Here is a 144,179-nt window from a genome sequence, read left to right on the forward strand (position 1 = left end):
AAGGAGACCATGAACTATAAATTGATTAATACAAGCTTTTTGAATTAAGCTGGACAATTAAGGACATTCTGTGGTCAGGAACCAAAACTGACATCATGCATAACAACAATGGAGTTGTTATACGAGGCCCTAAACTTGATTAACCAAAGTGGGGAAAAACAAACCTACTGAGACACCAAGTCTATAAAAAGACTGGACAACAAAGGAATCACACCAGGTGCACATTTTTTGGAGACGAGGTGTTCAGATGAGAAATCAACTTGGGCCTTGCAGTCTCAGTCTGCAAATGGGAAAACAGACAAATCCATTATTGCAGTGAATCAACCAAGGGGACCACAAATCAATGTATCGATGCAAACACTATCAGAAACGGCAGTGGTGGGAGATCAGTCAAAACCTGGATATAAATATGCGAGCTAGAAGCAGCTCAGCAGAAGGCAGGAGGACAGGAAAGACAGAAGCAGCAGCACACACAAGTAGAAGGACACGTGTACAGATGGACATGGGTCGAAAGAACAAACAGACGAATGGATGAAAAGACAAGTAGTATGGAACGTACACGAAAGGAACAGCACTGCAGAGAATGGCAAGAACCAACCGGTCACAGAACCAATGACCACGAACCTACAATAGCTACAGCCAGGAAGGGTGACTGTATGTTTCAGTCGATTTCTCTCAGAAGTCTAGTCCTGTAGTTTGTCGGTTTTTGTGTGTAATAAAATTGACACTGGGTTAAGCCTAAATTTTGTGCCACGTGTTGTTCTTTCCCACTACAAGTTCCGAGGTCTAAGAATCAGAGTAGAGTGAAAAACAAACTCCCTACAGTATACCTGGGCAGTTTTCCACATTGTTGGGTAGCTGCCAGTGCTTTAGCTGCACTGGAACAGCTTGGCTATAGGCGTGGCTAGTTCTGAAGCACAAGTCTTCAGCACGACAGCTGGGATATTGTCGGGGCCTATAGCCTTTGCTGTATCCAGTATGCTTGGCCATTTCTTGATATCACGTGGAGTGAATCGAATTGGCTGAAGACTGGCGTCAGTGATGATGGGGGTCTCAGACGGAGGCAGAGATGGATCATCCACTTGGCACTTCTGGCTGAAAATGGTTGCAAACGCTTCAGCCTTACCTTTTGCACTCGTGTGCTGGTATCCGCCATCATTTGAGAATGGGGATATTCATGGAGACTCCTCCTCCCATCAGTTGCTCGATGGCCCACCACCATCCACGACTGGATGTGGCAGGATTGCAGAGCTTTGATCTGAACGGTTGGTTGTGGGATCGCTTAGCTCTGTCTAGAGCATGCTGCTTCCGTTGTTTAGCATGCAGTCCTGTGTTGCAGATTCCCCAGATTGTCATCTCATTTTTAAGTATGCCTGGTGCTGCTCTTGGCATGCTCTTCTACACTCTTCATTGAACCAGGGTTGGTCGCCTGGCTTCATGTTGATGGTAAGAGTGAGGAATTATGCCGGGCAATGAGGTTACAGATTGCAGTGGAATACAATTCCGCTGTTGCTGATGGCCCACAGCACCTCATTGGATGCCCAGTTTTGAGCTGCTAGATGTGTTTTGAATCTACCTCATTGAGCATGATGCTAATGTCACACAACACGATGGAGGGTGTCCTCAGGGTATAGATGGGACTTCGTCGCCACAAGGACTGTGCGGTGGTCACTGCCACCAGTACTGTAATGGACAGATGCATCTGCAACAGGTAGATTGATGAGGAAGATGACGCCAAATATTTTAAGGTGCGAGCAATTGCTTGTCCAAGCCTCAGTTGTGAGGTACAAGACAGGAGGGTATACAATGACACTTGAAGCAAGGAATATAACAGCATTCCTATGGCTAATCTTAGTGAACAGGCAAACAGCCAAAGGATTACATAGTATTGCGTGCACACTATCACTAGTATGACCATACCTAGTGTGGAATGACCAGTACTGAGAGGGCACTACTCAGTTATGTTGAGGAATAAAAGCAGTAGGGGTCTCTACAATAATTCCATTCTAGGTTCTGCTGGGGAATGATTCAAATGGAACCATAAAAACAAATGCTGTGTTTTGTCCATGGAATGTTTGTTTATTCTATCATGTTATGGCACCGTCAGGGTTAAATCCAGGTGCATTTAAAATTGGTTTGATACACAAAAGCCCAGGAACAGACCACTTGTAGTTATCAGGAAGATATTGATGGCCCAGTTTTGCAGTCAGCAGTGCACGAACAGTGCCAGCCGCTCATTACACTTGTACACAGACTTCCTATGGGGTTTTCAACTGGAATTTGTGGAGATTAGAAATCCACTTCTGTGCGACACTTGGGACCTATGAACAGGACAAGCAACTATATCTCCTTAACCAATCAGATTGAAGAATTCTTAAAGTATGCAGTCTGTGTTAGAATATTTAATTCAATACCAATTCATGTACAGAAAGCGAAAGAGAGAGGGAAAGATGGGATTGAGATATAAAAGACAACGAAAATAAATGAAATCTCCAATAATTAAAATCTGAAGGAATGAGACTACATTAAATGAAAGTTGGGTTGTTACTTTACCCGCTTCAGTCACGTTACAAGCCCACTAAAATAAGTCAATGAAACAAATCAAAGAGCTTTGTTTTCCAAAGTTGGTATTTTAACAGAATCTTACAAACAGCAGGTGTGCATTGCAAAGAAAATCCATGGAGAGATTCTTGTGTTAAGGAGCTTTATGGAAGACGATGAATCGAAGTAGATTCCCAAAGGGAATGAGCTGCATGAATACTGTGCAGCTAAATCTATAAAATGAAGGGTAAATATTTATTCTATTGACTTACTTATTATAGACTGATCTACATAAACTCCAAGATCAGAAATGTTTAACTGAAGGATTTTAAACTGTTTAAATAAATGCAAACCCAGACCATCTATAATAGTTAGCAAAGATTTATTGACCTGTCTTTAAAGAAGCCTATTTAGGATGAACAGAAAGAAATCATGGAACAGAAGATTATTAAAATTAAATCTCTCGAATGTTTCAATGGATAATTTTAAGGACCATTACTTATATTGCATTATTGCACATCTGGTCCGACATTGGTTTCACATTTTTAAATATTTAACTTTAATTGGATACATCTGCAAGGAAGCAGTCATCGCTTTATTAAAGGACTTGATCACAAATACAATATACAGCAGTCAACAAGTCACGGGATTTGTATTTTGAAATTTCAGATTAATATTTAATCAGAATCACATCCTAATTAGTACACTTAACTCGAGAGTTTTCTACACACTGCACATGAATTACCAAATTGCACATAGAAATACTTTACTTCTAGGTCCATACTCAAGAAGCTACCATTTATTTTCAAAATTCCCATTTTATGCTTCAACATGACAAAGAAGCAAAACTGCTTTTGTGAACATGGGCCCAGCCAGCAATTCTTTTCTGAATGTAAACAGTTTATGGTGAATGCTGGAGTAATACTAAAGTAGCACATGCAGAAGTGAATGCTCCAGAACAACTGTGACAGAATAATTACATCATACACTTCGCTTCAACATAAAAAACAATTTTCAGCTACTGAATGTTTTTTGGAGCATTTTCTGAAAATAAAACATTGGACTTACAAGAGAAACGACTACCAGCGATCACAGGAAATTATTATATAAAGAGAATCAAATATTTGATGAAAAGGTAATGCTGACCTTCCGATCCATCTGCTCACCTTGATTTTGCACTGCAACTAAGACATGCAAAGGTTACTCCAATAAAGATCTTAAAGCACTCCAAGAGAAGTTGTAATATTGCCAAAAGTATATAAAGTCATAGTCATAAAGCTAATTTTCAGCACTCAATTTTTTGGAAAATATTAGTTTTAAAAATACATTACAATTAAACAAAGGTAAAGCAATGTTCATGAATATAGCAAATCAACTTGCAAATGCTGCTCAGACTATTAGAAATTGGGCAACTCGGATCTGGAGTTAGTTTCATCGTCTTAGTGTTATTCCAAGGAGAAGCAGATTACAAGTTAAAATGTCAGCAATGCCTTTTTAAAAAATCTGGAAGATTTGGAATACATCCAGGAAATTCAATGTACACTTTACAAATGAAACATTCTTAACTAGAAACAATACAAGGAGATGAATGCAATTAGTACTTCATGTATTGGTGGCAAAGCTGGAATTCAGAAGATAGGAATATAGTTATCAATCTTGGCCCTGTGCCTCTGTGCAATACACTCTGCAATCCATACAATGTTCCTGCATTCCTGTTCTTTAAGTTTCACATATGCATAGAAGACCCCAAAGTGGAATTGGTTCAGGAAAGCCAACTTGTTCAGTTTAACCTGCAAAACAACCCAAAGTTAAAGTTGCTTGCACAGGGATTAGAATTCTTAAATTTTGTAGATCCCAAAAACATTTTTAAAAAATACATAAAAGCAAACACAAGAGCAATGGAGGGTCCGAATCCCTTTTGTAAACTTCATCCGAAGCCAGACATGAACTGCAGATAAGACAACTGCTGACCGACCTTTTCCAATATCCCTGTGTAATAAGCTTATATGCAAAGAGCAGCTTGAGTTTGAGTCTAACACTTATTGGGATGAAAATTGTGGCTTCGCAAAAGCCGGTTCTCGGCACGCGATGTGCATGTGCTGAGAACTGGCTTTTCCGATATCTTTTGACAGGTCCTACGCATCCCCGCAAGAAGGACATTCACTATTTGCACAAGTCTTGCCCAGCGAATGTCCTTCAAACTGTTACACCTAGTAAAGGCAGGCGTAAAGGCTACTTTTACCAGTGCAAGTGTTTTAAAACATAGAAAGATTAAACTTAATCAATAATTTTTATATTAAAAACCCTGTCCCTTAAAGCAAGTTTATTTTTAAACCCTATTAGAACACAAAAAATATTAATTTTAAATAGGAGTTGTTTTTTTTTATTTATTGTGTTTTGTTTCTTGTTTTAGGGGGTTATTCTCATTGATTGCAATGGGAGCTCGTAAAAACAGAGTTGCCATTATTACCAACGAGAATACTAGATAGTGATTGGTGGTCCAGGCCCACGTGATTCCACGAGACGTTTACGTATCTTGAGGACATGTTCCCATACACTGCACAGCGAATGAAAGCCTCCGACCAAAATCTTACGTTCCTCCGGGATCACCAGGTATTTTCGTAGATTTGTGGGGGTCAGAGGCGTTTATCTGAAGGAAGCTTCTGACCGCGACTTCACCCCAAATTAAATCTAGTGCACAAATCACACCATCCTGCAGCTGTTCAGCAACATGCAACCCTACAGGTGACGCTTAGATCTACAAGTAATTGCTTGGAGCTCAGTGCAGGAGCTGCTTTTAAGTTGACAGTTGCCGTTTGCTTTGCTGGTTTCTGATGCACATCTTGTGTACATGGGGACAGCCCCAATGTATAGATACTGGAGTTGTTAAAACCCATTAAAATAGAAGTAATTTCAGTGGCTGTTCTTCACAAATCCAGCAAGTTTACATCGCAGTTGCCAACAACAACTTGCATTTATATAGTGCCTTTAATGTAGCAAAACATTCTAAGTGTGCAAGACCTGTATGGCAGGAACTGGCAGCGTCAACATCCCTTCAAGGCCAATGTAGAAGGTAGTTAACTAGTGTTTTTACATTGGTTTAGGATTACTAAATAGCCACATGGAAATATCTGCATCATTTTCTAAATTCCAGATACTGAACAGCTGATACATAAAGAATGGAAAGTTCTTTTCCTATCTCCATCCAGTGCTGACTAACTTTGGCTGCAAATGCCCCAAACATTGCTCCTTGAATGCACAAAGACTCTACAGGAGTCATTCACACATGTACTTAGTGTCACCTCCAGGTTTAGTCATTAAATATCTGCTGGCTGGTGCAATTAGCACAATATTTGGATTGTATCAAAATGCAACTAACCAGTTCATATTTTAGAATATAAAACTGCTCCAATAAAAAAGTTCCCCAACATCAACGCAAATTATTAAAACTAAATATTTTCAACCAATGTATAAAGACAGTGACCAATAGTTCATCAGAACATAAGAAATAGGAACAGGAGTAAGCCATATGGCCCCTCGAGCCTGCTCCGCCATTCAATAAGATCATGGTTGATCTGGTCATGAACCTAGCTCCACTTCCCCGCCCGCTCCCCATAACCCCTTATTGTCTAAGAAACTGAATACATTTAAGACAGAAATAGACAATGTCCCAGCTTCCATAACTCTCTGAGGCAGCGAATTCCACAGATTTACAACTCTCAGAAGAAATTTCTCATGTCTGTTTTAAATGGGCGGCCCCTTATTCTAAGATCATGCCCTCCAGTTCTAGTCTCTCCCATCAGTGGAAACATCCTCTCTGCATCCACCTTGTCAAGCCCCTTCATAATCTTATACGTTTCGATAAGATCACACCTCATTCTTCTGAATTCCAATGAATAGAGGCCCAACCTACTCAACCTTTCCTCATAAGTCAACCCCCTCATCCCCGGAATCAACCTAGTGAACCTTCTCTGAATTGCCTCCAAAGCAAGTATATCCTTTCGTAAATATGGAAACCAAAACTACACGCAGTATTCCAGGTGTGGCCTTGCCAATACCCTGTACAACTGTAGCAAGACTTCCCTGCTTTTATACTCCATCCCCTTTGCAATAAAGGCCAAGATTCCATTGGCCTTCCTGATCACTTGCTGTACCTGCATACTATCCTTTTGTGTTTCATGCACAAGTACCCCAGGTCCTGCTGTACTGCAGCACTTTGCAATCTTTCTCCATTTAAATAATAACTTGCTCTTTGATTTTTTTTTCCTGCCAAAGTGCATGACCTCACACTTTCCAACATTATACTCCATCTGCCAAATTTTTGCCCACTCACTTAGCCTGTCTATGTCCTTTTGCAGACTTTTTGTGTCCTCCTCACACATTGCTTTTCCTCCCATCTTTGTATCGTCAACAAACTTGGCTACATTACACTCAGTCCCTTCTTCCAAGTCGTTAATATAGATTGTAAATAGTTGGGGTCCCAGCACTGATCTCTGCGGCACCCCACTAGTTACTGGTTGCCAACCAGAGAATGAACCATTTTATCCTGACTCTCTGTTTTCTGTTAGTTAGCCAATCCTCTATCCATGCTAATATATTACCCCCAACCTCTTGTGCAGTAACCTTTTATTTGGCACCTTGTCAAATGCCTTCTGGAAGACCAAATACACCACATCCACTGGTTCCCCTTTATCCACCCTGTTCGTTTCATCCTCAAAGAACTTTTATGGAAGAGAATCGGATGAGCACTAAGCGGGTCATGATCCCCAAGTTAAATCCCAGTTTGATCAAGATCAGGGAAGTCAATTTTCAGTATGAGCAGAATTATTGACGACAAGCTCCACCACAGTTACGATCTACCATTAATTCACTTTAGGAGTACCTGGCTCAGTTTCGTCAATGGCTACTGATGCCTCGAGTCTTCAAGTTCCTCAACATTTCAAATAGACTGGAACAGGAAGAAGCCTATAATCTCCAGGAAGCCTCACATCTTTACTGGTTCCTTTACAGTGCCACCTTCCAATGAGTCCAGAGTAACTCTTGTAATGAGATCGCCACAGGTTAACTGGAAAGATCTATTACTTTATCAAGTGGTTGTTCGTAAAGGTATAAACCTACAGTTTATCTAAAAATGCATTGCTGAGTGATGCTTCACTATGTTTTTTTACAAAAAGAAACTACAGGTGTGACGTCTGAAATCTGGAAACCTGGATTTCAGAATGTCTATGCCTGGGCCGAGGAAGTGGGGTGGGGGGGGGGGGGTCAGTCGGGCCGCCGGAGATCGGGAGGGGAGGGTTTGGGAGGGCTGAGGTAGGGGGGGTCGGTCAGGCTGCCGGAGGGGGGGGGGGGGGGGGGGAGGTCGGGCAGCCGGACCGAGGCATTGGGAGGTCAGGTGGCCTGAGGTCGGGTGGTTGAAGGTCGGGGGAGTCCGGATTTCGGAACATTTTCTGGTTTCCGGATGACCCTGTCACGGATCAGCCCGGTGTCGCACCTGTAAGCCAATCAATGCAACCTTTAAATGTTTAATACTGTGCCAAAGCTCTAAAAATAAATGTACAGGAAAATACATTAGGTGTCCAAGGAATCTTGTGGCACTTCCCACGCACCATCTATTACTGGTCAAAGTATATAAAGCAACATTCACGCAATACTCAACCTCTGAACCTAGCAGTATCACTAAAATAATGTACCTCATGTTCAAAAAATCTATCCTCCAGGGTTTTGTCTCCAGGATTGCTGCCAGCTCCTTCAAACAGTAGTTTGTATTCCTGAGGGGGGAAAAAAACAGCAGTGCAGTCAGAATCCGACACCTAACTCAATTATCACGTGATGTGTTACTGCAGTTGGAGTTATAAAATGGGTGTCTAAAGTGCATTAAATAAAGAATACAGAAGAATTTGTTGAATATTCATTTTATTCAACATCTAAAGCCAGTCCCCTCAACCTAGGATCATTTAGTTTGTAGAAAGCCAAAGAAACATTTAGACACTAGCTACATGTAAACATTAAATTACTTGTGTGTTTTGAAACAAAAAAGCAAACATGGTGATATCTTAATATAATATCAAAGCATGAAAATGATTGGTATTGCAGAATCTAGTAACAAAAGCAAGCTATTTAATGGAACAGACACCAAATATGTTTCACAATTTCCAGTTAGTCCAATGGAAGAAGCTATTTACATTTAGTCAGTAATTTTGTTTGCGTGAATTACTCTAGAATTCTTCACAGCATAAAATTCAACCCAAAAATGAGCACTACTTACTGGATAATAGTCCGCCACGGTCTTCACCTGTTCATAGTCATCTGCTCTAGCTAACTGAGCAAGTCCTTCTGGGTAGAGTTTTCCACAATGAGGGAAAAGTTTAGCTCGGTCTTCTTTAGACAGTTCTGTCCCAAAAGAGTTTATGGTGATGATGAAAGCTCGCCTGTCTGCTTCAAACTAAACATTACGGAACATAAATTACTCTACTATTCATTCTCGTACTAGGTTACAGTTTCTTCTACGTACAATTCTGCACAATATCTGCAGTGCATATGAACCCACATTAATACACCTCAGTTATATTTAGGGTTTCAGCACTGTGGAAATTGATTCAGCTTCGCCAATTATAAAGCTAAACATGTGATTTCTCAGTCTTTTAAAATATGCCTATGATGAAAATAACACAAAATGCTTTAAAAATGATATTGAAATATTTAATGGAAGTTTGAGATATTTTAATCCAATATTTTAATCCAAAGACAAATTTTTTTCTATATGTCTACACCTCAAATCAAGACTAACCAGTAGTACTATGGGTGAACACGGCAAGGGAAGGTGGTTACTTTGGGAGAGAAATTGGGCTAATTTGCGCCTCCCGATTGCGCCCCTGGGGCACAAAGGAGAGAGAACAGCACCTCCCGCTAAATTCAGCAAGTGTTTTGCAACGGCAGTAAGCCGACATCACCATGCGCAGCGCCCCGGAACAAAAATTAGCCCTGACCCTCTGGTTTAGCGCCTGCCAGTGACAACAAAAGATCAGCAATCGGGTTTCAGTCGGATGTCTGCTGGAGGAGCGCTATTTAACGGCACTAACATCCAGTGACGTTTTAGTTGGCCAATAAGTTTCAACTAGGCAGATAGGCGCTTCGACAGATTTGAGCAATTTGCAGTTGAAGGAGTGTTGTGACTTGAGATTCGTGACTTTCATTGAGGGCAGATTTGAAACTCCAGCATTTACATAATTTCATGGGGGCTGTGCTGGCACTGAACCTCGCACTGCAGCTTCACTGTCGGAGGCAACTGAAGCAGAGAGAAAGACAGCAAAATATGGCCAGAGGGAGGAGGCCCAACAGGGCTCTCAACAGGAGGCCTTACCCTCCTAGGGTATTCCGACACCAGTTCTCCTACATCAATTTCACTGAGGAACAGTGTATTCGAACACTGCGCTTCAGCAAAGATGCGGTCCATAGGGCTCTGCCACCTCCTGCAACCAGACCTCAAGATTCAGACCAAGATGAGGACGGCTCTCTCAGTGGCAGTCAAGGTCACCATCACGCTCAATTTCTACATGAGTGGATCCTTCCAGTGTGCAACAGGAGTCATCTCCAGCATCTCCCAGTTTGCGGTCCATTGCTGCATCTGCGATGTCACAGATGCTCTCTACAGAAAGGGGAGGGACTACATTTCCTTCCCCATCACCAGATAGAAGCAGCATGATCGTGCATGTGGCTTTGCCAGGATAGTGGGCTTTCCCATGGTGCAGGGCACCATTGACTGCACCCATCTCGCTTTGTGGGCACCGCTGTTGCCATTAGAATGAGGCATTTCAGCCATTTGGACACCAATTTATAACCTCTGATGTCAATCCTAAGTCTTACTTTGATCTGAACAGAAATTCAAGAATAAAGTTCCATTAATCTAAAATCTCCCAAATTTAAACCATACAAATGAGAAATTATAACTACATTTTGATCAGACCTTTGGAAACATGAGTCAATATAGAGGGTTTGTATTGACTAACAAAAAATATTTAATCAAGGCTGGCCTTTAATCTTCAAACTTAATATACTTAGTCCAAACCAAAATTAATAAAATGTTTCAGAATGTTGAGCACTGCAGTTTAAAATTCTCACCTCCAAAATAGGACACATTGCATCAGCAGTTGTACCTCCCAATGTCTTGCAGAACTTGTAAAATGACTCAAGATATGCCTTGGGGTTTGGTAGCGGAGGGGTAAGAAAAGAAGCAATCAAGTCAATTACACAGCAACAAGCTTCCAAAGTCAAGTAGAAACAACCTAGCAACTCTTGCCCTCAGCAATCTACTGTGGTTAAATTGAAATAGATTTTGTGACATTCAGCTAAAAATTTGGTCCAACTTGTAACTTGACCCACAACAATTTTCACCTCCTCTCTCAAAGGTGCTGATTCATACTGAAGCACCACCTTTCCATGCTCACCAACAGCCTTTTGTCACCTTACTCATGTATCCATAATTAATGTGAGTCTACTGTGAGCTTTGGCAGGTTAGAATGTTAACTGATTCTATTACAGAACAGGTCACATTAAGACTTACCTCTAACTGATAAAATGATGCACCTGACGAATCTGAAACAAAGCTTTTATAAATTCCAGGTTGGCAATATATACCAATGTACCCAGATTAGAAATGGAGAATAGTGCATTCACATGCTTCTCACTCAGGTAGTGGAAATAGGGTACTGCCTATGAAGCCTAAAATACAGTGACCAGTCGCTGCACCAAAATGAAAGTCTCAAATTGAATTGAATGAGCAGTTGCAACCTTTCATGACTACACACTAAACTGCCCAAAATATCTGATAGGCACCGTAAGATTTGGTGGTTATGGGAAATGCAAAATCATATTGTATACCATTAGTGGTATTCCGAGGTTATGGATATTGTACATTATTGAGGGCATTTTACTGCAAATCTGGCTTTGTTACACCCACCTATGAGTATTGGATGCTAATACTGGCTGTCCAAGATGAGAATGTGTTCCATTTCTTAGCACTGACATCTTTTACTTTGTTGAGCATAGAAGTTCATTTAAAGTTTCAGTAGTACAAGTTACTTTGCAGTTACCTTGTACAGTGTATTACGAATAATTTCAATGTTCATTTCATCAAGGTCCTGTTCAGATATACAATCCTGGAAAAATGCAGCTGAAATGAAGACAAAAATCTCATTGCACTCATCACTTTGAATTCTAAAAAAGCTGAAAATTCTCAAACAAACTGCATTCACTAAAAAACAATCCAGTAGGAATGATATACAGCTGTCTTTCAGTTATTGTATTGTAAAATGCACAGAACCATTTTACTCTGCACCCAGGTCCCTAGAATTCTGCAGCAAGAAAATGTATTTTAAAACACATTGGGCCTGATCCCGGGTGGGATCCTTGGGTACCTGTTTGCAGCGGTGCTTCCAAGTACCGCTGGGGAGAGGTGCGCCGACGTGCAACTCGACTTGCGTTTGCATCAGAGTTTCAGCACTCTCCCGACCCGTACGCCGCGCTCAGAAATAGCGACAGGTCAAACCTGTCTGTGCAGCCCTGCCAGCAGCATTAAGTATGACAACTTGCAAAAAAGGTAACTTAAAGTTTTTATTTTTTTATAGCGATTAGATAGTTAAGGGTATTGTAAATGTTTTTGGAATGTTTTTTCTCCCCCCTCCCCCCAGGCCTCTCTCGCAGCACTCCCGACCCAGGACTAAAGTTGCTGAAACTCACGTTTTGCGCCACGAATTCTTGTGCAACGCCTCCCTTACAGACATAAAGGCCGAAAGTTTGGCCTAAAAATGGTAGCGCAGCAAAAATGCTAAGTTTCACGTATCGCTACAGTTTTCGCGGAAAAACACCAAAAGCCAAAAATCCGGCCCATTGCCTAGAGCCCATTTACATTCCTGATTCTTGCCTGGCTGGAACACTAACTGCCCCATTTAGAAGAGAGTTCTGTAGATGCCTGGATACATGCAACTGCCGAGCTGTCTCCCAAAAGCTATTAAATGGGAGAATCACAGGTCTCAAGTGTCCAGGGGACACAAAGGTTTGCAAACCAGATGTATTCTCCGTGCACTCCAAATGGTAGCGGTGTGACACGACCAATGTCCGCGTTAAGCGGTGCATGCACAGAAATTTGAATGAGCCGCGCAACCCGTTAAAGGGGCAGCGCACCCAAAAAAAAAGAGGGGCAACATTGGACATGACCCCTCCAGGTAGTTGCTTTGGATTTACACTGGCAGTTTAGCATTAGCAGAGTGGAAATCATCTCACATAACTGCTAAACTTGCAGTTATGTGCACCCTTAGCAGCAATAACCAGTAAATTCTAACAGCTTTCTACGAAGAAAAACAAGTTATATAAACACAAAAGGGTTATTATTCTAAGACTCTGGTCCTGGGGCAATGTCTCACGCTACATAGGAGTATAAATTGGAGAATCAAAAGTGCGTCTAAAAGCTTAGCTGTCTTCTGGACTATTAGCAGATCACTACACATCTTGCAATGAATGAGAAATTGAGGATCAAGGTGAACAAAATCCTTATCCAAGATCTTGAACAGTACAGTACTTTAATACATTCTATTTTGTACAAGTAGGATTCTTAAATGCCCTAATTTTATCTTAGTAGTTCATGCTCAATGCTCTCTCTATAGTTAATAGGTTGATTCTATTTGTTGCAACAATTATGCTATTATTTGTAAAAAGAATATCTAACCTTTGTACACCTAAATGATATCAGTGTTATTGTTGAGGGCCAAAGAGTAACTACATACTAGTTTTAGAAACACTGCAATTTACATAGCTGCTTTGTACAGCACTCTAGATCCTCAATTTCCTCCTTTGTGGAGCCAATGTACTGGCATATCGTAAGCCAAAAGTAAATAGTTTCAATTCCAACCCAGGGCTTGGCTGCAACTCCATCTCAACTCCAATCTGCACTCCCACCTGTACACCCGCCCTTTTATAAGTTACTTTTTATAGCTTAATTGTTCTTCCTGGTCAGTATCATAACCCATTAACACCCCAGACATGCAGAACAACAGTCACTTTTCTATTTTATAAAAAGCTGAAGTATATCCTAGCTGTCGAATGATTGTGTGCAGTCCCACTGAAGACTGCTATTCAACTCACTTACAGAATCAACAGTATAAATTTCAGCAGTGCTTACTAAACAATTAGGTAACCCATCACAAAGAAAACAGACTCACCTTTTCCATTCAATGAAATTACATAAAATAATAGAAGACTGATAGGCTGACATCTTAACCACAATTAACCATCATTCCTTTAGCGCTCAAGTTGTCTCAGCTGGGTTGGCTTTCACATGCACAGTAATTCCTTATGAATTCCTCTGTAACCATCAGCTCTCTCCAACCCCAATCTTTTACAATTTAGACCAGTCACTTTTACGTACAGAACAAATGCTGTTATGAAACCTAATACTAGGTTCCAACTCACAAGGAAGAACTTGAAACATTGGCCCATAATTTGTGGTCAGCGGCGAAGCAAAGCTTTCTACAAAGATCTCACAATCTCTGTGCCAAAATATTCCGCTTTTCCGACGTGCAGTTGACATCAACGTACTATAGTGGGAATCCCATAGTACAAGCTGCTGTGACATTAACCAGCTGTCTAAGCAACAAATCACAATGCAGGATCCTCACAGACCAAGAACCAGGAAGCTTCTTTGTTTCTAACTTTTTAAAAAGGGAGAGCAAAACAAAGATTGAGAATCTCACATCAGGAAATGGTAAACCTGAAATAATGAACAAACTTAAAAAAAAAAAATTATATTTAAGTTTTAAAACATTTTATTTTTATTTTGAGAGATAAATTTAACACTCCGCAAAATTAAAATTAGTTTTTCAGGCCCGAACCTTTGTTTAGCAGTAGGTATTACTCAGATTGCTGTTAAAATCCAAATTACACCTCATCTGAATGGGTTTAACTTTTCTAACAGCGATATTTGTTCGGAAAAGGGGAAGATTTCGTCAGATCAGTGAATTTACTGATTGCTGGCTCTATTTGGGGGGGGGGCCGCGGATCCCTTGGAGGAGCAGTGAATGACAGATGCAACTTCAGGATTTCCACATGTGCATACACTAAATCATAAAGATGGGGTCAGTTTCAAAGCCGAAATGATGGCGAGCGCTGCCAGTTTGCTGTCATACAAGACCACAAGTTCCGGGCCATCGCAATAGTTAGGGGAAAAATAGATTGGATCATGAGCAGAACTTTAATGGGAGAAGGTGCATGCACCTATGTTCTTGGATCAATTATAATGTTATGTAGGCACTTATTCAAATGCTGAACTTCTCTCAGTAGAACTTTTAAATTCTTTAATGCCTGCAGACTCATACCTTACCTAAAGGTGTGTCAACCAAGATGGCATTGTAAAGTTCTGCTGGTGTCTGGGCAATATTCACTGCTTCCATCTGCTCAAAGCTGCCTAATGGATGACACTTTGGAACTAGTTCAGAAATGGATCGCTGGTGTAACGTTCCAGTAATCAGGAGAATTACGTTGTCTATCATGTAGCTGTACCTGTACAAAATAAAATTGTACATTTATAGCTTATACAGGGAGTTGGTGCTCATTTTTAAGCCCCAATTATATATTTTAAAGCATTTCATCATACTACTGTAAAATCAGAATGCAATAACTTGCACTTTAACATAGCAAAATATCCCAAGGCACGTCACTAAGCAGGGGAGAGGGTTTGGCATAGTAGGACACCAAACACAAGTGAGTTGGGGGAGGGGGAAGAACAGAGTCAAGATGGTGACTATTGTCAAAGAGGTAGATTGAGGTTTTTGAAAATCGAGAAGAGGTGTAATCAGATGGATCATTTGTGAAGGAAATCCGAGAATACAAGAGTACGATGGTTGAAGGCTATGCCACTAACAGTGGAACAGATGAAGGGTATGGCAATGACCAAATTGGAAGAACAGAAAGCACCAACTGGGACATAAAGTTGGAGGAAGTTTTAGAGGTGAAGACAGGTGAAAGTGAGCGCGACTTAGTGAGCACAAGATGAAGACAGTACAGTTCTCAGTGAGTTGGAGTTTCTCAAAGGTGGAGCTATGAAGGCCAACAAAGAGGGCATTGAAGGTAATCAGTATAGAAGGTGCTTCGTTGCACTTGAGTACTTAAAAAGCTAAGTCTGTTTTACTTTATTATTCCCCTCAATCTAATACTTAAAAATGGCACAATACTTCAGGCAGCTTCTAATCTTTTAGATGTTGCTAAAAATGTCCGATGGAGAAAATCCCCTTTCAGCAATACTGGACAGTATTTACAAACAGTTGTGTGCAGTGGTTAAGACTTTTTTTTTAAAAAGTAGTTTTCTCCGTTTCAGTTAGTCAGGTTTGGCGCACTCTGTTTCAAGGTGCTTCTTGCACAAAACTTTTTTTTTTTTTTTTAAGCACACATCCTGAAAAGAGTACAATGTTGTAATAGAAATGTCACTAGCCTTCAAGCAAAGTGGAAATTAAGATGACAAGTTAGCATTCAAGGTTATAGCCTCAATAAGTAGTACAGGTGCAACATCCCGAATCTGGAACTCCGAAAACCGCAATTGTCTGAAAACCGGAATTTTGCGCATAGCTGATGGAATCGTCCGGAATTATTGTCCGAAAACCGGACAGAGGCAAAACCCAAAATCTGGCATGGATTCGGTCGAGGATTCCAGATTTCAGACAAGAAAATCCAGTCTGAAATCCGGAATCCTTGACCCAATCCGTGCCGGATTTCGGACCTCGCCGCTCAAAACCTGGCATGGATTCAGTCAAGGATTCCGGATTTCAGACTATTGATTTTCTTGTCTGAACTCCGGAAAAAACACCAAACCAGCACGGATTCAGTCCGAATATTTTCAGGGCAGTATCATGAAAAATATTGCGACAGGGCCTTCTGGAGCATAAAACGCCATAAAAGATCTTGCATTACAGAGCACCTCATCACACCCTCAGGATTTTCCAAAGCACGTCACATCCAATTAATTACTTTTGAAATGTTCACTCATCATCATCATCATAGGCAGTCCCTCGGAATCGAGGAAGACTTGCTTCCACTCTTAGCACGAGTTCTTAGGTGGCTGTACAGTCCAATATGAGAACCATAGTCTCTGTCACAGGTCGGACAGATAGTCATTGAGGGAAAGGGTGGGCAGGGAGCCTGGTTTGCCGCACGCTCCTTCCGCTGTCTGCGCTTGATTTCTGCATGCTCTCGGCAATGATACTCAAGGAGCTCAGCGCCCTCCCGAATGCACTTCCTCCACTTAGGGCGGTCTATGGGCAAGGACTCCCAGGTGTCAGTGGGGATGTCGCACTTTATCAGGGAGGCTTTGAGGGTATCCTTGTAACGTTTTCTCTGCCCGCCTTTGGCTCATTTGCCGTGGACGAGTTTCGAGTAGAGCGCTTACTTTGGGAGTCTTGTGTCTGGCATGCGGACTATGAGGCCTGCCCAGCAGAGCTGATCAAGTGTGGTCAGTGCTTCAATGCTGGGGATGTTGGCCTGGATGAGGATGCTAATGTTTGTGCGTCTGTCCTCCCAGGGGATTTGCAGGATCTTGCGGAGACATCGTAGGTGATATTTCTCCAGCGACTTGGTGTCGACTGTACATGGTCCACATCTCTGAGCCATACAGGAGGGCGGCTATTACTACGGCCTTGTAGACCATGAGCTTGGTGACAGTTTTGAGGGACTGATCTTCAAACACTCTTTTCCTCAGGCGGCCGAAGGCTGCACTGGCGCACTGGAGACGGTGTTGGACCTCATCATCAATGCCTGCTCTTGTTGAAAGGAGGCTCCCAAGATAGGGGAAGTGATCCACGTTGTCCAGGGCCACGCTATGGATCTTGATGTTTGGGGGGCAGTGCTGTGCGGCAAGGACAGGCTGGTGGAGGATCTTTGTCTTACTAATGTTTAGCGTAAGGCCCGTGCTTTCATACGCCTTGGTAATTACGTCGACTATGTCCTGGAGTTCAGCCTGTGTGTGCACAGACACCGGCGTCGTCAACGTACTGTAGCTCGACGACAGAGGTTGGAGTGGTCTTGGACCTGGCCTGGAGACAGCAAAGGTTGAACAGCTTCCCACTGGTTCTGTAGTTTATCTCCACTCCAGCTGATCTGGGATTGCTTGCTGACACTGGGTACCAGAAATGGGATAGTGTCCAGTGTTAACATGCCTCCATTTGCCACAAAGAGAGAAAATGCTATTTTATTTGAGCTGATCTGTGCCAATCAATTCAGCCACTACTGCTATGTTGGTAAACAAGACCCAACTGTGCAAGATCCCATAAACAGCAAGAGTTGAATATGCAGTTAATGTGTTTTTCGTGATGTTGGTTGAAGGAGGAATGCTGGCCAAGACAACTAGACTAAATATGGTTCAAGAACTATCCTGAAAAAGCAAGGTATACTCAGGTTAGATTTGCTCTCCAATTTTTTTTATCCCACCAATACAACTTGGTGACTCACGTGATGAAATCGAGAAAGCTGGCCAGTGGTTCATATGCGTGGTTCCTCATATGCCTGAACTCAACCACCATCTTCTCCTTCAATTTGTCATCAATCACTGACACAGTGAGTGGGGAGGCCTCATTTGCCAGAAAATTGCCGTAGTCTGTGCTCTGGAGATGGAGCTTCAGATCTGTAATATACAAATTAAGATGTAAGCATAATGAACTGCCAAGTTTACATGACACACAAGCTTCTCAACCCCATATAAAACAAAGAACCAGCAAGCAAAGATAAGGAACTGAAAATAAATTTATGGTCAAAAAGCTGAGGCACACTTCTGTATATATTTTTCCCTGCATTCGCTCTCCTGTGTTGGATACAGTTTTATGGCACAGATCAGTTCAAATAAAATAGCATTTTCTCTTTTTTTGTGGCAAACAGAGGCATGTTAATACTGGACACTCTCCCATTTCTGGTACCCAGTGTCAGCAAGCATTCCCAGATCAGCATTAGAACTACCTTCACTCTGTCCTACCAGATGTCTTAAATCTAACTTTAGAACATATGTGCAAAATCCAACTTGTAGCCTCCAAAGGTTGCCAATATGCATCGAATTAATTTAAATTTTCAATTTTCTTCTGTTGGTTCACACCTACAGACTTCAGGTTGAGATTGCTCAATCCCATATTTTAATCATTCATTCATGGGATGTGGGCGTTTATTGTCCATCCCTAGTTGCCCTTGAAAAGGTGATGGTGGTGAGCCGCCTTCTTGAACAGCTATAGTCCGTATGATGAAAGTACTCTCTGGTTCAATGAGCAGTGTAGAAGAGCATGCCAGGAGCATTACCAGGCCTATCTAAAAGTGAGGTGTCAATCTGGTGAAGCTACAACACAGGACTACATGCATGCTAAACAGCAGAAGCAACATATTATAGACAGAGCTAAGCAATCCCACAACCAACAGATCAGATCAAAGCTCTGCAGTCCTGCCACACTCAGTCGTAAATGGTGGCGGACCATTAAACAACTGGAGGAGGAAGCTCCATGAACAACATCCCCATCCTCAATGGTGGCAGAGCCCAGCACGCGAGTGCAAGGCTGAAGCGTTTGCAACAATTTTCAGGCAGAAGTGCCAAATGGATGATCCATCTCGGCCTCCTTTGGAGGTTCCCACCATCTTCAGTCAATTCGATTTACTTCCCATGATATCAAGAAACAGCCGAGTGCACTGGTTACAGCAAAGGCAATGGGCCCTGAAAATATCCCGGCTGTCGTGCTGAAGAATTGAGATTCAGAATTGGCCGCGTCTCTAGCCAAGCTGTTACAGTATAGCTACACCAGACAAAATAGAACATTTCCCAGGTAGGTTATGTCCACAAAAAGTAAGACAAATTCAATCCGGCCAATTACCACCGCATCTGCCTATGCTCAATCAGCAGCACTGTGATGGAAGCAAAGGAGTATTCAACAGGGAAACCGCTCACCGATGCTCAGTTTAGGTTCTACCAGAACCACTTGGCTCCCGACCTCATTACAGCCTCGGTCCAAACATGGTCAAAAAAGCGGAATACCAGAGATGAGACGAGTGTAACTGCCCTTGACCTCAAGGCAGCATTTGACTCAGTGTGGCATCAAGGAGCTCTAGTAAAATTGAAGTCAATGGGAAGCAGGGGGAAAACACTCAACTGTCTAGAGTTATACCTAGCAAAAAGGAAGATGGTTGTTTGTTGGAGACCAATCAACTCAACCCCAGGAGTTCCTCAGATCAGTGTGCTAGGCCTAACATTACCAGCTGCTTCATCAATGACCTTCCCTCCCATTAGGTCAGAAGTGGGGATGTTCACTAACGATTGCAGTGTTCAGTTCCATTTACAATTCCTCAAATAATGAAGCAGTCCCTGCCCACATGCAGCAAGGCCTGGACAATATTCAGGCTGTAAGTGGTAACATCTGCGCCACAAAAGTGCCAGGCAATGACCATCTCCAACAAGAGAGCATCTAACCACCTCGCCTTCACATTCAATGGCATTACCATCACCAAATCCCCCACCATTAAAATTCTGGGGATCAGCATCGACAAGAAACTTAACTGGACCAGCCACAAATACTATGGCTACAAGAGCAGGTCAGAGGCTGGGTATTCTGCAGCAAGTGCCTCCCCTCCTGACCAATATACCCTTTAATTTTTATTTGGGCAATGCGGCTCCTTTAACGGGCACGTGGTCCATTCAAAATTCCATGCATGCGAGTATTTTCAATTTAAAAGCTGGCACACCGGCTGTGCGGGACCTGCGGAGCGCTGCACGACCACTAAAAGAAAATGTTGCTCCTGACTTCCCAAAGTCTTTCCACCATCTACAAGGCACAAGTCAGGAGTGGGATGGAATACTCTCCACTTGCCTGGATGAATGCAGCTCCAACACTCAAGAAGTTAGATACCATCCAGGGAATAGCAGCCCGCTTGGCTGGCACCCCATCCACCACCATAAACATTCACTCCCTCCACCACCGGCATATCATGGTTGCAAGTGTGTACTGCAGCAACTCGCCATGGCTTAACATAAGCCTAGAAGGACAAAGACAGCAGAGGCGCATGGGAACACAATCAGCTCCAAGTTCCCCTCCAAGTCACACACCATCCTGACTTGGAAATATATCGCAGTTCCTTCATCGTCACGGAGTCAAAATCCTGGAACTCCCTCTCTAACCACACTGTAGGAGTACCTTCACCACACGGACTGCAGCGGTTCAAGAAGGCAGCTCAGCATCACCTTCGAGGGCAATCAGGGATGGGCAATAAATGCTCACCTTGACAGCTATTCCCAAATCCCATGAATGAATTAGAAAAAGTGCTGCTAGTTAGTAAGTTCCAGGATTTTGTTCCAGCGAGCAGGGGAGAGAACAGGAAGGAGGGAGCGAGAACAGGAGGAAGAAAAGAGAAAAGCAATTTGCAAGTATATAGCACCTTATCAAATCCTCAGAACATTCAAAATGCTTTACAGCCAGTGGATTACTCACTCGCGCATGCAAGCAGGCACGAAGTGAATTTGCATACTGTAAGGTCACCTAAAGAATTCATGACCAGATAATCTGTTTTTGGTGATGTTTATAGAGGGATAAATGTTGACCAAGTGACAGAATTCCACGCTCATCTTCCAATGGTGCACAGGATTCTTTCTGTCCACCTGAGCTGGCAGATGGAGTCTGCATTTAACATCTTATTGAAAGACGAAACCTCCAACGATGCTGTTCTCCCTAGCTATGGTACTGAACTGATGGCCTAGATTATGTGCTCAAGTCCACAGCGGGGCTGGAACTCAAGGTAAGAGCACTACCAATTGAGTTAAGCTCGTAAAGTCTAAAAAAATACAGGCCAAAAAGTTTTACATTTCCATAAATTCTCTTAGGAGATTTCATCATACGGTCCTGGGTTGCGGAAGATACAAGCCCAAATAAATGCATTAAACCAAATAATTTGAATGGACACACTCCATACATACTTCTAATCAGTGGACTGAACAATGACCCACTGGGCAGCTCTGCAAGTTCAGCATAACAACAGTGGAGCTTTATGGGAAAGCCCAGCATATTGTCATTTGATATCCATTGTGTGTGTAAAGTGCAAGTGAGATTTATGAATTATCAAATGAACCTCAAGATTGCAAGATATAGCAGGCACCCATGTCACAAACTCTCCAGAACTTTTATCTAAAATCCTGGGGGTTTAGGTAGCTGAAGAATTGGTGAATGCAGACGACAAAGAAAGACGTTTAATACTGCAATAGCCAGAGGCAGGCCAACACCAATATCCTAACTGAAGCAATGCAGCATGCATCTCTATTTTAGTAGGATGTAATTTAATACTGAACTTTGTATATATTTTAAGGGACCCTCTGTAGAGTTAATGTTATACAATGGAGTGTGTTGCTTGCACTAAGTTTAAGGAAACCACAGGATCTGGAAATCAAATTTGGAAATGTAATTGGAACTCTAGTTATATAAACCGTTCTGCCAAAAAAAGCCTATTGTTGCAATTAAGTCAAATATGAATGAAAAAAAGTTACAGCTCCTCATTTGGGACTTTGCTTTTAAAGCATTTTGCTATGGTTAGGAATCCTAAAAGAAACACACAAAATGTGGATGCTTAAATTAAACAGATGTGCACTGTGTGGCTTTACGAACCTTTGACCTTTACTGCAAATCATTCTGCTAGAACATGACCTTGAATATATAAAGAAATATGTTGTTCATTATGGTAACTGGGAGCCATACAAAGTGTGGTTTTCCTATTAAGTCAGGATGCTTTGAGGGGAAAAAAAAGTACAGTTGATGGTGTAGTACGGAACTAATCATTTACCCAGTCAATTTCAACAATACAAGTCCTTTAACTTCCTCACAGGAAACAGGGTCAGTAATGCCTTCAAGTCAGTAACCCCATTGAGGTTAAAAATATGTTCTAAATAGTACCGATGGCATGCTTTCTAAGATGCAGTGCTTCAATTCCAATAAGTTTAATGACTATTTGCAATAAAGAACAAATTTGCAAAAACTAATCACGACTACTCAATTTCACCGGTAACTTGGTTCCACTGGACTTCAATAGCTCAGATACAAGCCCTGTAGTTAATTTCAGAAATGTATTTTCCAGTACATACTCTACAGCATTTGATATGCTGATCAAACATCGCCTGCAGGTCATGTTTCATTTTCATAACTGTTTTTGTTAGAGTCACAGGAAAGCATCCAAGATTTACAGAGAAGGTCCACAAAAACTTATCCATTGCATCAGAGGATTGTTATAAAGAAAGGCTTGTAAAACTCACTCTTCAGCCTTGAAAGAGGGTACCATGGATAGGTAAACAAAGTCGTGGCACCAATCAATCAATATGGCAATTCGGAAGATTTTTAAACTACAAATGCAGGACAAGGGGAGATGGGCATATTACAAGATCAGTAATTGCTGCCACAGTATGAATCAAATCAAATGAGGTTTGCAATTAAAGAGCACAGTAGAAGAATTTCACTGGGCAGTTTTATGAGTGATTCCACAATAAAAACATGGCTGCGGTTTTCCAGTGACTCTGCTCATGACTTCAGTATGCAGTGCTTCCATTGTTTCCCCTTGTATCTTCTACATTCTCCCCTCACATTTACTTTATTTCCTTATTCACTAGATTATAACTGAAGTGCAACTATTACTAGAAAAAGGCTGTACAAGTGAAATATTTTATGATTTCAACAATATCAAAATGACGGCTAGCTCCCATAGATCAAAGTTATCAGAAAACTATTTTGCTTTCACCCGATTACTGAAACTGGAACCTAAACAGCACAACCCTGAGTTCCTGCAGCCAAAGACCAGCAATCTTCAAGTACGGTGACAAATATTATGCAAGGTTCTGAGAAGTTGCACAATATCTGATGTAGTGCAGCTGGTTTCAGATTGCATTACCAATAAAAAACCTTGCCCATATCTGTATGTTTACCAGGAATCCTGTAAAAAAGAGGAACTTGCTATATTAAGACTGGAAAGTGCCAAGTGTTAATTTCATTCTTAATGGACTGAGTTTCACGCAGAGATTAATACTGCCTCGACTGTGACTGTGGATCACTGGAGGGACCTCTTTTCTTTCTCCAGCCCCTTGCTTTCCCCCCTCCATATTTAAACTATGCACACCTGCTACATACAACAATCCCACAGAACCACTCAGGTACAGCAGCAGCATAGCGACATCTATTCAGTGTTAACTACTTTTAAGTCAGATTCCAAGAATTTGTAAGCCAGCTGCCAACACCAACGCTGGCAAATCTGGCTTCCTTATCCCAGCAATAGCTCATAGGGCCCAAGTTTCGGGCCGCGGCTAAAACGGCACAGCCCCGAGCTGGATGCACATTTTTCGCGCTGGAAAGTGCGCCGAAAAAAAACTCCGATATTCTTCGGCTCCTCGCAGGTCTTCAGCAGCTTGGCGCGGCGCGCACAGAACAGCGGGGTGCGGAGCCAGACACTCGCGCCGATTCTACATGCAGTGGGGGGGGCGGGCCTAATTCAAATAAGGCAACGTTGTGCCGTCAACCCTGCGCGTGCGCGTTGGAGTGTGCGCGCACGCGCAGTGGGAAATAAACATTGGCACTCGGCCATTTTTAAAGGGACTAGAGGAAAAGTGAAGATTTGTCTCGTGGACCCCTGGAAAGGCTGGTGATTTAATTTTAGCGATATTTTTGTGTGGAGGAGTGCTTTTAGCAGCACTGTTGAATAAATCACCTGCTAAAATCAGTGAGTGCAGCTTTTCACTGCTAAACTTGCAGAACAGGTGCTGCATTGGTGCATGCAAATTAAGGACTGTGTGTTTTGAGAAATAAGAATGCCAATTCAACTTTGCAATGGATCAACGTCCACCAAGAACAAAGAATTTCTTGCATGAAGAAGTGGAGATATTAGTCAACGTAATTGAGCAGAGATGGCAGGAGTTAAGATACCAGCAACAGAGGTCGCATAAAAGTGCCACCAAAAGAAATGAAGAAACGCTGGAACCAAGTTGGAGAAGATTACTGCGCAGTGGTGCATACCATGAGATCTGGAAGCCAGTGTAAAAATAAATGGCACGACCTTGGTCAAGTAGTTAGTGCAAGTAATATTTTCCATTTTTAATGTAATCGTAATTGTAACTTGGCTATCTGTATGTCCCACCTTGCAGACTGACACACTGTAAAAAGTTAGATTTTACTCTTTGCAGAAGAAATTGGCCCAAAGCAAAAGGGAGGCAACTCGGGCAGGAGGAGGCACGCCCAATCTCCATCCACTGACACCCTTGGAACAGAGGGTAGCTGCTATGATGAGTCGTACATGCACAAGCATGCGAGGAAGAGGGTAAGTCCTGAAAATGCATCGTGGCCCTTTAAATCAACCTGCTGCCTGGCCTGCTATGTGTGAGAGTACTCATGCCACCCATCCGGCCCCCACCCTTGCTGTTCAACATTTGACTGTTCTGATGTATTTTGCAGAACATGATGATGATGATGATGCTGCTGCTGCTGCTGCCAACCCTGAGGATCCAGAACAAGAACCAGTACAACCAGATGCGGACAAACCAAACTGGATGATGGCAGCGATGACTGAAATGTCTGTAGGGGAGAGCTTCCAAATTAATGTTTATGAGCCCCTATCAAGGGGCATCAGAGTTTCAACCCCTAGCATAGGTTTTGGTTCCGATGTTGCGGGTCCCAGTGGTGCTGCTGGTATAATGCAGCATTCTACAGTCAGTGCACTACCGTCCGAGCCTGCGCCTCCCACTCGCATAGGTTCTGGTTCCACCTTCTATGGTTTTGATTCCGACGTTGCGGGTCCCAGTGCTGCTGCTGATATCATGGAGCAGTTTACACCCATTCGTCCAACATCCCAGCCCACGGCTCGCACGCGAGTGCTGTTGTCTGGAACACCGAGCGTCCCACAGTCCCAGCCCGCGCCTCCCTGTGTAGTGGTGCCGCTTGCAACACCGAGCATCCCACCGTCCGTGCCCCCGCCTCCCAGTATAGTGGTGCCACGAGGCTGACCCAGGCAGAGGAGGAGATTGGAGACACGCTCTCCTGAGATGCAGCTCAGGTTGTGGCATTGGGTATGGAGACAATTGAGCTTACCCAATCAATCACTCATTGGTGGCGTCAGTGCAGTGGGTGAAGAGTTGACGGTCCTGACAGGAGAAATAGCAGTAATGACACGGGACCTTAGGGAGGGAATGTCCGAGGGAGTGCAATCGACGGCACAGGCCGCCAGGGAGGGCATGCAAGTGACGGCACAGGCCGCCAGGGAGGGCATGCAAGTGACGGCACAGGCCGCCAGGGAGGGCATGCAAGTGACGGCACAGGCCGCCAGGGAGGGCATGCAAGTGACGGCACAGGCCGCCAGGGAGGGCATGCAAGTGACGGCACAGGCCGCCAGGGAGGGCATGCAAGTGACGGCACAGGCCGCCAGGGAGGGCATGCAAGTGACGGCACAGGCCGCCAGGGAGGGCATGCAAGTGACGGCACAGGCCGCCAGGGAGGGCATGCAAGTGATGGCACAGGCCGCCAAGGAGGGCATGGAAGTGACGGCACAGGCCGCCAGGGAGGGCCTGGTTGAGGTAGTTGCTGCAATAAGGGCACACAGCCCAGCCAATCAAATGACACCCCCATGAAGTGAACATTCACTGAGATATGGATGAGACTTGGTTGCAGCCTTTCTTTGCTGCTTTTGTTCTTGTTCTTGATGTAGCTGTGGTAGCATTTTTCAAATTGAAATTGTTTTGTAAGTTTTGTAACTTTACAACTTAAGTGATCTTAGGGTTTTTAAAGTGATCTTATAGTGTAAATGCTCTAACATTTTGTATCTTATTTAATTTTGCATCTAAAAAGTGATCTTGAAGTTTAAGTGATCTTAAGAGTGTAAGATTTTTCACATTGAGATTGTTTTGTAACTTTACAAGTTTTTAAGTGATCTTCAAGAGTCATATTAAAAAGTATAGTTTGATACAACAAATATTTTATTAGAGACGTTAACTTTTCAATAAAATATTTTTTCATTAAAACTGTTTCATGTTCCATTAACACAACACAACGTAGGAACAACTGCAAAGAATAAACATGTCCATACACAACAGTGGTCGCAGAGCCCTCAGGCATCAGTAGTTGAAGCATTCACGGATGAGCTGCTGGCGCAAGGCTCGAGCAATCGTTAAAGGGGCACGATGGACGGCCCTCCTCCGACCTCGTGCTTCGGCATCAGGCACTTCCTGATCGTCGTCATCATCCACATCCTGCTGTTCCGTAATATTATCATGCACTGGACCCTCACGTAGGTCTTCTGGTTCCACTACCAGCTCCTGCTGCCTCATGATGGCTAAGTTATGAAGCATGCAGCACACAACAGTGAAGTGACCGACAATCTGAGGAGAGTATAGCAAGTGTCCTCCAGAATGGTCCAGGCATCGGAAACGCTGTTTCAATATGCCAATGGTCCTCTCAATGATGCTGCGCGTCGCAATGTGCGCCATGTTGTATTGACGGTCAGCTTCTGTCCGTGTCACATGTAGAGTTGTCATGAGCCAGGTGGTCAGGCCGCACCCTTTGTCTCCCAGTAGCCAGCTCTGCCCTTCTGGCTGCTGCTCAAACATGTCAGATATAACGCTGTCACGTAGGATGAAGCATCGTGGGTGCTGCCAGGGTATCTCGCATCGACTGACATGATGCGCTGCTTGCTCTGGTAAATGCAGCCATGTATTGCACGTTGAGAGATGGCACACACATCTCCAGTTGTAGCCTGAAACGATCCCGAGGCATAGAAAGAAAGTGCAGCTGTTACCTTCACTGCAACAGACAGGGCAGTTGGCGTTCTGCTTCTGGGCTACAAATCTGCTCTCAGCATTTCACAGATCTCAGCGACAACTTCTCTGCGGAAACGCAGCCTTTTGACACAATCAGCCTCACTCATGTCCAGGTACGAGCGCCTGGCTCGATACTGTCGACGTGGGTAAAGTCTCCTGCCCATCAACCTACGGGCTATGACGTTCCTGGTGCGGTGAGCTCGAATCAATTATCTCCTATGCAGTGAATTGATGGCGAACCATTGTATAATATGTGGTGTTGACAATGCAGCACCCATTCAGCAAATTTAAGTTTAAAAATGTCTATGTGGCTGCCTCTCCCTGTCTCTGGCCAAATGGCCTCAGTCCCCCTCACAGCTCGAAGGCTGTTTGATTGCTGTGTCTTTGCCTGCCATCCAGTCACTGACGATGCCCCTATCCCGTGGCCAAATGGCTTCAGTCCCCCTCATAGCTCGAAGGCTGCTTGATTGCTGTGTCTTTGCCTGCCGTCCAGTCACTGACGATGCCCCTATCCCGTGGCCAAATGGCCTCAGTCCCCCTCATAGCTCGAAGGCTGCTTGCTGTATCTTCGGCTGCCGGCCAGCCACTGACGCCACCCCTAACGAGTGGCCAAATGGCCTCAGTCCCCTTCGCAGCTCAAAGGCTGCTTGCTGTATCTTCGGCTGCCGGCCAGCCACTGATGGAAGGAAGGCCTGCCTGAAGCACTGCAACTCGAAGGCTGCTTGCTGCCGCTGTTGGGCTACCGTCGAGACACTGACGCCACCCCTGTCTCCAACATGGAAGGCCTGCCTGAAACACCGCAGCTCGAAGTCTGCTGCTGCTTCACACAGGTAGGATCATGGACTATTTAATCTTTGCTTTGTTTATAAATTTTTATTCAGGTTGGATCTTTATTTGTATAAGTATGAATGCTGAATGATTGTAGGATTTAATTAATTCCCTTCCCCCCCCCGCCCCCCCACCTCGTTCCCTATGCCTAATTTGTAACCTACGCCTGATTTGTAAAGTGTAGGCAAGGTTTTTTCGAGCGTACAAAAATCTTCACTTACTCCATTCTAAGTTAGTTTGGAGTAAGTTTTCACTGCCTAAACTTTGAAAATAGGCACAAGTGGCCAGACATACCCCCTTTTGAAAAAAAAATTCTGTTCCAAAGTGAAACTGTTCTAACTGACTAGAACTGGAGCAAACTAAATGCCGAGAATTGCAATTTCTAAGATACTCCATTCTAAACCAGTTGCTCCAAAAAAACAGGAGCAACTCAGGCCGAAACTTGGCCCCATAGACCTAGTAATGATTTCCTATAAAAATGTGTAGTGATGCTACTCATGAGACAAATCAATTCATGTTAAGTTAGCTTAAACAATAGTTTCTGCATGCCAAACCAAAGGTTCAGGTAAAGTTTATGGAACATTCCCCTCAATGTGAAGACAGAATACATTTACTAGTTCTTTTACTAGGATAATATACTGAATCTCAGGTTTACAAATTCAGACAAAAGTCAGTTTAACTGAATTACATTGAACTGTTGCATATATTAAAAAAAAAAGTCTGTGGAACATTTTAACAGGTCAGCTTGGGTCACTTTCAACCAATGGTAGTATAGCTGCAGGACAGTATTTAACAAGCTTAACCCAGCATCAGGTTAACAGGCATTATAAAGGCTTTAAAGAGGAAATCTCATCATCAGGACCCCTTTAAAAAAGGTAGCCAATTAAAACAAAGGGGAAAAAGACAGAATGGCTTGGAGGCAAGAGATTAGTGGTACAGGTACAACGTCCCGAAACCTTGGGACCGAGGCCATTCTGGTTTTCGGGTATTTCCGGATTTCGAAGAAGAAAATCCAACGTCCCGAATCCAGCAACCTAGTGAATGATTTTGGGGTATTTCTGGATTTCGGAGACAATCTGATGTGCCAAATCCAGAAACCCTCGGGCCAATTTTTTGTGTATTTCTGGATTTCGGAACATTAAGTCAGACGGCTCGAATCCGGTAACCTCTTTTGGATTTATGTTTGAAAAAGGTTATGTACAGCTTAAAAGTCCGGTTTTCGGGAAATATTTCCGGATTCTGGACAACGACTCTTGCAACCTGCACAATGTCCAGTTTTCGGTCAATTCTGGTTTTTAGAATTCCGGAATCGGGACGTTGCACCTGTAGCTACATTTTTTTTAAATGACGCTATCAATTCATTTCCTGGACGTTGTTACAGCAGCAACCCCAAGGATATCACCAGAACACACCAACTATTCAGAAAAGGGTGTACTTTCTCAACTTCTCCCTCTTCCCCTGAAGGTGCTAACTCAAGCTGGGTTATAGTTTTATAAGCATCAGCAATCTCCCTCGACCATCTAATTTGATATTCATGTGTAAACCTAGACATTATGCAGACATCGCAGCCAAGCATGCTCCTGTCATTTAACATCCACCCTTGCAGACTTTAGGAGCATGGTAACAATAGCAATCAGGAGAATCACAGATATTTCCATCCTTCAGCCCAGGTAAAAATCTTTAACTGCTGCTGCTCTACCACAGCCCCTGATACTGGTTAATTCAACACAGACCAGGTACTAAACATGAAGCCTTCATGGTCTGTTCAGCTATGTAACAAACCAGGGTTTGCATTTATCCATAAGTTCCCTGGACAAGAATTAAAAATTCTTGGAAGGAATCATGATGGAAAATTCTTTAAAAAAGACATGATGTACTGAAGTATTACACAAGACAAAGTCTAAAACAGGACTTCTAAGGACTGTGTATATTTTTTTTACTGAATATTGAACTGTGTCCAAGGAGAGGGAGCAGTTACACCGACAGCCTCAGCTTAAAATGTCAAATGAAACAGGAATTGAACGATTGAAACTAGTGACAAGTGACCAACAGACAGGCTTTGTTCCCAGCTCCAATAGTGGCTGACTCTGCCTCTTACAGGTTTACACTTGATAAAATGGAGTTTAGCAAGAAAATTTTTGCCCCCCCCCAGCACAGATGCGTAAAAGCTTGGCAAGAAAGAAACCCTTATTGCACAATAGGATACAAGCTGCACACAATATTCCGTCCATTCATTTTAAAAAGGACAGAAATTCATGTGCAGCTTGTTCCCAATTTTATGACAACAACAACAACAATTTGCATTTATATAGCCCCTTTAACGTAGAAGTTCCAAGGCGCTCGACAGAAGTATTACGAGATAAAACATTTGACACCGAGCCGCATAAGGAGAAATTAGGACAGGTGACCAAAAGCTTGGTCAAAGAGGTATATTTTAAGGCGTGTCTTGAAGGAGGAATGAGGGGTAGAGGCAGAGAGATTTAGGCAGGGAATTCCAGAGCTTATGGCCTAGACAACATAAGGCAAGGCCACCAATGGTTGAGCGATTATAATCATGGATGCTCAAGAGGGCAGAATTAGAGGAGAGCAGACATCTCGGAGGGTTGTGGGGCTGGAGGAGATTACAAAGACAGGGAGGGGCGAGGCCATGGAGAGATTTGAAAACAAGAATGAGAATTTTGAAATCAAGGCGTTGCTTAACTGGGAGCCAATGTAGGTCAGTGAGCACAAGGGTGATGGGCGAGTGGGACTTGGTGCGAGTTAGGGCAGTCGAGCTTTGAATGACCTCCAGTTTATGTAGGGTAGAATGTGGGAGGCCAATGAGGAGTACGCTGGAATAGTCACGTCTAGAGGTAACAAAGGCATGGATGAGGGCTTCAGTAGCGGATGAGCTGAGGCAGGGGCGAAGATGGGCGATGTTGCGGTTTCTTTAAAGTGTGCTCTGGAACTGGAACACACTTTGGATTTTTGCAACTTTTGAAACCATAAACATTGTACTTCAGCTATCTCTGTCTAGGCCACCATAGACTCTCCCTTCACCGCCAGAGTTTCTCTGAAGCTGGTAGCACTGTTCTGTGATGGAACACAATTAACAAAATGTAAAGCCTTCAAACTCAAGTAGATGTGTCTTCACACCCAAGAGCTGTGAATCATGTACAGATTTTACATGGATAAAATGTTAACTTTTCTTCAATCTTGCATTATAATTTTACAATTGATCCAAAGATTCATGATGTGCCAAAGCACAAGAAAGTTTTTTTTTAAACTTTCGGGGAATGGAACCTTCAGAACAGCTTTCAGAACATCTGGATGCCATTTCTATTAGAAATGCATACCTTTCTTCAGAGGCTTCCAGCTTGCTTTCCAGCACGTATTTTGAAAGGAGAACATTAAATATTGAGAACAGTGTGTTCTTAACACTTGTGTTAGTGCTGTATTTGTAGGATTTGATTCTGTTACTTCCCTGGAGAATCACATCAAACTATAACTAGCAAAATCCTGGTTTTATAACAAAAGCAAAATACTGCAAATGCTGGAAATCTGAAATAAAAACAGAAAATGCTGGAAATACTCAGCAGGTCAGGCAGCATCTGTGGAGAGAGACAGAGTACACAAAAGGTCATCGACCTGAAATGTTAACTCTCCTTCTCTCTCCACAGATGCTGCCTGACCTGCTGAGTATTCCCAGCATTTTTTGTTTTTATTCCTGGTTTTATAATCCTGGGATAAACACCAAAAAATAAAATCACATTTAGAGAACATCAGCTTACTATTCTTCTGGGAGGGGGTGGGGGGGGTGGGGAAGAGAGGTCGGCAGGCCCGAAGAGTTGCCGCGGCCCGAGCACGTGACCCGTTGGCTCAAACCCCCGGAGGGAGCGCTGTGGTGAGGAGCGACCGGCCCGAATACGCAGCCTGCCGACCCGACCCCCCGGAGGGAGCGCTGTGGGGAGGAGTGACTGGCCTGAGGCTGCAGGAGTTCCAGCACAGAAACAAGGAGGAGGCAGCCGATAATCCCGGCATCGAGGAGAAATATTATATTGGTGAGTACCCTGTACGAAGTTGTTTTTAAATGTATGTTCTGAGACTGGGCAAGGAAGGATTTTGACCTGCCGCATTCTGCACGTGTCACCCGGTGGCCGGGAATGGTGCCGGACAAGGGATGATGCCGGATAAGAGAGTCCCGGATAAGAGAGGTTGAACCTGTACCTCATTTCGGCTGTGAGTTGCAAAGTAAGGCATTATATTGAAATCTATTATTGCTGTGCTAGACAGTGGATGGCACACAAAAGGTATACAGAATCAGGTACTGCAACAAATACTATTACAGCATTTTTGTTGGGATTAAATACAAGAGCAAAATATGAAAAAAAGAGGAACACTTATTTTCTTGCGACTGTTTGTAACACTGACTTTCCAGTGCACACTGTTCTGGATAATGACCAGAAAAATTATTAGCCACAGTAAAGGTCCAAAAAAAGAATCCAAATAAGAAAAAGTACGTGTAAAAATATAATTGTAAACAATGTTTTAGTTGAAAGCATATTAGCATTCAGAATTCTTTCAACTTTGGGGATTGAAGGAGAAAAAAAGACAAAATGCTGAATACATTTACACTTTTATTCTGTAAGTATTCAGCCCAGAACCAATTGCTTCCAGTATTGCCACCACTGGCAGAATAGTCAACCAAGCAGCTTACAGCAATTAGCCTTAATGGTGACCCTCTCACCACGCAAAGGTAACGCTATAGAAAAGGGTATCAGGTTAAGAAAAGCAAGTTGGTCAGAGTTGATCTACATCAAGGGTTTTATTGCATTCAAGAGATATCGGAAGATATTTACATCTGAAATTCAAAGAGGGCTTACACAAATCTGTGCTAATGAAATGCAATAATGAAAAGTAAAGATAAAGCTGCCAAGGATTAAACTGTATCAACCTCAAAATACAAAGTCCTACAGAACAAAGTTCAAAACTTAAGGGCGTATTATCCTACAAAATAGAATTAATGAAAATAGCCAAGAATGCATTACAGAGCAGCTGTAATTCAATCAATTGTGTCTGACTGGAAGTGATGCATCAAGCAGCTAATGCAGTTGGTACAGATTGGATTACTGTCCTATCATTGCCATTTATAATTTGGTGTACAGTAGTTTATAGAATTGTAAAATGGGCAAGTTGTACCGCGTAGTGGCACATGTACATGAAGGGTTACAGCAGGGATACTGTATCATGACACATTTAGCAGAATACAAGCAGATGTTTTGACATGCTTTGAAGGTTACTATTGACTATTTTCTTGAGCGCGCTTTAGGGCAACCATATGACTGAAGTTATCCACTTTAAGGATCTCTTCGTAAGGCAAACCAGAAAGGAAGGAGGGAAAGCTTGCATTTATATAGCGCCTTTTACAATCTCAGGACGTCCAAAAATACTTTATAGCCAATTAAGTACTTGAAGTGTAGTCACTGTTATAATGTAGGAAACATGGCAGCCAATATACAAGGTCCCACAGACAGCAATGTGATAAAGACCAAATAATCTGCTTTAGTTTAGTGATGGTGGTTGAGGGATAAATAGTGGCCAAGTAACTCCCTTGCTCCCTTTTGAAATAATGCCACTGGATATTTTACATCCACCTGAGATGGGGCCTCAATTTAACATCTCATCTGAAAGACAGTACCTCCAACATCACAGCACTCTTGTACTGCACTGGTGTGCCAGCCTCGAGTGGGACTTGAACCCACAACCCAGAGGTGAGTGATACCACTGAGCCACTAGGAGGATCAGCATTAATGCAACAGTACATCCTTGTCATGCTGGCAGTATGCATGGTATACTAGCAGTTAGTTTTAGTGCATGAAACATACTTAAGGGATCAGCACTGGTCTGTAATTGACTTTAGTTGTACTGAGCTGCAGCACTCCTGCCCTCTGGAGGAGGGATAGTGTATTTACAATTTATGACAGGAAACTTCCTTCGAATTCCTGTGACAGTTTGAGATAAGCACAAGTGAGATGTATTACTTCGAATGAGAATACTATGCTGTCTCCCAGAGCTTAATAAATAAATGTTCTACAGCACAGCAATATCACATTTCGTATATTAGGCCATTTAAGAGTCCTATTAGAATCCTCAGCACACTAAAAGATAAATTGCTGCATTGGTATTGCAGCTCATTATATTTAACATCTGAAAGTGCTTCCCAATTAATTACTTTAGTCTACAGTCATCGGCTCTGAATTTGCAGTCAGAGGTGTACCAGAAAAATACTTCTCCGAACTGGAAAAAAAATCCGAACTTACCTGGTGTCCCTGTTGCTTTAGACACTTAGGATCCTGGGCCTGCAGGCAAGGCCCATGGATCCCAGAGACGCATGCGGTTTGCAAGCGTCCCTGGGATCACATGGGTCCGATCAACCAATCAAAAAGGGGGATTCCTATGATGCTTATGGGGGTTCCATTTACATACGGAATCCTCATAAGCATATTAGAAATCCCCAAATAAGAATTCACATCACTTAAATAAAAATAAATGTTCCCATGTTAGAAGACCCTTTAATTACACATTTAAAATAAAAGTTTAATTTAAAAAAAAAATGTAAACATTTTAAAATTTACTTAAATTAATTTTAAATGTAGGAGTGTGTTTAAATCATTGAAAAAATATTTTAACATTTATTTTAACCTTTACGCTGGTAAAAGGCTTTAAGCCTGCTTTTACCGTGTGCAAGGGTTTAGTGGGCATTCGCTGGGCAAACAGCCCAGCTCTGTGCCAGCAAAAGTGATTTTGTAGCGGATGCGAAAGATCTATCCAAGTGAAAGTTGACAGATCGCAAGTTCTGGGTTTTCACGCATACGCATACCCGGATCTTGTGGGGCCATTCTGAGCACTTACGCTGTCATCGCCCCCCTAAAATCCGGGCAATTGTCTTCATATAAACAAATGCAATGGTCATTCTGCAGACATTTAGTCCCAAACACAATCAGGAGAGCCTGAACAGTGCTGGCCGAGGGAGGAATATTCGCCAGGAAATTAGAAATACTTTCTGGTCTTTGAATCCGGTCATGTGAACTTGAACATCCACCTGGGACTTTGGATAAAATGTTAAAACAAAGGACAGCACTTCCTCAGTACTTCACTTGAGTGCCAGCCTAGCTTACAAGATCAAGCCCTGATGTGCAGATTGAACCCACAACCCTCTGACCAAGAGTGCTATCAAGTGTGCCAAGTTGACACAGATGGTGCTAACTATTCTATATAAATGTTATATAACCTAAAAACTACATGGAATACTACATACTTCAGCATTTTAATTTTAAACAGTATCTAGAGTTTCACAGAATATATATATTTATAGAAAAATTGCAGATTTAAAATTTCTCAAGCAAATGCATGTGTATTGAATGTTACAGCAGAGAAACAGGCTATTGAGCCCATCATCTATGCCTGACTGGTGACCTGGCTTCCTCTCCTCCTTCAGCATGTGGTGAGTACCATGGCTGTGACCGCCCCCTGCCCTCCCATTCTGAACCCCAGTGGGCCACTGACACTCCCAATGTCTGCCCCCAACCAAGCCTCGGACCACCTATCACCAAGGGCGCTACCCAGCGCCAAGCCTGCGGCCAACATCTCGCCGTAGGCAACTAGGCCCATATAGCAATGCCTGGTCTCCAGTCGTCTTGGACCCCCTTGCCACTGGACCAAGACCTTGCTCAGCTAAGCCTGCGTGGTAGCCCCATGTTAAAAGAACTCACGCACGGGCATCTTCCACTCCTCCAACATGAAGTTCGGGACCTGGAACGTCAGGTCCCCCATGGACAACTCCAACAGCAACAGGCGGAACACTGCACCACCATAGTTGCCGGGAACTTAAGACGCTTTGATATCGACATCGCCGCCCTAAGCGAGACCGGGCGAGCAGAGGAAGGCCAGCTCAAGGAACAAGGTGGAGGTTACACCTTCTTCAGGAAAGGGAAATCAGAGGAAGAACGTCGCCTCCACGGAGTCGGCTTCGCCATCAAAAATGAGTTGGTCGACCGCCTCAAAGACTCCCCCTGCGGGGCTAACAAATGCCTCATGACTCTTCGACTCACCCCATCCCGGAACCAGTGCGCCACAGTCATCAGTGCTTACTCCCCAACACTCGATGCAATAGATGTGGCCAAAGAGGGTTTTATTCCAACCTCGAAAAATTCCGCGGGCAACAAACTGATGCTCCTTGATGACTTCAACGCCAGGGTCGGCAAGGACACAGGCCTCTGGGGAGGTGTGATTGGTAGAGAGGGTGGGGAAAGCCAACTCCAGCGGTACCCTATTCCTGACAAAATGTCTAGAGCACGAACTTGTCATCACCAACATCTTGTTCCGCCAGAGGGACAAATACAAGCATCGTGGCAACACCCTCGCTCCTCACACTGGCACCTGCTCGACTATGTCATCGGCCGAGCCAGGGATCGCAAGGGTCTGCGCATCACCCACACCATGACAGGAGCTGACGACTGCTGGACGGACCACCGCCTAATCCGATCCATCATTGACATCAACATGGCCCCAAAGCGGAGGGGGCAGCAAAAGCAGTGCCGCAAAAAAGTCAATGCTGGGACACTTAAGGACCCAGCTAAGGGAGCCCTATGCAGTCAGCTCCTCACAGCTAACCTGGCGTGTCTTGATAACCCCGAGACGCAGAATGCCCACAGCACCTTGTCTGCCCTCCAGGCCTCCATAACCAGTGCCTGCAAAGAGACGCTCGGTCACTCAACCAGGAAACATCAGGACTGGTTTGATGGGGAATGATCAGAAGATCCAAGAGCTAATAGATCGCAAGCGCAGGGCATTTCTGAGCCTTAAACAACAACCAAACTCGGGAGCAGCAAAGCAGCATTACAGACGGCTCAAGGCTGAGGTCCAACAAAAAACCCGGGACCTAAAGAACAGGTGGTGGATGGAGAAAGCACAGGAGATACATCAGCTGGCCGACAGCCATGATGTGCGAGGATCCTTCATCACAGTCAAGGCCACCTACGGTCCAAACACCCAAGGCCCCACCCCACTGCTGGCCAAGAACAGGGAAACACTCATCAAGGACACCGAGGCAGTCAGGCCTACTGGAAGGAGCACTTCGAAGATCTCCTCAATCATGACTCTGCCTTTGACTCGCATGTTGTTGACTCCATCCCACAGCATGCTACTTGCCACCACCTCAGTAAGACCTCCAACACTGCACGAGGTACAAAAAGCCATGACAGCTCAAAAACAAGGCTACGGATGGAATCCCTGCTGAGGCACTGAAGTATGGCGGAGATACACTGTTGGGGCGAATACATTACCTCATCTCTCTCATCTGGAGAGAGGAGAGCATGCCGGGAGATCCCAGATGCAGTGATCGTGACCATCTTTAAAAAAGGAGACAAGTCCGACTGCGGCAACTACAGAGGAATCTCCCTGCTATCAGCCACTGGGAAAGTCGTTGCTAGAGTCCTCTTCAACAGTCTTCGCCCTGTGGCTGAGGAGCTCCTCCCGGAGTCACTGTGTGGATTTCGTCCCCTACAGGGTACAACGGATTTTTGCAGTGCGACAGCTGCAGGGAAAATGCAGGCAACACCGCCAGCCCTTATACATGGCCTTCTTCGACCTTACAAAGGCCTTTTACACGGTCAACCGCGAGGGTCTATGGAGCATCCTCCTCCGTTTCGGATGCCCCCAAAAGTACATCACCATCCTCCGCCTGTTCCACGACGACATGCAGGCCGTGATTCTTACCAACAGATCCATCATAGACCCAATCCACGTCCGGACCGGGGTCAAACAGGGCTGCGTCATCACCCCAACCCTCTTAATCTTTCTCGCTGCCATGCTCCACCTCACAGTCAACAAGCTCCCCGCTGGAGTGGAACTAAACTACAGAACCAGTGGGAACCTGTTCAACCTTCGCCGTCTCCAGGCCAGATCCAAGATCCCACTCCAACCTCTGTCGTCGAGCTACATACGCGGATGATGCCTGCGTCTGCGCACATACAAAAGCTGAACTCCAGGACATAGTCGACCTATTTACTGAGACGTACGAAAGCATGGGCCTTACGCTAAACATCAATAAGACAAAGGTCCTCCATCAGCTTGTCTTCACCACACAGCACTATCCCCCAGTCATCAAGATCCACGACACGGCCCTGGACAACGTGGACCATTTCCCATGTCTCGGGAGCCTCCTATCAACAAGAGCAGGCATTAACGACGAGATCAAACACCACCTCCAGTGCAGCCTTCGGCCGTCTGAGGAAAGGACTTTTTGAAGACCGGGCCCTCAAAACTGCCACCAAGCTCATGATCTACAGGGCTGTAGTAATACCCGCACTCCTGTATGGCTCAGAAACATGGAACATGTACAGTAGACACCTCAAGTCGCTGGAGAAATACCTCCAACGATATCTCCGCAAGATCCTACAAATTCCCTGGGAGGACACACGCACCAACGTTAGCGTCCTCGACCAGGCCAACATCCCCAGCGTTGAAGCACTGACCACACCTGATCAGCTCTGCTGGGCAAGCCACACAGTTCGCATGCCAGACACGAGATTCCAAAAGCAAGCGCTCTACTCGGAACTCCTTCACGGCAAACAAGCCAAAGGTGGGCAGCGTAAACATTACAAGGAAACTCTCAAAGTCTCCCTGATAAAGTGCAATATCCTCACTGACACCTGGGAGTCCCTGGCCAAAGACCACCCCAAGTGGAGGAAGTGGTTCCAGGAGGGCGCTGAGCACCTTGAGTCTCATCGCCAAGAGCATGCAGAAATCAAGCGCAGGCAGCAGAAAGAGCGTGCGGCAAACCAGTCCCACCCACCCCTTCGCTCAACGACTATCAGTCCCACCTGTGACAGAGACTGTGGTTCTCATATTGGACTGTACAGCCACCTAAGAACTCATGTTAGGAGTGGAAGCAAATCTTCCTCGATTCCGAGGGACTGCCTATGACGACTATGCTTGAGCTCTTCTCTATGAATCACCTATCTAATCTCATTCCCCATGTGCTTTAATATTGTTCTTCTGCGAGAAAATAATTACCTTTAAAAAAAATTGTGAACTCAGCTTCAGTGGTTTGTGGCAGATAATTGCAAATTCTAACCATCCTGTTTCATTGTAATTATATTAAAATTGTGCCCACATAGGGCTCAATTTTCCCCAGTTATCTGCGCCGTTTTTTTTGGCGTAAATTAAAATATCCAAGTTTCCCCAAAGTTTCTGCGCCAGCGCAACTCGGTTAGTTACGATTTTATTTAGGTTAGTATTTTTTTGCGTCATGGGGATGTAACCTGATGTCTGTCATGTTTTTCACATTTAAGCAAGTTTGGCCAACTTACATTTTTCCTCAGACGGTGTATGTGACTACTCTCAAAAATCCTTCTGGGCACAAGAGAAACCAGCGCACATTAAAAAATCGGTGCCATTGTTTTGAGGCGCAGTTTTGGAGGGAGTCAAGAAGACAAAGAATATGTATCATGAAGCTTAATTTTTTCAAAGTCAAAAGGGAGATAATGGAAGTCTAATGCAATTCTTTAATTTTTGATTTATTTTTCCAAAGTACCACTCCACCACTGAACGTTTTCTCATCAGGCTCGAGGGTCGGCCGGCAGAATCGCTCCCTCACCCGGACACAGGGGCTCGGCTTCAATAGAAGCCCAGGGGGTTTTTTGGGGGGCAGGGTGGTTGGTGATGGAAGCTGAACTGAAGGGATGAGAGCCCATTGACATACAGCAGCTGCAAAAGCCCAGGGTGGGGGGCGCGGGCGATGGATGCTGAGCCCGAGTAAGTGAGTGATTCTGCCGGCCGACCCTCGAGCCCGACGACGAGACATTCGGTCGGTGGTGTGGTGGTACTTTGGAAAAAAAAATCAAAAATTAAAGAATTGCATTAGACTTCGTTGCCCCAAAAGTCTTCATTGGATGCTAAGCTTCCCGTTCTAAGCAAGCCTATTGCGCATGCGCAGACCAGGAAGTGGTCCATACTAGGGCGTTGAGTTGACCTTGGGGGGGAGAGAGGGAGAGAGAGAGAGAGAGAGAGAGAGAGAGAGGAAAGAAACTTTAAGTCCTTTGTCCTGCTGTTTTGAGCTACTTGCAAAGCTACAATTTAATTATGGGGGCAATATTGACAATGCCATACCTTGTGCAAGCCTTCTGCATGGTGGTGCTGTGGAGGAGATGACTGATTCGACATCATCGCATGAGACACCTCAGGAGCACGTAGGATGATGGGAAGGAGGACTTACCCACATTGGGTATGTCCAGACAGGTGTTTATACCTGCACCTGAGTGATGCAGACTGTGTCAGAAGGCTGCGTTTCACAAAGAAATTGTAACTGAGGTCTGTGAGTTAGTAAAAGCAGACCTGCAACCTAGAAGCACAGGAGGACTGATTTGTCAGTTGAAGTAAAGATTACGGCTGCAATTTCATTTTATGCATCTGGATCATTCCAGGCCACAACTGAGGATTTGTGCACCATTTCTCAACATGCAACACATATCTGCATTCGGCAGGTGATTACATAAAGATCCCCATGACCGCCCAGGCAATGCGTGATGGAGCTGTGGGCTTCTCCAGGATTGCTGGCTTCCCCAAGGTACAAGGCCGCATTTGATTGTACCCACATCACCTTGCGAGCACCTTTGGAGGATTCCGAGAAGTACAGGAACAGAAAAGCTTCCTCGTGTGTGACGACATGCATCATATCATGTCAGTTGATGTGAGATACCCTGGGAGCACCCATGATGCGTTCATCCTACGCGAGAGCGCTATATCGTGTGGAAATGTATTTTTATCTAAGCTGATACCATACGGTATTTGTATGCCTTTTGATCAAAATGGAGTCCTGGCCCTTCCAGAACTTTCTGCATTTTAGCAGTCAGCTTGCATAAACAGCTAAACCTGGTTTGAGATGGCTGATGGCCATCAGACAGCTAGGAGACAAGTCATGCTGAGACAAGTAACCCCCCCCCCCCCATGGTGCTCTCCTCTTGTCTACACTACAGGAGTTCCATGTCACCCCACCCTTATCTTCTAGCCATTATCTTCTTTCCGAGACCTCATCCATTTGATGCAAACAGATAAACTGACCAGGAAATTGGAACAATCCTGACACAATACAAGACAGGTGATAGCCCATTATCTATGACTCATGGAGTAATGGCCGGCTGGCCAACTGATAACCCTGACAAAAGGAAATATCTGGATACCATGTCAGGACCAGGATACAGTAATTAACTCTTTATCTGTATTCACTGACTGTGAGACAGAGCAATACACAGGGAGAGGCCATAACTTTGGTTTTACTGTATAAATATCTTGTTAAACTGAACCATTTCGGAGGTGTTCACTTAGCCCTTGACTGAGTGTAACCTACCCCTTGCGAGCAAGTAAATTAAAGAAACTTCTACCGGAGCTGTAAGTGTCGGAGTCATTCTTTTCGGAGGTCAAGATTTCGACAATCGGCTATGTTTCAGCAGCAGCCAGAAGGACAGAGCTGGCTGCTGGGAGACAAAAGATATGGCCTCGCCACCTGGCCCACGACGCCCCTACACATAACCCAGACGGAAGCTGACCAGGAATACAACATGTCGCACATTGCGACTCGCAGCATCATAGAGGGGACCACTGGCATCTTGAAACAGCGTTTCCGATGCCTGGACCATTCCGGAAGCTACTTGCAATATTCCCGAGATTGTCGGTCAGTTCACTTTGTGTGCTGCATGCTGCATAACTTAGCCATCATGAGGCAGCAGCAACTGGTAGTAGAAGACTCACCTGGAGGTGAGAGTGGCTGATGATGAGGAGATGAGTAAGCCATGCAACTATCTGACAGTGGAGGAAGGCGGGCCGTCGTGCCCCTTTAACGATTGCTCGAGCCTTGCACCAGCAGCTCATCCATGAACGCTTTGCTGCCTGAAGGCTCAGCGGCAATTATTCCAAATGGACCATGTTTACTGGTTGGACCGGTTCTGTAATATGGTGTTGTGTTAATAATGGATCAAATAATGGAAATGATTCAGTTATAATTTTAAATAAATTTTATTCAAAAGCTTGCACTTAACTTTAATAAAAATATTCTTGTGTCAATCTTTAAAGTTTTCAGTTAAGATCACTTACAAACTTTTAAACTTATAAATTTACATAATTTACAAAAAACTTTTAATTTGAGAACAGTTACAACAGTAACAATAATAACAGCAGCAAAGAAAGGCTACACCCATCTCTCCTCCACCTTATTCTAAGACCACCCGTTGAGCTTGGTGTTGGTGACTTCACCCCTGCCCGCAGGCGGTGGCGCAGCGTTTTTCGGGTTGGTACCAAGCTTATTCTTTCGAGCATCGCGGGTAATGCGCACTTCTTGATGGGGGGGGGGGGCATGGGCGGGTGGTAATGTGGAAGGCCGGGCTTGGGCCTCTTCAGAGCTGGACTGAGAATTGGAGTGGGAGTGGGCGTTGATTCTGTCAATGGCCGCGGGGTCTGGGCGTGTTCCTTTATTGCAGCAGCTAACTCCGACATTCCTTTGCTGTGCCCTGACAGTGTCTCAACTACCTGCAACATTCCCTCCCTCATGTTCGCGACAGTGCATCAGCTGCCTGCGACATTCCCTCCCTCACATTCCCGGACAGCGTTCCCATTTCTCGAGAGTGTTGTTACTTCTCCTGACAGTCCCGATACCTCATCACCCACCCCACTGATGGTGTCCAGGAGTGATCATGTAAGGTCAATGCTCTCCGCACTCACTGCCATCATCTGAACCACATCTGTTAGATCCTGCACCTCAGGAGAGCGCTGTCGAGCTCTCCTTCCTCTCACAGCCTCGGTGTGGCTTGCTGCATCCCACTGGAATCCTCAGCCTCGGACTGTAAGAAACCATAGAATGTCCCAACATTTGTACCACTCAGGAAAGGGGCTGGCACCTCAATGGGCGGCACCTGCACCTCCTCCAGAATGAGTACAACAGTGGGGTCTTCATCCTCCCCCTGCCCCTCCCCCTCTTGGTCTGGAAGGTGGGATTGGAAGATGTTCTCTTCAGGCTCGTTCATGTCTGAATAATCTTCTGCATCAGCTTCAGTTTAGTCAGGGTTGGCCTCAAGTTCTGCAAAATATAACAGAACAGACAAATGGTTAGCAGCAGAGGAGGGGGCAGGGTGGCATGAGTAGGCTCACACAGCACAGGCAGCAGGCTCATTTGAAGGACCACGATGAATGATAGTGAGGATGTGTACAGAAGGATTATGAATGTGGCAGAGGGATGGAGATAGGGAATCATGGAAAAATAGGCAAAGAAGTGTCAAGATGCAGACAACTGCAGAATCGACAGAAAAAAAAGGGGTTACCAAGAGTTGAGGTTGAGGTTGAGGTTAAACACGGGTCATGAGAAAGACGCAAGGCGGCACAAAGAAAGAAAGCAATCCTAGATAGGAGGAGAAAAGTAATGGCTTTTACTGATAAGGAGGAAGGGAAACTAATTGGGTTCTTTACTGATAAGGGAAGACAGTGTAGCGAAGTTATAACTAACCTGACACCAGCCCTAATTGGGAGACTTTCTTGCCTGCCATTGGATGTACTCGGGGGGGGGGGGGGGGGGGGGAGGCAGAAAGGGATTGGATAGACCAAGTGCTAATCAAATGTGTTCAGTTTTGAAAATGTATAACTGTGGTTGTTTCGCGCTGAAAAGGGGCTTGTCCAGAGGAAGGTAAACAGGCTCTGATTGGGAGTGTTCCTTTGTCTTGACAAGTCCCGGCCAGAGAATCTTCAATAAAGGTCCTTTACAGAAAAGGCAAGGTGTTCGCATCAGTGTATTCGCTGAAACAGATTGAGGGAAAAAGAATCCGTATTAACAATAGCATATTGCATCAACCAAAGCGCAGCTGACGGAGACATCCCCATGAACCGATGCATGGCTAGCAGTACTTGACTTTTAGCAAAGCCAGAATATGGAATTTGCAGGACTTACCCTCTCCCTCGAGTGTGAGCCCAGCTTGTGCAGTGGTGGTTGCTTTTCTCCAGGCAGGACCCATCAAAGAAGTGACCCTGACTTCCAAGTGTTTCAGTGGCTGCAGATTTGCCGGGCCTCCTCCTGTTCGAGTTCTCTCTCTTTTGTTGTGTGCCACCTTCCTCTGCAAAGATAAAAACATAACTTTTTAGAGAGGGTGTCTTTCTGCTGGGTGGGACATACAGATGGTCACATTTACAATTGCAATTCCAGTGAATAAATGAAAATATTACTTACACTAACTACTCGACCAAGGTCCTGCCATTTTCTTTGCACTGGCCTCCAGACCTCAGGGTGATCACCATTGCACAGTAATCTTCTGCAACTTGGTTCCAGCATTTCTTCATTTCTTTTGGTGAAACTTTTGTGAGACTCCTGCTGGTGTCCAGCTCGTGCCATCAATTACAGTAACAAGTGCCTCCACTTCGTCCTGTGAGAAATGTTTGGTCCTTGAGCCGCGTTGCATATTGCAGCTCTTATTTTTGCACTAAGAATTAAAGTTCTCACACACAACTGGCTCTTTAAAAATGGCTGAATGCAGACCGGGAGGTGTACTGGACATGCACGTCCATAGCAGTCACGTAAAAAACGTCTTTTTTTTTCATGCGTGCGCAGAAGGTGGGGCATCATTTTTCCAGCACAGACATTAGACTCCATCCCCCCAAAGCTAAAGGACAGGCTGGGCGGAGCCAATTTCAAAATTAGAACGGGGAAACTTGCAAGTTAATTTTTTTTGGAGTAGTCGGGGCCAAAAAAAACGGTCCTAACTCTTGTGATATGCCAAAAAACGGCATTGGGGAAAATTGAGCCCTATGTCTCACCAATCAGCACGGAGTAGAAGCAATAATTATTTCTTGATCATAATCCTTCATAATTTTAAAGACTTTTATCCAGTCACAACTATAATCTATCATCCCAGTAACATCCAAGTGAATGTTCTCTTGGTTTTATACTCTTGCCATTCATTCAATTATCTCAGTGACTGATTGCCATTAAACCATAAAGTAGGTTCTTGTCAACAGACTTAATGATTATTAATTTATGTAGTAATTTTTGAAACTGATCAATAGATGGCAATCAAACCACCATCACATAACTATCATTTAGTAAGCTAAATGTTCAAACAAGAAAACACTTGATGGTATGCATTTACATCACATGCAAGGTCAATATATATGTTAAGCCTTGGAATGTGCAGTTATAGTTAAAGTACACAGTTTAAAATAAAGCACAAATCAACAGATGTTATTAACAAGTCGGTGGTTGAGAAAACGATGCAATATTCAATGAAAATCCTTGGTAATCTGGGCCTCTGCTGTTCAGTTGAACCAATTTGCCAACATGGTAAAATGAAGTAGCCATTTAAAAGGAACTCAAAAACATTTCAATCTTAAGTATTTGCATTATAAATGCAAAAGTTCAATTTTTCTCTACTTTAGGTGCCAGTAGTGGCTCAGTGGCAGCACTCTCGCATCCAAGTCAGAAGATCGTGGGTTGAAGTGCCACTCGAGAGACTTCAGCAAATAATCCAGTCCAACAACTCAGTGCAATACTGAGGGAGTTCTGCACTGTCAGAGGTGCTGTCTTTCCGATGAAATGTTAAACCTCCTCAGGTGGAAGTAAAAGGTCCCATTATACTATTCAACTATTCAAAGAAAAGCAGGGGAGTTATCCCTGATGTTCTGGTCAATATTTATCCTTCAATCATCACAAAACAGATTATCTGGTCATTATCATATTGCTGTTTGTGGGATCCTGCTGTGCACAAAGTATCTGCTGAGTTTCCTACATTACAACAGTGACTACACTTCAGAAGTACTTAATTGACTATAAAGTGCTTTGGTACATCCTGCGGTAGTGAAAGGCACTATATAAAAGTGCAAGTCTTTCTTTACACAGAATAAGACCCGTTAGAGAGTTGAGCTTAGGAGGCCATTTTTATGAACAGCTGCAAGCCACGGAATATATAAATTGGCACTTTAAAGCCCTGATGTTAATTAAACACCTGTCAAAGAAAGCCTTTAGTTCACAGCTTGCTCGTTTAAAACAGAAAATAATCTATTTCAACTGAAGGCTAGAAGAAATGTTAATATATGCACAAGCCTAACATGACAAAAAAAAGCCTATTTTTGTTACAATCCAATGACTCGGACTGCCACCTTTCCTGAATTTCAGACTCTGTGTTGTATCACAACTTTTCTGCTCCTAGCGTAGGTTCCTATAATTCTTTGCTGTTCAATACAGGGGAGCAGTAGGGGTTACTGTCAGTTTCCCTCGCTTGAAGAATTGCATGAAGATGGCACCCCAGCTTAAAAACAAAAAAAATTTGGTCCTGAAATATGGTCGTCACTGGCAAGACCAGCATTTATTGCTCATCCCCAATTGCCCTCGAGAAGGTGGTGGTGAGCCGCCTTGTTGAACTGCTGCAGTCCGTGTGGTGAAGGTACTCCCACAGTGCTGTTAAGAGGGGGAGTTCCAGGATTTTGACCCAGCAACGATGAAATGCCGATATATTTTAAGATGGTGTGTAACTTGGAGGTGGTGTTGTTCCCACACTCCTGCTGCCCTTGTCCTTCTAGGGTAGAGGTCAGAGGTTTGGGAGGTGCTGTCGAAGAAGCCCTGGCGAGTTGTTGCACTGCATCTTGTAGATGGTACATACTGCAACCACGGTGCGCCGATGGTGGAGGGTGTGAATGTTTAAGGTGGCGGATGGGGTGCCAATCAAGTGGGCTCATTTGTCCTGGATGGTGTTGAGCTTCGTATGTGCTGTTGGAGCTGCACTCATCCAGACAAGTGGAGAGTATTCCATCACACGCCTGACTTATGCCTTGTAGATGGTGGAAATGCTTTGGGGAGTCAGGAGGTGAGACTCTCGCCATAGAATACCCAGCCTCTGACCTGCTCTTGTAACGATAGTGTGTGTGTGGCTGGTCCAGTTAAGTTTCTGGTCAATGGTGACCTCAAGGACGTTGGTGAGGGATTCGGCGATGGTTATGCCATTGAATGTCATGGGGCGGTGGTTAGACTTTCATTTGTTGGCGGTAGTCATTGCCTGGCACTTGCATGGCATGAATGTAACTTGCCACTTATCAGTCCAAGGCTGAATGTCGTCCAGGCCTTGCTGCATGCAGGCATGGACTACTTCATTATCTGAGGATGGAATGGAACAGTGTGCAGTCATCAACTGGATTTGAAATATAAGATTACATAAAAAAATATATATTTTAAATCTTGCAACATTGATCCATTTAATTTACACTAGAGAGGGGAATATCTGAGAACTAAACTGAATATTGTATTTGTTTTACTGCCAGCAGTTATTCCAGCTGGTATACAAGGATGCCACCTCTAAATATGGGTCCTATGCTCAGTGATGTTAATCACACTTCTACCTCAAGTTTTCAGAATGCTAATGTGTGTTGGCCACAAAGATTAATACTGACAAGAGTTGTGAAGTACATGCTTTGCTGTTCCCACTTGTCTAATTCGCCTCATCATTTCCAAACTATCACCACCCTACTTAACAAATCGCATGTCAAATACACATAGGCCCAGAAATTCCAGCTTCCCAGGTTCGTACCGACCCAGGAAGGCATTGCAAAAGCCGGTTTTCAGTGCACAGTTACCCATATCTTGCCCAGCGAATGTCCTGAAAACTCATTTACTTTTGTGTGTAAGAGTTTTAAAACACACTTAAAACATAATCAAATTTAAAAAAAAAACACATTTTTAAAAACCCTGCCCACTATATTAAATTATAAAGCATAATTAAAAAAGCTAAAAAAAAATCGTGAAAATATATTTTTTTAAATAAAACAAATAACTAATTTAAATTAATGTTAAATATGTAGTGTATTTTTTCAATTTTTTTTTGTGTTGGGGGGGGGGGGGGGCGCAGGTTTCTCATTCATAATAATGGGAATTCTAACTTAGAGTTCCCATGATGATGAGAACATACTTTACCTTGATTGGCTGCCCAGAGCCATGTGACTGCAGCTCCAGCCTTGCACACGTTCTGACGTGCAAGCGCTGCGATGCGCAGTCAGTGGAGGCCTCAGGACTGGAATCTCTCGTGGGCACAGCAGCTTTAGGTGAAGTGCGCTTCTTTTTTCTAGAATCCAGTCGAACACCCGCGGGAAGGAGAAACCGGGATTTCTGGGCCATAAATAACTTGAGATCAGAGACTATAGTACAATTTTGTTTGTGCCTGCAGTCAGTCCAGAATTTCTTTGCAACATTTATGTTGTTACACAGAGTTGGGCATCACATTGCGTTGCACAGTAATGCCTGCAACTGCACTCTTCTACCACTAGATGGAGCTGCAGAAGTCTTCCAGATTCCCACACCGATACCTAAAGCATCACTAATGGAGAAATTCACTTCATCCTGATTTTCTATAAGCAGTGCGACAGGAGATTGGCTAATAATCTATAAAACATCACAGTCCTGATGTATTTCTGCAATTATTTTATAAGCAAAACTTCAAACAATTCTTATAATGTGGATCCTAACACAACTGCAAAATAATTATGCATATTGGATATTTTTTTTTTAAATGGAAAATAGTGATGATATATATTATTAAACAGAAAAAAGTTCCAGAACAAGTGTTTTTTTAATTTCCCACTTTTTCTTTCAGACTGCTGTGTTGCCATAAGGTAATTATTCATATTCTGTAATCATTACAAGATAAATTGAGGCCCAGGCTCGAGGCCTGCAGTTACCTTGGAGGGGAGACCTGTGAGGAGGAGCTTTCAGGAGTTGGAGAAAATCGAAGTGTGACATCACAGGGAGGTGGGGAGACAATTGGCTGGGGAGTATTGCAATTTTTTTGAATTAGGGGTTTGGTTTAAATTACAGTATAGAACTAAAAGTGTATAGCTAAAATTAACTATTTAAAGCGTATTAAATTATTTAAAAACTATAACTAGACAATTGAGTAACTTTAAAATTAATTAAATAGATAAAATAACTAAGTACAAAGAGCGGGAAATCGAGAGGCCACGTGAGTATTAATGCGTAAAATTACTGAGTCCATTAAATTTAATAACTTAGGTTAATTTATTAACTGGATTAATAAAACTATAAATAATCGATTGAATAACGACATTTATAAACTAAGTAAATAAAACCAGGTTGACGTGAGCACAAGGGAAAGAGGTGATTAGTGAGTAGCTGGTGAGTGTTTTTTTTAAACTCCTTCGTTTTATTTTCTGTTAAGTGAGTTAATCTAAGAGGCATGGCAGGACACTTCAGACCCATGGAATGCACGTCCTGCACCATGTGGGAACTCCAGGACGCTTCCCGTATCCTGGGCAACCACAGGTGCAGGAGGGGTCATCAGCTGGAGGAGCTCGAGCTCCGAGTTTTGGAGTTTGTGCGGCAGCTGGCATCACTGCAGACCATCCGAGAGGCTGAATGTTTTGTGGATAGCACGTTTCAGGAGCTGATTATCCCGCAGCTCAAGAGAGTGCAGGCAGAGAGGGACTGGCTGGCTGCCAGGCAGACAAAAAAAAAAGAACAGGCAGATATTTCAGGAGACCCCTGAGGAAATCTCGCTCTCTAACCAGTTTTCAATTCTGAATACTGATTTGGGAGATGGTTCCCCAGGAGTGCAGCTAGATCCAAGACCATAGCACCATGAGCGGTTCAGCTGTACAAGTGCGGGGGAGGAGAAAGGTCAAGAGAGCGATAGTTATAAGGGATTCTATAGTCAGGGGAGCAGACGGGCATTTCTGCGACCACAGTCGTATGTTACCTCCCTGGTGCCAGGGTTAAGGATATCATTGAGTGGCTGCAAAACATTCTGAAAGAGGAGGGTAAACAGCCAGAGGTCGTGGTCCATATCGGTACCAATGATATGGGTAGAAAGAGGGATGTGGTCCTGCAGTTAGGGAGGAGATTAAGAAGCAGGACCTCAAAAGGTAGTAATCTCCAGGTTACTCCCAGTGCCACGCGCCAGTGAGTACAGAAATAGGAAGATAGAGCAGATGAATGCGTGGCTGGAGAGATGGTACAATGGGAGGGCTTTAGATTCTTGGGGCATTGGGACCGGTTCTGGGGGAGGTGGGACCTGTACAAGCCAGACAGGCTGCACCTCAACAGAGCCGGAACCAATATCCTCGCGAGGGGGTTTGCTAGTGCTGTTGGGGAAGCTTTAAATTAGCTGGGCAGGGGGATGGGAAGCAGAGGATAGATTTAGAAGGGAGAAAAGCCGAGCTGGAGATGGAAAGTAGAAGAGCAGCAAAAGAGTTTGGAAGGCAGAGTAAACAAAGGTCGGAAACTAGACAAAAGAGGAGTCTGACTGTGTTTAATGGTATATACCTAAATACAAGGAGTATAGTGAATAAGACAGATGAATTGAGGGCACAGATAGACACGTGGAAGTTTGATATCTTAGCAATTACTGAAACATGACTTAGAGGGGCAGGAATGGCAGCTCAACATTTCTGGTTACAGGATTTTCAGAAGAGATAGAGAGGGGGTTAAAAAAGGAGGGGGAGGTGGCAATACAGGATAAAGAAACAATTACAGCTGAGAAGGGATGATATGTTAAAAGTGTCAAATGAGGCTATATGGGTTGAACTAAAGAACAAAAAAGGGGCAATCACACTGCTGAGTGTACTATAAGACCCCCAAACAGTCCAAGGGAGATAGAAGAGCAAATTTGTAGGCAAATTTCTGACAAGTGCAAAAATAATAGGGCAGTAATAGTGGGGGATTTTAATTACCCCAATATTAACTGGGATACAATCAGTATAAAAGGTGTAGAGGGCACATAATTTGTATTTTAGATTGCATTCAGGAGAAAATTTTTAGCCAGAATGTAGCAAGCCCAACAAGAGGGAGGGCAGTTCTGGATTTTGTTTTAGGGAATGAAGCTGCACAGGTGGAAGGAGTATCAGTGGGAGAGCATGTTCGTGATAGTGATCATAATTCAGTTAGTTTTAGCATAGTTATGGATAAGGACAACGATAAAACAGGTGTAAAGGTTCTAAATTGGGGGAAGGCTAATTTTAATAGGTTGAGAAGTGATTTAGCAAAAGTGGATTGGAAACAGCTACTTGAAGGTAAATCAGTAACAGAGCAGTGGGAGGCATCCAAGAGGGAGATACAAGGGGTTCAGGGTAAACATGTTCCCACAAAGGAAAAGGGTAGAATTAGAGGAGCACAGACATCTCGGGGCCGGGGGGTGCTGGAGGAGATTACAGTGATACGGAGGGTCGAGGCCATGGAAGGATTTGAAAATAACAATGAGAAGTTTGAAACTGAGCTTTTGGTTAATCGGAGTGATGGGTGAGCGGGACTTGGTGCGAGTTAGGACATGGGCAGCCGAGTTTTGGATCACCTCTAGTTTATGTAGGGTAGAATATGGAATAGTCATGTCTAGAGGTAACATAAAAACATGGAAACATAGGTGCAGGAGTAGGCCATTCAGCCCTTCGAGCTTGCACCACCATTCAATAAGATCATGGCTGATCATTCCCTCAGTACCCCTTTCCTACTTTCTCTCCATACCCCTTGATCCCTTTAGCCGTAAGGGCCATATCTAACTCCCTCTTGAATATATCCAATGAACTGGTATCAACAACTCTCTGCAGTAGGGAATTCCACAGGTTAACAACTCTGAGTGAAGAAGTTTCTCCACATCTCAGTCCTAAATGGCCTACCCCTTATCCTAAGACTGTGTCCCCCTGGTTCTGGACTTCCCCATCACCGGGAACATTCTTCCCACATCTAACCAGTCCAAAGGCATGGATGAAGGCTTTAGCAGCGGATGAGCTGAGGTAAGGACGGAGACGGGTGATGTTTATGGAGGTGGAAATAGGTGGTCTTAGTTATGTTGCGGATGTGTGGTCGAAAGCTCATTTCAGGATCAAATATGCTATCAAGGCTGCAAACAGTCTGGTTCAGCCTCAGACAAAAGTTGGGGAGAGGGATGGAGTCAGTGACTAGGGACCGGGGTTTGTGACGGGATCGAAAACAATGGCTTCGATCTTCCCAATATTCAATTGGAGAAAATTTCTGCTCATCCAGAATTGGATGTTGGAGAAGCAGTCTGACAATTTAGAGGCCATGGAGGCATCGACAGAAGTGATAGTGAGGTAGAGCTGGGTGTCATCAGTGTACATGTGGAAACTGACGTCGTGTTTTCGGGGCAGCATGTAGATGAGAAATAGGAGGGGGTCAAGGATAGATCCTTGGGGGACACCAGAGGTAACATAGTGAGAGAGGAAGTATTAAGGAGTTTAGCATCTTTGAAAGTAGATAAATTTCCAGGACCGGATTAAATATATCCTAGGCTATTAAAAGGGAGGAAATTGCGGAGGCTCCGACCATCATTTTCCAATCCTCTCTGGGTACAGGTTGGTGCCAGAAGATTGGAGGACTGCTAGCATCGTACCTTTGCTAAAAAGGAAGGAAGGGATAAACCGAGTAATTACAGGCCAGTTAATTTAACCTCGGTGGTGGGCAAATTATTGGAATCAATTCTGAGGGACAGTATAAACCTTCATTTAGAAAGACACAGATTAATCAAGGACAGTCAGCATGGATTTGTTAAGGGAAGGTCGTGTCTGACTAATTTGATTGAGTTCTTTGAGGAGGTAACAAGGAGAGTCGATGAAGTCAGTGCGTTTGATGTAGTCTATATGGATTTTAGCAAGGCTTTTGACAAGGTCCCACATGGCAGGATGATCAAAAATGTAAAACCCCATGGGATCCAAGGAATAGTGGCAAATTGGATCCAAAATTGGCTCAGTTGCAGGAAGCAAAGAGTAATGGTTGACGGGTGTTTTCACGACTGGAAGGCTGTTTCAGTGGGGTTCCACAGGGCTCGGTCCCTTTCTTTTTGTAGTATATATCAATGATTTAGACTTAAATGAAGGGAGCATGCTAAAGAAGTTTACAGATCATACAAAAATTGGCCATGTGGTTGACAGTGAGGAGGAAAACTTTAGATGCAGGAAGATATCGATGGACTGGTCAGTGGGCAGAAAAGTGGAAAATGGAATTCAATCCGGAGAAGAGTGAGGTCATGCATTTGGGGAGGTGCAACAAGGCAAGGGAATACACAATAAATGGGAGGATATGGAGAGCTGTGGAAGAACAGAGGGATCTTGGAGTGTATGTCCACAGATGCTTAAAGGGCAGGTCAATAAGGTAGTTAAAAAGGCATACGGAATGCTTTCCTTTATTAGCTGAGGCGTAGAATAAAAGAGCAGGAAAGTAATGCTAGAACTGTATACAACACTGGTTAGGCCACAGCTCGAGTACTGCGTACAATTCCGGTCACCACATTACAGTAAAGATGTGACTGCATTAGAGAGGGTACAGAGGAGATTTACGAAGATGTTGCCGGGACTGGAAAATTTTAGCTACGAGGAAAGATTGGATAGGCTGGGGTTGTTTTCTATGGAACAGAGGAGGCTGAGGGGAAATTTAATTGAGCTGTATAAAATTATGAGGGGCATATATAGAGTGGATAGGAAGGACCTATTTACAGATAGCAAGAGTTTCTATAGGTATATAAAAAGGAAAAAAGAGTGGCTAAAGTAAATGTTGATTCCTTAGAGGACGAGACTGGGGAATTAGTAATGGGGAACATGGAGATGGCAGAAACTCTGAACAAATATTTTGTATCAGTCTTTACGATAGAGGACATTAACAATATTCCAACAGTGGATAGTCAAGGGGCTATAGGGAGGGAGGAACTTAACACAATCACAATCACTAAGGAGGTGGTACTCAGTAAAATAATGGGACTAAAGGCAGATAACTCCCCTGGACCTGATGGCTTGCATCCTAGGGTCTGAAGAGAAGTAGTAGCAGGGATTGTGGATGCATTGGTTGTAATTTACCAAAATTCCCTGGATTCTGGGGAGGTCCCAGCAGATTGGAAAACTGCAAATGTAACACCCCTATTTTTAAAAAGGAGGCAGACAAAAAGCAGGAAACTATAGACCAGTTAGCCTAACATCTGTGGTTGGGAAAATGTTGGAGTCCATTATTCAAGAAGCAGTAGCAGGACATTTGGAAAATCAAAATTCGGTCAGGCAGAGTCAGTATGGATTTATGAAGGGGAAGTCATGTTTGACAAATTTGTTGGAATTCTTTGAGGAGGTAATGAACAGGGTGGATAAAGGGGAACCAGTGGATGTGGTGTATTTGGACTTCCAGAAGGCATTTGACAAGGTGCCACATAAAAGGTTACTGCACAAGATAAAAGTTTATGGGGGTAATATATTATCATGGATAGAGGATTGGCTAACTAACAGAAAACAGAGAGTCGGGATAAATGATTCATTCTCTGGTTGGCAACCAGTGGGGTGCCGCAGGGATCAGTGCTGGGACCCCAACTATTTACAATCTATATTAACAACTTGGAAGAAGGGAGTGTAACATAGCCAAGTTTGCAGATGAAACAAAGATGGAAGGAAAAGCAATGTTTGAGGACACACAAAATCTGCAAAAGGACATAGACAGGCTAAGTGAGTGAGCAAAAATTTGGCAGATGGAGTATAATGTTGGAAAGTGAGGGGTCATGCACTTTGGCAAAAAAAAATCAAAGAGCAAGTTATTATTTAAATGGAGAAAGATTGCAAAGTGCTGCAGTACAACGGAACCTGGGGTACTTATGCATGAAACACAAAAGGATAGTATGCAGGTATAGCAAGTGATCAGGAAGACCAATGGAATCTTGGCCTTTATTGCAAAGGGGATGGAGTATAAAAGCAGGGAAGTCTTGCTACAGCTATACAGGGTATTGATTGGTGAAGCCACACCTGGAATACTGCGTGCAGTTTTGGTTTCCATATTTACGAAAGGATATACTTGCTTTGGAGGCAGCTCAGAGAAGGTTCACTAGGTTGATTCCGGGGATGAGGGGGTTGACTTATGAGGAAAGGTTGAGTAGGTTGGGCCTCTACTCATTGGAATTCAGAAGAATGAGGTGATCTTATCGAAACGTATAAGATTATGAGGGGGCTTGACAAGGTGGATGCAGAGAGAATGTTTCCACTGATGGAGACTAGAACTAGAGGGCATGATCTTAGAATATAGGGCCGCCCATTTAAAACAGATGAGGAGAAATTTCTTCTCTGATGGTTGTAAATCTGTGGAATTCGCTGCCTCAGAGAACTGTGGAAGCTGGGACATTGAATAAATTTAAGACAGAAAGAGACAGTTTCTTAAACGATAAGGGGATAAGGGGTTATGGACAGGGAAGTGGAGCTGAGTCCATGATCAGATCAGCCATGATCTTATTGAATGGCTCGAGGGGCCGTATGGCCTACTCCTGTTCCTATTTCTTATGTTCTAAGCAGATGAGTAAATAACCAGGGGGCATAGATTTAAAGTAGTTGGTAGAAGGATTAGAGGTGGGGGGGGGGGGGGGGAAAGAGGAATAAAAATTCACCCAGAGGGTGGTGGGACTCTGGAACTCAGGAACTCACTGCCTGAAAGGGTGGTAGAGGCAGAAACTCTCATCACATTTTAAAAGTACTTGGATGTGCACTTAAAGGGGCCAAGTTTTGGCCTGAGTTGCTCCTGTTTTTTTGGAGCAACTGGTTTAGAATGGAGTATTTTAGAAATTTGAATTCTCGGCATTTAGTTTGCTCCAGTTCGAGTCAGTTAGAACAGTTTCACTTTGAAACAGAATTTTTTTTTCCCAAAAGGGGGCGTTGTCTGGCCACTTACGCCTGTTTTCAAAGTTTAGGCAGTGAAAACTTGAATGGAGCAAGAGAAGATTTTTGTACGTTCGAAAAAACCTTGTCTACACTTTAGAAAATCAGGCATAGGTTACAAATTAGGTGTAGGGAATGGGGGGAGGGGTTTAAAGGGAAGTTTACAAACATTAAACACTTCAGTTTTACAAATAAAGAACCATCATCAATAATATATGATAAATACATCAATAAATCAAACAATAAATCAATCAAAAAAAATTAATAAAAAAATAAAAATTAAAAAAAATCAATAAAACAAAACATTTTCTACTTACCGACTGCAGCACCGGGAGTCCTCCAACAGCGTGCTGGGACGGCCACCCCCAGTGTGTCTCTATCTCTCTGTCTGTCAGTGTCTGTGTTTCTGACAGGGGAGGGAAGGCGAGAGGGAGGGGGGGGAGGGAAGGCGAGAGGGAGGGGGGGGAGGGAAGGCGAGAGGGAGGGGGGGGAGGGAAGGCGAGAGGGAGGGGGGGGAGGGAAGGCGAGAGGGAGGGGGGGAGGGAAGGCGAGAGGGAGGGGGGGAGGGAAGGCGAGAGGGAGGGGGGGAGGGAAGGCGAGAGGGAGGGGGGGAGGGAAGGCGAGAGGGAGGGGGAGGGAGGGAAGGCGAGAGGGAGGGAAGGCGAGAGGGAGGGAAGGCGAGAGGGAGGGAAGGCGAGAGGGAGGGAAGGCGAGAGGGAGGGAAGGCGAGAGGGAGGGAAGGCGAGAGGGAGGGAAGGCGAGAGGGAGGGAAGGCGAGAGGGAGGGAAGGCGAGAGGGAGGGAAGGCGAGAGGGAGGGAAGGCGAGAGGGAGGGAAGGCGAGAGGGAGGGAAGGCGAGAGGGAGGGAAGGCGAGAGGGAGGGAAGGCGAGAGGGAGGGAAGGCGAGAGGGAGGGAAGGCGAGAGGGAGGGAAGGCGAGAGGGAGGGAAGGCGAGAGGGAGGGAAGGCGAGAGGGAGGGAAGGCGAGAGGGAGGGAAGGCGAGAGGGAGGGAAGGCGAGAGGGAGGGAAGGCGAGAGGGAGGGAAGGCGAGAGGGAGGGAAGGCGAGAGGGAGGGAAGGCGAGAGGGAGGGAAGGCGAGAGGGAGGGAAGGCGAGAGGGAGGGAAGGCGAGAGGGAGGGAAGGCGAGAGGGAGGGAAGGCGAGAGGGAGGGAAGGCGAGAGGGAGGGAAGGCGAGAGGGAGGGAAGGCGAGAGGGAGGGAAGGCGAGAGGGAGGGAAGGCGAGAGGGAGGGAAGGCGAGAGGGAGGGAAGGCGAGAGGGAGGGAAGGCGAGAGGGAGGGAAGGCGAGAGGGAGGGAAGGCGGAGAGGGAGGGAAGGCGAGAGGGAGGGAAGGCGAGAGGGAGGGAAGGCGAGAGGGAGGGAAGGCGAGAGGGAGGGAAGGCGAGAGGGAGGGAAGGCGAGAGGGAGGGAAGGCGAGAGGGAGGGAAGGCGAGAGGGAGGGAAGGCGAGAGGGAGGGAAGGCGAGAGGGAGGGAAGGCGAGAGGGAGGGAAGGCGAGAGGGAGGGAAGGCGAGAGGGAGGGAAGGCGAGAGGGAGGGAAGGCGAGAGGGAGGGAAGGCGAGAGGGAGGGAAGGCGAGAGGGAGGGAAGGCGAGAGGGAGGGAAGGCGAGAGGGAGGGAAGGCGAGAGGGAGGGAAGGCGAGAGGGAGGGAAGGCGAGAGGGAGGGAAGGCGAGAGGGAGGGAAGGCGAGAGGGAGGGAAGGCGAGAGGGAGGGAAGGCGAGAGGGAGGGAAGGCGAGAGGGAGGGAAGGCGAGAGGGAGGGAAGGCGAGAGGGAGGGAAGGCGAGAGGGAGGGAAGGCGAGAGGGAGGGAAGGCGAGAGGGAGGGAAGGCGAGAGGGAGGGAAGGCGAGAGGGAGGGAAGGCGAGAGGGAGGAAGGCGAGAGGGAGGGAAGGCGAGAGGGAGGGAAGGCGAGAGGGAGGGAAGGCGAGAGGGAGGGAAGGCGAGAGGGAGGGAAGGCGAGAGGGAGGGAAGGCGAGAGGGAGGGAAGGCGAGAGGGAGGGAAGGCGAGAGGGAGGGAAGGCGAGAGGGAGGGAAGGCGAGAGGGAGGGAAGGCGAGAGGGAGGGAAGGCGAGAGGGAGGGAAGGCGAGAGGGAGGGAAGGCGAGAGGGAGGGAAGGCGAGAGGGAGGGAAGGCGAGAGGGAGGGAAGGCGAGAGGGAGGGAAGGCGAGAGGGGAGGGAAGGCGAGAGGGAGGGAAGGCGAGAGGGAGGGAAGGCGAGAGGGAGGAAGGCGAGAGGGAGGGAGGCGAGAGGGAGGGAAGGCGAGAGGGAGGGAAGGCGAGAGGGAGGGAAGGCGAGAGGGAGGGAAGGCGAGAGGGAGGGAAGGCGAGAGGGAGGGAAGGAGGGAAGGCGAGAGGGAGGGAAGGAGGGAAGGCGAGAGGGAGGGAAGGAGGGAAGGCGAGAGGGAGGGAAGGAGGGAAGGCGAGAGGGAGGGAAGGAGGGAAGGCGAGAGGGAGGGAAGGAGGGAAGGCGAGAGGGAGGGGAAGGAGGGAAGGCGAGAGGGAGGGAAGGAGGGAAGGCGAGAGGGAGGGAAGGAGGGAAGGCGAGAGGGAGGGAAGGAGGGAAGGCGAGAGGGAGGGAAGGAGGGAAGGCGGAGAGGGAGGGAGGGAGGGAAGGCGAGAGGGAGGGAGGGAGGGAAGGCGAGAGGGAGGGAGGGAGGGAAGGCGAGAGGAGGGAGGGAGGGAAGGCGAGAGGGAGGGAGGGAGGGAAGGCGAGAGGGAGGGAGGGAGGGAAGGCGAGAGGGAGGGAGGGAGGGAAGGCGAGAGTGAGGGAGGGAGGGAAGGCGAGAGGGAGGGAGGGAGGGAAGGCGAGAGGGAGGGAGGGAGGGAAGGCGAGAGGGAGTGAGGGAGGGAAGGCGAGAGGGAGGAGGGAGGGAAGGCGAGGAGGGAGGGAGGGAGGGAAGGCGAGAGGGAGGGAGGGAGGGAAGGCGAGAGGGAGGGAGGGAGGGAAGGCGAGGGGAGGGAGGGAGGGAAGGCGAGAGGGAGGGAGGGAGGGAAGGCGGAGGGGAGGGGAGGAGGGAAGGCGAGAGGGAGGGAGGGAGGGAAGGCGAGAGGGAGGGAGGGAAGGCGAGAGGGAGGAGGGAGGGAGGGAAGGCGAGAGGGAGGGAGGGAGGGAAGGCGAGAGGGAGGGAGGGAGGGAAGGCGAGAGGGAGGGAGGGAAGGCGAGAGGGAGGGAGGGAAGGGCGAGAGGGAGGGAGGGAGGGAAGGCGAGAGGGAGGGAGGGAGGGAAGGCGAGAGGGAGGGAGGGAGGGAAGGCGAGAGGGAGGGAGGGAGGGAAGGCGAGAGGGAGGGAGGGAGGGAAGGCGAGAGGGAGGGAGGGAGGGAAGGCGAGAGGGAGGGAGGGAGGGAAGGCGAGAGGGAGGGAGGGAGGGAAGGCGAGAGGGAGGGAGGGAGGGAAGGCGAGAGGGAGGGAGGGAGGGAAGGCGAGAGGGAGGGAGGGAGGGAAGGCGAGAGGGAGGGAGGGAGGGAAGGCGAGAGGGAGGGAGGGAGGGAAGGCGAGAGGGAGGGAGGGAGGGAGGGAAGGCGAGAGGGAGGGAGGGAGGGAGGGAAGGCGAGAGGGAGGGAGGGGAGGGAGGGAAGGCGAGAGGGAGGGAGGGGAGGGAGGGAAGGCGAGAGGGAGGGAGGGGAGGGAGGAAGGCGGAGGGAGGGAGGGAGGGAGGGAGGGAGGAGGGAGGGAGGGAGGGAGGGAGGGAGGGAGGGAGGGAGGGAGGGAGGGAGGGAGGGAGGGAGGGAGGGAGGGAGGGAGGGGAGGCGAGAGGGAGGGAGGGGAGGCGAGAGGGAGGGAGGGGAAGGAGGGAAGGCAAGAGGGAGGGAAGGGAGGGAGGGAAGACGAGAGGGAGGGGAGGGAGGGAAGGCGAGAGGGGAGAGAGGGAGGGAGGGAAGGCGAGAGGGAGGGAGGGGAGGGAGGGGAGGGAGGGGAGGGAGGGGAGGGAGGGGAGGGAGGGGAGGGAGGGAGGGAGGGAGGGAGGGGAGGGAGGGGAGGGAGGGGGAGGGAGGGAGGGGAGGGAGGGGAGGGAGGGGAGGGAGGGGAGGGAAGGAGGAGGGAAGGAGAGAGGGAAGGAGGAAGGAGAGGAGAGGGAGGGAAGGGGGGTGGGGGAAAGGGAGAGAAGGAGGCTGACCGGCCGGGCCCAAGACCTCGGGCTGTTACAGGGTAGGTGGTGTCGGGTCTCGGGGGAGGGGGGGAGGGTCCCGGAGGTCTGGTGGGGGGGGGGGGGGGGGGGGGGGAAAGAGAGAAGAGTCGGAGGTCCGGGGATGAGAGGGGGGGGGGGTGGGTGGGAGAGAAAGTGGGGGTCGGGTCTGGTCCGGTCGGGTGGGAGGAGGCCTTATCCATGCAGCCCGTGAGGCCATTCGGCCAGGGCTAGGGGCTGCGTGCTTCGAGCCCCTCCCACAGTTGTGGGCACCTGGAGCTACTGCACATGCGCGCCCACTGTAGCGCGCATATGCAGACATCCTGGCACTGTTTTCAGCGCAGGGACCTGGCTCCGCCTCCTACAGCTCGTGCTGCGCCGCGTCCAGCTCCAGAGGGCCTGCAGGGAGCCGGAGAGTAGGTAAGTTTTTTTTAGGCGCACTTTCTGGCGCGAAAAACGGCCGTTTTAGGCACGGCCCGAAGCTGTGCTGGAAGGTAGGATTTGGTTGGGTAGCTCTTTTTTGACTGGAACAGACACAATGGGCCGAACGACCTCTTTTGTGATGTAATTTTTCTATGTTTCCAAGATTACGGTTCTTGAACAGACATTTACAAACTCCATGAAATGCATTACTGTGCTACGGAGTGTACTTTGGCCTCAATCCAGGATAGAATCAAAAGGACTGGGCAACTGAACACAAGAGTTATCCCAACAAGCAGGTCCAAATGCCATGAGGCAAGATCACATGGTCATTAGGCCCCATGATTGGTTCATAATGTTGCTTCAGCAGATCTCAATTGCATTCTGTTTTTATTATGAAAAGTATTTGGATGCACAGTACAAATTGGGGAGAAACTTATTCGGACAAATTTCTTCAAATGCATGTCAGTATCACTCAATATTTGAAATCAGTTCATCTTTTAGAAATGTAGAAATATATTTCAGCAGCCAAAACCAGGAAGAATGAAAACCACATCCAGGAACAGTCAATCACTTTCAAGCAGAAGTAAGTTCCTTGTGATGAATACTGACCTTCCCCTTCACACCCAGAAATGAAACAGATAAGGGTACAATTTTCAGGCAGCTGTAGTTAATTAAAAGTATGTGGAATGCCATATACATTTACCTACAGGGTAATCTGCACACAACAAAATTCTTCCACTTTCCAACTTAGGGAACTGGTGCTCGATAATATGGAATTTGAGTTCTATACTTGCGATGCTCTGGCCACGCTCCCACTAACTAAGTTCACTGGGAAACTAATCAACTGTGCTCAACCTCCATTCTGTGGGGCAGTCACCATCTTTGCTTTATACCCCACTTCAGTCCCTAGTGGCATAAATTTCTCACCTTCGACACAAGTACCCTGTACTAACTTTTGTGCAGTCTTTTTGAATAGATAAATTTGAACGATTTAGTAGATTACTCTAGCTGAACCCAAAATGATCTGTTAGAGCCTAGAATCTGATTTATTGGAGGGGTAGTATTTGTAGAATGGTTTGCTCTGAAAATTAAAGTTCTTCCCAACTACTACACTTGGATAGCACTACGTATGGTAGTCTGACTGGATCTGGATCAGGTGCTTTCTAATAGTCAAGAATGTCCTGAAAAATAAATTAACATTAACAGATTCGTAGATACTTTAACTGAGATAGGGAAAAACAGTCGTTACGGATGCATTACAGGAAGCTAACATTCAGCCCATTGGTATGCTAGCTTTCCAACTGGAGCTACATATTCTAATCCTAGTTTTCCTGTATCCTTTTACATTCTTTTGCAAATATATATTATTTTCATTTTAAATGATGTAATGGTCTTTCAAAAACCACATTTGTAAGCACCTCATGCTTTAGTAAACACCTGTGGACAAAGTTTCTTCTGCCTTCCCACTTCAATCTGCTGATAATCCCAGGTTTGTCACCTAGTTACTGGTTGACCAGCCAGAATATTTCCTTACTTACCCTCTCAAAACCATCAGAACTTTGAAAACCTCTTCGATCCTCCACAAATGTCTCTGGTTCTGTGACAAGCAGCTCAAATTCTACAAACTTTTCTTCATAATGATGACCTCTCATTCCTGCCATTATTCCAAGAAATCGTCACTGTACCTTTGCCATGGTTTGAAATACCGTTCTTGAATTAGAAACATAGAAACATAGAAAATAGGTGCAGGAGTAGGCCATTCGGCCCTTCTAGCCTGCACCGCCATTCAATGAGTTCATGGCTGAACATTCAACTTCAGTACCCCATTCCTGCTTTCTCGCCATACCCCTTGATCCCCCTAGCAGTAAGGACCTCATCTAACTCCTTTTTGAATATATTTAGTGAATTGGCCTCAACAACTTTCTGTGGTAGAGAATTCCACAGGTTCACCACTCTCTGGGTGAAGAAGTTCCTCCGCATCTCGGTCCTAAATGGCTTACCCCTTATCCTTAGACTGTGACCCCTGGTTCTGGACTTCCCCAACATTGGGAACATTCTTCCTGCATCTAACCTGTCTAACCCCGTCAGAATTTTATATGTTTCTATGAGGTCCCCTCTCATTCTTCTGAACTCCAGTGAATACAAGCCCAGTTGATCCAGTCTTTCTTGATAGGTCAGTCCCTCCATCCCGGGAATCAGTCTGGTGAACCTTCGCTGCACTCCCTCAATAGCAAGAATGTCCTTCCTCAGGTTAGGAGACCAAAACTGTACACAATACTCCAGGTGTGGCCTCACCAATGCCCTGTACAACTGTAGCAACACCTCCCTGCCCCTGTACTCAAATCCCCTTGCTATGAAGGCCAACATGCCATTTGCTTTCTTAACCGCCTGCTGCACCTGCATGCCAACCTTCAATGACTGATGTACCATGACACCCAGGTCTCTTTGCACCTCCCCTTTTCCTAATCTGTCACCATTCAGATAATAGTCTGTCTCTCTGTTTTTACCACCAAAGTGGATAACCTCACATTTATCCACATTATACTTCATCTGCCATGCATTTGCCCACTCACCTAACCTATCCAAGTCGCTCTGCAGCCTCACAGCATCCTCCTCGCAGCTCACACTGCCACCAAACTTAGTGTCATCCGCAAATTTCTCAAATTACACACAATATCCTAACTCCACAAATTCAATATAACCTCAGTGTCGTTGTACCTGTATTCAGTTCCAATGTATAAAACCCACAATCCCATGTTTTTTTTTTTTAGTTGTCTTTTCTATCTGCACTTCCACAATTAAGCATCTATGTATCTGCACCTCTACTTCTCTCTTCCTCATCATCTAGAATGCATTTCCCAGCATTGTTCTTCCATAAAAGGAATGTCAAGCTTTCAAGCTCACAAAGCATTTGGGGTAATCATTTGGTAGAAAGCCCACATCAATTGCTGCCAGAAACATGTGGCAGCTAAAATGGTTCCAGATCTATAGGGGATCAACTATAACCCGAGCACTTGACGGAGCAACAAGAGGAGGGGAAAAAAACACAGTACTTACTATATGACCCCAGGGTCAGAAGGAACTCAAACATACAGATCATTGTTGGGAAACGACTTCCGTTTTACCTGAAACCTCTCTGAACTGAAGAAAATTGAGAACTAAGTGATTTAGTTAGCGAGTTAACAATGAAGAAAATGTTGAAAACAATGACTGCAAATGGGAACGACAACTGACTGCTAGCACTTCAGAATAAATATTTTGAAGAGGACTTCCAAAAGGTTTACTAAATGAAAAGTATTCAGCAATACAAATCAAATGTCACTTCGATTTCCAGAATGTTACACCGATAATTTCTTAGTTAGGAGAAATATATATTTGGACCCCACAGGAACTGTTTATCCCTTTGAAGCTTCAGAAACTGAAAAATATGATTTTTATTTCTGTACAACTGTTGCTAAATTTGGCAACATATCCAATTTATTGTTTCATATCTTGGGTCAAAAAATTTTATATGTCTAATGCTCAACTTTTGCTCGATTTGGAGGCCAGGAGTCTGGAGAGAGGAAAATTAATATTAAAATGACATGGCGTATTAATAACCTTATCGAATACAATTTAACCACAGTTGCAATGCTTAAATAAAATTGGGAAAACAAATTATTGCATTCATGAGACACGGCATAACTTGCTTGTGATGCACTTGATAAACTGGATTTATTTGCGCCCATTAGTAGATACTTTAGGTGACACTAAAGTCATTCTGTTCCCCATGGTAAATGCTGTGTTTCTCTTCAGCCAAAACTGGGCTACTCCTCATATCATGAACACTAGGATATCTGGTCACTTTATAGTATGACTAGTATTTCAAACAAGTCCAACTGTTCTCATGATATCCCTATAATATGCCATCTGAAAAATAATTACTTCGTACAAATGTTACCCAATAGTCACCTCCAGCGTTAACTATTCCAATACTCTGCTGAGTTGTACAAATAGGTTGTCTATGTACAAAAGAAATGTACAATTTTCTAAGCTGCAACCAAACCAACACTAGTGCTGTACAGGAAAATCTTGTTAGGTTATCAATTCTATTATGTCAAACATATTCACAAGTTTTAACAGTGCTCTGAGGTGATTGTGATTAAGTCTTAGTACCAGCTCTAGCTGTACAAATAGGTCAAAAAATGCATTCAAATCTTTAAAGTCACAAATAACATCCTCGTGACTGACTGTGGTGTATTATCCCTCTTCATCCTCGCTGCAGCTTTTGATAATGGTTGACCACACTATCTTCCGTCAACACCTCTGCTCCAATCATAACTAGAACTCCAGCATGGCCTTTTCTACCCATCCAGCACAGTTACCTCCGCTGCCCCTCGGGTATCTAGCATTAGCCCCCTTCCATACACACGAGGCCAGCTTCCAAACATACATACATACACTGATTACACCAGCTATCTCTCCTACACCTCTCATGATCGAAGCACTGCCTCTGTTGTCTAACTGCTTGTTCGTAATCCAGTCTTGGATGAGCTACAATTTCCTCCTGTTAATATTGGGAAAACCAAAACCGATGGCATCAGCCCCGTCACAAACTCTTCACCCTTGACACCACTTCCACACCCACACCCCGGCAACTGTCTCAAATGGAAATTAAACTGTTCGCAACCTCAGTATCCTACTCAATCATAAGCGAAGCTTCCAACCCCGAATCCTTTCCATCATAAAATCTGCCTATTGCCACCTCTAACATTCACGTTCACTCCTATCTCAGCCCACCTGCTACTGAAGCCCTCATCCATGACTTTGTCACCTCCAGAGTTAACTATTCCAATACTCTGCTGAGCTGCCCACGCTCTAAACTTCCGCTCACCCAAAACTCTGATGCCCATATCCTATCCCACGAGGTTCTGCTTGTCTATCACCCCGTCCTCACTGACTAAGAAAGCAATAAAGAAAGGAAAGATAGATTACGAAAGTAAACTTGCGCAAAACATAAAAACAGATAGTAAAAGCTCTTACCGATATATAAAACGGAAGAGAGTGACGAAAGTAAATGTTGGTCCCTTAGAAGATGAGAAGGGGGATTTAATAGTGGGAAATGTGGAAATGGCCGAGACCTTAAACAATTATTTTGCTTCGGTCTTCACAGTGGATGACACAAAAACCATGCCAAAAATTGCTGGTCACAGGAATGTGGGAAGGGAGGACCTTGAGACATTCACTGTCACTAGGACAGGCTAATGGGACCCAAGGTAGACAAGTCCCCTAGTCCTGATGAAATGCATCCCAGGGTATTAAAAGAGATGGCGGAAGTTATAGCAGATGCATTCGTTATAAATGACCAAAATTCTCTGGACTCTGGGGCGGTACCAGCGGATTGGAAAGCAGCTAATGTAACGCCGCTGTTTAAAAAAGGGGGCAGACAAAAGGCCCGTAACTATAGGCCGGTTAGTTTAACATCTGTAGTGGGGAAAATGCTTGAAGCTATCATTAAGGAAGAAATAGCGGGTCATCTAGATAGGAATAGTGCAATCAAGCAGACGCAACATGGATTCATGAAGGGGAAATCATGTTTAACTAATTTACTGGAATTCTTTGATATAACGAGCATGGTGGATAAAGGTGTACCGATGGATGTGGTGTATTTAGATTTCCAAAAGGCATTCGATAAGGTGCCACACAAAAGGTTACTGCAGAAGATAAAAGTACGCGGAGTCAGAGGAAATGTATTAGCATGGATCGAGAATTGGCTGGCGAACAGAAAACAGAGAGTTGGGATAAATGGGTCCTTTTCGGGTTGGAAATTGGTGGTTAGTGGTGTGCCACAGGGATCGGTGCTGGGACCACAACTGTTTACAATATACATAGATGACCTGGAAGAGGGGACAGAGTGTAGTGTAACAAAATTTGCAGATGACAAAGATTAGTGGGAAAGCGGGTTGTGTAGAAGACACAGAGAGGCCGCAAAGAGATTTAGATAGGCTAAGGTTTGGAAGATGGAATACAATGTCGGAAAATGTGAGATCATCCACCTTGGAAAAAACAACAGTAAAAGGGAATATTATTTGAATGGAGAGGAGAGAAATTACAACATGCTGCGGTGCAGAGGGACCTGGGGGTCCTTGTGCATGAACTCAAAAAGTTAGTTTGCAGGTGCAGCAGGTAATCAGGAAGGCGAATGGAATGTTGGCCTTCATTGCAAGAGGGATGGAGTACAAAAGCAGGGAGGTCCTGCTGCAACTGTACAGGGTATTGGTGAGGCCGCACCTGGAGTACTACATGCAGTTTTGGTCACCTTACTTAAGGAAGGATATACTAGCCTTGGAGTGGGTACAGAGACGATTTACTAGGCTGATTCCGGAGATGAGGGGGTTACCTTATGATAATAGATTGAGTAGACTGGGTCTTTACTCGGAGTTCAGAAGGATGAGGGGTGATCTTATAGAAACATTTAAAATAATGAAAGGGATAGACAAGATAGAGGCAGAGAGGTTGTTTCCACTGGTCGGGGAGACTAAAACTAGGGGGCACAGCCTCAAAATACGGGGGAGCCAATTTAAAACCGAGTTGAGAAGGAATTTCTTCTCCCAGAGGGTTGTGAATCTGTGGAATTCTCTGCCCAAGGAAGCAGTTGAGGCTAGCTCATTGAATGTATTCAAATCACTGATAGATAGATTTTTAACCAATAAGGGAATTATGGGGAGCAGACGGGTAAGTGGAGCTGAGTCCACGGCCAGATCAGCCATGATCTTTTTGAATGGCGGAGCAGGCTCGATGGGCTAGATGGCCTACTCCTGTTAAGAATTCTGATGTTAAACTGACCCCAAGTCCACCAACACCTCCAATTCCAAATTCTCATTGTTTAAATATCTTTGTGGCCTCATCCCTCCCTATCTCTAATGGCTCAGTCCTACACAACCTCCATCTTCCCAAAAACTATTGGATCCTTTTGCTTTGTCCTCTTGTGCATACCTCTTTCCTTCGTCCCCTACACCTTCACCCCAGCATTGGCAGCCATGTCTTCAGCCATCTCGGCCTCATGCTCTGTAATTCCATCTCTCACCAGCTCTGCCTCTCCGCATTCCTCGACTCCTTTTAGACCTTCCTCAAAACCCAGCTCTGACCAACTTTTGGTCAGCTTTTTAAAATACCTTTCACTGAGCTTTCATATTTTGATTACCTTGCATTTATATAGTGCCTTTAACGTATTGTTATAATCAAACAGTCAGCCATCATAAAGACTCAATCCTAACTAATAGTCAATACAAAGCTGTTTCTGCTTCAGAATCAGAACATCTTTCAGAAGCATTGAAACCATTTTGGCAGTAACAAAAATACTCAAATTTTAATACATTTTAAAATCTGAGAAAATGTTGTACACCTATACAATTATGAACAGCTGGGATTTATTACAAGACAATCCAAAATAACAGTTTTACCTGAATCAAGTGATGAGATTAACAGTGCATTTGCACAAGTTTAGTGTTGGTATGAAGCTGATTCAGCTTCACTTTAAAGTTAAACCTCTAATGTAAATCAGGTGCCATGGCCCAAACGGACTCCAAAACAAAGGTGCGTCAGGATTCAGACTACATTTATGCTACAACAGCAGCAAAACCATTTCACACGAAGGCTGCAGTTGTAGCTTTAATTACATAGAATATACCAGCACAGAAACAGGCTGCTCGGCCCAACTAGTCTGAGCTAGTGTTTATGCTCCACACAAGTTGCCTCCCATCCAGCACCCTATACAGGGGGAAAAGGATCTAAAGCTATGCCTTCCTACTCAGATGTGAGCCCTTAAACCAATGGACAATTGGATAGTTGTGTGTTTTGGAATGCAGCTGAAAGCCTTGGGAGTAGGCCATTTAGCTCCTCGAGTCTGTTCCACTATTCATCGGAAATAGGAGGAGTAGGCCATTCGGCCCTCAAGCCTGCTCCGCCATTCTACAATATCATGGCTGATCTGATGTTGGGCTCAACTCCACTTGCCTGCTCACTCCCTTATCTTTCAAAAAAATCTGTCAATCGCCACCTTAAATATATTCAATGACCCAGCCTACACAGCTCTCTGGGGACAGATTTATGACCCTCAGAAGAAATTCCTCCTCATTTCAGTTTTAAATGGGCGACCCCTTCTTCTTAAACTATGACCCTAGTTCTAGATTTCCCCCATGAGTGGTAACATCCTCTCTGCATCTACCTTGTCGAGCCTCCTCAGTATCTTATAAGTTTCAATAAGATTCCCCCCTCATTCTTCTAAACTCCAGTGAGTATAGGCCCAACCTACTCAATCTTTTTTCATAAGTCAACCCCCTCATCTCCGGAATCAACAGTGTGAACCTTCTCTGAACTGCCTCCAATGCAAGTATATCCCTTCTTAAATAAGGAGGGCAAAACTGTATGCAGTACTCCAGGTGTGGTCTCACCAATAACCTGTACAGTTGTAGCAGGACTTCTCTGCTTTTATACTCCATCCCCCTTGCAATAAAGGCCAACATTCTATTTGCCTTCCTGATTACTTGCTGTGCCTGCATATTAACTTTTTCATGCACAAGGACCCCCAGCATTTTGTAATTTCTCTCCATTTAAATAATAATTTGTTTTTTTATTTTTCCTGCCAAAGTGGATAACCTCATTATATTCCACCCGCCAAATGTTTGCCCACTCACAGCCTGTCTATATCCCTTTGCAGATTATGTGTCCTCCTCGCAACTTGCTTTCCCACCCATCTTTGTATCATCAGCGAACTTGGCTACATTACACTCGGTCCCTTCATCCAAGTCATTAATATAGATTGTAAATAGTTGAGGCCCCAGCACCGATCCCTGTGGCACCCCACTAGTTACCGTTTGCCAACCGAAAAATGACCCATTTATCCCGACTCTCTGTTTTCTATTAGTTAGCCAGTCCGCTATCCATGTTAATAAATTACCCCCAACCCTGTGAGTTTTTATCTTGTGCAGTAACCTTTAATGTGGCACCTTATTGAATGCCTTTTGGAATTCAATGAGACCATGACTGATCTGTGACCCAACTCCATATACCCATCTTTGCCCGACCTTTGGTTAACAAATCTATCACTCAGATTTAAAATTAACAATTGACCCAGCATCAACTGCCGTTTGCGGAACAGTTCCAAATTTCTACCAACCTTTGTGTAGAAGTGTTTCCTAGCGTTGCTCCTGAAAGGTCTGGCTCTAGTCTTAGATTCCCCAACCAGTGGAAATGGTTTCCCTCTATCTACCCTATCATTTCCCCTTAATATCTTGAAAAATGTAATCAAATCATCCTTTAATCGTCTAAATTCCAGGGAATACAACCCTAGTTTGTGTAATCTTTCCTCGTAATTTAACCCTAGGAGTCCAAGTATCATTCTAGTAAATCGACGCTGCACTCCTTCCAAGGCCAATATATCCTTCTTAAGGTGTGATACCCAGAATGGAACACAGTACCCAAGGTGTGGTCTAACCAGAGCTTTGTATAGCTGTAGCATGACTTCTAACCCCTTGTATTCTAGATGTGAAGGCCAGTATTCCATTAGCCTTTCTGAATTTTTTTTTTGTACCAGTCATTGACATTTTAACCTGCCCCCCCCCCCCCCGCAAAAACTTTAATGGGTCACGCAGCCAGTTAAAGAGGCCAAGCACCAAAAAAAAATTTACAGGGAACATGGAACATCACTAGTCACATCCTGCCCAATCTATAGAGTACCTGCCCATTATTTCTATTCTGTCTCCTGTCGCTCAGCCAATCTCCTACCAAGTCAATAATTTCCCCTCAAGCCAAGTCTCTTATGGAGGGTTTTATCGAATGCTTTCTGGAAGTCCATATAAATAACTCTGATAGACATTCCCCATCCACTGCTTTAGCCACCTCTTCAAAAAATTCAATCAGGTTCATCAGCCATGACCTACCCTTTACAAATCCATTCTGGCTCTCTGATCAGCTGAAAATATTCAAGGTGTTCAGTCACTCCATCCATAATTATAGACTCTAGTAATTTCCCAGCAACTGATAAGTTACCTGGTCTCCCTCTACCCCTTTCTTAAATAGCGGAGTGACATGTGCAATTTTCCAATCTAAAGGAACGGTTCCCTGAATGCAGAGAACTTTGGAAGATCAGAGTTAGGGCATCTGCAATGTTCTCACCTACTTTCTTTAAAACCCTGGGATGAAAACCATCTAGTTCTGGGGATTTGTCACTTTTTTTAGTGCCATTATTTTCTGCATTACTGTTATTTTACTTACGTTACTTTAGGTGAGTCCCCGCCCCGATACAATATTAGTTTCCTTGGGATGTCCGGCATGCTATCCTCTTCCTCTACTGACGCAAAGTAACATGGCCACCATTTTCTTATTTGCATTCATAATATCAACATTATCAGTTTTTAAGGGGCCCAGGTTGCTCTTAACCACCCTCTTTTTCCTATATAATTGTAAAAAGTTATGCGTGTTGATTTTGATATCCCTTGCAAATTTCTTTTCATACTCCCTTTTTGCAGTTCCTATTATCTGTTTTGATGCTCTTTACTATTCTTTGTATCTGTCCCATTTGCCAGAATCTGTCCCTTTTTTGTATTCTTGTAAGCTTTTTCTTTTAGTTTGATGTTGTCCCTTACCTCTTTAGTCATCTATGTCTGAATGTCATTCTTAGGTATTATTCAGTGTACAATACAGAAGAAAAGATAATGCTAGGAATCAGAATTAAAAAGAAAACAGAAGAAATACAGATTAGTCAGCACTTGAAAGATATACAAACTAATGGTTTGGGTGGAGACCACTTTTAGAACTGGCATAGTGCAGATAGAATGGCAGTTAATGATCAAGAATACAGATGTGCTTACAGGATTAGTAGCTTGCAAACATATTTTAAAAGGTTGGAAAGAAATTAAAAGTGCTTGCTGATGTACAAAGATCATCTCAGTCAGACTACAAAATGTCATTAGAATTGATGACTATAACTGCTCCTGGATGAATGGGAGAAGCCAGCAAAAGGTAATGAGGAGAAGGGGAACAAAATCAAGGAGACAGCTAAGGACTGAAGTTATTGAAGTCAAGTTCAAGTCAATGGCTGAAAAGTGTCCATGAGGAAAAGGAGATATGGTTGCTGAAGTATATGTTTAGCTTAGATGGAGCAGTGCAGAAGTGCAACCCATAGGCAGGTCAGTTTCACACTTGTAGACTAAAAGGAGATGTCATCTCGAAAAGCAGTCAACCAATCTGCATTTTGTTCTGTTTTCTGGTGGTCAGCTGCAGATTATTGAAATGCTGGTGTTTGCCATGACAACTATTACTGACCTCAACTCCAGTCTCTGTTCTATGTAGCTGGAGTAATTATGCCAGTGAAGTAACATTTACATAAGCTCTATTCTTCTGGTTTACAACACCAAAACACTTTGAAAGACACCAGGATGCCGATTATTCAAGATTATAGAATAACTAATAATCACCTTCATATTTAACTCATTACATATTTCCCACTGTCATTATACATTAAAAGCTTGATAATAAAACTCAATCAAACCTGTAATGGATGCACATTCCTCCATAGCTACTATTCGATCCAGATGCCAGAGATTCAACTATAGCTAGAATCAGTCTCATTAAATCACTAAGTGCAATATACCCCTCTCTACTTTTACATAATAGCACCATTATTTTTCAGTTTTACAATTGAAATTATTCACTTCAGAAATCATACAAGTCCTTGGACAAACCAGTTATACAATCAGCGGGCACAAATGGGCATGCACAGCTTTGATTTATGATGATATAATTCTTAGTCTTTCAACAATGACATTTTTCACTGTAGCGTTGAGCACCTAGGTGATGTGAGTCATGTTACTGGCAAAACAAAAACATAAGTTTATATTTCTAATGATTACAGGAAAAAAATGGCTCTTTCTGGAGCCCCAATTACTTAAGTGTAATGGATGTGACAATATTCAAAGATAGGCTTCATAACAAATATAATAAGACAACACACTGTCACAGACATCAATGTACCTACTGTACAAAAAGTAAAACCATGCCCTCCTTGGTTCCTTCAGGCATCCTGGTATCCCTACAATCTATCAAGCATGTACATTTAAAAATAATCTCTTATGGCACAATCAAAAAAGCCGATCTTAGCACCCAGTATCTCCTGCCATAGAGATCCTCTCCAATATGTAAAACATTCCTGGTTACCTCAGTGAAACATTCATTCATTGTCAGCTGCTCAAAAAAGTCCCATAAAAATTGTTTATATTTTTTTTTAAATTCTGCAAGAAATCTACGAGCATGATTGAGTTGAATGATCAGCATAATAATTAACCCAGCAGCGCTTCAACTTCAACTGCAGGCATATTAATTCAACCTCCGAATGCTGAATTAATCAACTCTCCCAAACCAGTTTTGAGGAGATTCTCAGCATTCCATGTTCAACCAAAATACATGTACAATTGTAATAACATGCAGCAAAAGGAATTAATTGTCATTCTCTGCATTCTTTCTCTAACAGAATTTGAAAATGTGCATCTTTATGCAGCTTGATAACAGATTCCCAGATCTTTAAACAATATGAAAGTCATGTCCATCCAATAGAGGATATACCACACTCCTGGAGTTTAATATTCAAATTATATTGTATAATAATATACTACAGGTTGAGTCGTTCAGTCCACAATAACAAAAAAAAGAACCTTTTCTCATATAGCTATGCCAGAACACTGAATATTTAAACAGCCAACCATTCCTTGATCACCCAAGCACTACAGAATACCCAATACGAGACAGCCACTGCTCATTTGGCATTCCCCACTACACAGTAGTCTGCCTTCAGTTTTTAAACTTATTAACCTTGGTGCACATCTGTGGCATAAACAAAATGCTAGCCAGTTACTCATTGGCTATAGTATTTACATCACATTTCACCCAGAACATGGATTCATGTCATGTACACAAATATGAATTTTATTCCATGTACAGGAGATACTAATCAGGACTACTTCCCACTGAGACCAGGTGCTTTTCTGTTCTTTACCTACAACCACCTCCTCCCCACACACACACACACCTGGGTGTGCAACATGCTGACATTGGATGCCAGAAAATGGAAAATAGTCTATCTCCCAGCAGACACCCATTATCACAAATGAACCGTATCGTCTAAATATTCTAATCTTGCTGATTGTAACAGTAGCTCCCATGTAGTTTCCTAGAAATCCTGTCTGCTGGCACGGTGCATACATCCATGGCAAATAATTAACTCAGCATTACAAGTTACTATTATAGTTAGACTCTGGTTATTTCAGTTTTGTAACAGCTACTATACGCACAAATGGCAAGAAATGCAAAAGGCTGCTGCCACAAATTTACATGTTAGTTTACTTTCTACTACTCGACCATTTTACTAATATTGCACTTTGGGCTCACTACTTATATCCATATGGACAAATTGAGTAATCTTACTTCCATTGTTTGTTTCAGCAGGGAAACCCTACTGACCATTAAAACTATATATACATAAACACACTGCATGGGAATTTCTTTCATTATATATTGCCTGTTCCAAAACAAGGGGTGAAGATTTTTTGACACACATACTAAGTGAAAGCCATCTGTGAGGTGAACCCAACACCTTCAATTCTTTTGTCGACAAGTCACTTGATGCATCCTCAATATTCCACTGCACAAAATATACAATTACTGTTACAGTAAATAAAAAGGTGGGAACATTCTCTGAAACATATGAGTCATCAGCACATAAGACACATCTTATCACAACAGTAGGTTAGAATGCATAATAAATTTCATTTGATTCAGATAAGCCCTGATGGTACACCAGTCACCACATCTAAATACCAAAGTACAGATGAAGGTCATTCGGCTCATCCTTCCACCAAAACTTCCCACCACCACAGCAACTAACTGTCTTCAAAGACTCCAGAATTTGACTCCACCAACCTGCCCACAACACCATGCTTTTTGATCGCGTCTCATCGCCGAGAGCATGCAGAAATCAAGCGCAGGCAGCGGAAAGAGCGTGCGGAAAACCAGTCTCACCCACCCTTTCCATCTGTCCCACCTGTGACAGGGACTGTGGTTCTCGTATTGGACTGTTCAGCCATCTAAGGACTCATTTTTAGAGTGGAAGCAAGTCTTCCTCGATTCCGAGGGACTGCCTATGATGATGATGACTATATTGATCACACTCTAACCTGAACTTGTTCTTTTACTGGTTTGTATCTGTCTACCCTTGTTTCGTCATCATGATTTAACTCAAAACAGTGCTCCTTCTCTATTCCACAGCATCTTATATACCTCAATACACACACACACACACACACACACACACACACATAGTTACCGCACTTTGAAAATTACTGACTTTGTACACAATACAGCACACCTCTACTATTTATAGAATTGTATTCACTGGTGCTTTGCATGCCAATTCATGACCTATAACAAAACAAATCAAATTAACAAAATTATTTAAGTAACATTGTTTAAACACAGTTGATTTATGTACTCAGTCAGACACAACATGATTGAGTGGACTAGGCCTATATTGTCTAGAGTTTAGAAGAATGAGAGGTGATCTCATTGAAACATACACAATTCTGACAGGGCTTGACAGGGTAGATGCAGGGAGGATGTTTCCCCTGGCTGGGGAGTCTAGAACCAGGGGGTCACAGTCTCAGAATAAGGGGTCAGCTATTTAGGACTGAGATGAGGTGAAATTTCTTCACTCAGAGGGTTGTGAATCTTTGGAATTCTCTACCCCAGGGGGCTGTGAATACTCAGTCTTTGAATATATTCAAGACAGAGATCAATTGATTTTTGGATATTAAGGGAATGAAGAGATATGGGGATAGTGCAGGTAAGTGGAATTGAGGCAGATCAGCCATGATCTCATTGAATGGCAAAGCAGGCTCAAGGGGCCAAATGGCCTACTCCTGCTCCTATTTCTTATGTTCTTATGCAATTGCTATATAACTGACAATTTTCAACATCAGTTGAGATTTTCAGAATCAGGAAGCGGGAGCAAATGAATTTGCTGCATTGTTAAAGTAAAGAATGGCAGATTGACATTCAAAGTAAAACTTTCAAGCACATTAGGAATGTTCAAAGTGCAAAACATTTAACAAAAAGCAATCACCTTTACAGTTATCCAGCAACTTAAGAGTTGAGAGATCAATCTCAACACCAGCCCATAGATCAAACTCTTCAACTGGCCCATCCTCAATTCCAAAATAACAGTCCTTTTCCTAAAATTTTTATAAAATATTCTCATTTCTCAAATTTGTTTTCTAAGTGGAAAAGAAACTATGTTGCCGCTGATGATCAGGCGATAGCATTCAGCATTCACGTTACACAGCCCTTCGCTTAAAATTTGATTTCCAGTACTCTTAAAACAGAACCAAATTCTGAAATGGACAAAGTCTGGGACAAGAAATAATTGCCACTTCTCAGTCACAAAGATTGCTGTTTTACTTGTATAAATGACTTTTTTGATTTCTTCTTATAATGTCATGCCCACCTTATTAGTTCCCCTGGTAAATACTGAGGCAAAGTAACTATTCAATATTGCTGCCATTTCACTGTCATTACCTAGTTTACCTTATGCATCCTTTATTATTATTTGGCAGTCCCTCGTATCGAGGATGACCCGCTTCCACACCAAAAAGGGATAAGTTCACAGGTGTTTCAATGAGGGACCTGACATTCTAGGTCCTGAACTACATATTGAATGGTGGCAGATGCCTGTGTGTGGATTCTTTTAATGTGGGGTGGCCGTTGCACACCAGCTACCACACGGGTTTGACAGAGCTAGGTCTTGATCCAGTGGCAAGCATTAAACAAGGCGACTGGCGACCAAGCTCTGCTGCAAGGACCTAGTGAGCACACATGCTCCAATTATCCTTAGATCGCAGTGTGATCCTTTAGTGGCCCACTCTCTATCATGATGCATTGTTTATATATATATATGTCAAACACTTCCCTATTTTTATATTCCTCGATAATTTAATGTCATACGACCTAAAAACATTAACACTCATTTACCTTCAACGATTAAGTGTCGTTGCATAGCGTAGTAGCAATGTGCAGCTGTCAAGTCTAAATTAAAGCAGCTCCACTCCCCACAATATCAAAATGGCAATGCTGACTCTTGAAACAAATTAACGTACTAAATACATACAGGTAGGCCCCAGATTACCGGACTTCGAGCTCCCCGAGTACTACAGCCAACTGTCAAAGCAGAAATGAGACGTGAAAGCCTTTCCCCCTTCAACACCCTCACAAACATCACTCCCGGCTACAACAGCGAGCGAGCAGGGAGGCCTCATCCAGCGGCGTGGGAGCGAAGCGCAGTCCAACACGTCAACCCTTCCACACACAGCAAGAAAAACCCGGGCAATTTTCCCCCCAGGAAAGGGCCGCGACTGGGATCGTTCTGGGGCGGGGGGCGGGGGGCGGGGGGCACGGGAGCGGGGGGGGGGAGGCAGGCCCCAGGCCCCTGACGCCGGGACTGACTCGCTCACCTTCCAGGGTCTCGCACTGCACCAAGTTCAGGTAGTCGCCCTGCGACAGGATGCCGGCCTTGAAACCTCTCACCAGCCCCTCCAGGTAGCCGTTGTCCACATTGAAGTAGAGTTCGTTGAAAGAGCCCATGTCGCTGAAGCGAGGAGCCGTCTTCGGGATCAGGAACCCGGCCGCTGCAGCACCACCTGACCAGTCAGCTGGTCCGCCCTGCACCGAGCATGCGCCGCGCAGCGCTTGCTCACCGAGCCGGCCGCACTACACTGAGCATGCGTCGCGCACCGCTTGCCCGCCGAGCCAGCCCGCACTACATTGAGCATGCGCCGCGCAGCGCTTGCTCACCGAGCCGGCCCGCACTACACTGAGCATGCGCCGCGCAGCGCTTACTCAGTCGGCAAACACCGAGTATGCGCAATGTCGCGCAGCAGAGCTCGCGGTCGGTTAGCTGGAGTTGAGTCTGTTTGAACAGTAGCTGGTCTATTTTTGCAACCAATCTTATGCTGGTCCATTTAATTTCCCTTTGTGGTTTTGATTGCAAACTTAAGAGGAGGCATTGTCTTTCAAATCGCAGAATTTAATACAAATAATGGCAGTTTTTCATTTTGAATTCCCAAACCGGTTTCCGCGCCTGCCACAATACCAAAACGACTCTCAAAGTCACAAATGAAATCCTTTGTGACTGTGACAAAGGCAAACTATCCCTTCTAGTCCTTCTTGACTTGTCTGCAGCCTTTGACAAGGTTGACCACTCTATCCTTCTCCAACGCCTCTACACTCTCATCACTCTCGCCTGGTTCCATTCTTATCTATCTAATCGTAGCTAAAGAATCACCTGCAATGGCGTCTCTTCCCGCCCCTGCATCGTTACCTCTGGTGTCCCCCAAGGATTTATCCTTGGCCCCCTCCTATTTCTCATCTACATGTTGCCTCTTGACGACATCATGCAAAAACACTCTCAGTTTCCACATGTACACTGATGACACCCAACTCTATGGGCCCAAGTTTCCACACGATAAAAAACGAGCGCCCCTCCGAGCTGGGCGCCCGTTTTTCGCGTCACAAAGTGCACCTAAAAAAACCCTCCATATTCTCCATCTCCTTGCAGGTCCTCTGGCCCTCGGCGCGGCGCAGCAGGAGCTGTAGGGGGCGGAGCTAGGACCCTGCGCTGAAAACAGTGCCGGGAGCTCTGCACATGCGCGCTACAGTGGGCACGCAAATGCAGTAGCTCCAGGCGCCCGAAACTGTGTGAGAGGGGCCCAAAGCACGCAGCCCCTAGCCCTGGCCGAATGGCCTCACTGGGGCTGCGTGAATAAGGCTCCTCCCACAGCCAGCTCCTGCTTCCTGCCGACTCCCGCTCCTGCTTCCGCCCCTCCCCCCGACCGGACCGGACCCGACTCGACCCGTCTGCCGCTGCCGCTCCTGCTCCCACCCGACTCGACCCGACTCTACTCTCGCCCCCGGACTGGATCCGACCTGACCTCCCCCTCCCCGACCTGACCTCCCTCCCTCCCTCCCTCTCTCCTCTCTCTTTCCCTCCCTCCTCCTCGCTCTCTCCCTCACTCCCCCGCCGACCCGAACCGAACCTCTCTCCCCGACCCGACCCAACGCCACCTACCTCTGGTGCTGGGGACGGGCCCTGCCCGAAATCTTGGGCCCGGCCCGTTCAGCCTTCGGTCCCGACGGCAAACCGCTTCCTAAAGGCCTGCCTGAAGAACTTTCACACAGGTAGGAACATGGTTTATTTAATCTTTTCTTTGCTTATAAATGTTTATTCAGGTTGGATTTATTTGTATAATATTTGTATAAGTATAACTAAGGATTTATTGTAGAATTTAATGACTTCCCTTCCTCCCCGTCTCGTTCCCTACGCCTAATTTGTAACCTGCGCCTGATTTTTTAATGTGTAGAACAGGTTTTTTCAGTTCTACAAAAATCTTCACTTGCGCCATTCTAAGTTGATTTGGAATATGTTTTCACTGTGGAAACTTTGAAATCAGGCATCAGTGGCCGGACACGCCCCCTTTTGAAGAAAAAATGATGTTCCAAAGTAGAACTGTTCTACCTGACTAGAACTGCAGAAAAAAAAATGTGGAGAATTGCGATTTCTAAGATAGTCCGTTCTCCACCAGTTGCTCCTAAAAATCAGGTGCAAATCATGTGGAAACTTGGGCCCTATATCACTACCACTTCTCTTAGCCCTTCCATGGTCTCTAAATTGTCAGACTGCTTGTCCGACATCCAGTTCTGGATGAGCGGGAATTTTCTAAAATTGAATATTGAGAAGACCAAAGCCAGTGTTTTCAATCCCCGCCACAAACTCGTTCCCTAGCTACTGACTCCATCCCTCTCCCCAACATCTGTCTGAGGCTGAATCAGACTGTTCGCAACCTTGGTGTATATTTGACGCTGAAATGAGTTTTCGACTACATATCCGCAGCATAACTAAGACGGCCTATTTCCACTTCCATAACATCGCCCGTCTCCACCTTTGCCTCAGCTCATCCGCTGCTGAAGCCCTCATCCATGCCTTTGTTACCTCTAGACTTGATTATTCCAACGCACCCCTGGCTGGCCTCCCACATTCTACCTTAAGTAAATTAGAGGTCATCCAAAACTCGGCTGCCGTGTCCTTAATCCAATATTCCTGTGCTCGCTGACCTACATTGGCTCCCGGTTAAACAATGCCTCGACTTCAAAGTTCTCATCCTTGTTTTCAAATCCCTCCATGGTCTCGCCCCTCCTTATCTCTGTAATCTCCTCCAGCCCCACAACCCTCCAAGATGTCTACGCTCCTCTAATTCTGCCCTCTTGAGCATCCCTGATTATAATCGCTCAACCATTGGTGGCTGTGCCTTCTGTTGCCTAGGCCCCAAGCTCTGGAATTCCCTGTCTAATTCTCTCGGCCTCTACCTTTCGTTCCTCCTTCAAGACACTCCTTAAAATCTACCTCTTTTACCAAGCTTTTGGTCTCCTGCCCTAATTTCTTCTTATAGAAACATAGAAAATGCGGCTTGGTCCCAAATTTTTAATCTCATAATACGCCTTGGGACGTTTCATTATGTTAAAGGCGCTATATAAATACAAGTTGTTGTTGTTGAAAAGATAAGCAAACCTTTTGAAACAACGGGAGCTGTTTCAGTAACAAGCAAAAGACTGCAGATGCTGGAAATCTGAAACAAAAACAGAAAATTTGGAATCAAAAAGACAATTTCTAAATTTGCGGATGACACCAAATGGTGGTAGTGGTGGGGAGGGGGTCAGTCAATACTGAGGTGGATTGTATCAAATTATAAGAAGACACTAACAAACTTGCAGAATGGGCATATAATTAGCAAATGAAGTTCAACACAGATAAATGTAAGATATTACATTTTGGTAAAAAAAATAGGGAGGTCATATATTACTTGAAAAATACGAATCTAGAAGAACAAAGGGATCTGAGAGTGCAAATACACATAATCATTAAAAGTAGCAATACAGGTTAACAAAGCCATAAAAAAGAAAACCAAGTACTAGGGTTTATTTTTAGAGGGATTTAATTGAAATATAGGGAAGTTATGCTAAACTTGTGTCAAACCTTAGTTAGACCACACTTAGAGTACTGCATACAATTCTGGTTGCTATATTATAGAAACGATATAGAGGCACTGGAGAGGGTGCAGAGAAGATTTACAAGGATGATACCAGAAATGCGAGCGTATACCTATCAGGAAAGGATGAACAGGCTGGGTAAGAGAAGGCTGAGGGGTGACCTAATAGAGGTCTTTAAAATTATGAAAAGTTTTGATAGAGTAGATACAGAGTGTTCCACTTGTGAGGAAGAGCAAAATTAGAGACCATCAATATAAGACAATCACCAAGAAATCAAATTGGGAATTCAGAAGAAACATCTTTACCCAGAGAGTGGTGAGAATGTGGAACTCGCTACCACAAGGAGTGGTTGAAGCAAATCGATGCATTTAAGAGGAGGCTATATAAGCATATGAAGGAGAAGGGAATAGAGGGTTATGCTGATAGAGTTAGCTGAGGAAAGATGGGAGGAGGCTCGAGTGGAGCATAAACGCCGGCATGGGCTGGTTGGGCCGAATGGCCTGTTTCTGTGCTGCCTATCCTATGTAAAATACATGCAGTAGGTCAGACAGCCTCTGTAGAGAGAACAAGGGCCCAAAATTCAGTACCGCTGGAAAGCTGGTGCTCCCCCACCTTTTTGTGGCCATTAGCACCAAAATTTCTGAGTGGCTGGGCCACCCTATATTTAGCTCCAAAAGTGAAAAATGGGTTCCAGCGCTAATGAACCCTTCCAAAGTAGATTTTTCAGCGGTGTGGCTGTCTTAATTTGAGTGTTATCACCACTGCGAAATTCAGCATGCAGGTAAGGGTTTCTAATGAGCCAGCTGCTCCCTGGCCTTTTTAAAGGCCAGGGTTTGCAGCAAAGCCCTGAGGGGGGAAGGGGGTTGGAAGGATGGCTGGTGTAAGAAGTGCAAGGAGAGCCAACATGTTCATTGATATAGAGTTGGAGACACTGATGGACGGTGAGGAGGACAGAAGAAGAATACTGTTTCCTGACATGGGGAGACCTGGCAGATAGGCAGTACATAATGCATGGAGGGAGATTGCAGGGGAGGTGTCAGGCACCTCCATATATGTGAGGAGGGTGCTGTCCAGTCTACACCTGGCCCTTCTAGGCTGGTGATGGGTCGACGCCTCCTAGCTCTGGGGCAGTGGGGATCCTCCTCCTCCTCCTGCGCCTCCTCCAACTCCTCGATGATGCATCTGGTGGCACAATGAGCGTCGTTGTATGCATGCTGTGGCGGTGTCCTGGGGTTCCGCAGAGGAGTGAGTAGCCAAGTGAACAGGGGATATCCCTTGTCCCCAAGCAACCAACCGCACTCCCGATTCGGGCTGGTGAAGACGGCGGGCACACTGGTCTGGCGCAGATGAACGAATCATGGCTGCTGCCTCCCTTGCCCGCTGCCTGTCTGCACGGTGCTGACGGTGATGCCTTCTCCTACGTGCCGCCCTATTTCTGAGGTGTACCAGGTGTCACCCTCCCAACACTCCTCCCATCCTCAGGGTGAACCCTGCCAAGCAGGTCTCTGCAGCCCAGAGGACTCCACTAAAGAATTAGACCTGAAAGTTGTACAAAAGTACAGGGGTATGTACAAACCTCTGAGCAGTACCCAGCAGGTTTAATGGAGCCAAAACTATTAAGAAAACTACATGAAAAGCTAAATACTGCGGATGCTGGAAAATGAAATAAAAACACTAATAAGTAATAAAATTATTTACCTACCAAAGGGCCCCAGTGGTGTTGCATTCGAGCACCACATCGAACACCTCGCGGGAGCACTGCCGGGAAAAGTCCTATCTTTTCCTTGGTGAATTTCGCTATCCTGGTGGCTTTTCAGCGGCCCGCACGCTGCTTCCCTCTCCACTAGAAACTTACCTTTACAGCCACTTCACCGTGCTGTTCCCGGCAGAAGTGAACACCGCTCAAATCCTCACTGAGCTGAATATGGCTCAGGGAGGGAAAAGTACCCAACCGCGGCAACCGATTGATCTTTTTTGATCGACCGCCCAAACTCCGCGGTCATCATCATCATCATAGGCAGTTCCTTGAAATCGAGGAAGTCTTGCTTCCACGCTAAAAGTGAGTTCTCAAGTGATTGTACAGTCCAATACGGGAATTACAGTCTCTGTCACAGGTGGGACAGACAGTCATTGAAGGAAAGGGTGGGTGGGGAGTCTGGTTTGCCAAACACGCCTTCCGCTGTCTGCGCTTGGTTTCTGCATGCTCTCGGCGACGAGACTCAAGGTACTCAGTGCCCTCCCGGATGCTTTTCCTCCACTTAGGGCAGCCTTAGGCCAGGGATTCCCAGGTGCCGGATGTTGGGGATGTTGCACTTTATCAAGGAGGCTTTGAGGGTGTCCTTAAAAAGTTTCCTCTGCCCACCTGTGGCTTGCTTGCCATGTAGGAGTTCCGAGTAGAGCGCTTGTGTCGGGCATGCGGATGATGTGGCCCGCCCAATGGAGCTGGTCGAGTGTGGTCAGTGCTTCGATGCTGGGGATGTTGGCCTGATCGAGAACACTGACGTTGTTGCGTCTATCCTCCCAGTGAATTTGCAGGATCTTGTGCTTACTATCAGCAAGGGCAGACATCAACAACGAGGTCCAACACCACCTCCAGTGCGCCAGCACAGCCTTCAGTCGCCTGAGGAAGAGAGTGTTTGAAGACTAGGACCACAAATCTGGCACTAAGCTTATGGTCTACAGGGCAGTAGTGATATCCGTCCTTCTGTATGGCTCAGAGACGTGGCCCATATACAGTAGACACCTCAAAGCGCTGGAAAAGTACCACCAACGCTGCCTCTGCAAGATCCTGCAAATCCACTGGGAGGATAGACGAACTCTGCAGCAGCTGTTCCTATGGGGACGGTGAATTTCGGCCCCCAAAGTCAGCATTTTAGGCATAAACTCTTCCTCAGAATAGGAAGATAGTACAGATGCACAGCATTCATATAGGAACTGATGTGTACGGAGAAAGAGTTAGACTGAACACTGTGAGCTCAAAGTAAAGTGTGACCTTAATCTTTTATTGTAGGTCTCCAGAGTGCCTCTCCAACCTGTGCTTCCTAGGGATTATGGGATCCCTTGGGACTTCGAGGAATGAGCTCTCAGGCGGCTGTACAAAGTAAATACAAGTATACATATATAACAACATTCCCCCCAAAGTTAATAATGTAACTATTTACAATGTGAGTCGATCTGGGGCCCTTCTTGCCCTGATTGATCGTCTCGGTGTGAAAGCTGGTGTTGTTGAATCATTTATTGGGCCCTCGCTGGGCTGCTGTGCAGCTGGCCTTGCTGGGCTGCCTGGTGTGTTGGGCCCTGCAGGGCTGCTGTGGATGATGGGTTCTGCTTCGTGGTCAACCGTGGTGTCGGTTGCCACTGGTGTGTGTGTTCGGGGATCAAAAAAGGTAGGGTCCAAGGTGGGTTGCTCAGGGTAGTCCGTGATTCGGAGTTTGATTTGGTCCAAGTGTTTCCGGTGAATGAGTCCATTTGAAAGTTTGACCCGAAACACCCTACTCCCCTCTTTGGCCACGACAGTGCCGGGAAGTCACGTGGGACCTTGTCTATAATTTAATACCAATACAGGATCATTGTGACACATTTGCGCTATCATGGTATGTATTTTGTTGAAGACGCCTGCTCTCTATCTGTTCATGTAGATCAGGATGCTCTTTTCATGAGCAGTTCAGCAGGTGGGATCCCAGTGAGTGAGTGGGGTCTCGTGCGGTAGCTAAGCAGGACTCGGGATAGGTGAGTCTGCAGTGAGCCTTCAGTTTCCCTCTTCAAGCCTTGCTTGATGGTTTGCACTGCTCTCTCTGCCTGACCATTGGACGCTGATTTAAACAGGGCAGATGTGACATGTTTGATCCCGTTACGGGTCATGAATTCTTTGAACTCAGTACTGGTAAAACATGGCCCGTTGCCGCTCACCAGGACATCGGGTAAGCCGTGTGTGGCAAACATGGCCCGCAGGCTTTCAGTGGTGGTAGCGGACGTGCTAGCCGAGATTATCTCACATTCAATCCACTTGGAGTACGCATCTACAACCACAAGGAACATTTTACCCAAGAACGGGCCTGCATAGTCGACGTGTACCCTAGACCACGGTTTGGGTGGCCAAGACCATAAACTTAGCGGCACCTCCCTGGGTACATTGCTTAACTGCATGCACGTATTACATCTGTGAACGCAGGACTCTAAGTCCGCATCGATACCAGGCCACCACACGTGGGATCTGGCTATCGCTTTCGTCATTACAATGCCTGGGTGGGTACTGTGGAGGTCATTGATGAAGGTGTCTCTGCCCTTCTTGGGGACCACTACTCGATTGCCCCACAGAAGGCAGTCTGCCTGTATAGACATTTCATTTTTGCGCTGCTGGAACTGTTTTATCTCTTCCTGCATTTCCACTGGGACACTGCACCAGCTCCCGTGAAGCACACAGCTTTTGACGAGAGATAATAAGGGGTCCTGGCTTGTCCAGGTTTTGATCTGCCGGGCAGTGACGGGTGATTGCTCACTCTCAAATGCTTCCATAACCATAGCTAGATCTGCAGGCTGCGCCATTTCCACCCCCGTGGTGGGCAATGGCAGCCTAATGAGAGCATCGGCGCAGTTTTCTGTGCCTGGCCTGTGGCAGATGGCATGGTTGTATGCGGACAACGTGAGCCCATCTCTGGATGCGGGCCGATGCGTTGGTATTGATCACTTTACTCTCGGAAAACAGGGATATAAGTGGCTTATGATCAGTTTCCAATTCAAATTTTAGCCCAAACAGGTATTGATGCATTTTCTTTACCCCATAGACATACGCTAACACTTCTTTTTCAATCATGTTGCAGGCTCTCTTGGCCTTAGACAGACTCCTGGATGCATAAGCAACCGGTTGCAATTTCCTGAAATTATTAGCTTGTTGCAATACACACCCGACGCCATATGACAGCGCATCACATGCTAGTACAAACGCTTACATGGATCATACAATACAAGAAATTTGTTTGAGCATGACAATTTTCTTGCTTTTTCAAAGGCATTTTCTTGGCTTTTGCCCCAAACCCATTCGCCCCCTTTTCGCAGTAAGACATGTAATGGTTCTAGCAGTGTGCTGAGACCCGGTAAGAAGTTACCAAAGTAGTTCAAGAGTCCCAGAAACAACCACAGCTCCGTCACGTTCTGTGGCCTCGGTGCGTTCTCGGTTGCCTCCATCTTCGCATTGGTGGGCCTGATGCCGTCTGCCGCAAACCTTCTTCCCAGGAACTCCACTTCAGGCGCCAGGAAAACGCACTTAGAGCGTTTTAACCTGAGCCCCACGCAGTTGCGTCGACTAAGAACCTCCTCCACGTTCTGCAGGTACTCGACTGTATTCCGACCTGTGACTAAGATGTCGTCCTGGAAGACCACAGTGTGCGGGACCGACTTCCATAAACTTTCCATGTTTCTCTGGAATATCGCTGCCGCTGATCGGATTCCAAACGGTCATCTGTTATAAACAAAGAGATCTTTGTGCGTGTTGATGCAGGTGAGGGCCTTCAATGATTCTTCCAGTTCCTGCATCATGTAGGCTGAAATCAGATCCAGCTTCGTGAATGTCTTTCCTCCCGCCAGCGTTGCAAAGAGGTCTTCGGCTTTTGGTAGTGGGTATTGGTCCTGCAGGGAGAAACGATTGATAGTTACTTTGTAATCATCACAGATTCTGACGATGCCATCTCCCTTGAGGACTGGGACAATCGGACTGGCCCAGTCGCTGAACTCGATCGGTGAAATGATGCCCTCTCGTTGCAGCCGGTCTAGCTCGATCTCTACCCTTTCTTTCATCATGGTACTGCTCTTGCCTTGTGATGGATGGGTCGCGTCCCCGGAATTAGGTGAATCTGCACTTTTGCTCCTTGGAATTTCTGATGCCTGGTTCGAACAGCGAAGGAAATTTGTTTAAGACCTGGGCACACGAAGTGTCATCAGCGGGCGATAGCGCTCGGACGTCGTCCCAGTTCCAGCGTATCTTTCCCAGCCAGCTCCTGCCGAGCAGCGTGGGACCATCGCCCGGTACCACCCAGAGTGGTAGCTTGTGCACCGCTCCATCGTAGGAGACCTTTACGGTAGCACTGCCGATTACAAGAATCAGTTCTTTCATGTAAGTTCTTAGTCTCGTGCGAACTGGAGTTAAAACTGGCCTTGAGGCCTTGTTGCACCAGAACCTTTCGAAAGTCTTTTTGCCCATGATGGACTGGCTCGCGCCCGTGTCCAGCTCCATTGACACCGGGAGCCCATTTAGTTCAACATTCAACATTATCGGGGGACAATTCGTGGTGAATGTGTGCACCTCATGTACCTCTGCCTCCACTATCTGAGGCTCTGGTTCATAGTGATCCTCCATGAATCTGTCCTCCTCTACAACGTGGTGGTTTATAGGTTTAACAGGCTTAGCAACTTGCCTGCATACTCATTGGAAGTGTCCCATTGTTTCACGGCCCTTGCAAATGTACTCTTTGAATCAGCATGAATGGAAGCGATGATCATCCGTGCAGCAGCAACAAGGTGTTAATAGCCTTGCATTCATCACCCTTGATGGTGGACTCTCAGACATCTACGGACGTGTAGCTACAGGTATGTGTGACCTGCCCTGTATGTTACGATTCGAAAACAACATCACTTTGTTCACAGTACTTGTAGCAGCACTTGTGTGCTGAGAAATTTGCTTAGTATTGTCACTGGTGGCAATGAACGCCTGGACTATCGCTATGGCCTCACTCAAGGTTGGGGTCTCTACAGTCAAAAGTTTGTGAAGTATGATTTCGTGGCCAATGCCAAGTACGAAAAAGTCTCTGAGCATGTGCTCCAAATGTCCTTCAAATTCGCAATGTCCTGCAAGGTGTCTCAGCTCGGCGACATAACTCGCCACTTCCTGGCCTTCAGGCCTTTTGTAGGTGTAGAACGGTACCTTGCCATCAGAATGCTTTCCTTCGGGTTCAAGTGCTCCCGGACAAGTGTGCACAAATCGTCACACGATTTCTCCGTGGGTTTCTCTGGAGTGAGCAGATTCTTTATGAGGCCATACGTTGATGCCCCACAGACAGTGAGGAGGATCGCCCTTTGTTTGGCAGCGCTCTCTTCCCCATCTAGCTCGTTGGCCATGAAGTATTGGTCGAGTCGTTTCACAAAAGTTTCCCAATCATCTCCCTCCGAAAATTTCTCCAGGATACCCACTGTTCTCTGCATCTTTGGGTTCGCTATTTGTATCTCGTCGCCAGTTGTTGTGTATGGAGAAAGAGTCAGACTAAACACTGTGAGCTCAAAGTAAAGTGTAACCTTCGTCTTTTATTGCAGGTCTCCAGAGTGCCTCTCCAACCTGTGATGCCTCCTTAAATACCTGTGCTCCCAAGGGATTATGGGATCCCTTGAGACTCCGGGGAATGAGCCCTCTGGTGGCTGTACAGAGTAAATACAAGTCCACATATATAACAGGAACAAGAAGGAGAAGGATGAAGAAAGCACAACGACCATACACACAGGAAAATAAATACAATGACCTGTAAAGTGCTTAGATGGAGAACAGGAAATAGTAAAATAGCAGAAATAATATAAATAGGAAATAGCACTGGAACTGTGGTCAGCATCTGTCAACATCCAATCCTATCACAGAGTTACTGGATGGCAGGACATAGTGTCAAATTGAGGATGGAAGGTAAAGCTAACGTGAACTTTAATGATTCTTCTGAATAAACTAATCTCAAAATGAGTGTTTTTATTAGAGCGGGTTCCTTTCCTTCAGCATGAATTTTATGGACATCTCTTAATGCAACCTCTGATGGAAAGTCTGCCCCTTTAGTCTGCTCCAGCACTGGACCCATTAGAGTTTCCTTCTCTTCCCCACCCCTCCCCCATCCCCCGATTTTAGCTGATGGCTCAATCAGTCAATTTGTGGCTGTGTACATTTCAGTCTGACCCTCAACGTCTGCCTTTTGCTTGCCAGTTTGAACACTGATCAATGACCACCCCAGAACACCTTTCCTCCTGTACGCCAGATTGATATGTTCTTAGACATTAGACATAATATCCTATTGCCATAGGACCCTCTGCGATTGTCAGACTAAAGTGTTGCTTGGCGCCTAACTCACTAATTCCATCTCTGGTTGTCCCAGGTAGACTGCTGTGAAATTCAGCTGTATATCTGCCTGAAAAACAACAAGAACACCCAAGGAAAGGGGTCCACATCAAGAAAGGATGATAGCAACTGCATCAGCCGTTTAAAGCAAAGTATGATACAGTGTTAGATCAGCACGAACCTGGGAGAAAATCCACCTTAAAGAGATTACCAAAGAAGTACTGAGATGGTTAGTGTCTGTACATAAAGTGAGTTTAAAGAAGTAATGTACAACATTTATCCATTTTTATTTTCACCTTTATTTATGAATGAATTATCTTTTTCAAGGCAATACAGGATTGAGATTTTCTTCCCTCTCCTTACCAATACTGTGATATTTGACTGCCATCTATAGACTAAGCATAAACAAATAAATGAAATAAAGGCAGAAAATGCTGGAAATCTCAACGGGTCAGGCAGCATCTGTGGCAAGTGAAACAGAGTTAATGTTTCAGATCGATCATCCTTCGTCAGAAGCCTGGGTTTTTCTCTCACGTTTTAATGGCAAATTGTCAAGCAAACTAGTTTTTTTTATTAACGTACTAATGTTATATTTCTGTTTTTGTGATAGAAGTACTACAGATTATAAAATCAATCCTCCAATCACTTACAACCTGGCATCAGGCAAATCAACTTGAAAGCAGAAAATGCTGGTACTACAAAGCAAATTAGTTAGTGTCTGAAAGAGAACAATACTATAACCTTTTTAGGTAGGACCCTTTATCAGGTTTTTGGTCAGCCAAGTATCTGACATGCACAGAAATCCATCGCAATGCTCTCCAAATATGTAAACAAACTGGTTTTGCAGGCTTACATATATGAAGAAAGCTTCTATTTCAGAATAAAGCTTCTTGTTTAAAGAATAAAGCTTCCCTTTTAGAAAAGCTGTATATAAAAAACATTTAGTCGTTTAATTAAACAGCTAAATATTTAAAACCGTGTCTAGTCAAGCATGTGCTCGGAATGTTCCAAGGAAAGGAGGCATTCTTGTTATCTTATGTTTTATGGGATTTAGGGAGGACTGGGAGGTTAGGTACAGTTATCTCGGATGAGGTAATAGAACAGAAGGCGGCTTGGCAATAGACAAAGAAAATTATTTACGCGAAACCTTTTCAAGGGTGTGTTTTAATGTGTATAAGCCAGGACTTGGAAGTCAGATGTCAGAGTGGAACTGGACACACTCAAAACAAGGCCCCTGAGAGATTGATCACCTCATAATCTTGTGGCGTTAGCCAGGTTTTATAACAACAGCTCATTCACTGTTTAACTGTTTGATGAATATAACTGTTATATATGTGGACATATAGTTACTCTGTACAGCCACCAGAGGGCTCATTCCCCGGAGTCCCAAGTGATCCCAAAATCCCTTGGGAGCACAGGTATTTAAGAAGGTTTCGCAGGTTGGAGAGGACCTCTTTGGAGACCTGGAATAAAAGACTAAGGTCACACTTTATTTTGAGCTCACAGTGTTCAGTCTGACTCTTTCTCCATACACAACAACTGGCGACGAGATACAGATAGCGAACCCAAAGATGCAGTGGGTATCCTGGAGAAATTTTCGGAGGGAGATGATTAGGAAATTTTTGTGGAGTGACTCGACCAATACTTCATGGCCAATGAGCTAGATGGGGAAGAGAGCACTGCCAAACGAAGAGCGATCCTCGTCACCATCTATTGGGCACCAACGTATGACCTTATGAAGAATCTGCTCATTCCAGCGAAACCCACGGAGAAATCGTGCAACAATTTATGCGCACTGGTCCGAGAACATTGGAACCTGAAGGAAAGCATTCTGATGGCGAGGTACCGGTTCTACACCTACAAAAATTCTGAAGGCCGGGAAGCGGCCAGTTATGTCGCCGAGCTGAGACACCTTGCAGGACATTGCGAATTTGAAGGACATTTGAAGCACGTGCTCAAAGACTTTTTCGTACTTGGCATTGGCCACAAAACCATACTTCGCAAGCTTTTGACTGTAGAGACCCCAACCTTGAGTAAGTCCATAGCGATAGCCCAGGCGTTCATTGCCACCAGTGACAATACTAACCAAATCTCCCAGCACACAAGTGATGCTACAAGTACTGTGAACAAAGTGATGTTGTTTTCGAATCGTAATGTACAGGGCAGGTCACACGTACCTGTAGCTACACATCCGCAGATGTCTCAGAGTCCACCATCAAGGGTGATGAATGCAAGGCCATTAACACCTTGTTGGTGCTGCGGGGGTGATCATCATTTCCATTCATGACGATTCAAAGGATACGTTTGCAAGGGCTGTGGAACAATGGGATACCTCCAACGAGTGTGCAGGCGAGCTGCTAAGCCTGTTAAACCTGAAAACCACCATGTTGCAGAGGAGGACAGATCCACGGAGGATCACTACGAACCAGAGCATCAGATAGAAAAGGCAGAGGTACATGGGGTGCACACATTCACCACGAATTGTCCCCGATAATGCTGAATGTTGAACTAAATGGACTCCCGATGTCAATGGAGCTGGACATGGGCACGAGCCAGTCCATCATGGGCAAAAAATCTTCCGAAAGGTTGTGATGCAACAAGGCCTCAAGGCCAGTCTTAACTCCAGTTCGCACGAGATTAAGAACTGACACCAAAGAACTGATTCCTGTAATCGGCAGTGTTACTGTAAAGGTCTCCTACGATGGAGCGGTGCACAAGCTACCACTCCGGGTGATACCGGGCGATGGTCCCATGCTGCTCGGCAGGAGCTGGCTGGGAAAGATACATTGGAACTGGGATGACGTCCGAGCGCTATCGTCTGCTGACGACACTTCATGTGCCCAGGTCTTAAACAAATTTCCTTCGCTGTTCGAACCAGGCATCGGAAATTCCAAGGAGCAAAAGCGCAGATCCACCTAATTCCGAGGGCGCGACCCATCAATCGAAAGGCGAGAGCAACACAGTACATGATGAGAGAAAGGGTAGAGATCGAGCTAGACCGGCTGCAACAAGAAGGCATCATTTCACCGATTGAGTTCAGCGAGTGGGCCAGTCCTATTGTCCCAGTCCTCAAGGGAGACGGCACCATCAGAATCTGTGATGATTACAAAGTAACTATCAAAGCCTTCTGTGGGGCAATCGAGTATTGGTCCCCATGAAGGGCAGAGACACCCTCATTAATGACCTCCACAATACCCACCCAGGCATCGTAATGATGAAAGCGCTAGCCAGATTCCACGTGTGGTGGCCCGGTATCGATGCGGACTTAGAGTCCTGCGTTCACAGATGTAATACGTGCTCGCAGTTAAGCAATGTACCCAGGGAGGCGCGCTAAGTTTATGGTCTTGGCCCTCCAAACCATGGTCTAGGGTACACGTCGACTATGCAGGCCCGTTCTTGGGTAAAATGTTCCTTGTGGTTGTAGACGCGTACTCCAAGTGCATTGAATGTGAGATAATGTCGGCTGCCACCACTGAAAACCTGCGGACCAAGTTTGTCACACACAGCTTAATCAATGTCCGGGTGAGCGACAACAGGCCATGTTTTACCAGTGCTGAGTTCAAAGAATTCATGACCCGTAACGGGATCAAATATGTTATTATGTATTCAACTTCATTGTAACCCATGTATAAGCTGACCTAAGTTGTATACCTTGAGAATACTGACCACATGGGGTGAACTTGTGGGAGACACTCCTAACCTGGACTTTCCAATATAAAAGGGGTAGCTCCACCCACCGTCTGCCTTTTGAGGTCTTGGTAATAAAGGTAACTGGTCACAAAGTGATCTTTTCTCAAGTATGGGCCTCGTGTGCATTTATACTGTATAGTAAGGACATATTATTGGCGACGAGAAACTGGGATTTAAACCGCGCGAGCATGGCCACTAGCAGCGCAAAAGAGAGGTACTCTGATGGTGATGATTGGGACGACTTTATTGAAAAAACTACAGCAAAGTTTTGTCACTAAGGGACAAGACATTCGAAGAGCTCAGTAAGTTGATTGGGGAACACCTTAAACCAGCGAGCAACATGCATATGGTGAAACACTAGTTTTACACGCACCGGCCGCGAGAAGCGCAAAGCATTCCAGACTTCGTAGCAGATCTCAGGCAACTGGCGAGCCTATGTAAGTTCCCAGATGCATGCAGAGCGGAGATGCTGCGAGACTTTTTTATTGAGGGCATCGGGCCGCTGGGGTTTTCATGAAACTGATTGAGACCAAAGACTTGACCTTGGAGGCGGCGGCTCTGATAGCCCAGACAATTATCTCAGGGGAGGAAGAGACCAGAATGATTTATGGCAAAAACCTTGGCTCAAATGCAGCAAACGCAGGGAGTCAACATTGTTAACACGGCACACAGTTCTCTAGGCAGAAAAGGGCAATCGGACATGCCCCAGCATGCAGTCGAACCCAGAAGGGGAATTCAATGGAGACAATGGCTAGCTGAACGGCGATTCATGCCATCGCAATGGACAATGCAGCCAGTAATGGGGCCATCAACACCTGTTAATGGTGCACTTAAGGACAGTCACAGAGACAGTCAGAGACGATCGACTGGTAATGGACCTTTTGTTTCCAACAATGGGGCCTCCAGCTCATGCTGGAGGTGTGGAGGCAAACACCCAGCCAGAGCTTGCAGGTATCAGCAATATACTTGCAGAAATTGCAACGTCAGCGGTCACTTGGCGCATATGTGCGGAAGCCTGCAGCCAGGCTGATGTACGAGGAGGACGGGCCCGATGTAAGCCCTACGAGGCCAAATGAATACTGGGGGAAATCGCTGGAAGCTGAAGTTCAGCGAGTTCATGTGGAGCACATATACAGTTCATATACTAGGACGCCATTGCTAATGATGAAAGTGCTCCTCAATGGCATCCCAGTATTAATGGAGCTAGACATGGGGGCCAGCCAGTCCCTAATGAGTATCAAACAGTTCGACAAGTTGTGGGCATCCAAGGCCAGGAGGCCAAAATTATTGCCGATTGACGCACTGCTACGGACATATACAAAGGAGATCATTCCGGTGCTAGGCAGCGCCATGGTAGTCATGACCCACAAAGATTCGGAGAACAGGTTGCCACTCTGGATTGTCCTGGGGGACGGTCCCGCACTACTGGGGATGAGTTGGCTTGCTGTCATGAACTGGAAATGGGCGATGTCAATGCAATTTCTTCTGTGGAGCGAGTATCATGCTCACAGGTCCTGGACAAATTTAACTCATTATTTCAACCCGGCATCGGCACATTCATGGGGACCAAGGTAGTGATTCACATAAACCCGGACACCAGGCCAGTACACCACAAGGCCAGAGCGATGCCATACATGATGCGGGAAAAGATAGAAGGCGAATTGGACCGCCGGCTGAGGGAATGCACCATCTCGCCAGTCAAATTCAGTGACTGGGCGAGCCCGATCGTGCTGGTGTTCAAGGCGGATGGGTCGGTCAGAATATGTGGCGATTACAAGGCCACCATCAATCGGGTGTCACTCCAAGACCAGTACCCGCTACTGAGAGCGGAGGACCTCTTTGTGATGCTATCCGGTGGAAACTTTTTTCAAAATTGGACCTGACCTCAGCTTACATGACGCAGGAGCTGGCGAGTGAGTCAAAGAAGCTGACCACCATCATGACACACAAGGGGTTGTTTGTGTATAACAGATGTCCGTTCGGGATTTGTTCAGCCGCCGCGATCTTTCAGCGAAATATGGAAAGCCTCCTCAAGTTGATTCCAAGGACGGTGGTTTTTCAAGACGACATCCTCATCGCGGGTCGCGATACTGAATAACACCTCCACAACATGGAGGAGGTGCTACACAGACTGGACCGGGTAGGTCTGCGACTGAAAAAGGCGAAGTGCGTCTTTTTAGTCCCAGAGGTAGAATTCCTGGGGAGGAGGGTAGCAGCAGACGGGATCCGACCTACTGCGTCCAAAACGGAAGCGATCCAGAGAGCATCCAGACCCCGTAACACGACGGAGCTGTGTTCGTTCCTGGGGCTCCTGAACTATTTTGGCAACTTTCTTCCCAAATTGAGCATGCTGTTAGAGCCGCTACACGTGCTCCTACGCAAAGGTCGTGATTGGGTCTGGGGGGACAGCAGGAAATGGCTTTTGATAGAGCACGCAATTTGTTATGCTCCAATAAACTGTTAACGTTATATGATCCGTGTAAGAAACTAGTTTTAACACGTGATGCGTCGTCCTATGGGGTCAGGTGTGTGTTGCAGCATGTGAATGCCAATGGTCAGTTACAGCCGGTAGCTTATGCCTCCAGAATTCTGTCCCGGGCAGAAAGGGGCTACGGGATGGTAAAAAAGGAAGTGCTAGCATGTGTATATGCAGTAAGAAAAATGTACCAGTACCTGTTTGGCAGGAAATTTGAGCTGGAGACAGATCACAAACCCCTAATGTCCCTTTTGGCCGATAACAAGGCCATAAATGCGAATGTATCGGCCCGCATACAGAGGTGGACACTTACGTTAGCCACCTATGACTACACAATTCGGCACAGACCGGGCCCCGAAAACTGTGCCGATGCACTCAGCAGGCTCCCACTAGCCACCACTGAGGGGGCAGCTGAGCATGATGCTGAGATGGTCATGGCTGTTGAAGCTTTCGAAAGCGAAGGCTCACCTGTGTCAGCCCGTCAGGTTAAAGTCTGGACAAATAAAGACCCGCTACTGTTTTTAGTTAAGAAATGTGTCCTGAATGGGAACTGGGCAGCCATATACGGGGCATGCCCTGAGGAGTTTAAATCGTTTCATAGGCGCAATGATGAACTCTCGATTCAGGCCGATTGAATACTGTGGGGAAACCGAGTAGTCATGCCCCAGAATGGCAGAGAGGTGTTTATCAGAGAACTTCACAATGAGCACCCGGGCATTGTCATGATGAAGACAATTGCCAGGTCACACGTTTGGTGGCCAGGGATAGATGCAGACCTGGAACTTTGTGTTCGCAAGTGCAACATGTGTGCTCAGCTGGGCAATGCACCCAGGGAAGCCCCCTTAGCCCCTGGTTCTGGCCCGCCAAGCCATGGTCACGCATCCATGTGGACTACGCAGGTCCTTTCATGGGAAAAATGTTTTTGGTTGTAGTAGACGCCTAATCCAAATGGATTGAGTGTGACATTTTAAATTCAAGCACATCCTCTGCCACGGTAGAAAGTCTACGGGCAATGTTCGCCGATGTCTTGGTCAGTGACAATGGCCCGTGCTTCACAAGCACTGAATTCCAGGACTTCATGGCAGGCAATGGAATGAAATATGTCAGAACGGCACCGTTCAAGCCGGCCTCAAACGGCCAGGCGGAATGAGCAGTGCAGATAATCAAACGGGGGATGCTCAGAATCAAAGGGGGTTCCCTACAAAGCCGCTTATCATACCTCCTGTTGGCCAATAGATCCAGACCACACTCGCTCACAGGGGTTCCACCCGCAGAGCTGCTAATGAAAATGATGCTCAAAACCAGGTTATCCCTTATACACCCTACTATGAAAGAAATTGTTGAGAGTAGGCGTCAGTCACAATGTGACTACCATGACAGGAATGCGAGGGCACGATGTATTGATGTCAATGATCCTGTTTTTGTCCTTAATTACACTGCAGGGACCAAATGGCTCGCAGGCACTGTGATTGCCAAAGAGGGGAATAGGGTTTTGGTAGTTAAACTTACCAATGGACAAATCTGCCGCAAACACGTGGATCAAAATAAAAGGAGGTTCAACAACCCCATAGAAGAAGCAGAGGAAGAACACGATGTAGAGTTTACTCCACCACAGGTGACCGAACACCAGAACCAAGTGGAGGAGAGCCCAGTCACTGTGGGCAGTCCGGACAGGCCGGAGGCATTGCAAACAGCCCAACAACCGGAGCCCCAGCTCAGGCGCTCTACAAGGGAGCGTAAACCACCAGAGAGACTTAACCTGTGATCCCAATAAGACTTTGGGGGGGAGGTGATGTCATGTATTCAACTGTCATTGTAACCCATGTATAAGCTGACCTAAGTTGTGTACCTTGAAAACACTGACCACAAGGGGCGAACTTGTGGGAGATACTCCTAACCTGGACTTTCCGGTATTAAAGGGGTAGCTCCACCCACCGTCTGCCTCTTGAGGTCTTGGTAATAAAGGTAACTGGTCACAGAGTGATCTCTTCTCAAGTCTGGGCCTCGTGTGCATTTATACTGTATAGTAAGGACATATTACATGTCACATCTGCCCTGTTTAAACCAGCATCCAATGGTCAGGCAGAGAGAGCAGTGCAAACCATCAAGCAAGGCTTGAGGAGGATAACTGAAGGCTCACTGCAGACTCGCCTATCCCGAGTCCTGCTTAGCTACAGCACGAGACCACACTCACTCACTGGGATCCCACCTGCTGAACTGCTCATGAAAAGAGCACTTAAGACAAGGCTCTCGTTAGTTCACCCTGATCTACATGAACAGATAGACAGCAGGCGGCTTCAACAAAGTGCATACCATGATAGTGCAAATGTGTCACGCAAGATTGAAGTCAATGATTCTGTATTTGTATTAAATTATGGACAAAGGTCCCAAGTGGATTCCCGGCACTGCCGTGGCCAAAGATGGGAGCAGGGTGTTTCGGGTCAAACTTTCAAATGGACTCATTCACCGGAAACACTTGGACCAAATCAAACTCAGATTCACGGACTACCCTGAGCAACCCACCTTTTTTGATCCCCCAACACACACACACCAGTGGCAACCGACACCACGGTTGACCACGAAGCAGAACCCATCATCCACAGCAGCCCTGCAGGGCCCAACACACCATGCAGCCCAGCAAGGCCAGCTGCACAGCAGCCCAGCAAGGGCCCAACAAATGATTCAACGACACCAGCTTTCACACCGAGACGATCAACCAGGACAAGAAGGGCCCCAGATCGACTCACATTGTAAATAGTTACACTATTGACTTTGGGGGGGAATGTTGTTATATATGTGGACTTGTATTTACTCTGTACAGCCACCAGAGGGCTCATTCCCCAGAGTTGCAAGGGATCCCATAATCCCTTGGGAGCACAGGTATTTAAGAAGGTTTCACAGGTTGGAGAGGCACTCTGGAGACCTGCAATAAAAGACTAAGGTCACATTTTACTTTGAGCTCACAGTGTTCAGTCTGACTCTTTCTCCATACACAACAATAACTATTGTATTTTAATTTATTTATGCTGTGTTATAGTTTCTTTAATATGTATAATCAACATATATACTTTGGAACAAGGCTCCCTCTGAGTATCACAGACCGAAACTAATATAAATAACTTACACTGAGTAATTCATCTAACTAATGATTTGTTTATCTGGCATGAGATGCACAATTTCTCTGTGCAGGGATATGTTCTATTTGTCTATACCCAGAGAACTTAGACATACATAGGCTGATGATAGTCAAGGTTTAAATACCTCCAAGTAATCTTAGAGTTAATGCTTGAGATTGTCTGTTTAAAACGACACTGCTTACCAGCACAGACACTGGTAAATGTTCACTGCTTGTTGGGCCATTGAGAATCTCACCTGTTGGGGCATTGGTTTGCAGAGTCGCCCTGCAACTAAGAGGAAACAATCTGTGCCTCCAGTGACAGGTCTACCCTACGCACCCATCAATGGTTGGTCAATCACCAACAGTGCCCTGAAGTCACTGTAGACCTTTGACTTAGGTATCAGATTATGAAGTCTGCCACACAGGATCACCATGTCATCTTGGAGCCAACCTGATACCTGAGGGATGGCACCTATCTTCTCTCTCCATTCAACCTAGGGAGGATAGTCACTAACTTGGACATTAGACAACCAAAAAACCCTTGTTAAGAAAGCAACAGGCATTAGGAACTCCCCATGAGCAGAATGATGAGCAGCACACCTTGCATATAAAGTGGTTGAAAATCACCTACTTGATCTTGATCTTTTCAGTTTATTCTTGATTCCTAATTTCTCACTCAGGTGCCTATAATGTTATAAAATACACATTATAAACAACTCATCCAATTCTGGGGCTGCAGATTTTGTTTGTTTACTTAAATTTGCATTGTCCCCTCGCCCATTTAATTACAAAACATACACTAGACATTACAGTAATTACCAATTAGTTACTAGAAAGAAAGAAAGACTTGGATTTATTTAGTATCTTTCACAACCACCGGACGTCTCAAAGCGCTTCACAGCCAAAGAAATACTTTTTGAAGTGTAGTCACTGTTGTAATGTAGAAAACGCGGCAGCCAATTTGCACACAGCAAACTCCCACAAACAGCAATGTGATAATGACCAGATAATGTTTTTTTTAGCAATTTTGATTGACGGATAAATATTGGCCAGGACACCAGGGATAACTTCGAAATAGTGCCATGAGATCTTTTATGTCCACCTGAGACAGCAGACGGGGCCTCGATTTAATTTCTCATCTGAAAGACGGCATCTCTGACAGTACAGATGACCGAAAGCTTAGTCAAAGAGGTAGGTTTTAAGGAGTGTCCTAAAGGAGGAAAGAGAGTTGGAGAGATTTAGGGAGGGAATTCCAAAGTTTAGGGCCTTGGCAGCTGAAGGCATGGCCACCAATGGTGGAGCGATTAAAACCAGGGATGCTGAAGAGGCCAGAATTAGAAGAGTGCAGATATCTTGGAGGGTTCTGCGGCTGGAGGAGATTACAAAGATAGGGAAGCGCGAGACCATAAGGGGATTTGAAACTAGGGATGAGAATTTTAAAATCAAGGCGTTGCTTAACCGGGAGCCAATCAATGTTCCCTCTAATTTTTGGGGGATGCGCGGCCTCTTTAACAGGTAGTGCAGCCCATTCAAATTTTGGCACATGTGCGACTTTTCCATTTAAAAGCTGTTGAACCTGCTGCACTGGACCTCCAGACCGCTGTGTAGCCACATGGTCACACAGCTTAACAGGTACATTGAAGCCAATATAGTTCAGCGAGCACAGGGGTGATGGGTGAAAGGGCAGCAGAGCTATGGATGACCTCAAGTTTACGAAGAGTAGAACGTGGGAGGCCAGCAGGAGTGCATTGAAATAGTCAAGTCTCGAGATAACAAAGGCATGGATGAAGGTTTCAGTGGCAGGGATAAAATCGGGAGATGATCTGGAGGTGGAAATAGGTGGTCTTAGTGATGGCATGGATATGTGGTCGGAAATTCATTCCAGGGTCAAATACAACACCAAGGTTGCAAACCATCTGGTTCAGCTTCAGACAGTTACCATGGAGAGGGATGGAGTCGGTGGCGAGGGAACAGAGTTTGGTGAGAGGTGGGGGTTCCAAAGACAATGGTTTTGGTCTTCCCAATATTTAGTTGGAGGAAATTTCTGCTCATCCAGTGTTGGATGTTGGAGAAGCAGTCTGACAATTTAGATACACTGGAGGCGTTGAGAGAGGTGGTGGTGAGGTAGAGCTGGGTATTGTCAGTGTACATGTGGAAAGTAACACTGTGTTTTCGGATGATGTCGCCAAGGGAGAGCATGTAGATGATGAATAGGAGGGGGCCATGGATAGATCCTACAAAAAAAATACACTTGTAAAAAGCATAAAACAGTTTGTGTATATTTGGGTGCAGATGGATTTCAATACCTTTGTTGAATGATCTCTTCATCACTGTTGTGTATGGCGAAAGAGTCAGACTGAAAACTGTGAGCTCAAAGTAAAGTGTAACCATAATCTTTTATTGCAGGTCTCCAGAGTGCCTCTCCAACCTGTGAAGCCTCCTTAAATACCTGTGCTCCCAAGGGATTATGGGATGTGCCCTCTGGTGGCTGTACAGAGTAAATACAAGTATACATATATAACAACACTCGCCCCCAAAAGTCAATAGTGTAACTATTTACAATGTGAGTCGATCTGGGGCCCTTCTTGCCCAGGTTGTTCGTCTCGGTGTGAAAGCTGGTGTTGTTGAATCATTTGTTGCGCCTTCGCTGGGCTGCTGTGCAGCTGGCCTTGCTGGGCTGCCTGGTGTGTTGGGCCTTGCAGGCCTGCTGTGGATGATGGGTTCTGCTTCGTGGTCAACCGTGGTGTCGGTTGCCACTGGTGTGTGTGTTGGGGGATCAAAAAAGGTAGGGTCCAAGGTGGGTTGCTCAGGATAGTCCGTGAATCTGAGTTTGATTTGGTCCAAGTGTTTCCGGTGAATGAGTCCATTTGAAAGTTTGACCCAAAACATCCTGCTCCCCTCTTTGGCCACGACAGTGCCGGGAAGCCACTTGGGACCTTGTCCATAATTTAATACAAATACAGGATCATTGACTTCAATCTCGCGTGACACATTTGTACACACAAAGTATGTACTTTGTTGAAACCGCCTGCTCTCTACCTGTTCATGCAGATCAGGGTGAACTAATGAGAGCCTTGTCTTAAGTGCTCTTTTCATGAGCAGTTCAGCAGGTGGGATCCCAGTGAGTGAGTGTGGTCTCGTGCAGTAGCTAAGCAGGACTTGGGATAGGCGAGTCTGCAGTGAGCCTTCAGTTACCCTCTTCAAACCTTGCTTGATGGTTTGCACTGCTCTCTCTGCCTGAAAGTTGGACACTGGTTTAAACGGGGCAGATGTGACATGTTTGATCCCGTTACGGGTCATGAATTCTTTGAACTCAGCACTGGTAAAACATGGCCCGTTGTCGCTCACCAGGGCATAGGGTAAGCCGTGAGTGGCAAACATGGGCCCCAAGCTTTCAGTAATGGCAGCAGACGTGTTAGCCGACATTATCTCACATTCAGTCCACTTGGCGTACGCATCTACAACCACAAGGAACATTTTACCCAAAAACGGGCCTGCATAGTCGACGTGTACCCTAGACCACGGTTTGGAGGGCTAAGACCATAAACTTAGCGGCGCCTCCCGAGGTACATTGCTTAACTGCGAGCATGTATTACATCTGTGAACGCAGGACTCTAAGTGCGCATCGATACCAGACCATCACGTATGGGATCTGGCTATCGCTTTCATTATTACGATGCCTGGGTGGGTACTGTGGAGGTCATTGATGAAGGTGTCTCTGCCCTTCTTGGGGACCACTACTCGATTGCCCCACAGAAGGCAGTCTGCCTGTATAGATATTTCATCTTTGCGCCGCTGGAATGGCTTTATCTCTTCTTGCAATTCCACTGAGACACTGGACCAGCTCCCGTGAAGCACACAGCTTTTGACTAGAGATAATAAGTGATCCTGGCTTGTCCAGGTTTTGATCTGCCGGGCAGTGACGGGTGATTGCTCACTCACAAATGCTTCCATAACCATGGCTAGATCTGCGAGCTGCACCATTTCCACCCCTGTGGTGGGCAATGGCAGCCTACTGAGAGCATTGGCACAGTTTTCTGTGCCTGGCCTGTGGCGGATGGTGTAGTTGTATGTGGACAATGTAAGCGCCCATCTCTGGATGCGGGTCGATGCGTTGGTATTGATCCCTTTATTCTCGGAAAACAGGGATATAAGTGGCTTATGATCAGTTTCCAATTAAAATTTTAGCCCAAACAGGTATGATGCATTTTCTTTACCCCATAGACACACGCTAACGCTTCTTTCTCAATCATGCTGTAGGCTCTCTCAGCCTTAGACAGTCTCCTGGATGCATAACCAATCGGGTGCAGTTTCTTGAAATCATTAGCTTGTTGCAATACATACCCAACGCTAGATGATGACACATCACATGCTAGTACCAAACGCTTACATGGATTATACAGCACAAGCAATTTGTTTGAGCATAACAATTTTCTTGCTTTTACAAAGGCATTTTCTTGGCTTTTGCCCCAAACCCATTCATCCCCTTTTTGTAGTAAGACATGTAGTGGTTCTAACAGTGTGCTGAGACCCGGTAAGAAGTTACCAAAGTAGTTCAAGAGTCCTAGAAACGACCGCAGCTCCATCACGTTCTGTGGCCTCGGTGCATTCTCGATTGCCTCCGTCTTCACGTTGGTGGGCCTGATGCCGTCCGCCGCATCCTCCTTCCCAAGAATTCCTCTTCAGACACCAGGAAAATGCACTTCGAGCCTTTTAACCTGAGCCCCACGGGGTTGAGTCGACTAAGAACCTCCTCCAGGTTCTGCAGGTGCTCGACTGTGTTCCGACCTGTGACCAATATGTCGTCCTGGAAGACCATGGTGTGCGGGACCAACTTCAGTAAACTTTCCATGTTTCTCTGGAATATCGGCGCCGCTGATCGGATTCCAAACGGGCATCTGTTATAAACAAAAAGACCTTTGTGCGTATTGATGCAGGTGATTCCTCCAGTTCCTGCGTTATGTAGGCTGAAGTTAGATCCAGCTTCGTGAACGTCTTTGCTCCCACCAGTGTTGCAAAGAGGTCTTCGGCCTTTGGTAGTGGGTATTGGTCCTGCAGGGAGAAACGATTGATAGTTACTTTATAATCGCCACAGATTCTGACGGTGCCGTCTCCCTTGAGGACTGGGACAATAGGACTGGCCCACTCGCTGAACTCGATCGGTGAAATGATGCCCTCTCTTTGCAGCCAGTCTAGCTCGATCTCAACTCTTTCTCTCATCATGTACGGTACTGCTCTCGCCTTGTGATGGATGGGTCGCGCCCCCAGAATTAGCTGGATCTGCACTTTTGCTCCTTGGAATTTCCTGATACCTGATTCGAACCACGAAATAAATTTGTTTAAGACCTGGGCACACGAAGTGTCGTCAGCGGCGATAGCGCTCGGACGTCGTCCCAGTTCCAGCGTATCTTTCCCAGCCAGCTCCTGCCGAGCAGCGTGGGACCATCGCCTGGTACCACCCAGAGTGGTAGCTTGTGCTCCGCTCCATCGTAGGAGATCTTTACAGTAGCACTGCCGATTACAGGTATCAGTTCTTTTGTGTAAGTTCTTAGTCTCGTGTGAACTGGAGTTAAGACTGGCCTTGAGGCCTTGTTGCACCACAACCTTTTGAAAATCTTTTTGCCCATGATGGACTGGCTCGCGCCCGTGTCCAGCTCCATTACACCGGGAGTCCATTTAGTTCAACATTCAGCATTATCGGGGACAATTCGTGGTGAATGTGTGCACCCCATGTACCTCTGCCTCCTCGGTCTGAGGCTCTGGTTTGTCGTGATCCTCATGGATCTGTCCTCGTCTGCAACATAGTGGTTTGCAGGTTTAACAGGCTTAGCAGCTCGCCTGCACACTCGTTGGAGGTGTCCCATTGTTCCACAGCCCTTGCAAACGTATCCTTTGAATCGGCATGAATGGAAACGATGATCACCCCCGCAGCGCCAACAAGGTGTTAATGGCCTTGCATTCATCACCCTTGATGGTGGATTCTGAGTCATCTGCGGACGTGCAGCTGCAGGTATGTGTGACCTGCCCTGTACGTTACAATTCGAAAACAACATCACTTTGTTCACAGTACTTGTAGCGGCACTTGTGTGCTGAGAGATTTGCTTTGTATTGTCACTGGTGGCAATGAACGCCTGGACTATCGCTATGGCCTTACTCAAGGTTGGGGTCTCTAGAGTCAAAAGTTTGCGAAGTATGGTTTCGTGGCCAATGCCAATTACGAAAAAGTCTCTGAGCATGTGCTCCAAATGTCCTTCAAATTCGCAATGTACTGAAAAACATCTTATATCAGCGACATAACTCACCACTTCCTGGCCTTCAGACCTTTTGTAGGCATAGAACCGATACCTCGCCATCAGAACGCTTTCCTTCGGGTTCAAATGCTCTCGGACTAGTGTGCACAAATCGTCGTATGATTTCTCCATGGGTTTCACTGGAGCGAGCAGATTTTTCATGAGGCCATATGTTGGTGCCCCACAGATGGTGAGGAGGATCGCCCTTCGCTTGGCAGTGCTCTCTTTCCCATCTAAAGCTGATCAAGTTAGCCACGAAGTATTGGTCAAGTCGCTCCACAAATATTTCCCAATCATCTCCCTCCAAAAATTTCTCCAGGATGCCCACTGTTCTCTGCATCTTTGGGTTCGCTATCTGTATCTCATCTCCAATTGCTGTGTATGGAGAAAGAGTCAGACTGAACACTGTAAGCTCAAAGTAAAGTGTGACCTTAGTCTTTTATTGCAGGTCTCCAGAGTGCCTCTCCAACCTGTGAAGCCTCCTTAAATACCTGTGCTCCCAAGGGATTATGGGATCCCTTGGGACTCCAGGGGATGAGCCTTCTGGTGGTTGTACAGAGTAAATACAAGTATACATATATAACAATCATCATCGGCAGTCCCTCGGAATCGAGGAAGACTTGCTTCCATTCTTAGAATGACTCTTTAGGTGGCTGCACAGTCCAATACAAGAGCCACAGTCCCTGCCACATTTTGGACATACAGTTGTTGAGGGTAAGGGAGGGTGGGACAGGTTTGCCGGGCGTTCCTTCTGCTGCCTGCGCTTGTTTTCTGCATGCACTCGGCGATGAGACTCGAGGTGCTCAATGCCCTCCCGGATGCACTTCCTCCACTCCGGGCGGTCTTTGGCCAGGGCTCCCAGGTGTCGGTGGTGATGCTGCACTTTATCAGGGAGGCTTTGAGGGTGTCCTTGCAACGTTTTCTCTGTCCACCCTTGGCTCGTTTGCCATGAAGGAGTTTCGAGTAGAGCGCTTGCTTTGGGAGTCTCGTGTCTGGCATGCGGACAACGTGGCCTGCCCAGCAGAGCTGATCAAGTGTGGTCAGCGCTTCAATGCTGGGGATGTTGGCCTGGACGATGTTGGTGCGTCTGTCCTCCCAGGGGATTTATAGTATTTTGCGGAGGCATTGTTGATGGTATTTCTCCAGCGACTTGAAGTGTCTACTGTACATGTTCCATGCCTCTGAGCCACACAGGAGGGCAGTTATCACTACAGTCCTGTAGACCATGAGCTTGGTAGTTTTGAGGACCTGGTCTTCAAACACTCTTTTCTTCAGGCGGCCGAAGGCTGCACTGGCGCACTGGAGGCAGTGTTGAATCTCCTCATCAATAACTGCGTTTGTTGATAAGAGGATCCCGAGGTATGGGAAATGGTCCACGTTGTCCAAGGCCGCGCCGTGGATCTTGATGACTGGGGCAGCAGTGCTGTGCAGCGAGGACAGGCTAGTGGAGGACCTTTGTCTTACGGATGTTTAGCGTAAGGTCCATGCTTTCGTACGCCTCAGTAAATACGTCGACTATATCCTGGAGTTCAGCCTCTGAATGTGCGCAGACACAAGCGTCGTCCACGTACTGTAGCTCGACGACAGAGGTTGGGGTGGTCTTGGACTTGGCTTGGAGGCGGCGAATGTTAAACAGCTTCCCAATGGTTCTGTAGTTTAGTTCCACTCCAGCGGGCAGCTTGTTGATTGTGAGGTGGAGCTTGGCAGCGAGGAAGATTGAGAAGAAGATTGGAGCGATGATGCAGCCCTGTTTGACCCCGGTCAAGAATGATCGCTTACACATACAGTAAGTAATTTAGTTCTGGGCACTGTGATCTGAAACCTGGACCAAACCAAATTGGATGGTCAGATGTCCAAATAAGATATGGCTTACTTTATCTAACTACTTTGTTCCATTAGTTTTATTTTCTCAATAAAAACAGTTTTGTAATTCAGGGAAATTTACTTTTCTTTCAATATTTCTGAAATCCCATGCAAAATTGTTTTCTTTCATTTCCTGTGTAAATCAGCAACTGGAACACATCCTAATATTGGTTTAATAATGGTAACATGTTTAGTCTTTCACAATAAAAAAAAGAGCAGGAAATTACCGTTCTTTCTTGAGTTTTGTTCTGTTATATTTACAAATTAGGGTCTTCCATCTACTGCCAATTTGGCAAGAAGGTCAAGATAATTTGTTGCTTCAAGAACTCAATGTACACTATATATTAGGACTTAATTATACAAAATGTCAGGAAATGTATTTCCTCGAACTATTGATTTAGTGTTGACATGCCAACCATCTATAATGATTAAATATATTTTGGAACTACTGCGTTATTGTTGACATACCAACCATCTGTGATGCAAAAACAAAACATTTTAGGGCTTAGTTGTCAAATAAGGTATTCCCTTGTCTCCAGGGATTCAATAAAATACAGTTATCTTATTTAACTATATCAGATCAGCCATGATCTTATTGAATGGTGGAACAGGCTCGAAGGGCCCTACCCTATTCCTATTTCTTCTGTTCTTATGGTCTTATAACTAGTTTGTGCCCCAGACCATTTACTTGTTCATTCATCTTTTTTCCCTTTCCATTTTGAAGACACTGATTCACATTGGGTATGTCCCAAAAACAACATGATCCCTCCAGTATATTGCTGAAATAGCCTGATCTATGTTGGTAGTGATACGCTCATAATAAAGGATGACATTGAGTACTGTGAGCAATGAGTAAGTGTGTCCTTAGCTCCTTTAATAAGACTCCAGAGTGCAGGTACCTCGTAGGTGGTCTGCTTATATACAGTGCTCCCAAGGGTTGCTGGGATCCTTTGAGACTCCAACAGGTAGGCCCTCTGGTGATGGTGAGATACAGGTTACCAAGGGTTAAATACATAACATCACTCCCTCGTAAAGTTAGTAATACACTTATCTATGTTTCTATGTTTCTATGTATTTATAGGGTGAGATGATCTGGGGCTTTTCGCTCCCTTGTCGATCGTCTCGGTACAAATGCCGGTGTGGGTGAGTTGGTTGGTCCTTCACTGGGCTGTTGGGCAGTTGGCCTTGCCGGGCTGCTGGGGATGGTGAGTTCGGCTTGGTGGTCAACCATGATGTTGGTTGCCACTTGTGTGTGTTGGAGGGTCAAAGTTGATGGTGCCTTCTTCGGGTTGTTCATAGCTGTTGGTGAACCGCAATTTGATTTGGTCCAAATGTTTTCTGCACGTTAGTCCATTGGCCAATTTGACCTGAAGCACCCTACTCCCTTCTTTAGCTATGACCGTGCCAGCGAGCCATTTGGGACCATGTCCATAATTGAGTACAAACACAGGATCGTTGACCTCAATATCGCATGATAAATTTGTGCAGTCATGGTACATAGTTTGTTGATGCCGCCTGCCCTCCACGTGATCATGGAGATCAGGATGGATAAAGGAGAGCCTTGTTTTGAGCGCCCTTTTCATGAGCAGCTCGGCTGGGGGAACCCCGGAGAGCGAGTGGGGTCTGATGCGGTAGCTGAGCAGCACTCGGGATAGCCGGGTCTGCAGGGAGCCTACCGACACGCGTTTCAAGCTTTGCTTGATGGTCTGGACTGCCCGTTCTGCCTGGCCGTTGGATGCGGGCTTGAACGGGGCAGATGTGACGTGCTTGATTCCATTGCGGGTCATGAATTCCTTGAATTCAGCACTGGTGAAACACGGGCTATTGTCACTGACTAGAACATCAGGCAGGCCGTGTGTGGCAAACATGGCTCGTAGGCTTTCGATGGTGGCCATGGATGTGCTTACAGACATGATTACACATTCAATCCATTTTGAATAAGCATCCACAACCACCAAAAATATTTTGCCAAGAAATGGGCCCACATAGTCCACGTGAATCCTCGACCACGGTTTGGAGTGCCACGACCACAAATTTAGCGGTGCCTCTCTGGGTGCATTGCTCAGCTGAGAGCAAGTGTTGCACTGGCGCATGCATGACTCTAAATCTGAGTCAATGCCGGGCCACCACATGTAGGATCTGGCTATGTCTTTCATCATTACAATGCCTGGGTGGGTGCTGTGCAGGTCACAAATGAACGTTTCTCGGCCCTTCTTGGGCAAGATCATGCGATTACGCCACAACAGACAGTCCGCCTGCAGGGACATTTTGTCTTTGCACCTGTGGAATGGCTTAATCGCCTCCTGCATCCTCGCTGGAACATTGGACCAGCTCCCATGGAGGACACAGTTTTTTACCAAGGACAGTAAAGGATCCTGGCTGGTCCAGGTACTGATCTGGCGGGCCGTAACGGGTGAATTTTCGTTCTCGAATGCTGCCAGCCAGCAAGTCCGCTGGCTGTGCCATTTCCACCCCGGTGGTGGGCAATGGTAGCCAATTAAGAACATTAGCACAGTTTGCTGTGCCCAGTCTGTGGCAGATTACATAGTTGTATGCCGACAGCGTGAGCGCCCATCTTTGGATGTGGGCAGAGGCATTGCTGTTAATCCCTTTGCTCTCAGAGAATAGCGATATGAACGGCTTGTGGTCAGTTTTAAGCTCAAACTTGAGGCCAAACATGTATTGTGTAAAGTCCTGTCCCCTCAGTACAGATTCACACGAGGCATGTAGTGAAGTCAAGGTCACTCTGGACCTGCACCTTTATTTCACAGCTCTGGAATGCTGCACTTGCCTGAGACCTCTCCTTATATACCTTTCTCTTGCAAGTGCACCCCTGGTGGTAAGGTATGCTGGTGGTTACAGGTCATATCTTATTACAGTCATGTATAGCATGTTAGGATACAGTTATATATAATAATGTAAGATACATGACATCACCCTCCCCCAAGGTCTTATTGTCTTTATAGGTTCAGTCTCTCAGGTGGTCTACGCTCTCACGTGGAGCGTCTGAGTTGTGGTTCAGTTGTTTGCCTTGATGTCTGTTTTTCTTTGGGTGTGGTTGCTGGTATCTCACCTGGGCTGTCTGTTTTGATTGGTGTGATTGTTGTTGACTCACCTGGGCTGTCTGTTGGGATTGCCCTTTCCTCAGGTTGTTCCCTCTGTCTGTCCACCAGGTGTGGTGCGAGTTCCACATTGTAGTCTGCCTCTGGTTCCGCAGTGTTGTTGGTAAATCTGCTTTTGACTTGATCTACATGCCTCCGGCAGGTTTTTCCATTGTCCATTTGTACTACCAGTAGCCTGTTTCGTTCCTTGCCCATTACTGTCCCTGCAAGCCATTTGGGACCACTGCCATAGTTTAGTACAAACACTTTGTCCGCTATCTCATTCCATCTCCCCCTCGAATTTCTGTCATGGTACTCAGTCAGCTTACGGCGCTTTGCCTCAACGATTTTGTGCATGTCTGGGAGGATTAATGAGAGCCTTGTTTTTAAAGTCCTTTTCATCAACAGTTGCATGGGGGGATCCCAGTCAGTGAGTGCGGACGAGATCTGTATGCCAGCAGCAGTCGCGACAGGCGACCCTGCAGCGTGGGACCTTGGATTTTAAGCATGCCTTGTTTAATGATTTGCACTGCTCTCTCCACCTGGCCATTGGAGGCCAGCTTGAACGGTGCCGTCTTTACGTGATTTATGCCGTGGTCAATTATAAAGTCTTGGAATTCTGCGCTGGTGAAGCACGGACCATTGTCACTGACCAATATGTCAGGGATTCGGTGCGTTGCAAACATGGTTGCGAGGCTCTCCACAGTGGTGGAGGTTGTGCTTGAGTTTAATATGGTGCATTCAATCCACTTTGAAAATGCATATACAACTACGAGGAACATTTTGCCCATGAATGGGCCCACATAGTCTACGTGCACCCTGGACCACGGTTTGGTGGACCAGGGCCAGGGGCTCAGTGGAGCCTCTCTGGGGGCATTGCTGAGTTGGGCACAAATGGTGCACCTTCGGACGCAGAGCTCCAAGTCCGCGTCAATACGAGGCCACCAGACGTGGGATCTGGCTATGGCCTTCAGGAGAACGATCCCCGGGTGCTCGCGGTGGAGCTCCCCGACAAATGCCTCTCTGCCTCGCAGAGGCATGACTACTCTGCTGCCCCACATCAGGCAGTCTGCTTGTCGTGATAGCTCATGCATGAGCCTGTGAAAGGGTTTTAATTCCTCGGGGCAGGCATCGCGAACTTCTGCTCAGTCACCGGTTAGGACACATCTTTTTACTAAGGATAACGTGGGGTTGCTGGCCGTCCAGGCTCTGATTTGGCGAGCCGTCATGGGCGAACCTGTGGACTCAAAGGCATTGATTGCCATGACTATCTCACAGTCCTGTTTGTCAGACCCTTCCGTGGTCGCCAGGGGTAGCCTGCTGAGCGCGTCGGCACAGTTGTCTGTGCCTTATGGTATAGTCGTAGGACGCCAGCATGAGTGCCCACCGTTGAATTCGCGCCGAGGCGTTGGCGTTTATTGCCTTGTGCTCGAATAGGAGGGACGTGAGGGGATTGTGGTCAGTTTCTAATGTGAACTTGGCCCCGAAAAGGTATTGGTGCATCTTTTTGACACCGTACACGCACGCAAGCGCCTCCTTCTCTACCATTCCGTACCCGCGCTCCACCCGCGAAAGTGACCTGGAGGCATAAGCTATGGGTTGTAATTTGTCCGCACTAATTGACATGTTGCAAAACGCACCCGACCCCATACGCTGATGCATCGCATGTGAGAACTAGCTTTTTATCTAGGTCAAAGAAAGTCAAAACACTGTTGGAACACAGAAGGTTGCGTGCCTTATTGAAGGCGCGTTCCTGGGCGTCCCCCCAAAACTAATTGCACCCCTTCCTGAGTAGCACGTGGAAAGGCTCCAGCAGCGTGCTTAAGTTCTGCATAAAGTTCCCAAAGTAATTGAGTAGCCCGAGAAAGGCGCGCAGTTCTGAGACATTCCGGGGCCTGGGTGCCAGGCGAATTGCTTCTGTTTTGGACTCTGTTGGGCGGATTCCATCAGCGGCAATCCTTCTGCCCAAAAATTCAACCTCGGGTGCGAGAAACAGGCACTTGGATTTCTTGACTCGTTGGCCTACCCGATCCAACCGCTTTAGTACTTCCTCCGAATTACGGAGATGGAAGTCGGTGTCCCTGCCCGTGATAAGTATGTCGTCTTGAAATACAACCGTCCCCGGGATGGACTTGAGCAGACTCTCCATGTTGCGCTGGAATATGGCAGCTGCCGACCTGATGCCGAATGGGCATCGATTGTACATGAAAAGGCCTCGATGTGTGTTGATGGTGATGAGTAGCTTGGATTCCTCGGTCAATTCTTGCGTCATATACGCAGATGTGAGGTCTAATTTTGAGAAAAGTTTACCTCCAGCCAATGTGGCAAATAAGTCCTCCGCTCTGGGCAGCGGGTACTGTCCTGTAGGGAGATTCTGTTTCTGGTAGATTTGAAGTCCCCACAGATTCGTACAGATCCATCAGGCTTCATGACTGGGACGATGGGACTTGCCCAGTCGCTAAATTCCACAGGTGATATAATGCCTTCCCGCAGAAGTTTGTCTAGTTCGTGTTCAATCTTTTCCCTCATCACATAGGGTATAGCTCTGGCCTTGTGATGGACCGGTCTAGCATCCTGTGTGATGTAGATTTTGACTTTAGCCCCTTTGAAAGTGCCCACACCTGGCTGAAAGAGATGTTCACTTTCTCACGCATCATATACGGTATCATCCGTGCCTTGTGGTGGATGGGTCGCATACTGGGAACCAAATGGATCTGCACATTTGCCCCCGAGAAGCTTCCAATGCCTGGCTCGAACAACAATGGAAATATGCTCAGAACCTGGGCACATAAGGCATCGTCGACGGAGAAAAGCGTTCGGATGTTCCAGCAGATTTTTCCCAGCCAGCTTCTGCTAAATAGTGTGGAGCCATCCCTGGTACAATCCACAGTGGGAGTTCGTGCACTGCTCCATCATAGGAGACTGAGACTTCTGCACTGCCAATTACAGGGATCAGTTCCTTGGTGTAAGTTCTTAGCTTGGTGTTAATGGGGCTGAGCTTGCGCCTGTGTGCCTCATTGAACCACAGCCTATCGAAGGCCTTTTTGCTCATTATGGATTGGCTCGCACCCATGTCCAGTTCCATCGATACTGGAATTCCGTTCAGTTCAACTTTCAACATTATTGATGGACATTTCTTGGTGAAGGTATGTACCCTGTACACTTCTGCCACCTCAGTTCGAGTCTCCAATTCAGCCTGATCCACGGTGGATCGATCTTCCCCTGCAACATGGTGGTTTTCAGGGTTTGCAGCTCGCCTGCACATTCGCTGGAGGTATCCCACTGTTCTGCAGCTGTTGCATGCATAGTTCTTGAAACAGCATTAATGGGCCCTGTCATGTATCTCACACTACTGTACATAACTGTATCTTACCATGCTATACATGACTGTAACTAGAGATGACCTGTAACCACAAGCTTACCTTACCACCAGGGGTGCACTTGCAGGAGACACTGGATACTTGTCCCACACAGGTATATAAAGACATGTCCCAGGCAACTGTGGCATTCGAGAGCTGTGTAATAAAGGTGCAGGTCCTGAGTGACCTTGACTTCAGCATGTGCCTTGTGTCAGTCTGTACTGCAGGGACAGGACTTTACAGTGGCGACAAGTTACGGGATTACAGAATCCACAGAATGGCGACCAAAGGCTCAGATGAAAAATACAATGCGGGAGATAATTGGGAGGACTTTATAGAAAGGCTCCAGCAAAGCTTTGTAACCAAAGACTGGATAGGCGACGACAAGGCAGACAAGAGAAGAGCCCATCTCTTGACCAGCTGTGGCTCAAAAACATACGCTTTAATGAAGGACCTGCTGGCACCCGAGAAACCAGCAAGCAAGTCGTTTGAAGAGTTGAGCACACTGGTAAGAGACCACCTGAAGCCAGCGAGCAGCCTACACATGGCCAGACACAGGTTCTACAACTACAGACGCTGTGTGGGCCAGAGCATACCCGACTTCGTGGCGGAACTTCGGAGGTTGGCTAGCTTATGTGAGTTCTCCAATGAACTAAGGAGAGAAGTACTGAGAGACTTTTTTATTGAAGGAATAGGCCACGCAGGCATATTCCGAAAGCTCATAGAGACCAAGAACTTGAACCTAGAGGCAGCAGCACTGGTTGCACAGACATTCTTGGAAGGAGAAGAAGAAACGAGGTTGATCTACACTGCGGGTACGATAACTAACGAAACATCGGAACAAGGGGCTCACAGCGTGAAACAAGCCGCTATCCCCACACACAGACAAAGGCAGGAGAGCAGGCCCTCAACAGCAAGCAGTGGCACCAGAAGCCATCAAGGGCTACATGAACGGCCGTTCACACCTCATCAACCCACAATGCGAGCAATCAACTGCAAACTGAGAGAAGCTCAAGAGAGATCAGCCAGACGCAGCTCATCCTTTGGAAACAATGGAAGCGATCTGTGCTGGAGATGTGGGGGAAGGCACTCATCAAGGGGGTGTCGATTTCAGCATGCCGTTTGCAGAAACTACGACTATACAGGGCATCTGGCCCGCATGTGCAGAAAAACGGCAGCTCGGCTGGTATACGAATCGGAAGGGTCGGAAAGCGGACCAGAAGATGGTGGGGACAGTACCCGGGACACCGAGGTATAGCGGGTCAACACGATCAATGGCCACTGCTCTTACAACAAGACGCCTCCAATAATGATGAGGGTCCTACTCAACGGGATACCCGTCAACATGGAGCTGGATACGGGAGGGAGTCAATCTCTCACGAGCGCTCAACAATTTGAACAGCTGTGGCCGCACAAAGGAGACAAACCAAAACTCACAAGGGTCGACATCAAACTAAGGACCTATATCAAAGAAATCGTCCCAGTCCTTGGCAGCGCCATGCTCTCAGTCACACACAAAGGGACAGTGAACCGACTTCCCCTGTGGATTGTCCCCGAAGATCTCCCAGCACTGCTGGGGAGAAGCTGGCGGGCAAAACTAAATTGGAAATGGGATGATGCTCATGCCATGTCGACAGAGGAACAGACCTCTTGCTCAATAGTTCTAAGTTGATTTGAACATCTCTTTCAGCCAGGTGTGGGCACCTTCAAAGGGGCTAAAGTCAAAATCTACTTCACATAGGATGCTGGACCGGTCCATCACAAGGCTAGAGCTGTGCCCTATGTGATGAGGGAAAAGATTGAACATGAACTGGACAGGCTTCTGCGGGAAGGCATTATCTCACCCGTGGAATTTAGCGACTGGGCAAGTCCCATCATCCCAGTCATGAAGCCTGATGGATCCATACGAATCTATGCGGATTACAAATCTACAATAAACAGAGTCTCCCTACAGGACCAATACCCGCTTACCAGAGCGGAGGACCTATTTTCACATTGGCTGGAGGAAAACTTTTCTCAAAACTAGATCTCACATCTGCGTATATGACGCAAGAACTGACAGAAGAGTCTAAGCTACTCACCACCATCAACACACATCGAGGCCTTTTCATGTACAATCGATGCCCATTCGGCATCAGGTCGGCAGCTGCTATATTCCAGCGCAACATGGAGAGTCTGCTCAAGTCCATCCTGGGTTGTATTTCAAGACGACATACTTATCACGGGCAGGGACACCGACTCCCATCTCCGCAATTGGAGGAAGTACTAAAGCGGTTGGATCGGGTAGGACTAAGAGTCAAGAAATCGAAGTGCCTGTTTCTCGCGCCCGAGGTTGAATTTTTGGGCGGAAGGATTGCCGCTGATGGAATCCGCCCAACAGAGTCCAAAACAGAAGCAATTCGCCTGGCACCCAGGCCCCGGAATGTTTCGGAACTGCGCGCCTTTCTCGGGCTACTCAATTACTTTGGGAACTTTATGCAGAACTTAAGCACGCTGCTGGAGCCTCTCCACGTGCTACTCTGAAAGGGGTGCGATTGGTTTTGGGAGGACGTCCAGGAACACGCCTTCAATAAGGCACGCAACCTTCTATGTTCCAACAGTGTTTTGGCTTTCTTTGATCCAGGTAAAAAGCTAGTTCTTACATGTGATGCGTCAGTGTACGGGGTCAGGTGCGTTCTACAACATGTCAATGGTGCGGATAAATTACAACCCATAGCTTATGCCTCCAGGTCACTTTCGCGGGCGGAGCGCGGGTACGGTATGGTTGAGAAGGAGACGCTCGCGTGCGTGTACGGTGTCAAAAAGATGCACCAATACCTTTTCGGGGCCAAGTTCGCATTAGAAACCGACCACAAGCCCCTCACGTCCCTACTATCCGAGAGCAAGTCAATAAACGGCAACGCCTCGGCGCGCATTCAACGGTGGGCACTCATGCTGGCGTCTTATGACTACACCATAAGGCACAGACCAGGCACAGACAACTGTGCCGACGCGCTTAGCAGGCTGCCCCTGGTGACCACGGAAGAGTCTGACGAACAGGACTGTGAGATAGTCATGGCAATCAATGCCTTTGAGTCCACAGGTTCGCCCATGACGGCTCGTCAAATCAGAGCCTGGATGACCAGCGACCCCACGTTATCCTTAGTAAAAAAGATGTGTCTTAACTGGTGACTGGGCATAGGCTCGCGATGCCTGCCCCGAGGAGATCAAACCTTTCCATAGGCGCATGCATGAGCTGTCACTACAAGCAGACTGCCTGATGTGGAGCAGCCGAGTAGTTATGCCTCTGCTAGGCAGAGAGGCATTTGTCCGGGAGCTCCACCGCGAGCACCCGGGGATCGTTCTCATGAAGGCCATAGCCAGATCCCACGTCTGGTGGCTTGGCATTGACGCGGATTTGGAGCTCTGTGTTCAACACTGCACCATTTGTGCCCAACTCAGTAATGCCCCCAGGGAGGCCCCCCTGAGTCCCTGGCCCTGGCCCACCAAACCGTGGTCGCGGGTGCACGTAGACTATGTGGGCCCATTCATGGGCAAAATGTTCCTCGTGGTTGTAGATGCATTTTCAAAGTGGATCGAATGCACCATTTTAAACTCGAGCACCACCTCCACCACTGTGGAGAGCCTTGGAACCATGTTTGCAACGCACGGAATTCCTGACATATTGGTCAGTGATAATGGTCCGTGCTTCACCAGCGCAGAATTCCAAGATTTTATAAGTGACCACGGCATAAATCACATTAAGACGGCACCGTTCAAGCCGGCCTCCAATGGCCAGGCGGAGCGAGCAGTGCAAATCATTAAACAAGGCATACTCAAAATCCAAGTTCCCACGCTGCAGGGCCGCCTGTCGCGACTGCTGCTGGCATACAGATCTCGTCCGCATTCATTGGCTGGAGTTCCCCCTGCACAACTATTGATGAAACGGACCTTAAAGGCAAGGCTCTCATTAATCATCCCAGACATGCATGAAATCGTTGAGGCAAAGTGCCGTAAGCTAACTGAGTACCATGACCGAAATTTGAGGGGGAGGTGGAATGAGATAGGGGACAAAGTGTTTGTGCTAAACTATGGCAGGGGTCACAAATGGCTTGCAGGGACAGTAACAGGCAAGGAAGGAAACAGGCTACTGGTGGTTCAAATGGACAATGGTCAAACCTGCCGGAGGCATGTAGACCAAGTCAAAAGTAGATTTACCAACAACACTGCTGAACCAGAGGAAGACTACAATGTGGAACTCACACCACACCTGGTGGACAGACAGAGGGAACAACCTGAGGAAAGGACAATCCCAACAGACAGCCCAGGCGAGCCACCAACAATCATACTGAACGAAGCAGACAGCCCAGGCGAGATACCAGCAATCACACCCAAAGAAAAACAGGCGCCAAGGCAAACAACTGAACCACAACTAAGACGCTCCACGCGAGTGCGTAGACCACCTGAGAGATTGAACCTATAAAGACAATAAGACCTTGGGGGAGGGTGATGTCATGTATCTCACACTACTGTACATAGCTGTATCTTACCATGCTATACATGACTGTAACTAGAGATGACCTGTAACCACAAGCTTACCTTACCACCGGGGGTGCACTTGCAGGAGACACTGAATACCTGTCCCACACAGGTATATAAAGACAGGTCTCAGGCAAGTGTGGCATTTGAGAGCTGTGTAATAAAGGTGCAGGTCCTGAGTGACCTTGACTTCAGTATGTGCCTCGTGTGAGTCTGTACTGCAGAGACAGGACTTTACAGCCCAATGATCACCTCCACAACGCCAACAGGATGTTAACTGCCTCGCATTAATGATTGATGGCGGACTCTGGGTCATCTGAGGTCGTGCAGCAGCTGGCCTGTATGTTCTGCCATGTATATTCCTGCTCGAAAATGACATTACTTTATGCACAGTACTGGTCGAAACTTCTTCATGCTGTGAAATTTGTTTGGTGTTGTCGCTGGTGGACATAAATGCCTGGGCTATCGTTATGGCTTTACTTAGATTCGGAGTTTCAACAGTCAATAGTTTGTGAAGGATTACCTCATGGCCAATGACAAGCACAAAAATGTCTTTCAGAATTTGTTCGAGGAATCCCTCAAATTTGCAATGTCCTGCAAGGCGCCTTAGTTCGGCGACGTAGCTCGCCACTTTCTGGCCCTCCGACCGTTGACAAATGTAGAACCAATACCTCGCCATCAAAACGCTCCTGGACCAGCGTACACAATTCTTCATAGGATTTAGTTGTTGGCATTACTGGAGCTGAAAGATTCTTCATGAGGCCATAGGTTGTTGCCCCGCAGACGGTAAGGAGGATCGCCCTTTGTTTGGCAGCATTCTCGTCCCCTTCCAGCTCGTTGGCCACGAAGTATTGGTCGAGTCTCTCCATGAAGGCCTCCCAATCATCCCCTTCTGAGAACTTCTCCAGGTTACCAACTGTTCTCTGCATTTTCGCGCGGTTGTTCATTATCTCGTCGCCAATTGATACGCTCATAATAAAGGATGACACAGAGTACTGTGAGCAATGAGTAAGTGTGACCTTAGCTCCTTTAATAAGACTCCAGAGCGCAGGTACCTCGTGGGTTGTCTGCTTATATATAGTGCTCCCAAGGGATGCTGGGATCCCAACAGGTAGGCCCTCTGGTGGTGGTATGATACAGGTTACCAAGGGTTAAATACATAACTGGTAGGCTACTCAACCCTGATGTGCATCAAGGCTGAGCCTCATCCTGAATTCTGACAATGTGATGGATGTTTAAGAAGATACTTGATAAAGTGCCCAAGTATAAGAATTGCTATGAGGAGAAAGGAGGAACTCATCAATCACATTTTAAAATTACAACATTAGTAGGAAACAAGGAATAATAATCAATGGTCATCATTCTAAATCTCGAATTTTACATTGAGTTTAAGAGTGAAATACTTCAGTCCAGAACGAGAGTCTTAAACTTAAATAAAGCCAATTACATAGGTATGAGGAGGGACTTGGCTACAGTAGATTGGGAAATTAGATTAAAATGTAGGACGGTAAATAAGCAGGGGAATACATTTAAAGAAATATTCCAAAATTCTCAATGAATATACATTCCATTGAGAAATAAAAACTCCACGGGAAAAGTGATCAATCCACGGCTAACTAAAGAAGTTAAGTATAATATTAGATTAAAAAAAGAAGCTTGTAATGTTGCGAAGAATAGTAGTAAGCCTGAGGATTGAAAGAGCTTTAGAAACCAGAAAGGATGACCAAAAAATTGCTAAAAAGGAAGAAAATAGAATATGAGAGTAAACTAGCAAGAAATATAAAAACTAATTGTAAGAGCTTCTACATGTATGTGAAAAGGAAGAGGGTCACAAAAGTAAGCAACGGTCCTTTAGAGGCTGAAATTATAATGGGTAATAAGGAAATGGCAGAGACTTTAAACAAATATATAGGGCTGGAAATTCGGTTTGAGGCTAATTAGGGCGCTAATGGCGGTAAATTTTGCGGCGGGAAATGGTTTGCGTCTGTGAGCCACAAAATTCAGCAGCTGGGCCCTGAGTGTGGAGCAGAGCCCTAAGGGAGGCATTCCACACCTCTCTTAGGGCTCTAGGCTGGCTGAGCAACTGAAAATCCTGAGCTAAAGAGCCAGAAATTGAGTTTAGCATATTTATTAGCGTTTTTTGAGGATGTAACTAGTAGGGTGGTTAAAAGGGAACCAGTGGATGCAGTATATTTGGATAAGAACCTGCAAAGGGGTGTAGACAGGTTAAGTGAGTGGGCAGTAAGGTGGCAGATGGAGTATAATGTGGAGAAATATGAGGTTATTCACTTTGGTCGGAAGAACAGAAAAACAGAATATTTTTAAAATAATGAGAAACTATGAAATATTGGTATACAGAGAGATCTAGGTGTCATACAGGAAACACAGAAAATTAGCATGCAGATACAGCAAGCAATTAGGAAGGCAAATGGTATGTGGCCTTTATTGCAAGGGGGTTGGATTACAAGAGTAAGGAAGTCGTATTACAATTGTACAGGGCTTTGATGAGACCACACCTGGAGTTACTGTGCCCAGTTTTGGTCTCCTTATCTGAGAAAGGACATATATGCCTCAGAAGCAGTGCAATGAAAATTCACTAGATTAGTCCCTGGGATGAGAGTGTTGTCCTATGAGGAGAGATCGACTAGATTGGACCTATAATTCTCTGGAGTTTAGAAGAATTAGAGGTGATCTTATTGAAACATATAAGATTCTGAGGGGGATTGACAGGATAGATGCTGAGAAGTTGTTTACCCTGGCTGGAGAGTCGAGAACTAGGGGGCATAGTCTCAGGATAAGGGGTTGGCTATTTAAGATTGAGATGAAGAGGAATTTCTTCACTCAGAGGGTTGTGAATCTTTGGAATTTTCTACCCCAAAGAGTTGTGGACGCTGGGTCGTTGAATATATTCAAGCGCTGCCTTCGCAAGATCCTGCAAATCCACTGGGAGGATAGACGCACCAATGTCAGTGTTCTTGCTCAGGCCAACAACCCCAGCATTGAAGCACTGACCACACTCAACCAGCTCCATTGGGTGGACCACATCGTCCGCATGCCCGACACGAGACTCCCAAAGCAAGCACTCTACTCAGAGCTCCTACATGGCAAGCGAGCCCCAGGTGGACAGAGGAAACATTTCAAGGAAACCCTCAAAGTCTCCTTGATAAAGTGCAACTTCCCCACTGACACCTGGGAATCCCTGGCCCATGACAGCCCTAAGTGGAGGAAGAGCATCCGGGAGGGCGTTGAGCACCTCGAGTCTTGTCGCTGAGAGTATGCAGAAATTAAGCGCAGACAACGGAAGGAGCGTGTGGCAAACCAGACTTCCCACCCACCCCTTCCCTCAACTGCTGTCTGCCCCACCTGTGACGGAAACTATAATTTCCATATTGGACTGTACAGTCACCTGAGAGCTCACTTTTAGCGTGGAAGCAAGTCTATGCTATGATGATGATGATGATGATTCAAGGCTAAGATAGATAGATTTTTGGACTATAAGGGAATCAAGGGATATGGGGATCAGGCAGGAAAGTTGAGATTGAAGATCAGCCATAATCTTAATTGAATGGCATGGCAGGCTCGAAGGGCCGTATGGCCTAGTCCTGCTCCTAATTCTTATGTTATCAGCAGAGAAACAGAAGGATGGCTGGTATCTTTGCTGTTATCGATCTATCGATAATTCTTCACAGTGAATCAGAGGATATGGCTCGTGTGGAGCATAAACATGGCATAAACCAGTTGGACCAAATGGAATGTTTTCGTGCTGTAAAATCTATGCATCTCTATGTACTTTTATGCTGTATTATCCAATATACCATCTGAGTGACTGGTTTCTGGGGATTGAATTAAATTAACTTGCCTTTTTATTATACAGTATTATGGAAGTGTTTGTGGGATTTTCAGATTGAATTCCATGATTATGCCCATGTTGTGTGGAAACTGTAAACCTTGATTATCATTATATTGTTAATGTTAATTTATATTTTACCCTTTTTTTAAAGTCCACGATACGGAAGATGATATAAGGGAAAATGCTCCAGATTGCAGGTCGATAATAGGTAGATTGTAGGCCCCGCTACCCGGGTTCTTTAGTAGTGTAACTTGGGAAGATATTGGAGTAGTAAAGTACTATTGTTGTGTGACAAGAGTGGAGCGCTGTTGGGGTCTGTGATCTTTGGAGAGATGGAGTTTTGGGTGTGGAAGTAGTGGAGTGGTCAGAGTGGGACGGAGGATCTAAGATATGTAGGGAGTGCTTCAAGTTATGGCAATGGTGGGATGGGTTTCCAAGTAGTGGTAGTGTTGAAAAGATGGTGCTGAGGTGTGATGTTGAAATCTGGGAGACCCTGAAGGGTAATGAAGAGGTTGTCTGTCAGAGTGTTGGAGTGAGGTGCAATGGTCTGGTAAAACTAGGAAGGGGATAGCAAGAGTTGAGAGCACCAGCAAAGGGATACCAGGGTCTGGAAGGAGTTGTGGGTGGGGGTGGGGGGGCAACCTTCGTTAGCACTAGAAAGGATGCTGGTGCATGGTAGTGTTGGAGGAGTAGCCTTGATATGTGGTGGTACTGGCATGGTTCTGGCAGATTGTGGAAGCACAGGACAGAGGGTTTCCTTGCTATAGGAATAAAGGAAGGCAGATCCTTAGTTATGGGAACAATGGAAAGAGGGTTAGGAGCTGCTGCTCAGAAAAAAACATAAAAATAAAGGTTTTGTCAGGGGTGGGTCAGCAATGGCAAGTGAGGAGAAAGGCATGGGTATAGATCAAACAACAGACTCTCCATTCAACCATGACAAACCTAGATCTACCGACCTCTGACCACCATTGGAATGACCTGATAACAAATTAAAGATTTTTTATTTGCAAAATTTGGTCTGAAATACCCCATGGCACTTAGCAATAACTCTTTCTATTTTCCAAAAGTTCATCAAGATTGATGCAAATCCCATTTTTAACATTTTTAGGGCCCAAAATTCATCGATGTCCCACCCACTGCCGACAAGGTTTCGCCGGAAATGGCCTTTTCTGGGCGATTCCTCTGGAACTGCCCATCTCCCGTTGAGGATCCGCCCGGCAGGTGGGGAAGGGTTCCACCCACGTTGCAGCGTCCCGCCCGCCCGCCCATGCTGGAAGTCTGTTCATCTCCATTTTTATCAATTTTTGTCAACTCCCGTCGACCTGCTGCCCGCCAGAAGGACCGCTCTGGAAAAGCAGGTCTGAGCTGGGCGGCAGTGGGCCAGCAATCGCAGATCGGGTGGGAGGGAGGGAGGCAGCAGTGTGATTGGGCAGCAATCGGGAGGGCGGGAGTGCGGCAGCAATGTGATCGGGAGGGCAGGAGGGAGGGAGGGAGAGAGACAGTAGTGTGATCGGGAGGGAGGGAGGCAGCAGTGTGATCGGGAGGGAGCCAGCAGTAATGGAATCAGGCAGCAATCGCACATTGGATGGGTGGGAGGGAGAGAGAGAGGTGGACTGCAATGAGGCAGCACTCACACATTGGGTGGGTGGGTGGGAGGGAGAGAGGTGGACTGCAATGGGGCAGCACTCACACATTGGGTGGGTGGGTGGGAGAGAGAGAGGTGGACTGTAATGCGGCAGCACTCACACATTGGGTGGGTGGGAGGGAGAGAGAGAGGTGGACTACAATGGGGCAGCACTCACACATTGGGTGGGTGGGAGGGAGAGAGAGAGGTGGACTGCAATGGGGCAGCACTCACACATTGGGGGGTGGGAGGGAGAGAGAGAGGTGGACTACAATGGGGCAGCACTCACACATTGGGTGGGTGGGAGGGAGAGAGAGAGGTGGAGTGCATTGGGGCAGCACTCACACATTGGGTGGGTGGGAGGGAGAGAGAGAGGTGGAGTGCATTGGGGCAGCACTGGCACATCGGCTGGGAGGGAGTGCTGGAGGCCATCACTTCACGGCAGCCAATCAAATTCTGCACAGTGGGACTGCTGGAAAGAAGTTAGGTCAATGTAGCATTACTTTATTGCTGATGGTGATGTTTAAATTGGATGCCATAAATCCGACTGAAATGTGTCTAAGCTAATGGAGGCTTTTTTGTTGCACCTTGCTGAAAGTCCTTCATTGAGAAGGCCAATGGCGATGGGAAAATTATGATTGACTGAAAAGTGTTCAGCATCTCACATTTTGTACATCCAAGCTGATTCATTAATTGTCTCGTACAATGTACTGCAATGTAACTGATGACCATGTCGTCTCAGGGGTGACACTCCTCCATGTTTGGCCTCGCAAAAAGAGGGTTGAAGGGCAAGCCTTAAGGTCTGTCCTGCAACTTGATAAACTAGAGTAATTGAATGACGGCATTCCTGCATTCATTGTCGTTTTGTGATGGCCTGATGACAGGACCCATTATACACTGCAGTCAGATGAGGATGGAAAGATATTCCTGATGAAGCAGATGACCTGAGGGACAGATGTGTAATTGGCACAACACGCCACACATGATGTTAAAATGACACACGCACAGAGGGTCAACAATGTGAGTGTATTTACAAGTACACAATGACAAACGTTACATAACATTATGACACATACATACATTTGCACGAGGAAGCCACCCCTTTACCCAGCACCACCACCTCTCTTTCCCCCCTTTGCAGCCATGCCCGATTTCCTCTTCCTCCCCATGCTGAGTAGCCCTCCCCTGCCCATCACTGCCTCTGGTTCAGGAAGTTGTGCATGAGGGCAGTGGGATGTGTGTAGACGTGTGCGTCTCGGTGAGAATGTGGGGCACGGGACTGAAGGCGCCGGGATCGCCTGCTCCTCCGCATCTGTGTGCCTTGAGGGTGTGGAGTCGGGGGCTTGCACCACACGTGCAGAAGCCATGTCCTGCCTTATGGCCTCAACGCTTTCTGCTGTGCACTTCAACACTGTGAGGAGGCGCTCCATCCTTTGATCGTGCTGTTGGGTGAATGTGGCGATGCTGGCAGCTATCCCAGCCACGGTATGCTGCATTTCGCGACCTACCTCCACACTGGTGGTTGATAGCTGGACCATCTGGCTCAATAGAGTGAGCCGTCCTACATCTGCAGGTGGTTGCTCGATGCTGCTGGGTGCTGGGCCCTTGCTTCCCTTTGTGCCACTGAGTCTGGGCTTGCTTGAGCTTGCTTGAGTGGAGTCGGTTGGAAACCCTAGGAAATCTGACCTCAACGCCAAAGTTGTACGGACACTTGGCAAGGGGCTGATGTCAGGCACTTCTGGATCCTCCAGGTGAAGTGGCACAAATATGGGCCTCCTCTTCTCCTCTCCCCTCCCTCCTATCTCTCCTCTTCTTCCGGGCCCTGGGTGGAGGAGGTGGGAGTGATGGATATGGGTGATGAGGGTTGGTGGTGCAGGAAGGATCCGGTGTCCTTGGGTGTGGAGAATGTCAGTGTGGGAGATGCTGGGGTGTGACTGTTATGTATGCAACTATGTAATACTTGCCACCAGAGGGCGTGACTGTTGGAGTCCTAATGGTCACCTGCACACACATGCAGGGCCAGTATAAAAGGTTGGCTGCCATGTTGTTTAGGCACACTAAGTTGTAATAAAGAAGACTAAGGTCACATTAAGTTTAGCTCACAGTACTCAGCCTCGTGGAGTTCTTCTACACATAATAATTGGCGATGAGTAACAGAATACGAACCTTCACGCAACCATGGCTGCCGTTGGAATATTAGAGAGATTTGTAGAGGGTGATGATTGGGAAGCCTTTGTCGAGTGTCTCGACCAGTACTTCGTGGCCAATGAGCTGGAAGGAGACACTAACGCGGCCAAGCGCAGGGCGATTCTCCTCACCGTCTGCGAGCCTAAAATATACGGCCTCATCAAGAATCTGCTCGCACCGACAAAACTAACGGAGCAGGAATATACAGAGTTGTGCACGCTGGTTCTGGACCACCTCAAGCCGAAGGAGAGTATCCTCATGGCCAGATATTGTTTTTACACGCACCATCGCTCCGGGGCCAGGACGTGGCGGATCATGTCGCCGACCTGAGATGCCTCGCGGGACCGTGCGATTTTGGAGCTGCGTTGGGGGAAATGCTGCAGGATTTCTTCGTGCTTGGAATCAGTCACGAGGTCATTCTTCGAAAGCTGCTGGCTGCCGAAACCCTAGACCTGAGCAGGGCCATCGCGATTGCCCAGACATGCACGGCCACAGACGATAACACCTAACAGATATCTTCTCAACATCGAAGCTCACCGGCAAGTACTGTGCATAAAATGATGTCGCTAGCAGGCCAAACTGCATATGGCAGGGCCTATACGGCTGCAGCTGCAAGACCTGTGATGACTCAGAGTCCGCTATTGGGGGTGAATGCGAATCCATTAGCACCGTGTTAGTGCTGCAGGGGCAATCATCGGACCCATCAATGTCGATTCAAGCACTACATGTGCAAAGGCTGCGCAACAATGGGACACCTCCAGCGAATGTGCAAACATGCTGCGACATACCACGTGGCAGAGGATGATCGATCTGGCGCGGATCACGCAGTACAGGCACTCAACCTGAGGAAGAGGTGTATGGGGTACATACCTTCACCACCAAAAGCCCTCCTATAATGCTGAAAGTCAAATTAAATGGAGTTCCAATATCCATGGAGTTGGATACGGGTGCGAGTCAGTCAATAATGAGCCAGAAGGCTTTCGAGAAACTGTGGGGCAACAAGGCACAAAGGCCCAAACGGAGCCCGATTAATGCAAAGCTGCGTACCTACACCAAAGAGCTTATACCAGTCATTCGAAGTGTGACAGTGAAGGTATCATATGATAGAGCTGTGCATGACCTATCATTGTGGATTGTTCCAGGCAATGGCCCAGTATAAAAGGAGGGGACTTGGTGCAGACTTGCTCGGAGTGCAGCAGCAGGTCAGAGTGCGAAGGTAAGAGTTTGGTAAGTGGGAGTGGGAGGTGTTGCTTTGTCTTGTTTTCCCCACCGGTGCTGACTCCCCGACCTGGGAGGAAAAGAAAACGAAGTGTGATGTCACAGCAAGAGATTCGGTGACGTCGGAGTGGCCTATAAAGGCCCAGCTGGTGCAGCTGCAGCAGGGAGAGAAGGCAAAAATGAAGTAGAAAGAAATCGAAAAGTGACGTCACAGCCAAGGGAGTAAGTGATTGCTGGTGATTGGTGAGTAGTTTTTTCTTTTTCTTTTCTTTATCAATAAGTAACCTTTAGCATATTTAGCCAAATTAAGTTAACCTAGGAGAGCTCGGGCACGTGTTATGCTCCTCCTGTACTATGTGGGAAGTCACCGACGCTTCCAGTGTCCCTGACGACTACATATGCGGGAAGCGTATCCGGCTGCAGCTCCTGACAGACCGCATTGCGGCACTGGAGCTGCAGGTGGATTCACTATGGAGCATCCACGATGCTGAGAATGACGTAAATAGCACGTTTAGTGAGTTGGTCTTACCGCAGATAAAGGTCACACAGCCAGATAGGGGATGGGTGACCAACAGAAAGAGCAGTGGAAGGAAGGAAGTGCAGGGGGATGACTCATCAGGAGAGGGCAGCAACAGCCAAGTCCATGGCACCGTGGATGCTGCACAGGAGGGCAGGAAAAAGAGTGGGAGAGCTATAGTGATAGGGGATTCTATTGTAAGGGGAATAGATAGACGTTTCTGCGGCCGCAATCAAGACTCCAGGATGGTATGTTGCCTCCCTGGTGCAAGGGTCAAGGATGTCTCGGAGCTGGTGCAGGACATTTTGAAGGGGGAGGGTAAACAGCCAGTTGTCATGATGCATATAGATACCAACAATATAGGTAAAAAATGGGATGAGGTCCTACAAGACGACTTTAGGGAGCTAGGAGCTAAATTAAAAAGTAGGACCTCAAAAGTAGTGATCTCAGGATTGCTACCAGTGCCACATGCTAGTCAGTGCAGTGTTTGCTAGTGCTGTAGGGGAGGGGTTATACTAATATGGCAGTGGGATGGGAACCTATGCAGGGAGACAGAGGGAAGTAGAATGGGGGCAGAAGCAAAAGATAGAAAGAAGAAAAGTAAAAGTGGAGGGCAGAGAAACCCAAGGCAAAAATCAAAAAGGGCCACATTATAGCAAAATCCTAAAGGGGCAAAGGGTGTTAAAAAGACAAGCCTGAAAGCTCTGTGGTGTGAGGAGTATTCCGAATAACGTGGATGAATTAACTGCGCAGATAATGGAGACATGGCTCCAGGGTGAACAAGGCTGGGAATTCAACAACCAGGGGTATTCAACATTTAGGAAGGATAGACAGAAAGGAAAAGGAGGTGGGGTGGCGTTGCTGGTTAAAGAGGAAATTAATGCAATAGTAATGAAGGATATTAGATTGGATGATGTGGAATCGGTATGGGTGGAGATACGGAATACCAAAGGGCAGAAAACGCTAGTGGGAGTTGTTTTCAGACCACCAAACAGTAGTAATGAGGATGGGGATAGCATCAAACAAGAAATTAGGGATATGTGCAATAAAGGTACAGCAGTTATCATGGGCGACTTTAATCTACATATTGACTGGGCTAACCAAACTGGTAGCAATGCGGTGGAGGAGGATTTCCTGGAGAGTATTAGGGATGGTTTTCGAGACCAATATGTCGAGGAACCAACTAGAGGGCTGGCCATCCTAGGCTGGGTGATGTGTAATGAGAAAGGACTAATTAACAATCTTGTTGTGCGAGGCCCCTTGGGGAAGAGTGACCATAATATGATAGAATTCTTTATTAAGGTGGAGAGTGACACAGTTAATTCAGAGACTAGGGTCCTGAACTTAGGGAAAGGTCATTTCAATGGTATGTGTCGTGAATTGGCTAGAATAGACTGGCGAGTGATACTTAAAGGGTTGACGGTGGATAGGCAATGGCAAACATTTAAAGATCACATGGATGAACTTCAACAATTATACATCCCTGTCTGGAGTAAAAATAAAATGGGGAAGGTGGCTCAACCGTGGCTAACAAGGGAAATTAAGGATAGTGTTAAATCCAAGGAGGTGGCATATAAATTGGCCAGAAAAAGCAGCAAACCTGAGGACTGGGAGAATTTTGTAATACAGCAGAGGAGGACAAAGGATTTAATTAGAAGGGGGAAAATAGAGTATGAGAGGAAGCTTGCCGGGAACATAAAAACTGACTGCAAAAGCATCTATAGATATGTGAAGAGAAAAAGATTAGTGAAAACAAACATAGGTCTCCTGCAGTCAGATTCAGGTGAATGTATAATGGGGAACAAAGAAATGGCGGACCAGTTAAACAAATACTTTGGTTCTGTTTTCACGAAGGAAGACACAAATAACCTTCCGGAAATACAAGGGGACCGAGGGTCTAGTGAGAAGGAGGAACTGAAGGATATCCTTATAAAGCGGGAAATTGTGTTAGGGAAATTGATGGATTGAAGGCCGATAAATCCCCGAGGCCTGATAGTCTGCATCCCAGAGTACTTAAGGAAGTGGCCATGGAAATAGGGGATGCATTGGTGATCATTTTCCAACAGTCTATCGACTCTGGATCAGTTCCTATGGACTGGAGGGTAGCTAATGTAACACCACTTTTTAAATAAGGAGGGAGAGAAAACAGGTAATTATAGACCGGTTAGCCCGATATCAGTAGTGGGGAAAATGTTGGAATCAATCATTAAAGATGAAATTGCAGCGTATTTGGAAAGCAGTGACAGGATCTATCCAAGTCAGCATGAATTTATGAAAGGGAAAACATGCTTGACATATCTTCTGGAATTTTTTGAGGATGTAACTAGTAGAGTGGACAAGGGAGAACCAGTGGATGTGGTGTATTTGGACTTTCAAAAGGCTTTTGACAAGCTCCCACACAAGAGATTGGTGTGCAAAATCAAAGCACATGGTATTGGGGGTAATGTACTGATGTGGATAGAGAACTGCTTGGCAGACAGGAAGCAGAGAGTCAGGATAAACGAGTCCTTTTCAGAATGGCAGGCAGTAACTAATGGAGTGCCGCAGGGCTCAGTGCTGGGACCCCAGCTCTTTATAATATACATTAATGATTTATGTGAAGGAATTGAGTGTAATATCTCCAAGTTTGCAGATGACACTAAACTGGGTGGTGGTGTGAGCTGTGAGGAGAACGCTAAAAGGCTGCAGGGTGATTTGGACAGGTTAGGTGAGTGGGCAAATACATGGCAGATGCAGTATAATGTGGATAAATGTGAGGTTATCCACTTCGGGGACAAAAACACGAAGGCAGAATATTATCTGAATGGCGGCAGATTAGGAAATGGGGAGGTGCAACGAGACCTGGGTGTCATGGTTCATCAGTCATTGAAAGTTGGCATGCAGATACAGCAGGCACTGAGGAAGATAAATGGTATGTTGGCCTTCATAGCTAGGGGATTTGAGTATAGGAGCAGGGAGTCTTACTGCAGTTGTACAGGGCCTTGGTGAGGCCTCACCTGGAATATTGTGTTCAGTTTTGGTCTCCTAATCTGAGGAAGGACGTTCTTGCTATTGAGGGAGTGCAGCGACGGTTCACCAGACTGATTCCCGGGATGGCTGGACTGACATTTGAGGAGAGACTGGATCAACTGGGCCTTTATACACTAGAGTTTAGAAGGATGAGAGGGGATCGCATAGAAACTTACAAGATTCTGACGGGACTGGACAGGTTAGATGCGGGAAGAATGTTCTCGATGATGGGAAAGTCCAGAACCAGGGGACACAGTCTTAGGATAAGGGGTAGGCCATTTAGGACTGAGATGAGGACGAACTTCTTCACTCAGAGAGTTGTTAACCTGTAGAATTCCCTACTGCAGAGAGTTGTTGATGTCAGTTCATTGGATATATTCAAGAGGGAGTTAGATATGGCCCATACGGCTAAAGAGATCAAGGGGTATGAAGAGAAAGCAGGAAAGGTGTACGGAGGGAATGATCAGCCATGATCTTATTGAATGGTGGTGCAGGCTCGAAGGGCCAAATGGCTTACTCTTCACCTATTTTCTATGTTTCTATGTTTCTATGCTGTTCGGCAGAAGCTGGCTAGAAAAGATTCGATGGAATTGGAACGCCATCAAAGCACTATCTTTTTTGGATGACGCCTCATGTGCTCAAGCGCTGAGCAAGTTTCCCTCGCTATTTGAATCAGGCATCAGCAACTTCACAGGCGCCAAGATACAGATCCATCTAGTCCCTGATGCACGGCCCGTCCATCACAAGGCTTGGGCGGTTCCGTACATGATGAGGGAGAAAGTCGAGATCGAACTGGACAAGCTCCAACACGAAGGAATCATAACGGCAGTCGAGTTCAACGAATGGGCAAGTCCAATTATTCCCGAGTTGAAAAGGGATGGCACAGTAAGAATCTGCAGAGGCTACAAGGTAACGATTAACCGAGTCTCACTACAGGATCAGTACCCACAGCCCAAGGCGGTTAGTGGGGGGAGCGGGGGGTGGGAAGTCGTTCACCAAGTTGGACCCAACCTCCGCCTACATGACACAGGAGCTGGCTGAATCTTCAAAAAGACTGACGTGCATCATAACACACAAAGGACTGTTTATATACCACAGGTGCCCTTCGGGATTCGTTTGGCTGCAGCCATTTTCCAGAGAAACATGGAGAGTTTGCTGAAATCTGTTCCACGCACCGTTGTGTTTCAAGACAACATCCTGTACAGCAAAATTCTAAAGGGTCAAAGTGTAATAAAAAGGCAAGCATGAAAGCTCGGTGCCTCAATGCAAAGAGTATTCGGAACCCAGGAGAGGGCTCTGAGCTAGTTAGAGTGGGTGAGAACTCAGATGAACAGGACCCCAAGAAAGAATGCAAAAGGCAGGAGGCAACAGAGCAGAGTAGCACTGGGGTAAGTGTAAACCACAAGGTGACAGTATGAATATAAAGGGGCTGCAGGAGGGGTCAAAACTAAAAATCACGGTTTAAAAACTAGGATTAAAACACTCTACCTAAACGCACGCAGCATTCGAAATAAAGTAAATGAGTTGACGGCACAAATCATTACAAATGGGTATGATTTGGTGGCCATTACAGAAACATGGATGCAGGGGGGCCAAGACTGGGAATTAAACATACAGGGGTATCTGACAATTCGGAAAGATAGACAAGAAAGGAAAGGAGGTTAATAAAGCTCTGTTAATAAAGGATGATATCAGGGCAGTTGTGAGAGACGATATTGGCTCTAATGAACAAAATGTTGAATCATTGTGGGTGGAGATTAGAGATAGTAAGGGGAAAAAGTCACTGGTGGGCATAGTTTATAGGCCCCCAAATAATAACTTCATGGTGGGTCGGGCAATAATCAAGGGAATAATGGAGGCATGTAAAAAAGGAACGGCAGTAATCATGGGGGATTTTAACCTACATATCGATTGGTCAAATCAAATCGCACGGGGTAGCCTTGAGAAGGAATTCATAGAATGCATACGGGATTATTTCTTAGAACAGTATGTTACAGAACCTACAAGGGAGCAAGCTATCTTAGATCTGGTCCTGTGTAATGAGACAGGAATAATAAACGATCTCCTAGTAAAAGATCCTCTTGGAATGAGTGATCACAGTATGGTTGAATTTGTAATACAGATTGAGGGTGAGGAAGTAGTGTCTCAAATGAGCGTACTATGCTTAAACAAAGGGGACTACAGTGGGATGAGGGCAGAGTTGGCTAAAGTCGACTGGAAACACAGACTCAACGGTGGCACAATTGAGGAACAGTGGAGGACTTTTAAGGAGCTCTTTCATAGTGCTCAACAAAAATATATTCCAGTGAAAAAGAAGGGCGGTAAGAGAAGGGATAACCAGCCGTGGATAACCAAGGAAATGAGGGAGAGTATCAAATTAAAAACCAATGCGTATAAGGTGGCCAAGGTTAGTGGGAAACTAGAAGATTGGGAAAATTTTAAAAGACAGCAAAGAAGGACTAAGAAAGCAATAAAGAAAGGAAAGATAGATTCCGAAAGTAAACTTGCGCAAAACATAAAAACAGATAATAAAAGCTTTTACCGATATATAAAACGGAAAAGAGTGACTAAAGTAAATGTTGGTCCCTTAGAAGATGAGAAGGGGGATTTAATAATGGGAAATGTGGAAATGGCTGAGACCTTAAATAATTATTTTGCTTCAGTCTTCACAGTGGAAGATACAAAAACCATGCCAAAAATTGCTGGTCACGGGAATGTGGGAAGGGAGGACCTTGAGATAATCACTATCACTAGGGGGGTAGTGCTGGATAGGCTAATGGGACTCAAGGTAGACAAGTCCCCTGGTCCGGATGAAATGCATCCCAGGGTATTAAAAGAGATGGCGGAAGTTATAGCAAATGCATTCGTTATAATCTACCAAAATTCTCTGGACTCTGGGGAGGTACCAGCGGATTGGAAAGCAGCTAATGTAATGCCTCTGTTTAAAAAAGGGGCAGACAAAAGGCAGGTAACTATAGGCCGGTTAGTTTAACATCTGTAGTGGGGAAAATGCTTGAAGCTATCATTAAGGAAGAAATAGCGGGACATCTAGATAGGAATAGTGCAATCAAGCAGACGCAACATGGATTCATGAAGGGGAAATCATGTTGAACTAATTTACTAGAATTCTTTGAAGATATAACGAGCATGGTGGATAGAGGTGTACCGATGGATGTGGTGTATTTAGATTTCCAAAAGGCATTCGATAAGGTACCACACAAAAGGCTACTGCAGAAGATAAAGGTATGCGGAGTCAGAGGAAATGTATTAGCATGGGCAGAGAATTGGCTGGCTAACAGAAAGCAAAGAGTCGGGATAAATGGTTCCTTTTCGGGTTGGAAATCGGTGGTTAGTGGTGTGCCGCAGGGATCGGTGCTGGGACCACAACTGTTTACAATATACATAGATGACCTGGAAGAGGGGACAGAGTGTAGTGTAACAAAATTTGCAGATGACACAAAGATTAGTGGGAAAGCGGGTTGTGTAGAGGACACAGAGAGGCTGCAAAGAGATTTAGATAGTTTAAGCGAATGGGCTAAGGTTTGGCAGATGGAATACAATGTCGGAAAATGTGAGGTCATCCACCTTGGTAAAAAACACAGTAAAAGGGAATATTATTTGAATGGGGGGAAATTACAACATGCTGCGGTGCAGAGGGACCTGGGGGTCCTTATGCATGAATCCCAAAAAGTTAGTTTGCAGGTGCAGCAGGTAATCAGGAAGGCGAATGGAATGTTGGCCTTCATTGCGAGAGGGATGGAGTACAAAAGCAGGGAGGTCCTGCTGCAACTGTATAGGGTATTAGTGATGCCGCACCTGGAGTACTGCGTGCAGTTTTGGTCACCTTACTTAAGGAAGGATATACTAGCTTTGGAGGGGGTACAGAGACAATTCACTAGGCTGATTCCGGAGATGAGAGGGTTACCTTAGGATGATAGATTGAGCAGACTGGGTCTTTACTGTTGGAGTTCAGAAGGATGAAGGGTGATCTTATAGAAACATTTAAAATAATGAAAGGGATAGACAAGATCGAGGCAGAGAGGTTGTTTCCACTGGTCGGGGAGACTAGAACTAGGGGACACAGCCTCAAAATACGGGGGAGCCAATTTAAAACCGAGTTGAGAAGGAATTTCTTCTCCCAGAGGGTTGTGAATCTGTGGAATTCTCTGCCAAAGGAAGCACTTGAGGCTAGCTCATTGAATGTATTCAAATCACAGATCGATAGATTTTTAACCAAAAAGGGAATTAAGGGTTACAGGGAGCGGGCGGGTAAGTGGAGCTGTGTCCACGGCCAGATCAGTCATGATCTTGTTGAATGGCGTTGCAGGCTCGAGGTGCTAGATGGCCTACTCCTGTTCCTAATTCTTATGTTCTTATATGTTCTGATCACTGGTTATGACACCATCGAACACCTACACAACCTGGAAGAGGTTCTAAGTTGCCTTGACAGAGTGGGACTCAGGCTGAAACACTCCAAGTGTGTTTTCCTGGCACCAGAAGTCGAATGTTTGGGGAGAAAGATTGCAGCAGACGGCATCGTCCCACAGACTCAAAGACAGAGGCCATCAAGAATGCACCAAGACCACAGAATGTGACGGAGCTGCATTCATTCCTGGGACTCCTCAACTATTTCGGTAACTTTCTACTCAGGTTGAGCACGTTGTTAGAGCCTTTGCACATGTTGCTACGTAAGGGTGATGATTGGGTTTGGGGCAAATCTCAAGACACAGCCTTTGTGAAGGCCAGGAACTTGCCATGTTCAAATAAGTTACTTGTACACTATGACCCATGTAAACGTTTAGTGCTAGCTTGTGACGCCTCATCATACGGGGTCGGTTGTGCGTTACAGCAAACCAATGTATCGGGCAACCTCCAATGGTAGCATACGCATTTAGAAGTCTGTCTAAGGCTGAGAGAGCCTATAGTATGGTTGAGAAAGAAGCGTTAGCATGTGTATATGGGGTTAAGAAAATGCACTAATACCTATTTGGACTTCGGTTTGCGCTTGAAACTGACCACAAGCCGCTTATTTCACTGTTTTCAGAGAGCAAAGGTATAAACACCAATGCCTCGTCCCGCATCCAAAGATGGGCACTAACATTATCCGTTTATGACTATGTTATCCGCCACAGACCAGGCACTGAAAACTGTGCCGATGCTCTCAGCTGGCTACCATTACCCACCACTGGGATTGAAATGGCGCAGCCCACAGACTTGCTACTGGTCATGGATGCTTTTGAGAGCGAGGGGTCACCCATCACAGCTTGCCAGATCAGGACCTGGACCAGCCAGGATCCTGTGCTATTATTAGTAAAGGGTTGCGTCCTAAATGGGAACTGGTCTGCCGTTTCCAGGGAAATGCAAGATGAAATTAAGCCGTTTCACTGACGCGAAGATGCAATGTCCATCCAGTTGAAGTAATCACGTGGGGTAATCACGTGGTTTTGCCAAAACAAGGCAGGGGAACATTTATACGTGACCTACACAGTACCCACCCAGGCATTGTCATGCTGAAAGAAATTGCCAGGTCGCATGTTTGGTGGCCCGGCATTGACTCGGATTTGGAATCATGCGTTCATCAGTGCAACACTTGCTCGCAACTGAGCAATGCACCAAGGGAGGCTTCACTGAGTCTGTGGTCATGGTCCTCCAAACCGTGGTCCAGGATCCACGTTGATTTTGCCGGCCCCTTTCTAGGAAAGATGTTTTTAGTAGTAGTGGACGCTTACTCCAAATGGATTGAATACGTAATCATGTCATCCAGCACATCAACAGCCACCATTGAAAGCCTCCGGTCCATGTTCGCCACCCATGGCTTGCCCGACATCCTTGTCAGTGACAATAGACCGTGTTTCACCAGCTCAGAATTCAACGAGTTTATGAACCGCAATGGCATCAAGCAAGTCAGGTCTGCTCCGTTTAAGCCCGTGTCTAACGGTCAAGCAGAGTGGGCAGTCCAAACAATCAAGTACAGCATGAAAAGCATGACGGACGGCTCCCTGCAGACCCGCTTGTCTCGCATTCTGCTCAGCTACTGGACATGACCCCACTCACTCACCGGGGTTCCCCCGGCAGAATTGTTAATGAAGAGAGCCCTCAAAACCAGGCTCTCCCTCGTCCACCCGGATCTTAATGATCACATGGAAACCCGGCGACACCGGCAGAACGTGTACCACGATCGCGTGGCTGTTTCACGTGGCATTGATGTTAACGACCCTGTATTTGTCCTGAATTACGGTCTTGATCCCAAGTGAGTTGCTGGCACTGTTTTGGTCAAGGAACGGAATAGGGTGTTTATAATCAAACCGTTAAATGGCCAAACATGCAAAAAGCATTTCAATCAGACCAAATTGTGATTTACTGACAACCAGGAACGACTTGAAGAGGACATCACCAACGACGATCCACCAACACACTCCCAACCAGCAATCGATCTCGCTTTCAATTATGAGGATGAACCCACCATGCCTGACAGTCCGGTCAGACCAGCCGCGGTGCAGTGCAGCAATGATCCGACCAACTCATACATGCCAGGGTTTGAACTTAGATGATAAACCATGGAGCGAAGGGCTCCGGATCGCCTCAACTTATAAATAACTTGTACCGAAGATTTGGGGGAGTGATGTTATGTATGCAACTCTGTAATACTTGCCACCAGAGGGCATGACTGTTGGAGTCCTAATGGTCACCTGCACACATGTGCAGGGCCAGTATAAAAGGTTGGCTGCCATGTTGCTTAGGCACTCTGGAGTTGTAATAAAGAAGACTAAGATCACACTAAGTTTAGCTCACAGTACTCAGCCTCGTGGAGTTCTTCTATACATAATAGTGACAGCATCTGTGAAGGCCAGAGGCCGATGGTCTCTCCAGATCCGTGGTGTCTGAATCAGCATCTGCAAGTAGAGGACAAAATTTCAGGGGTGCAAGGTGTCATGTATTCAACCAGCATTGTAACCCATGTATAAACTGACCTAAGTTGTACACCATGAGAACACTGACCACTAGGCGGGTGACACTCCTAACCTGGACCTTCAGGTATAAAAGGGGAAGCTCCACCCACTTCATCACTTGAGTGCTAAGGAATAAAGGACAGGTCACAGACTGACCTTCTCTCAAGCACGGGCCTCATGTGCATTTATACTGTGTAGTAAGGACGTATCAATGGCGACAAGAAACTGGGATTTAAACCACACGAGCATGGCCACTAGCAGAACAGACAAGAGGTACTGTGTTAAGGAATGGTTGGGACAGAGATTCAACATTGTTAAAGCAGCACACAGTTCTCCAGGCAGACAAGGGTAGTCAGGCATGCCCCAACATGTAGTCGAACCCAGAGGGGGAGTTCGACAGAGACAATGGCAAGCTGAACAGCGATTCACGCCATTGCAAGGGACAATGCGGCCAGTAATGGGGCCATCAACACCTGTTAATGGTGCACTCAAGGACAATAACAGGGGCAGTCAGGGACAATCGACTGGCAAGGGACCTTTTGTTTCAAACCGCAACTCATGCTGGAGGCGTGGAGGCATACATTCAGCCGGAGTTTGCAGAGGTGACAAAAATACCTGCAGAAATTGCAGAAATGGACACAGGGGGAAAATCGCTGGAAGCTGAAGTTCAGCGAGTTCATGTGGAGCACGTATACAGTTCATACACCAGGACACCACCGATAATGATGAAAGTGCTCCTCAAAGGCATCCCAGTATCAATGGAGTTAGACACGGGTATCAAACAGTTCGAAAACTTATGGGCACCCAAGGCCAGGAGGCCAAAATTATCGCCAATTGACGCACAGCTACGGACATACACAAAGCAGATCATTCCGGTGCTAGGCAGCGCCACGGTAGTCGTGACCCACAAAGATTCGGAGAACAGGTTGCCACTCTGGATTGTCCCAGGGGACGGTCCCGCACTACTGGGGAGGAGTTGGCTTGCTGTCATGAACTGGAAATGGGGCGATGTCAATGCAATTTCCTCTGTGGAGCGAGTATCATGCTCACAGGTCCTGGACAAATTTGACTCATTATTTCAACCCGGCATTGGCACTTTCATGGGGGTCAAGGTAATGATTCACATAAACCCGGAGGCCAGGCCAGTACACCACAAGGCCAGAGCGGTGCCGTACGTGATGCGGGAAAAGATAGAAGGCGAATTGGACCGCCTGTTGAGGGAAGGCATCATCTCACCAGTTGAATTCAGTGACTGGGCGAGCCCGATTGTGCCGGTGCTCAAGGCGGATGGGTCGGTCAGGATATGTGGCGATTACAAGGCCACCATCAATCAGGTGTCACTCCAAGACCAGTACCCGCTACCGAGAGCGGAGGACCTCTCTCTATCCGGTGGCAAACTTTTTTCAAAATTGGACCTGACCTCAGCTTACATGACCCAGAAGCTGGCGAGTGAGTCGAAGAAGCTGACCACCATCACGACACACAAGGGGTTGTTTGAGTACAACAGATGTCCGTTCGGGATTCGCTCGGCCGCCGCGATCTTCCAACGAAATATGGAAAGCCTCCTCAAGTCGATTCCAGGGACGGTGGTTTTTCAGGACGACATCCTCATTACGGGTTACGATACTGAAGAACACCTCCACAACCTGGAGGAGGTGCTACGCAGACTGGACCGGGTAGGGCTGCGACTGAAAAAGGCGAAGTCCGTCTTCCTAGCTCCAGAGGTAGAATTCCTGGGGATGAGGGTAGCAGCAGCCCTACTGCATCCAAGACGGAAGCGATCCAGAGAGCACCCAGACCCCGTAACACGACGGAGCTGCGTTCGTTCCTGGGGCTCCTGAACTGTTTTGGTAACTTTCTTCCCAAATTGAGCACGCTGCTAGAGCCGCTACACGTGCTTCTACGCAAAGGTCGTGAATGGGTCTGGTGGGACAGCCAGGAAAGGGCTTTTAATAGAGCACGCAATTTGTTGTGTTCCAACAATCTGTTAACGCTATATGACCCATGTAAGAAACTTGTGTTAACGTGCGATGCGTCGTCCTATGGTGTCGGGTGTGTGTTGCAGCATGTCAATGCCAAGGGTCAGTTACAGCCGGTAGCTTATGCCTCCAGGAGTCTGTCCCAGGCAGAAAGAGGCTACGGGATGGTAGAAAAGGAGGCGCTCGCATGCGTATATGCGGTAAAGAAAATGCACCAGTACCTGTTTGGCAGGAAATTTGAGCTGAAGACAGATCACAAACCCCTAACGCCCCTTTTGGCCGACAACAAGGCCATAAATGCAAACGCATCGGCCCGCATACAGAGGTGGGCACTCATGTTAGCTGCCTATGATTACACAATCCGGCACAGACCGGGCACCGAAAACTGCGCCGATGCACTCAGCAGGCTCCCACTAGCCACCACTGAGGGGGCTACCGAGCATGGTGCTGAGATGGTCATGGCTGTTGAAGCTTTCGGAAGTGAAGGCTCACCTGTGACAGCCCGTCAGATTAAAGTCTGGACAAATAGAGACCCGCTATTGTCTCTAGTCAAGAAATGTGTCCTGAATGGGGACTGGGCAGCCACGTACAGGGCATGCCCTGAGAAATTTAAACCATTTCACAGGCGCAAGGATGAACTCTCGATTCAGGCCGATTGCCTACTGTGGGGAAACCGCGTAGTCATGCCCCAGATGGGCAGAGATGTGTTCATCGGAGAACTCCACAATGGGCACCCGGGCATTGTCACGATGAAGGTAATTGCCAGGTCACACGTTTGGTGGCCAGGGATAGACGCAGATCTGGAACTTTGTTTTCGCAGGTGCAACACATGTGCCCAGCTGGGCCATGCACTCAGGGAAGCCCCCCTTAGCCCCTGGCCATGGCCCGCCAAGCCTTGGTCACGCATCCATGTGGACTACGCAGGTCCTTTCATGGGAAAAATGTTTTTGGTTGTAATAGACGCCTACTCCAAATGGATCGAGTGTGACATTTTAAATTCAAGCACATCCTCTGCCACGGTAGAAAGTCTACGGGCAATGTTCGCCGCCCACGGTCTACCGGACATCTTGGTCAGCGACAATGGCCCGTGCTTCACAAGCACTGAATTCCAGGACTTCATGGCAGGCAATGGAATTAACCATGTTAGAACGGCACCGTTCAAGCCGGCCTCAAACGGCCAGGCAGAACGAGCAGTGCAGATAATCAAACAGGGGATGCTCAGATTCCAAGGGGGTTCCCTACAAACCCACTTATCACGCCTCCTGTTGGCTTATAGATCCCGACCACACTCGCTCACAGGGGTTCCACCCGCAGAGCTACTAATGAAAAGGACGCTCAAAACCCGATCATCCCTTATACACCCCACCATGAAAGAAATTGTCGAGAGCAGGTGCCAGTCACAATATCACTACCTTGACAGGAATGCGAGGGCGCAATGTATTGATGTAAATTATCCTGTTTTTGTCCTCAACTACGCTGCAGGGCCCAAATGGCTCGCAGGCACTGTGGTTGCCAAAGAGGGAAATAGGATTCTGGTAGTTAAACTTACCAATGGACAAATCTGCCGCAAACATGTGGATCAAACAAAAAGGAGGTTCAGCAACCCCATAGAAGAAGCAGAGGAAGAACACGATATAGAGTTCACTCCAACACAGGTGACCGAACACCGGAACCAAAGGGAGGAGAGCCCAGTCACTGTGGGCAGTCCGGACAGGCCTGAGGCACTGCAAACAACAGACACTCAGGCCAGCGCCCAACAACCGGAGCCCCAACTCAGGCGCTCTACAAGGGAGCGTAAACCACCAGAGAGACTCAACCTGTGATCCCAATAAGACTTTGGGGGGGGGAGGTGATGTCATGTATTCAACCAGCATTGTAACCCATGTATAAACTGACCACTAGGCGGGAGACACTCCTAACCTGGACCTTCAGGTATAAAAGGGGAAGCTCCACCCACCTTCATCACTTGAGTGCTAAGGAATAAAGGACAGATCACAGACTGACCTTCTCTCAAGCACGGGCCTCATGTGCATTTATACTGTGTAGTAAGGACGTATCACAGGGGGTGGTGGTGGTAAAAGTGAGATGTGAGCCATTCCATCTCACATTATGCCAGCAAGGAGTTTCATCTCTACATGTCCACACCAATAATGGGTGACAAAGTGTGCGTTCAACCACGAGTGCCTTAACATTGCAAGTACTTTCATGCCATGGCTGTTGCTAACACCAGAGATGAGTGTAGCCTTACCCTGCAGTAGCACCGGATCTGCAGACACGGTTGTGGTTGGAATGCGGTGATGTCCCACCAATGCCAACGCACGCTCCTCCAGCCTGGTCAATTCCACCACATCTTGTGGGTCCCCTCCGGTCGCACTCAGGCTTGCCTGTTTGGCTGCTTGTTTCCTCTGCACAAAGAAACGTTGCAGCCATTACCCCCTGCACCTCCCCCACCCTGCCAACATACTGAAATTTTGTCCTCTACTTGCAGATGCTGACTCAGACACCACGGATCTGGAGAGACCATCCACCTCTGACCTTCACAGATGCCGTCACTATTATGTATAGAAGAACTCCAACAGTCCACACACACACACACACATTGCGCGCACAACCTTATTGGCCTTGGACAGGAGGGGGCGAATAAATTTGTGCTCACTTTAGCCGCCGCCACCAAATTGTTTCACCGTTTGCAGCATTGGACCCATCCCACTCCACGTTGCCCATTGCACTGACCATCTGACCTTTGTCCATCCAAAGACATCGGTACTGGGCTGATGGAGGCTTGCCACGTCCATCCCGGGTGAGTTTGCTGTACCTGGGCTCCACCTCTGTCACTAGCTTCTCCAACTCCTGCTCATTGAACCACGGAGCTCTGGGCCTGGTTCTGCCAGTCCTTATTGACGCTTTCTGCCCACTCATCCTCTATGATGAAAGGAACGGCTGCTCAACAGTCTCTTATAAATTTGTCACACTGCCCCCTCTGCAACTCAGACTGGCCCCTCTCCAATGCCCCTCCTCTCTGCTCTCTAACCTCCAACTCTCTCCTCTTTCTCTTCTCTGTATCCTCTCTCCTCTCTTCTCTTCTCTTCTCTTCTTTTCTTTTCTTCTCTTCTCCTCTCTCTCTCTCTCTCTCTCTCCTCTCTCTTCTCTCTTTGTCTCCTGTCTCCTGCCTCCTCTCTCTCCTCTCCCCTCACAGGTGAGTGGTGTCCTTTTATGGCCATGAGCACTTCCTCAATTAGCGTGCAAGGGCCACAAAAGAACCACAGCAGCCATCCCCAAAACTACAAAAATAAAATGCCTAAATCCCGCACATGTGCAGTGGAGGCCCTCCGAAAAAATCCAAGTGGAGAGGCCTCCTCCACATGACGCATTCTGATGACGCTTCCCACTGAGTCCCGTTCCCGCCCGCTCCCGCCCGCCAACTGATGCCCACTGCTGCTCCCGCTGACGCCCACACAACGGCCAGCAAGGCAGCTCCCGATGGCAGTGGGCACCAAAAACGGACTTCCTGCCCAGTGGCTGCCGAGAAATGGGCGGCCATCAATTTTGGGCCCTAAAGGCTATTTTCCCTATATTAACTTTAAAGGAAGATGTCACAGTCTGAACGTATGCAGTCTATATAGTTTCCCACCGTGTATCAGTGGTGTTTGTCCTGCGACAGAATTTTTGACTTTGTTTTGGTCAACTAATTCCAAAACATACTTGAAGAACCAGATTGATTTATTTTTCTTCGGATAATGTTTACATTTGAACTATAATTCATTATAGTTTACCACACATTAAATAAATCCACGCACAGGCATCTTCCACCCCTGGAGTTCAGGACTGGAAATCGGGTCCTTCGTTGAAACATCTATGAATTCATCCCTTTTGGTGTGGAAGCAAGTCATCCTCATTCAAGGGACCGCCTATGATGATGATGATGATGATGAATTCATTGTTGAATTAAACTCACATAACGCAGCTATCCTTCTGTTGTCAGCCATGGCTCAGTGGTTGAACTCTCGCCTCTGAGTCAGAAGGTTGTGGGGTCATGCCCTAATCCAGAGACAAGCACACAAAACTAGGTTGACACTAGTGCAGTACGTCACCCTCTTAAAGTAGCATTTCCACGGCTAACCCTTCACAGTGCTCGCTCCTTAAGAGAAGGTCCAACTCAGCATTTTGCACTATGGCTACTCCGCTCCCTCACTATTATGAACAACCCAAAAAACCCTTCCTTCACTTCCTTACTCCACCTCTCCCATGCCACTTGGTACACACTCCTCAACTGCTAGCCTTATCCTCATTTAAGAACATAGGGACAGGAGTAGGCCATTCAGCCCTTCGAACCTGTTCCGCCATTCATTAAGATCATGGCTGATCTGTATCTTAACTCAACCTACCCACCTTGGTGCCGAAACCCTTAATACCCTTGCTCAGGTGGCACCAAGAAGCATGAAAACAGATGCCCACAGGAAACAACATACATGCTGTTGAGAAGCACTGACTGTGGTGGGGCGGTGGTGGGGGGGAGGGGGGGAGGGCTTGAGAACCAGTCAGTTGATTTTGCACAGAAATAAAATCAACATAGAAATATTGGGGGCCTGAATTTTGAATATCACATATATAAATTGCTAATAATTTTTTTTATAGATATATAAATGTTTTCACACAGTTAGGTTAATTTGGATGCTCTGTTTAATTTTTGTGCCTCTTTTTGAATTTTGAATAGCGATGACAGCAGTAGTCAAATGTCGTATGTTGGGATGGTGAAAATAATCCTGAAAGTAGATGGTATAAAGATTATGTACCATTGCTCCTGACACCAAACACACTGGCCCAGACTTTGTGGTCAGGCCCTGCCTCAGCTCTTCTGCTGCTGAAATCCTCATCCATTGCTTTGTTACGTCTAGACTTGACTACTCCAACGCACTCCTGGCTGGCCTCCCACATGCTACACTACGCAAATTTGAGGTCATCCAAAACTCGGCAGCCCAAGTCACGATCACACACCACCCCTGTGCTCACTGACCTACATTGGCTCCCGGTTAAGCAATGTTTCGATTTCAAAATTCTCATCCTTGTTTACAAATCCGACCAGGGCCTTGCCCCTTCCTAGCTCTGTAATCTCTTTCAGCCTTACAACCCCACAAGATGTCTGTGTTCCTCAAATTCTGACCTCTTGAACATCCCTGATTATAACTGCTCAACCATCGGTGGCCGTGCCTTCAGCTGCTTGGGCCCTAAGCTCTGGAACTCCCTCCCTAAACCTCTCTACCTCTCTTTCCTCCTTTAAGACGGTCCTTAAAACCTACCTCTTTAACCAAGCTTTTGGTCATCTGTCGTAATTTCTTCTTATGTGGCTCGGTGTCAAATTTATCTGTTTCGTCTTGTAACACTGCTGTGAAGCGCTTGGGACATTTTACTACATTAAAGGCGCTACATAAATAAAAGTTGTTGCTGTTGTTGTAATTAGGGATTACGCCGTTGGCATCCAAACCGAGTGCTCACTTACCTGTTGCGAGGCCCCAAATGAAAAGCTGCTGTCGGATGCTGCGGAGTTGAGCACAGCGCAGTGGCCTACGGATCCCAGGGGTGCATCGTGTGCGGAAGCATACCTGGGTTCACGTGGGCCGGTGCTCCAATCAGATTGTACACATTCCAGTGACTCAAATGGAGTGGCTTTGGAGACAGGCCAGGGAGCAAGTCGCTTCTCTGCCCACTTGGCTGCAGATGGTTCATGGCCAGCTGGAAAATGGAGAAGGTAAGATTGCTGTGAAGCGCTCACAGTA

At 46.2% G+C, this 144,179-nt stretch overlaps 1 protein-coding gene across 1 annotated transcript; it reads right to left on the reverse strand.

Moving 5' to 3' along the window:
- Nucleotides 1-3,190: 3,190 nt before the first annotated feature.
- On the reverse strand, nucleotides 3,191-77,190 carry LOC139278265 (V-type proton ATPase subunit d 1). Its single transcript, XM_070896914.1, has 8 exons — nucleotides 76,988-77,190; nucleotides 18,028-18,199; nucleotides 14,912-15,090; nucleotides 11,631-11,710; nucleotides 10,660-10,737; nucleotides 8,807-8,983; nucleotides 8,232-8,309; nucleotides 3,191-4,331 (listed from the first exon to the last, which is right to left on the reverse strand). The coding sequence occupies exons 1-8, from the start codon at nucleotides 77,115-77,117 to the stop codon at nucleotides 4,170-4,172; spliced, it is 1,056 nt and encodes a 351-aa protein (XP_070753015.1). The 5' UTR covers nucleotides 77,118-77,190; the 3' UTR covers nucleotides 3,191-4,169.
- Nucleotides 77,191-144,179: the final 66,989 nt, after the last annotated feature.

The sequence above is a fragment of the Pristiophorus japonicus genome, chromosome 13, assembly GCF_044704955.1.
Source record: "Pristiophorus japonicus isolate sPriJap1 chromosome 13, sPriJap1.hap1, whole genome shotgun sequence".
NCBI classification, from domain to species: domain Eukaryota; kingdom Metazoa; phylum Chordata; class Chondrichthyes; family Pristiophoridae; genus Pristiophorus; species Pristiophorus japonicus.

What these genes read in the sequence shown, in the direction of transcription:
- LOC139278265 (XM_070896914.1), bottom strand. Translation starts at nt 77,117, where the DNA reads ATGGGCTCTTTCAACGAACTCTACTTCAATGTGGACAACGGCTACCTG. An exon ending in CCGTGGCGGACTATTATCCA is followed by an intron (nt 8,310 to 8,806) that starts GTAAGTAGTGCT and finishes TTCCCCCCTCAG; the next exon opens with GAATACAAACTACTGTTTGA. An exon ending in ATAGATTTTTTGAACATGAG is followed by an intron (nt 4,332 to 8,231) that starts GTACATTATTTT and finishes GTTGTTTTGCAG; the next exon opens with GTTAAACTGAACAAGTTGGC.